Source organism: Oncorhynchus tshawytscha, unplaced genomic scaffold (genome assembly GCF_018296145.1).
Source record: "Oncorhynchus tshawytscha isolate Ot180627B unplaced genomic scaffold, Otsh_v2.0 Un_scaffold_3036_pilon_pilon, whole genome shotgun sequence".
NCBI lineage: Eukaryota > Metazoa > Chordata > Actinopteri > Salmoniformes > Salmonidae > Oncorhynchus > Oncorhynchus tshawytscha.
Genome location: NW_024609778.1, coordinates 93,349 through 237,527, shown reverse-complemented (window position 1 = coordinate 237,527; position 144,179 = coordinate 93,349). Strand labels below are relative to the sequence as shown.

Here is a 144,179-nt window from a genome sequence, read left to right as displayed (position 1 = left end):
AGGGAGGAGGAGAGCTTGATCTCTTCCACAGTACTACCGCTCCCTCTGGAACTCCTCTCAGTAGCTTGATCTCTTCCACAGTACTACCGCTCCCTCTCGAACTCCTCTCAGTAGCTTGATCTCTTCCACAGTACTACTGCTCCCTCTCGAACTCCTCTCAGTAGCTTGATCTCTTCCACAGTGCTACTGCTCCCTCTCAAACTCCTCTCAGTAGCTTGATCTCTTCCACAGTACTACCGCTCCCTCTCGAACTCCTCTCAGTAGCTTGATCTCTTCCACAGTACTACCGCTCCCTCTCGAACTCCTCTCAGTAGCTTGATCTCTTCCACAGTACTACTGCTCCCTCTCGAACTCCTCTCAGTAGCTTGATCTCTTCCACAGTGCTACTGCTCCCTCTCAAACTCCTCTCAGTAGCTTGATCTCTTCCACAGTGCTACTACTGCTCCCTCTCGAACTCCTCTCAGTAGCTTGATCTCTTCCACAGTACTACTGCTCCCTCTGGAACTCCTCTCAGTAGCTTGATCTCTTCCACAGTGGTACCGCTCCCTCTGTGAGTGTCTGTGGGAGCTGTTAGCTGTTTGACTCTCAGCTCCACCCGTGGTTATATAGGTCCCTCCCTCCCAGCCACCCACCCACTCACTCACTCCTGCTGACTACCCTCTTCCTCCAGTGCCAGGCACCCCCTCCCTCCCTCCTTTTCAGCAAAGTCACAGTTCCGGCTTCCATCACAATCCTCCGGAATCAGCCCCCAGAAGTAAACATGGAAAAAAGTCAGAGGGTAGGGGTGACAGCAGGAGAGAGAGCTGGAGAGATACAGAGAGGGAGCGAGAGAAAGAGACACACACACACATACAAAAAATAGGTTAGAGAGTTGGGCCAGTAACCAGCAGGTAGCCTAGTGGTTAGAGAGTTGGGCCAGTAACCAGCAGGTAGCCTAGTGTTTAGAGAGTTGGGCCAGTAACCAGCAGGTAGCCTAGTGGTTAGAGAGTTGGGCCAGTAACCAGCAGGTAGCCTAGTGGTTAGAGAGTTGGGCCAGTAACCAGCAGGTAGCCTAGTGGTTAGAGAGTTGGGCCAGTAACCAGCAGTAGCCTAGTGGTAAGAGAGTTGGGCCAGTAACCAGCAGGTAGCCTAGTGGTTAGAGTTGGGCCAGTAACCAGCAGGTAGCCTAGTGGTTAGCCAGAGTTGGGCCAGTAACCAGCAGGTAGCCTAGTGGTTAGAGAGTTGGGCCAGTAACCAGCAGGTAGCCTAGTGGTTAGAGAGTTGGGCCAGTAACCAGCAGGTAGCCTAGTGGTTAGAGAGTTGGGCCAGTAACCAGCAGGTAGCCTAGTGGTTAGAGAGTTGAGCCAGTAACCAGCAGGTAGTCTAGTGGTTAGAGAGTTGGGCCAGTAACCAGCAGGTAGTCTAGTGGTTAGAGAGTTGGGCCAGTAACCAGCAAGTAGCCTAGTGGTTAGAGAGTTGGGCCAGTAACCAGCAGGTAGCCTAGTGGTTAGAGAGTTGGGCCAGTAACCAGCAGGTAGCCTAGTGGTTAGAGAGTTGGGCCAGTAAATCAAATCAAATTTTATTTGTCACATACACATGGTTAGCAGATGTTAATGCGAGTGTAGCGAAATGCTTGTGCTTCTAGTTCCGACAATGCAGTAACAACGAACAAGTAATCTAACTAACAATTCCAAAAAACTACTGTCTTATACACAGTGTAAGGGGATAAAGAATATGTACATAAGGATATATGAATGAGTGATGGTACAGAGCAGCATAGGCAAGATACAGTAGATGATATCGAGTACAGTATATACATATGAGATGAGTATGTAAACCAAGTGGCATAGTTAAAGTGGCTAGTGATACATGTATTACATAAGGATGCAGTCGATGATATAGAGTACAGTATATACGTATGCATATGAGATGAATAATGTAGGGTAAGTAACATTATATAAGGTAGCATTGTTTAAAGTGGCTAGTGATATATTTACATCATTTCCCATCAATTCCCATTATTAAAGTGGCTGGAGTTGAGTCAGTGTCATTGACAGTGTGTTGGCAGCAGCCACTCAATGTTAGTGGTGGCTGTTTAACAGTCTGATGGCCTTGAGATAGAAGCTGTTTTTCAGTCTCTCGGTCCCAGCTTTGATGCACCTGTACTGACCTCGCCTTCTGGATGACAGCGGGGTGAACAGGCAGTGGCTCGGGTGGTTGATGTCCTTGATGATCTTTATGGCCTTCCTGTAGCATCGGGTGGTGTAGGTGTCCTGGAGGGCAGGTAGTTTGCCCCCGGTGATGCGTTGTGCAGACCTCACTACCCTCTGGAGAGCCTTACGGTTGAGGGCGGTGCAGTTGCCGTACCAGGCGGTGATACAGCCCGCCAGGATGCTCTCGATTGTGCATCTGTAGAAGTTTGTGAGTGCTTTTGGTGACAAGCCGAATTTCTTCAGCCTCCTGAGGTTGAAGAGGCGCTGCTGCGCCTTCTTCACGATGCTGTCTGTGTGAGTGGACCAATTCAGTTTGTCTGTGATGTGTATGCCGAGGAACTTAAAACTTGCTACCCTCTCCACTACTGTTCCATCGATGTGGATGGGGGTGTTCCCTCTGCTGTTTCCTGAAGTCCACAATCATCTCCTTAGTTTTGTTGACGTTGAGTGTGAGGTTATTTTCCTGACACCACACTCCGAGGGCCCTCACCTCCTCCCTGTAGGCCGTCTCGTCGTTGTTGGTAATCAAGCCTACCACTGTTGTGTCGTCCGCAAACTTGATGATTGAGTTGGAGGCGTGCGTGGCCACGCAGTCGTGGGTGAACAGGGAGTACAGGAGAGGGCTCAGAACGCACCCTTGTGGGGCCCCAGTGTTGAGGATCAGCGGGGAGGAGATGTTGTTGCCTACCCTCACCACCTGGGGGCGGCCCGTCAGGAAGTCCAGTACCCAGTTGCACAGGGCGGGGTCGAGACCCAGGGTCTCGAGCTTGATGACGAGCTTGGAGGGTACTATGGTGTTGAATGCCGAGCTGTAGTCGATGAACAGCATTCTCACATAGGTATTCCTCTTGTCCAGATGGGTTAGGGCAGTGTGCAGTGTGGTTGAGATTGCATCGTCTGTGGACCTATTTGGGCGGTAAGCAAATTGGAGTGGGTCTAGGGTGTCAGGTAGGGTGGAGGTGATATGGTCCTTGACTAGTCTCTCAAAGCACTTCATGATGACGGATGTGAGTGCTACGGGGCGGTAGTCGTTTAGCTCAGTTACCTTAGCTTTCTTGGGAACAGGAACAATGGTGGCCCTCTTGAAGCATGTGGGAACAGCAGACTGGTATTGGGATTGATTGAATATGCCCGTAAACACACCGGCCAGCTGGTCTGCGCATGCTCTGAGGGCGTGGCTGGGGATGCCGTCTGGGCCTGCAGCCTTGCGAGGGTTAACACGTTTAAATGTGTTACTCACCTCGGCTGCAGTGAAGGAGACCGCATGTTTTCGTTGCAGGCCGTGTCAGTGGCACTGTATTGTCCTCAAAGCGGGCAAAAAAGTTATTTAGTCTGCCTGGGAGCAAGACATCCTGGTCCGTGACTGGGCTGGATTTCTTCCTGTAGTCCGTGATTGACTGTAGACCCTGCCACATGCCTCGTGTCTGAGCCGTTGAATTGAGATTCTACTTTGTCTCTGTACTGGCGCTTAGCTTGTTTGATAGCCTTGCGGAGGGAATAGCTGCACTGTTTGTATTCAGTCATGTTACCAGACACCTTGCCCTGATTAAAAGCAGTGGTTCGCGCTTTCAGTTTCACACAAATGCTGCCATCAATCCACGGTTTCTGGTTAGGGAATGTTTTAATCGTTGCTATGGGAACGACATCTTCAACGCACGTTCTAATGAACTCGCACACCGAATCAGCGTATTCGTCAATGTTGTTGTCTGACGCAATACGAAACATATCCCAGTCCACGTGATGGAAGCAGTCTTGGAGTGTGGAGTCAGCTTGGTCGGACCAGCGTTGGACAGACCTCAGCGTGGGAGCCTCTTGTTTTAGTTTCTGTCTGTAGGCAGGGATCAACAAAATGGAGTCGTGGTCAGCTTTTCCGAAAGGGGGGCGGGGCAGGGCCTTATATGCGTTGCGGAAGTTAGAGTAACAATGATCCAGGGTCTTTCCACCCCTGGTTGCGCAATCGATATGCTGATAAAATTTAGGGAGTCTTGTTTTCAGATTAACCTTGTTAAAATCCCCAGCTACAATGAATGCAGCCTCCGGATAAATCGTTTCCAGTTTGCAGAGAGTTAAATAAAGTTTGTTCAGATCCATCGATGTGTCTGCTTGGGGGGGGATATATACGGCTGTGATTATAATCGAAGAGAATTCTCTTGGTAGATAATGCGGTCTACATTTGATTGTGAGGAATTCTAAATCAAGTGAACAGAAGGATTTGAGTTCCTGTATGTTTCTTTCATCACACCATGTCACGTTGGCCATAAGGCATACGCCCCCGCCCCTCTTCTTACCAGAAAGATGTTTGTTTCTGTCGGCGCGATGCGTGGAGAAACCCGCTGGCTGCACCGCTTCGGATAGAGTCTCTCCAGTGAGCCATGTTTCCGTGAAGCAGAGAACGTTACAGTCTCTGATGTCCCTCTGGAATGCTACCCTTGCTCGGATTTTATCAACCTTGTTGTCAAGAGACTGGACATTGGCAAGAAGAATGCTAGGGAGTGGTGCACGGTGTGCCCGTCTCCGGAGTCTGACCAGAAGACCGCTTCGTTTCCCTCTTTTTCTTAGTCGTTTTTTGGGTCGCTGCATGGAATCCACTCCGTTGTCCTGGTTGTAAGGCAGAACACAGGATCCGCGTCGCGAAAAACATATTCTTGGTCGTACTGATGGTGAGTTGACGCTGATCTTATATTCAGTAGTTCTTCTCGACTGTATGTAATGAAACCTAAGATGACCTGGGGTACTAGTGTAAGAAATAACACGTAAAAAAACAAAACTGCATAGTTTCCTAGGAACGCGAAGCGAGGCGGCCATCTGTCGGCGCCGGAAGTGTAAAATGAATGAAATGAAATGTTGCTGGTTCAAAAACACAAGCTGACAAGGTGATTGTTTTCCCGATGTGCCCTTGAGCAAGGCACTTTAACACCACACTGCACCTGTCCGATGAATGTGAAAATAAAATATAGATGTTTTAATTAAGAGAATGAACTAGACTGGTAATTAAGAATACAAGAAACAAGTACATCTCACACAACACACAGGCCTGTCTGATGTGTGTGGGCTGTTCACCCAGTTATGACCCAGATGGCCTTAGGCATGTGTGTGTGTGCACGCTAGTGCACACAGTTCCAAGGTCTCCAACAGACAGCATAATCACATATGGGCACGCAGAGTCTCAAGCTGCAGTCATGACATTGCAACTACACGTCATTCTTGTCATCGCTATAATTATTCCATATGTCACACTGTTGTGACTGCTGTTGCTTCAGTTACCATCCATAAGGAAAGCCCAGTCTCTGCTGTATGGAGCTTCAGTTACAGCCCATAAGGAAAGCCCAGTCTCTGCTGTATGGAGCTTCAGTTACAGCCCATAAGGAAAGCCCAGTCTCTGCTGTATGGAGCTTCAGTTACCATCCATAAGGAAAGCCCAGTCTCTGCTGTATGGAGCTTCAGTTACCATCCATAAGGAAAGCCCAGTCTCTGCTGTATGGAGCTTCAGTTACCATCCATAAGGAAAGCCCAGTCTCTGCTGTATGGAGCTTCAGTTACCATCCATAAGGAAAGCCCAGTCTCTGCTGTAAGCTTCAGTTACCGCCCATAAGGAAAGCCCAGTCTCTGCTGCATGGAGCTTCAGTTACCATCCATAAGGAAAGCCCAGTCTCTGCTGTATGGAGCTTCAGTTACAGCCCATAAGGAAAGCCCAGTCTCTGCTGTATGGAGCTTCAGTTACAGCCCATAAAGAAAGCCCAGTTTCTGGAAGTGACACACAGATCAGATGATATCCACAGTGAACTCTCATCACCTCAAATTAACATCCATGTGAAGACGGTTGGGACTAGAGGGGAAGTGCTATTCAAAAAGTACCACGTTTAAATTGAACAGAAGTAGGGCATTAAATCAGCAACCATCTCTTATGTTAAGACCACATGAGGGAATACAGGGTTGAACAGTGTTTTGATGCGAGCATGACAGACCAGGAACATGCCAGATAGATGGTTGAACAGTGTTTTATTGAGGCGAGCATGACAGACCAGGAACATGCCAGATAGATGGTTGAACAGTGTTTTATTGAGGCGAGCATGACAGACTGGGAATATACACGAGCTCTCGATCAAACCTTACAAATTCCCACAATGTTAAAGACCTTGTTACTTAAATGCATCTAAAAACAATCAAATGCAAAGCTTTCATTAACACTAAACCAAATAACAGAAGACAATATTAATGTTTCACCTTGGTGAGCTCAGAGTAAGATAAGTGGCATTATGATGTACAACAAAATGCTTAGAGTTTAAAAAACAGACAGCGTGTGAAGCATGTTAAGAAACATCTGTTAACGGACCACTGACTGCTTGATAGAAAGTAACCAGAACAAAACAGTTGGACAAGACATTTGGTTCAACAGTAAAATGGCCTGAACTGTTTAACAGCTTGTATCTACTCTCTGTTGTTGTTGAGACACTGCCTTGATGACCAGAGAAAGGCTTGTAAGTAGTGTCCCTTCTGTATTGAAGACCAACCAGTCAGTCCAAACAAGACCGGGTTAACTCAACCCATCCCCTAGTGTGTTACCTACCATACTGACATGCTAGCAGACACAACCTTCTTCAAAACGGGACATCAATCCATCCAGTATGCAAACAGGAACAGTTCCGTTAACTCGGTCTCAGTCTCCCTTTTGTAGGTTTATTAATACATGATTTGTACACAACAACCTTTTCATTGTAAAGCAATCCAGGGAGAACAGCCATTTTCCTGCCCTTTGCCAAATGAGCGTTTCAGATTGACTCAAAGCCATTTCTTTCAATATTTGTTTTGTTCTGAGTTCAACACGACTCCAACAATAAAACATTTCGAAGGAATAAAGTTGCAACTAGTATTGTTTTTTGAAGTGGTCGCTCACAAGCGCAGCTCCTAATACCTGTCCACAAGAACATTTTTTCAACAGTTTAATTGAACTTAGTGCATTATGTTTAAGTGCCTGGTCAATGCTTCAACTCCAGGATGTTCCTCCATAGAGCCGATTAGCCAAGCCAGAGAACACCGTAGACTAAATTCAACACACTAGCAGTCTGCCAGCCCTGACCCTGGTCTGTGAGGGGTATGGAAGAACGGAGCAGGGTGGATTCGTGTTGGTCCCCTTTCTCTCCTTTCCCCTGATCGTACCTCTAGCCCTGTTTCTGTTTCTTCAGGTAGCGTGAGCGCATCCCCAGGTGTAGCCCCATGATGTAGCTGTTCAGGAGCCTGGCAGGGCATAGCACGGTGGTCAGCCAGCCCTGAGGAAACAAAACATCACTAATCTGGTCTGGGAATTCATGCCTGTTATTTTCATCGTTAATATCATAATTTGTTGGGTATTTACAGTCTAAATTCATTACTATCAACTTTCATCAAGATACTTGCCACTTTAGTTTTGCATTTGCAAAAGCATGAGAGCTTCAAGCAATGATCATTTGTGGCCAACTGTCAGGGAAGAATCGTTGTAAACTGATGAGGTAGAATCTGGTGTAACCTGACAAGTAGCTACTTGTTCAACCTTGTGATAAAAACAGTCATCCTGAACCCTAAAAATGTCCATGGAAAAGGACAGTGAAGTATTCTATCGTATCGTTAGCCCGTCCCTACCATGACTGCGTGAGGCAGGTAGCCGTTGGTCTGGCTCTGCAGCCCCACCGTGTTGAGCTCCGCGGCCACATAGCGGTCAGGGTTGGGCTTGTCCAGTGTGGCTCGCCGGATCTTACTCAGCTTGGTGGCCACAAAGAATGGCAGGACACTCTGGGGAGGAGAAATTACTGTTACTCAAATTTATATGGATGTTCCCTCACTGGTTTGAAAACAAACTCCTCCGACAGCTAAATATGACCAAGCTTGTCCCCCGGGAGAGACAGTATGGCTGACATGTTAGGGATAAGATTGTGGGGGTTTCTGGGGGGTGAAACAAATGTATATAAACCCTGGATTGCTGATGCTATGTATTGGCCATTGAGAGGCTTTGAAGTCACCTGTCGGCCATATTGGCTCTCCCCAGTAGAACAGTCCTCCATAGGAATGAATGGAATTATACAGCATTTCAAAATGACATGTATTTAAGTGTTTTCTGTTGTCATGGGGACAGTAAGTAAACAATAGAACAAGGAAAATGTTTATATAAACAAAGAAATTCTCAATTTAAAAACATGCATTAAGCCGTCTAATAGAATAAACGTGGCAAAAACAAATGTAGACATTAATACATGCATTTCTATAGCTTCCAACATATATTTTACAATGTTGGGGGAGAGCCAAGATGGCGGCACGATGGCTTCAACACAGAGCCCACTATCAGTCATCTAGTGGATATACAAATGATTGGTTAAAACAGGTCAGTCTTCAGTCTCACCTGGATGAGGATCCCTTTGCTCTTGTACTCAGCCTCTAGCCCTCGGGAGAAGAAGTCCACAAAAGCCTTCGAGGCAGAGTAGATGGTGAGGAGGGGACAAGGGTACATCCCACTGGCAGAAGAGATGTTGAGGATTGCCCCCTTTTTCCTGAAACAGGTGACACGCAATCTAATGTTTAGGGCTCAGAGACCAGGCCAACCTCCGGTCAGAGACCAGGCCAACCTCCGGTCAGAGACCAGTACATGAGCATGGTGAGTATAAGAGTTTGGGAATAAGCATTACACTTTGGGAAGTGTGAGTAGGAGAATCTCTACTGACCAGAGCGGCTCTACTAGCCGACAACCATTCCCTCCCTGGAAACCCCAGAACCCTCCGTCCCTCCCCAAGAACCCCAGATCCCTCCACCACCTCCGTCCCTCCCAGAGAACCCCAACCCCACCCTCCGTCCCTCCCAGAGAACCCCAGATCCCTCCACCACCTCAGTCCCTCCCTTGAGAACCCCAGATCCCTCCACCACCTCCGTCCCTCCCAGAGAACCCCAGATCCCTCCACCACCTCCGTCCCTCCCAGAGAACCCCAGATCCCTCCACCACCTCCGTCCCTCCCTTGAGAACCCCAGATCCCTCCACCACCTCAGTCCCTCCCTTGAGAACCCCAGATCCCTCCACCACCTCCGTCCCTCCCTTGAGAACCCCAGATACAGTCACCACCTCCACTTACCTCTCTACCATCCCAGGTAGCACCATACGGGTCATCTGTATAAAGAGAGAGGGATTGTGGGTTTTAAAGCAGAAAGCATGCTGTTGCTTTGGGCTGGAAACCAATCCTCTGCCTCATATGGCTGTGTGTGTGTGTGTGTGTGTGTGTGTGTGTGTGTGACATAAGGCAAATAAATAGAGTTGATTAATCAACATGTTCATTAGTGTATTACTGGGTTTCCAGTCCCATAATGATTACTGACCTGGCAAACAGACGTGATGTTGATGTTCACCATTGTGTCGATGAACTGCAAGGGCAGAATAAAACAACAACGATTTAGTTCATCTCTGAGGCGTAATGTTTTCATAGAACAGAATGTGTGAGATAAGTCATCTTGGTACACAATAGATGGGACGGGAACAATCACAAGGCCATTCAGACTCACACTATCCAGGTTGGGAACGTTGAGGAAGAATTCCGGATAGGAGTAGGACATTCCCACATTATTTACTAGGGATAAAAGCCATATAGAACAGTCAGGTCTTTCAAATACAACATCATTTTAAACAATGCTACCTAATATAATGGTTACATCCCCTACATTATTCATCTCATATGTATACGTATATACTGTACTCTATATCATCTACTGCATCCTTATGTAATACATGTATCACTAGCCACTTTAACTTTGCCACTTTGTTTACATACTCATCTCATGTATATACTGTACTCGATACCATCTACTGTATCTTGCCTAAGCTGCTCTGTACCATCACTCATTCATATATCTTTATGTACATATTCTTTATCCCCTTACACTGTGTATAAGACAGTAGTTTTTTTTTGAATTGTTAGTTAGATTACTTGTTGGATTATTACTGCATTGTCGGAACTAGAAGCACAAGCATTTCGCTACACTCGCATTAACATCTGCTAACCATGTGTATGTGAGAAATAAAATTGGATTTGATTTGATCATTTAAGGGAATGGAGGAAGTGATCCAACACATGCCACTCTGCACTTGATTTTCAACTTCTAACCAAAAGGGGGCAGCAGCGTTTTAAAAGAGGACCACACCATCTGAATGATTCACAAAAAAACAACCGTCATGGACGTGGACTGCCTCTCTCTTACCCAGAACGCCAATCTCTAGCCCGGTCAGTCCAGCTTCAATCTTGGGATATATGTCCGTCGCACTGAAGTCTACAGCGATGGATTTGGTCTCAACTCCATATTTGCTCTCTAGGAGGGAAGACGCTGTTACTGTAACATTAAAAAAAGGTACTGAAACAACGAACGGTGAGCTTTAGGGAGTGAGATTGTAGTGGACTCATCTGTAAAGATGTGGGGGCTCAAATGTCAATACACCATTGTGAACAGCAGAGGGCCCCATCACACAAAACAACTGGAGACTCATTCTCCTCTAGTCCAAGGTTTCCCCATGCCTAATGAACATGCCCCCTGGTGTAACTACTCACCGATGGACTTGGCTACATCATCCAGTTTCTCCTGGGTGCGGCTGATTAGCACAATGGAAAATCCCCTCCGAGCCAGCTGTGGAGACGGACAGAAACCAACACTCAGCATGGACACTAAGACCATCTTTAAGACCGGCCGTTAAAGAGGGTCTAACATTCAACACTACCACACACTGTACCCAGATCCATGACCTAAATCAACAATAGCCATCATCAACAATGAAAAGGACAGCACTAACTGTTATCAAGCAGGGCATTGATCATGGCTGTCAACTGATGGGAACTCCCTTGAAAAAAATGACTATTTATTAAATAAATTCTGCCCTGGCTATGCAGCATAAAACCCTCAGCGCTTGCTCGCAAAAGGCAAACCTTTGAGTGTGTGTGTGTCACCGTCACTACTCTGACCTCCTGGTTAAACCACTCTCTCTGATGAGTCACTCACTTTGGTTCCCCCGTGAAGGGGCCTGAAATGTCTGAAACCCCGGGATTCAGCCTTACCTCCTCCGCATAGGCTTTCCCGATTCCATCCGTGGCTCCTGTCACAACTGAGGGAGAAGACAAAACAAGGAGAAGGGGTGTATTAATCAAGGGTAAACACCACAACGACACTGCTCACAACTGACCCAGAAATAAATCATAATAAACTACATTAAAAAGGGAAGAGAACACTGATCCCATTCTAGTCAATAGGTCAAACATGCCTGTGTGTCAAGTAGTACTGAGTCAACTCATCAGACCTGGATGAAATACATTTATACACATACTTAAATGCTGATGTATCAAAAAATGGACATGCCAGATGAAAACGATCACATTAACAATGCATTCTGTGTCCTTACACTGCTACCTGTGGTTCTGTCATTTAAGTGAGCGAGAAGGAAGAGAGAATATTGGTGGTAAAGACAAGACGACGATGGTGATGCAGGTACTGAGATGGAGGGGAAGGGTACAGCAGGACATGGGGAGAGGACAGGCTCCGTGGCATTCCTCTGCCACCCTGGGTCAGGCAGCCTGGCACTGCAGAGACAGCAGAGGCTATATTTAGCCTTTACTGGCTGTCAGTGAGCTCTGTTTTCCACCCCTCCCTCCCTCCCCAGACCCAACTCTCCATCCCTCCCTCCTTCCCCAGACCCAACTCTCCATCCCTCCCTCCTTCCCCAGACCCAACTCTCCACCCATCCCTCCCTCCATCTTTCCCCAGAGCCAACTCTCCACCCATCCCTCCCTCCCTCCTTCCCCAGACCCAACTCTCCACCCATCCCACGGGAAGCAGCCAGGCATTCACTGGGGAGGGACCAGAATGGAGGGAGGGAGATCAGAAAGGAGGATAGAGAGCTAAAAATAGAACAGAGCAATTGAACAGAGAGGGGGGGGGATCAGAAAGGAGGGTAGAGAGCTAAAAATAGAACAGAGAGGGGGTCCGTATGGGCGACAGGGGAAGCGTCCGCTAGTTATTTTAAGCTGTTTTAAGAATGAAACTCAATGTTTCGAGCACAAGGCATGTTCCTTCAATTTACTCAACAAAAAAAAATTATATATTTTTTTAAGTGTCCATTTGAAGACATGCCATCATAAATATATGCTAGGTCAGGGAAGATGGTAGAAGAATCTACTCATAGGACCTAACCTAGATGGGCTTGAATGGCATCTTTCAACATCCTCATACATCTTCAAAATGATAAAGAAATGAAAATTGTTGTAAAAATGTTAGTGCTTCTCAGCCAGACAGCGGTGCTTCTGCTGCTGAATATTGAGCTAAAAAAAGAAATGCAGGTTTAAAATAGCAGAAGGCTGCAGCCTCGTCTAGCACAGTTGCTGCACAGAATACCAACGAGCTGCTGCTCCCAGCGGTTTCTCACACCTCAGCATTCCTTGACCCAAAATATCAAATTGCTATGTTTTTTCCCACATCATGCCCCAGTTATGGTATAAAGCTCATGACTCAGCCCACATCTGCAAATATGCAGCTGATGAAGTGGGCAATATTTAATTAATATCCCAAATTTCAGCAATTATATCTAAATAATGATTTACAAATGTAAATTGGCAAAGATCACTCTTCCAAAGCATATGTTTTTAGTCAACTGTAATACATGCTAGGATTTTTGGAAACTTTTGTTCCAAAAGATCCCCCTTCCTGTCCAACTTGAAGCAGGCAGAAGAACACCAGTGTGGAACATAACAATGACCTGAGAACGACCTCCTTCAACCAATGACAGAGAGTGGTCCACTTAAAGCTGCCAGGGTCCAACAATCTGTTATCACACCAGAACTAACACATGAGCCAATGCATTTCAATAAAGGACTTGACAATAGAACTGTATGAGAAGCTAAAGAACCATGGTGTAGAGACAGAGCAGGTGTCGTGACAGAAAGAGACAGGGAGGAGGAGGGACAGAAGCTCAGAACAGGATGAGGAAGGGGTAAGAGGCGTGAATGCACAGAAAGATAGTGAATATAGGCCTTTGTGAATGGGAGGGGCTAGAGATATGGACCCTGTGTTACGTGATGCTGCTCCACAACACACTGCCAGCAGTAAAGTGTAATTGAAACAGAATACTCTGACTCCTCAGCTGCATTTATGAATGGCTCTAGTCTTCTTACATAATCAGGCCATTCTCTCAATCACCTCTGCTTCAGTGAGCGAAGGGGGAAGCTGTATAATAGCTATTCACACAGCTTCTAAATAAGCTACATTACAACACATGTCAAAATTGGTTGAAATGTCCCCACATTTATCATTTCCCTTTGCTGCAAACTTGAGCAAACCTGTACTTAAAAATCAGCAGAGCATGACAAGACCGATATTCAGCAGGCCTTGGCAGCTAGCCTGAAATCCAGACCCGTTTGGTGTTAACATACCATTCCTGGTACTCCGTGTCGCATGCCAAACAGAAGTTTTGACATGTGCTTTAATTTACAGGGGCTTATTTTTCATTTCCAAATGGGATTTCAAAGACAAAAACTTCCTGGAACCAGTCCACTTCTGGGTGCGATCGGCACAGCTGTTTTACACAGTCACATGGTCAAATCCCTAACCTGGTGTTTACACTTCAAAGATGGATGGACTCAAATATAATAATAATAATAATTCACTGGGTGCTTATACTTGTCCTATTTCACACATGTATAAGTGTTTATTAATACACATGTGAATTGGAAATGTGTTTTTTTTGTGCATATCCCACTCTCCCCGAGACACTCAGAGTAGGGTCACAACCAGGGTCTACTATAATCAACGGTAACCCTGGAGCAATTAGGGTTAGGTGCCTTGCTCAAGACAGATTTTTCACCTTGTCGGCTCAGGGATTCAAACTAGAGACCTTTCGGTTACTGGCTCTAAGCGCTAGGCTACCTGTCACCTCTTATGTAGTCATCCTGATGTGGTAACCCTGTTGATGTAACCCTGATAACACAACCCTGAATGGCCTTGACCGAGCAATAAGGTTGGGTAAACATTAATGTAGCCTATCACTCACTTCTGTGAGGAAAGGCAGACTCATGTCTACAAACCAGAGGCCACGGTGTGTTCCTAAGGTCAATAGGGCTGGCCAGCCTTTCCCCTATATGCATTAAGCAGTGAACAACAAATTTACAGTAAAACTTCACGATTTTTCAGGATGGTGAATCTTTTCAAAAACAGATAATGTAGATATATATATATATATATATCTATGTTCTTTGAGAACTAGCCATCACCAAAATAAAAACTAGACAATCAGGGAGATTGGCATTGTGTTCCCATTGATCTAGTTATGTTTGAGTCACTGAAAACTTTAGACATAAACACTAGCAAATTGTGTAGAATTGCAGGAAATCCCCTTTAAAAACAGCCCAGTTGTCTCTAACGCCAAGAGGACCTCAAACTGTGGTCCCCACGCTAACTTTGCCACCCCTGCAGAGAAATCCTAGGGGAAACACTACATGTATTCTACTAGCTACAATATCCTACTGATTGCCAGGAGAAGAATTGTCTGATTCACACTATGAACTGAACCAAATTCTACTGGGTCGAGGGTGATTGATTTAAGTACAGGCAGGGCTAACTCACTACTAGCTCTCAAACACCAGGCAGCATCCTGACCTCACTAGACAGTCCTGAGTCATTAGCCTTGATGACCCATGTGAACTACAATTCATACACTGTGTTTTAACGTTTAGACGCGTCAATCATCGCTTGAGATACGGCTTTCGAAACATATGGCAATTCTCATTCATCAGCGACTAAAGAAACCTTCAAAGAAAAAAAAGCAGGCAATAAAGCAAATGTTGAGGTCATGCAAACCTTGTCTTTATATAAATATTGCTTGCTAGCTACTCACCTGCCCATTTTCCGAGTTTAGCAGGTGATACCACCCGTCCATTCCCCAGCACCCAAACTCTGAGCCCTGACAGCAAACGACATACGGAGCACACTGAGAAATAGGCCGCAGTCAACGCGCCTATCCAGAAGAGCGGAGTCTCCACCGCCCGTAGTAAAGTCTCTCCAGTTGACGACATGATATTTGCACACGGCTTTCACAACTAATTTGTGAGATCAAATGTATGGAATTACAAATGGCTGTCTACAATACGTGCATCTATCGCAAAAGCCTCTTGTACATGCTGCAGCCAGTAACTTTAAGCTCCTGCCTTTATATTTGGCTTTACTTCCGCGTCTGACACTTCCGCATTCACTGGTTTGCAGCACCGATTTGTTGACGTTGGAATCTGTCAAAATATGCTCCTTTTCGATTCGTTTATATTTGCGTCAATTCGTAGAGCAGCAATGACATATGTATCGACAGCCATTCTCATTGTTAGTATTTTTTTATCTTCATGGACGAGGAAGGCGGGACCAACACTTTCATAATATCTGACTGGATGAATATTTATGACACCAGATTTTCACATTTCTGATTGGTTTGTGCTGTAATATTATTTCACTAGATCTGGCTAACCCTGTATATAGCTTTCATCGTTGTCTGTGTTCAATGTTCCGTTTTTTTTTGTATTAATAAAACAAATAATATACAGTACCAGTCAAAAGTTTGGACACACCTACTTATTCAAGGGGTTTTCTTTATTTTTACAATTTTTATACATTGTAGAATAATAGTGAAGACATCAAAACTATGAAATAACACATATGGATTCATATAGTAACCAAAAAAGTGTTAAACAAATCGAAATAGATTTGAGATTTTAGATTCTACAAAGTAGCCACCCTTTGCCTTGATGACAACTTTGCACACTCTTGGCATTCTCTCAACCAGCTTTACCTGGAATGCTTTTCCAACATTCTTGAAAGAGTTCCCACATATGCTGAGCACATGTTGGCTGCTTTTCCTTCACTCTGCGGTCCAACTCATCACAACCATCCCATTTGGGTTGAGGTTGGGTGATTGTGGACACCAGGTGATCAGATGCAGCACTCCATCACTCTCCTTCTTGGTCAAATAGCCCTTACACAGCATGGAGGTATGTTGGGTCATTGTCCAGTTAAAAAACAAATGATAGTCCCACTAAGCGCAAACCAGATGGGATGGTGTATCGCTGCAGAGTGCTGTGGTAGCCATGCTGGTTAAGTGTGCCTTGAATTCTAAATAAATCACTGACAGTGTCACCGGCAAAGCACCCCCACACCATCACACCTCCTCCTCCGTGCTTCACGATGGAAACCACATATGCAGAGATCATCCGTTCACCTACTCTGCATCTCACAAAGACATGGCGGTTGGAACCAAAAATCTTGGAACCAAAAGATTTGGACTCATCAGACCAAAGGACAGATTTCCACTTATCTAATGTCCATTGTTCGCGTTTCTTGGCCAAGCAAGTCTCTTCTTATTATTGGTGTCTTTTAGTAGTGGTCTCTTTTGCAGCAATTCGACCATGAAGGCCTGGTTTACAGTTGATGTTGAGATGTGTCTGTTACTTGAACTCTGTGAAGCTTTTATTTGGGCTGCAATTTCCTAGGCTGGTAACTCCAATGAATGTATCCTCTCCAAGCAGAGGTAACTCTGGGTCTTCCTTTCCTGTGGTGGACTTATGAGAGAAAAGTTTCATCATAGCGCTTGATGGTTTTTGCGACTGCACTTGAAGAAACTTTCTAAGTTGTTGAAAAAAAACAGAATTGACTGGCCTTCATGTCTTAAAGTAATGTTGGACTCACTGACTTTTCTCTTTGCTTATTTGAGCCGTTCTTGCCATAATATGGACTTGGTCTTTTACCAAATAGGGCTGTATTCTGTATACCACCCATACCTTGTCACAACACAACTGATTGTCTCAAACGCATTAAGAAGGAAATAAACAGGCACACCTGTTAATTGAAATGCATTCCAGGTGACTACCTCATGAAGCTGTCGTCAAGGCAAAGGGTGGCTTCTTTGGGTGGCTACTTTGAAGAATCTAAATCATAAAATATATTTAGATTTGTTTAACCATTTTTTGGTTACTACATGATTCCAAATGTGTTATTTCATATTTTGATGTCTTCACTATTATTCTACAGTGTAGAAAATAGTAAAAATAATGAAAAACCCAGGAATGAGTAGGTGTGTCCAAACTTTTGACTGGTACTGTGTTAATATATTATTATTATTACTGGACTCTGCAGTGGAGTCCAATTCTTCTGCTTGCACGTCACTGACGACCTGAAATGGTCCCTTCCCACAGACACTGTGGTGAAAAACAACAGCACCTCTTCAACCTAAGGAAGCTGAGGAAATTTGGCTTGGCCCCCAAGAACCTCACAAACATTTACAGATGCACCATTGAGAGCATCCTGTCAGGCTGTATCACCGCCTGGTACAGCAATTGCTTTGTCCACAAAACGCAAAAGTCTCCGGAGGGTACACTGCCCGGAACCTCAGACACTGTCACTAGCCGGCTACCACCTGATACTCTACCCTGCACCTAAAGAGGCCGCTGCCCTATGTACACAGAGTCATTGAACACTGGTCACTTTAATAATGTTTACATACTGTTTACCTGCTTCATATTTATAGACTGTATTCTAACACTCTTAGAAAAAAGGGTTACAAAAGGGTTATTTGCGGAGGGATAGGGTTCTACCAAGAACCGTTTTGATCAGAAGAACCCTTTTGGAAGAGAAGGGTGCTTTGTAAGGCAACGGGTTTCATTTCGAACCTTTTAACATCCTAAGAACCATTTTTAGAAGAACGGGTTCTTTGGTGATTTTTTGGAAGGCAAGAAGGATTCTTTTTAAAGAAAAAAGGGTTCTACATAGAACCATAGTATTTCCCAGCATGCTCTATTGCAGGAAGACATTCAGATTGGTTTGTTTTACTGTAATATCTGTGTTTTTGCATGTACATTGACTGGTTAATATATTTTATGCTACACAAAGATAAATAACGTACAGTTTTCTAAACTAATCCAAACTGTCGGATTTATAGCACCTTTTACTGAGATGGTTGTTCCAGTTGAGATGATTGAATGACTGCCTACCCTGGCAGTCATTCTGAATGCAGGTTGCGGGTGATTAACAATATCATAACTCTGGTTGGATTCCAATAGGAATTGCACATCACTTTACAAGCCAGCATAATGTGACTTGCAGGCCTGACGTGGCCTGTAAACCAGGAGTTTCCTAACACCACTGTGTTTGGAAAGTATTTAGACCCCTTGACTTTTTCCACATTTTGTTACATTACAGCCTTATTCTACAATTGATTAAATAAACTATTTCCCTCACCAATCTACACACAAAACCCCAGAATGACAAAGAAAAATCTGGTTTTTAGACATATTTGCTCATTTATAAAAAATAAAAACTGAAATACCTTATTTACATAAGTATTCAGACCCTTGGCTATTCAGACTTGAAATTGAGTTGAGGTGCATCCTGTTTCCATTGATCATCCTTGAGATGTTTCTAAAACTTCATTTGAGTCAACCTGTGGCAAATTCAATTGATTGGACATGATTTGGAAAGGCACACACCTGTCTATAAGGTCCCACAGTTGACAGTGCATGTCAGAGCAAAAACCAAGCCATGAGATCGAAGGAATTGTTCGTGGAGCTCCAAGAGAGGATTGTGTTGAGGCACAGATCTGGGGAAGGGCACCAAAAACATTATGCAGCATTGAAGGTCCCCAAGAACACAGTGGCCTCCATCATTCTTAAGTAGAAGAAGTTTGGAACCACCAAGACTCTTCCTAGAGCTGGCCGCACGGCCAAATTGAGCAATCGGGGGAGAAGGGAGGTGACCAAGAACCTGATGGTCACTCTTACAGAGCTCCAGAGTTCCTCTGTGGAGATGGGAGAACCTTCCAGAAGGACAGCCATCTCTGCAGCACTCCGCCAATCAGACCTTAATGGTAGAGTGGCCAGACGGAAGCCTCATCTCAATAAAAGGCATGGCAGCCCACTTAGGTGCCAAAAGGCACCTAAAGGACTCTCAGACCATGAGAAACAAGATTCTCTGGTCTGATGAAAAGTTTGGCCTGAATGCCAAGTGTCACATCTGGAGTAAACCTGGCACCATCCCTACGGTGAAGCATTGTGGTGGCAGCATCATGATGTGTGGATTGAATGGAGCAAAGTATCTGAGCGCTCAGGACCTCAGACTGGGCAGAGATTCACCATACAACAGGAAACCCTAAACAACCCGAAGCACACAGCCAAGACAACGCAGGAGTGGCTTCGGGACAGGTCTCTGAATGTCCTTGAGTGGCCCAGACAGAGCCCGGACTTGAACACGATCAAACATCTATGGAAAGACCTGTGCAGCGTCGCTCCCCATCCAACCTGACAGAGCTTGAGAGGATCTGCAGAGAAGAATGGGAGAAACTCCCCAAATACAGATGTGCCAAGCTTCTAGTGTCATACCCAAGAAGACTCAAGGCTGTAATCGTTGCCAAAGGTGTTTCAACCAAGCAATGAGTAAAGGGTCTGAATCCTTATGTACTGTAAATGTGATATTTTTATTTATTTGTACATTTGCAAAAAATTGCTTTGTTATTATGGGGTATTGATGAGGTCGGGGAAAAAAAACAATTTAATCAATTTAAACATTTTAGAGAGGTCAGAATACTTTCTGAATGCACTGTATGTATTTCCATAAATAATACAATTGTAAAGGCTAATAAGGCTGGTTGAACCCTTCATAGACGGTTCTAGTAAGAACCTTCAGAAGATCAAATGGCTTTTGGTATAACCCTTCATGGACGGTTCTAGGTAGAACCATATACAGGGGGTTCTTTGAAGTACCCCACATAGAGGGTTCTAGATGAAGCCTCTGCAAAGGGTTCTACCCAGCAACAAAAAGTGTTCCACTATGGGGACAAACCCGAAAAACCCTGTATGGTCTTACTTAGCACCTTTTTATCTAAGAGTGAAGTCATGGCTCATCCTATATAACTACTGCTATATACACCTTCTCTATTTACACACTGTCCATACTGTCTATACAAACCCTTCACATACATGGACAGTACTGTGCAAACGTTTTAGGCAGATGTGAAAAAATGCTGTAAAGTAAGAATGCTCTCAAAAATAGACACATGAAAAGATTATATTTATCAATTAACAAAATGCAAAGTGAGTGAACTGAGGAAAAATCTACATCAAATCAATATTTGGTGTGACCACCCTTTGGCTTCAGAACAGCGTCAATTCTTCTAGGTACACTTGCACACAGTATTTGAAGGAACTCGGCAGGTAGGTTGGCCCAAACATCTTGGAGAACTAACCACAGTTCTTCTGTGGATTTAGGCAGCCTCAGGTACTTATCTCTGTTCATGTAATCCCAGACAGACTCGATGATGTTGAGATCAGGGCTCTGTGGGGGCCATACCATCACTTCCAGGACTCGTTATTCAGGGCTCTGTGGGGGCCGAACCATCACTTCCAGGACTCGTTATTCAGGGCTCTGTGGGGGCCGTACCATCACTTCCAGGACTCGTTATTCAGGGCTCTATGCTCAGTCTTGACATGTCTGCCTGGGAGAGACCTTACTGATACACTACCTTGTGTCTTGTTGCTGTGCTCAGTCTTGACATGTCTGCCTGGGAGAGACCTTACTGATACAGTACCTTGTGTCTTGTTGCTGTGCTCAGTCTTGACATGTCTGCCTGGGAGAGACCTTACTGATACAGTACCTTGTGTCTTGTTGCTGTGCTCAGTCTTGACATGTCTGCCTGGGAGAGACCTTACTGATACACTACCTTGTGTCTTGTTGCTGTGCTCAGTCTTGACATGTCTGCCTGGGAGAGACCTTGCTGATACAGTATAGCTGTGCTCACCTTGTGTCTTGTTGCTGTGCTCAGTCTTGACATGTCTGCCTGGGAGAGACCTTACTGATACAGTACCTTGTGTCTTGTTGCTGTGCTCAGTCTTGACATGTGTCTGCCTGGGAGAGACACCTGACTATATGCCTACAAAATCCCTGACTTTGTTCAAGTGTACCTAGAAGATCTGCTGCTGTTTTGAAGGCCAAGGGTGGTCTCACCAAATATGGATTTGATGTAGATTTTTCTCTGTTCACTCACTTTTCATTTAGTTAATTGATAAATATAATCTATTAACGTGTCTATTTTTGAAAACATTCTTACTTTACAGCATTTTTTCAGACCTGCCAAAACTTTTCGACATTGCTGAATAGGATTTGTATTCTGGACTCATTTTGCTATAGGGTTTTGTACTGTGTATTTAAATACTGTATTTTCGACATAGCTCATTCTAATATTTATACTACTCTACATTACATTTTAGTTAGACTGTTTTAACACACCGCGTATTTATTTACATACTGGATTATTGCCATAGCTCACTAATATTTCTACTGCTGTGCGTATCATTGTTCGTATATATTGTGCCGTATCATCCGGTGTATATACGTATAGATTGCTCTGGGGTTACTGTTACCGTGCTGTTGGGTTGTTCATTGGATTCATTCCTGAACTTTCTCCATTTATTTTTGTTCTTTCTTTTTTGTTGTTTTTAAAATGGCTCATTTCTGTGTTTGACATTTGACTGCGTTGTTAGGAACTAGTGACATAAGCATTTCGCTGCACCCACTATAAGATCTGCTCAACTGTCTTGGTGACCAATAAACGTTGTTTTGATTTAAAACCATTCATAAATGACTCAACCATGAGGGGAAAAATACTTCAATATGTAGAATTCATAGATACAGTGCCTTGCGAAGATGGATGGAGCCAAATACAGGACCATTCTGGAAGAAAACCTGATGGAGTCTGCAAAAGACCTGAGACTGGGACGGAGATTTGTCTTCCAACAAGACAATGATCCAAAACACACCAGGCAGGTCCGAGATTGCTGATAAAGCAAAATCTACAATGGAATGGTTCAAAAATAAACATATCCAGGTGTTAGAATGGCCAAGTCAAAGTCCAGACCTGAATCCAATTGAGAATCTGTGGAAAGAACTGAAAACTGCTGTTCACAAATGCTCTCCATCCAACCTCACTGAGCTCGAGCTGTTTTGCAAGGAGGAATGGGAAAAAATGTCAGTCTCTCGATGTGCAAAACTGATAGAGACATACCCCAAGCGACTTACAGCTGTAATCGCAGCAAAAGGTAATTTTGCACGCCCAATTTTTCAGTTTTTGATTTGTTAAAAAAGTTTGAAATATCCAATAAATGTCGTTCCACTTCATGATTGTGTCCCACTTGTTGTTGATTCTTCACAAAAAAATACAGTTTTATATCTTTATGTTTGAAGCCTGAAATGTGGCAAAAGGTCGCAAAGTTCAAGGGGGCCGAATACTTTCGCAAGGCACTGTAAATAGGTCAATATAATATTGACAACAGATAGTAGAGCCAGGCCTAGTTCCTGATTTAAAATGTTTTGAAAGCTTTAAAAAAAAGTCAACCGTTAACTATATTGTCCGTGAGCTTTCAAAGCCTCTGAGCTGAATTTTACATGAGAACACACTATGAGACTGCTTCATTTGATAAATATAATATAAACATGATCCTTGGAAGGTTTTAGAGATACAGGGTAGGCAGTAGGCTACTTAAAGATTGAAGTACTAGAACCGAATCTCAGTTTAAATCTCAGTGTGTTTGTGGGAGGGGGGAGGGAGGGGGGGGGTCACGCTGCCTGAACATCTAAGAAGCACAGGTTGAATCATAAAACGAATACAAAGGCTTAGCATTATACATGTATAAAGATCACATGTCATGTGTTGTTGCAGCTCTCTGGAATGTCTCCTGTTGATTTACCTGCCCTGAATCCTAATATATTCATAAATATATCATATACTTTATATACTTTCTCTTTTGAACGATTGAATGTGACAAGGGACTAGATCTGCATAATAAAGCCTCTTTGTTTGTCTTTAGTTTCAACCCAAAATTAATATAAATATATATATGACTTCAGCACCACATCTTACCCGACAGCTCCCTTGTAGTGAGTTGTTGTGATACTACTCTCACCTATATCTGATTTTAAATACATCACATCGCTTAATTAAGGTTATAGCCGATATCCGAACTTTATCTCCCTCTAAACACTGCCAACAGACATGACCGTCGGTAAAGTCAAATCTAGGTGGGTGGAATATATGTTATTTTATCTCCACTACAAACACCGTTGATTGACGTGAAATATCAACTCTGAAAATTTCAAAAGCACATAGACTCACACCACATAATGTATTTCTTGACTGCGTTATTCGGTCTAATACAGGGGGGGACATCCGAGCTGTTTGTTGGAGATCGTCTATGTTTATTTTAATATTATTCAACTTCAAGACTATACCACTTGTATTGATACCACCCAATAAAAGCCTTAAATTACAAGCCTACACTATTTTCAGATTGTTATCCAACTCCTCAACATCTTTTATCAGCACTTTATGCGGAATGTCTTAGTATTTCAGACATAATTAGAGGCTACCAAGTGCAAACACTTATATACAAAAGTAATAGATTAGGTGAATATTTTCTAAAATTATAGATATATTTTATAGATCAATTCCATGCTTTTTCAAAAGTAGGCTAATAAGGTAACAACTTTTACACATTCTGAAAATTGCTTGTTTGACAAAAGAGGTGCACGATGTTGTATTTTAATATTTTATTGCAACTTTAAGGTAGAAATCTACAAGACAAACATGTGTGACGTGTATTATACAAAGTGCATGTACATCTCCCTCTAAAGCAATATATAAAGCAATGAGTCACAACGGAAAACTAACATACAGTAACTTACATAAAGTCATAAACACATGAGAACAATCACATTCCACCACAGATAAGAGCCCTTTCTCCAGAACTAAACTGATACATTACTCCATTCTGCACACACGGTGACAAGTTTCTACTCAAGCGTGCATGGTTGATGGCCTATCTGCATTTTGTGTGACACAAAAAGTACATCAAAAAAAGACCTTGCATGAATCAGTAATTGTGTTTTGTCTGTACTGACAAACATAACTGTAACTACATATGAGGACACTGAGGTCCGGACGTCGATCGTTTCTTCTAATTTTAAGGAAAAAAAAAGAAAAAAAAGATGTATTTTGTACACAAATAAAATCAATTAGCCTACAGGTCATTTAAATATTGCTCCCAGCGTCGAACGATTATAGTCTTGATCTGAATGAGTTATATTCGCACCGTCCTTTTTGTGAAGGTGTGGAATCATGAACAGTGATATTTTGTTTTGTTCGTCTACGTCACCCGGATTTGCCTTTTTACCGCTAACCCCCGCCCTCTTGCCACACAACGAACTACCCCAGTTCGCAGTAGGGTCTGCTGACAGCCGGACAAAAAGCAAATTATAACAGTCCCGCCTTGTCTACAGACATCCCCCAAACAAACAAAAACTGAAGTGCACAACTGCTAAGTATTTGCTGATAGGTATGTCAGTCAGGTGGCTATAGTTATATTGCAGTAAAGTTGAAGGGCTCTGGCTAGCGTTACTTAGCCAGCTAGAAGGATGAAGTGAGAACGTTAAAAGGAGCCTACCGCAGCAGGATAAAAAATACTCTACTAAATTATCATTGTAACTTTGCTTTACAGAGAGCAAGCTACTGAGACAGACAGTGGTGTGGCACTCAGTGGTGAGGCTGAGGCAGGCTGCAATGCATACAGGAGGAAGCAGAGGAGACAGAGAGAGCGAGGAAACTTGGGGTAGGGGCCCCATGTGGGGTCCCCTGAGAAAATCTGAACTAATCTTATCAAACAATTTAGGAACTAAAAAATAAGATATGTTTCAATATGATCTCCACAGGACCTATCTTCCCTGGAGGCCGACATTAAAATACAACCCCTGTATGTTTCTATGTGAACATCTCCACAGGACCCATCTTCCCCGGGAGACCAACATAAAAATACAACCCCTGTATGTTTCAATGTGATCTCCACAGGACCTACCTTCCCTGGAGGCCGACATTAAAATAAGACCCCTGTATGTTTATATGTGAACATCTCCACAGGACCTATCTTCCCTGGAGGACGACATTAAAATACAACCCCTGTATGTTTCAATGTGATCTCCACAGGACCTATCTTCCCTGGAGGCCAACATTATAATACAACCCCTGTATGTTTTAATTTTGAACATATCCACAGGACCTTATACTTCCCTGGAGGCCGACATTAAAATACAACCCCTGTATGTTTCATGTGATCTCCACAGGACCTACCTTCCCTGGAGGCCAACATTATAAATACAACCCCTGTATGTTTATATGTGAACATCTCCACAGGACCTATCTTCCCTGGAGGACGACATTAAAATACAACCCCTGTATGTTTCTATGTGATCTCCACAGGACCTATCTTCCCTGGAGGCCAACATTATAATACAACCCCTGTATGTTTTAATTTTGAACATATCCACAGGACCTATCTTCCCTGGATTAAAATACTTCTATGTGAACATCTCCACAGGACCTGGAGGCCGAATTAAAATACAACCCCTGTATGTTTCTATGTGAACATCTCCACAGGACCAATCTTCCGTGGAGGCCGACATTAAAATACAACCCCTGTATGTTTATGTGAACATCTCCACAGGACCTATCTTCCCTGATGGCTAAATAACAAACACTTAGTATTCTTTCCAGTCAAAACAATACTACTCCACAGGTATGGAGATTCTCTCTCTCTCTCTCTCAAACATACTTACTGATTCTCTCTCTCTCTCTCTCTCTCTCTCTCTCTCTCTCTCTCTCTCTCTCTCTCTCTCTCTCTCTCTCTCTCTCTCTCTCATTTATTTAGCTGTGCACTATGAGGTCCAATGGCACTAAACCCTCTGAGCCCATAATTATAGAGCCAAATACCCCAAATGACACAAGCACAGTCTGATTCCAGACTTGTTTACTGTGGATCTCTCTCACACACACACACACACACGCACACACACACACACACACACACACACACACACACACACACACAGTCCATTAAAATTGTTTACAGACTCAATTTACCTGTCTGGACCTAAAAATAGGACACATCCTTGTTTTGAGATTGGGAGTAGAGATCTGTTGAGCAGATGTCAGTGTGTGTCTGTCTCCCTCTCTCTCCCTCTCTCCTTCTCTCTGTCTGCTCTCCTTCTCTCTGTCTGCTCTCTCTCTCTCTGTCCTCTCTCAATTCAATTAAATTCAAGGGGCTTTATTGGCATGGTAAACACATGTTAACATTGGAAAAGCAAGTGAAGTAGATAATATACAAAAGTTAAATAAACAATAAAAATGAACACTCGCTCTCTGTCCTCTCTCTCCTTCTCTGTCCTCTCTACCTCTCTCTCTCTGTCCTCCCCCCCTCTGTCACCCTCTCTTTCTGTCCTCTCTCCCTCTGTCCTCCCTCCCTCTCTCTCTCTGTCCTCCCTCCCTCTCTCTCTCTGTCCTCCCTCTCTCTCTCTGTCCTCCCTCCCTCTCTCTGTCCTCCCGCCCTCACTCTTTCTGTCCTCCCTCTCTCTCTCTCTATATATATATATATATATACGTTCTGAGAACATTCTCTAAATGTTGTGAATGTTTTGAATAAATGTAAAGGTTATTTGGAGATTTTTTAAGTATCTTCCTAAAAACCCACTGAATATTGAATCAAGACTTTTAATAACACTGCCAGCTTAGGTCAACTGTTCTGAACTCTCAGTACAGATAGGATACATTGGACATTCCTTTGCTTAGGTATTAATCATGCAAACACATCTCTTTGATTTGAACCTATGATCTTCTAGTTGTCTATCCATGGAATTAGTCCATTGCCCACCAGGATAGAGCTACAACCCCATGTTTTTTTTAAAACTCATACAAAGCTGTTCATTGTAGTTTACTCAACCAGCTCTCATTTCAATGGAAACAAGCACTCATTAAGATCAGCTGTGGCCAATTAGTGGGTGCGGCCAACACACCTGAACACACTTAACAAGATCGAGGATAGAGAGTTTTGTTGACCCGGAGAACGGAATGTATATGTTGTTAAATAACATTCTTAGAACCTTCTTAGAACCTTATGAATGTTTTCTTGGGGGTTTTTAATGGAACATTTTCTTAATGTTCTGAGAACAGGACTTGAAATAGAACCATGAGGAAACCTGCAGAAAACATTTAGCTGAATAACTGAAATTCCCACAGAAGAATTTCTTAAATGTGCTGAGAATGTTCCAAAGCCACACAACTATCCTGCACCATTCCCAGAACGTTGTGGGAAAGTTGGATGACTTTGGAGTTTAAAGTGCAGACTGTCAGCTTCAATGTGAGGCTATTTCATATATATATATATTGGGTGAAACGTTTAGAAATTACATAGTCGGCCCATTTTAGGAGACCAAAAGTATTGGGACAAATTCATTTATGTGTATTAAAGTAGTAAAAAGGATTTGGTCCCATATTCACAGCACACAATGACTGCATCAAGTGTGTGACTCTACACATTTGTTGGATGTGTTTGCTGTTAGTTGTGGTTGTGTTTCAGATGATGTTGTGCCCAATAGAAATGAATGGTAAATAATGTATTGTGTCATTTTGGAGTCACTTTTATTATAAATAAGAATAGGATATGATTCTAAACACTTCTACATTAATGTGGATGCTACCATGGTTACAGATAATCCTCAATGAGTGAAAGAGTTACAGATGCAGAAATATCATACACCCAAGACATGCTCACCTCTCACCTCTCCAAAACAAACACAAAATGCCTCCAACACATTTGTAGAGTCACAAGCTTGATGTAGCCATTGCGTGCTATGAATATGGGACCAAATACTTGCCTTTTTACTACTTCACATACAGTGGGGCAAAAAAGTATTTAGTCAGCCACAAATTGTGCAAGTTCTCCCACTTAAAAAGATGAGGCCTGTAATTTTCATTATAGGTACAATTCAACTATGACAGACAAAATGAGAAAAAAAATCACATTGTAGGATTTTTAATGAATTTATTTGCAAATTATGGTGGAAAATAAGTATTTGGTCAATAACAAAAGTTTATCTCAATACTTTGTTATATACCCTTTGTTGGCAATGACAGAGGTCAAACGTTTTCTGTAAGTCTTCACAAGTTTTTCACACACTGCTGCTGGTATTTTGGCCCATTCCCCCATGCAGATCTCCTCTAGAGCAGTGATGTTTTGGGGCTGTTGCTGGGCAACATGAACTTTCATCTCCCTCCAAAGATTTTCTATGGGGTTGAGATCTGGAGACTGGCTAGGCCACTCCAGGACCTTGAAATGCTTCTTACGAAGCCACTCCTTCGTTGCCCGGGCAGTGTGTTTGGGATCATTGTCATGCTGAAAGACCCAGCCACGTTTCATCCTCAATGCCCTTGCTGATGGACGGAGGTTTTCAGTCAAAATCTCACGATACACGGCCCCATTCATTCTTTCCTTTACACGGATCAGTCGTCCTGGTCCCTTTGCAGAAAAACAGGATACAACATGATATGGGGGCATGAATGTTCAAGTAAACAGAACCCAGTTCAAACTGTTATCCTAAGCCTGTGTGAACAGTAAACACATGTGATGATAATGGCAAGACACAAAGAGGGCAGAAACCTTCAAGTGGAACTGACAGCATTTTGAAATCTTATTCAAATCTGTTCATATAGGCCCCCAGGGCGAATATGACACCTTTTTTTTTTGTACATTTTCTGACAAGCGAGCACTTAGATATGACCATTTTCACAAATTCATATAATGTTTGTGAATTACGTAAGAGTAAGGCATTTGTGAAAGTTCTATAGCAAAATAGAGTAGGAAAGCTTCTGTGCGTTTGGACAACAGAAGTAAATAAAACCTAATAAAAACATCTGTCTCGTCCAGGACCGGTGCGCGATAACCAATCAGAGCTACAGTAGGCCTTTATGCAAATAAGCCATTTTCCACATGGGCCTGCCTTCATTCACTTTGAACTGGACTGTGTGTTTACAGGCAGTAGGGCCTGTCATCATTCACTTTGAACTGGACTGTGTGTTTACAGGCAGTAGGGCCTGTCATCATTCACTTTGAACTGGACTGTGTGTTTACAGGCAGTAGGGCCAGCCATCATTCACTTTGAACTGGACTGTGAGTTTACAGCAGTAGGTCCTGCCATCATTCACTTTGAACTGGACTGTGTGTTTACAGGCAGTAGGGACTGCCATCATTCACTTTGAACTGGACTGTGTGTTTACAGGCAGTAGGGACTGCCATCATTCACTTTGAACTGGACTGTGTGTTTACAGGCAGTAGGGACTGCCATCATTCACTTTGAACTGGACTGTGTGTTTACAGGCAGTAGGGACTGCCATCATTCACTTTGAACTGGACTGTGTGTTTACAGGCAGTAGGGACTGCCATCATTCACTTTGAACTGGACTGTGTGTTTACAGGCTGGGCCTGCCATCATTCACTTTGAACTGGACTGTTTTTACAGGCAGTAGGGCCTGCCATCATTCACTTTGAACTGGACTGTGTGTTTACAGGCAGTAGGGACTGCCATCATTCACTTTGAACTGGACTGTGTGTTTACAGGCAGTAGGGACTGCCATCATTCACTTTGAACTGGACTGTGTGTTTACAGGCAGTAGGGACTGAACTGGACATCATTCATTCACTTTGAACTGGACTGTGTGTTTACAGGCAGTAGGGACTGCCATCATTCACTTTGAACTGGACTGTGTGTTTACAGGCAGTAGGGCCTGTCATCATTCACTTTGAACTGGACTGTGTGTTTACAGGCAGTAGGGCCTGTCATCATTCACTTTGAACTGGACTGTGTGTTTACAGGCAGTAGGGCCTGCCATCATTCACTTTGAACTGGACTGTGTGTTTACAGGCAGTAGGGCCTGTCATCATTCACTTTGAACTGGACTGTGTGTTTACAGGCAGTAGGGACTGCCATCATTCACTTTGAACTGGACTGTGTGTTTACAGGCAGTAGGGACTGCCATCATTCACTTTGAACTGGACTGTGTGTTTACAGGCAGTAGGGCCTGCCATCATTCACTTTGAACTGGACTGTGTGTTTACAGGCAGTAGGGACTGCCATCATTCACTTTGAACTGGACTGTGTGTTTACAGGCAGTAGGGCCTGTCATCATTCACTTTGAACTGGACTGTGTGTTTACAGGCAGTAGGGCCTGTCATCATTCACTTTGAACTGGACTGTGTGTTTACAGGCAGTAGGGCCTGTCATCATTCACTTTGAACTGGACTGTGTGTTTACAGGCAGTAGGGCCTGCCATCATTCACTTTGAACTGGACTGTGTGTTTACAGGCAGTAGGGCCTGTCATCATTCACTTTGAACTGGACTGTGTGTTTACAGGCAGTAGGGCCTGTCATCATTCACTTTGAACTGGACTGTGTGTTTACAGGCAGTAGGGCCTGTCATCATTCACTTTGAACTGGACTGTGTGTTTACAGGCAGTAGGGCCTGTCATCATTCACTTTGAACTGGACTGTGTGTTTACAGGCAGTAGCATCAGTGTGACTTTAGCTCATCAGAACACATTCACCAAAAGCCACTAAATACACCTGAATGGATTTCTGCTAATATGTAAATACCACGGGAGTCCTGTTACATTTGGGATCTTTACAGTCCTTTTGATCAAACAACCATGAAAAGGTAGGCTCTCTCTCCCTCAGTTGCATATGCACATCAACAACAAGATCAACAACTATTGCTAGCCAAAGGGGGTGCCCTAAAATCTAACAAGAGACAGTAGATAAACCCTCTCAAATGATTTCAGCTAGTTGGCAGTCAAAATTGCACTGAGAAACAATGGGGAATAGTAGCCTGCTCACTGTTCTGCAGCCTGCCTGCCAATGCATGCTTGTCCCAACCCAGGTTTTGACAACTGAATGGGAACTTAAACCATTTAATCGATGCCAAATACATTTGATTGACAACTAAGGGTGAGTTGTTAAATTGCCTTCAGTGTGTCAGAGTAGGGTCTGAGTTGTTCGTCTGTTCAGATTGTCTGTTCGTAAATTCAGATTGTCTGTTCGTAAATTCAGATTGTCTGTTCGTAAATTCAGATTGTCTGTTCGTAAATTCAGAATGTCTGTTCATAAATTCAGTGTGTTTCGCTTTCCGGGTGTTCAGAACACACACTGCACTATTGACACTGGTCTGGATGCTCTGGCCGAGGAGTAGGGTTGATCCTAGCATTCCTCACAACGGCAGTCAAGCATCCAAGCTAACTGGCTAAAGTTGGCTAGCTACTTCCAGACACTAATGAGAGAACATTCTGACCACACCTCACTCTGACAGTTTTCCTCACCTTAGCACAGCTGGTTAGGCTGTTTTCATGTTATCTAGAGTGTTAGTGACTGACTGTGCTGCTGGCAAGATTTTAAGTACTTTACTGCCCGGTCATATTCAGCAGGTGTTGCGCGTTAGTAAATTCATCAGTTATTCTGCACTCTGGCACGCTCAGACGAGAGTGCTCTGAAATCAGAGTAGATAGCCAGAGTGAATTTACAAGCGCAAGAGATATGCTAACTGGATAACAGTTGTTCAAGTTCAGTATAGCTAGCTAGCAAAGTGATTCACATGTCTTACTAGCTAACCAAATGACTCCTGCATCTCTGTAGCCACGCATAAACGATAGGAGGGGAAAGATTTGGCCACTCAGCCATTCCTCCAATAGCATGACTGCGGTCAAGTGAAGCCATGACATCCTCCCAGCACTTCCCAGAAGCTAGCTAACGTTAGGTTCTGTGTTTTTAGCTTGCTAAATAAATAGATACATAAATAGGATACGCTAGTCTATTAGCCACTTTATGACTGACTTGTGATCATTGTCCTTGCTAGTGTGGTTGTATGTACATGCCTTAGTTACATTCCTCCTTTCTTGTTCCAAATATTGAGTGATTGAAACTCCCCGAAAGGGTGGAGGCAGTAAACAATGTACCAGGCCAGCTCTGATTTAAAACCTGATAGCAATATTTTTTGGACAACCAAGAAATGTATTGGTGAATTATATTAATCATGCATTGAACTTGAGCTTTTCTGCCAGTAATGCCTTACTGTACATCATGGAATTCTGACTCAAATATAACCCATTAAAACCTCTTATACAGTTGGCTTTGTAGCATAAACTGGGAATTCTATATTCTTTGACTGATATTATGATTGTCTGTTTGTTTCATATCTGCAAAGTAAGTTAAAACGCTGTCAATTCCACTTTAAGTGGAGCAAGACTCATGAGAGCATTTTCACCGTGGTCATACACTCTTCATAGAACACATTGGTGATGCTCAGGACACCTGACAGAAGATCATAAAGACAAGTGATATGCAACTCAAAGACTCCCAGTGGGATGCAGCACATTCATATAGGACCAGGTTAGATAGGGAGGGGTGAAGAAGCGGTTCAGTAGGGGTGTGACGGGGGTCTCAAAAGATCCCACAATACCTTGTGGCATGCATATGATTCCTTATAGATTGAGAAGGGGTTAGTTTGCTCAGGACTTGAGGAAACTGTTAAAACAATGTAGCAGCCACCTTACCCTGCACAAACACTAACCACTACCACTACTAATAAACAATGTAATTAAATAAAAACGTAACTGTCTCCAACTTGGATGACTGTAATCAATTGATTAGTGGAAACAGGTGTGTTAGTGCTGTGGTGAAACAAAAGCCTGCACACCCAGGACCAGAGTGGGGGGTCCTGAACTCGGGACGTGTCCTACCTTGTGGAATACATGTCGTAGGTGTGAGCTGTTAGGATATTTAACCAACATCTAAGTCAGTTATTAACTCACCAAGGGGGCGCTAGCCTCTTTCTATTTCTACACAGTTCCTATATTACAAAACACAAAGAATAGACCAGAAATCACCCATTTCATAAATCAACATTTTATTCAAACAGCAAACTCTTACAATTATCCAACATAATTGTGTTTTGAGAAATACGGAACTCATGTACAAAAGGTGACAGATAAAATTGAACCGCAATCAAATATTACAACATTAAACACATGTAACACCAGTCTCTCTGTGTTCTGTATGGTATGGATGTGTATGTGTCTGTAATGACAGGGCTCTTCTGTAAAACACACCTTGGTCTCAGCATGACTCCCTGTCAAAATAAAAGCTATTAAAAGATAACATGCGTAACATGTCCAGTAAAATGAATGTCATATTGAAAGCCATTAATGTTTATAATTTGATAAATGCCTGGAAGAAACCAGTTGTCTGAAGTGGAAATAACACTATTAAAAGGTGGTTGTTGTGTAGTTTCTCCTCCCAGGTAACCTGTACGTGTCACTGCTACACAGTTTCCTACTTTGCTGTTGTGTACACTACATACATTCCCTACTTCTGCTTCCAACCCAATCGATAATATACCTGTAACCTGTGATCTTACAAACACACACAGTTCAGTCTTCTATAGATTTCATATAGACAGTTCAAGATAAGCATCCACAATGGTAGGAAAGTCATCCAACTCGCGTGTGTGTCCGTCCTCTAAAAAGGACTAACAGGTGTATTTCCTATTGTCCTGAACTATAGGCCTATACCACACATGGTTATGAAATCACAACAATGCATGCAGATTTTGAGTCGGGAGATATTTGACGACAACAATTAAAATCTGCAATAATATGACAATAATAATATCACTCGTCAATAAATACAATATATTCAATTCGGCGACTGAGTCCTCCACAAATGCTTTTTGGGGTAAGGGCTTCCCAGACTGATATTTATGAACAGCAAGCCCAGACCGCAAAAAGATTCGTGACGGACAATCTATGGGTCCAGATCCACATCACTCCACGAACTACTGCCGTAAAAAGAGTCTTCCACTGTCTCTCATCCACACAAAGTGCATCAGTCCAGCAATTGGTACAAGACTCACAATCTATCCTTGCGCGCAAGGTTCTTGCATGTGGAATCCGACATTGTAACCACATTCGTCTAAACATATCAATTCACGTTAGGCTACAGAAAACACTGTGTTTTATTTCTAAACCAGCAGTAATCGCGGTGTGTGTACGTACATCCTCTTATTCGCAATGTCGCCTGATGGAGAGCTGATCTCCAGTTGTCTGCCGATAGCTGTGCACGAGGAAGAACGCTGCTCTGCTCCAACATACCGTAAATAGAGAGCAGCGAAGGCTTTCATTGGAGAGTACAGAACTCGTCATCTACCAATCGCAATCAATCTTTATAGGGACCCCCATTATCCAACAAAAAAAGACGAGAAGTAAAACTAACTGGTTTCCCCGCTGTGAAAAAGTAACGGGACAAACCATTGTCCACACAGTAGCCTTTACGCCTTGCCAAAGCCCAAAGAAATGTGTGCGAAAATGGGGAGCTTCTGAAACAAACAAGTACAATAAAAATTAATCTGATCCAACCAAATGTTTGATGGTGAGAAACATATCCCTAATGTTGATAATAGATGATGACATCTGACAGCAAAGCATACTATTCACCCCACAATGCCGCACGTAAACTTCCCCTAACCAAACATTTACTCAACCATCAACAACATGAACCATCACTGAACACCCCGCAGTGATGGAACCAACACTTACTTATAGGTCTAACATTACAGATTCCAATGATCATCCATATTTAGACCAAGGCTGGGATTCATTCTGATCCGCGGTATCCATTTCAAAGCGCGCTTGACATTTTAAAGGAGCCGGCATCTGCAGCGTTTACCTTGAATGCGATCTCAACGACCGCGCTAATATTGCCTTTAAAAGCTGCGTTGTCTACAAAGCGCGATGGGATTGAATCCTGAAGTAGCCAATATCTACACTGGTGGACTAGGGAGACAACAGGGCACGATATTAGGATAACCCATTGGCTACCCCCTTTTTATACCGCACCCAAATATACATCCTGTATAGCCTGCAGTAGCCTATGCAAGTAGGAGACAGTCGAGTCGGTGGCACGAAAAGAAAAAAAACAGGTTATTCAATCAATTAGATCCATTGGAACCCCAAAAGTTCCCGAACTCTTCAGGCCCGCTCTTGCGCCGATTTGATTGGCCGGGACTTTAATTTGTGGCCGCCTCCAATCGGTCACGATTCCTTCTTTCTGTCTCGAGCACCGGGTGGCTGCCGCCTCTGACGCAGTACGCGCGCTACTCACTTTAGCAGTCACGACTCGAGAAGGGTCGCTCTTTCCACTGAAAACCAAACGCCAGAATGTAATTACGGAGGGCGGTACACCTCAGCTCTGCCCATCTTTGGCCAAAATGGTCCACAGAGCTAACGTTGATGTAACATAGAGCCATGCCTGTGTTTTTGTTCCACAGTCAAAACACAAAATGACGATAACATTCGTGGGGCACAATGTCTTCATTCCCCACTATAGCATAGGAATGTTACACTGAACTGTCAGCCGCAGATTTTAAAACAATTGAACATTTCAAGATGAACCCTCAGAGTGTTGGACCCATATCCATTCTAAGCATAATTCAAACATGGCCTAATGACATCATCAGTCAGCGGTTGCATGCATAGCTTTAGGCTATAGCCTATGCCTACTTAACGATGGTTCAACCACACAAATCAAATTATTTATGAAACAAGAATCCGAATAAAATTGTCATTGGAGACATGGACGTAATTCATTTAAGGTGTAGCCTAAAACACAAATGAATGTGGCCTATAATATGACCGGGACATAGCAGACTTACGCCAACTGCTCTCTGAATCTAAGAGGATGGCGCTATACAGACCAGACGTGAGAGCAACAGAATTCCAAACAAGAACTGAATATTGTTCTATTAAATGTGGTCTAACTCCACACCCATAATGTCAGCCTGGAAACTTTCTTCTTTCAAACTGAGTAGAATTTCTGTATGCTATTGGCTTTGAGTTCTGAACATTTCAGCAGCACCCGGAGTGGACTGCACCCGACAGCCTTCACTTTAGTTATGTGCAGCTGAAACGCATTTGACTCTTTCCTATTCTGGTCCCCCCCAAATAATTAAGTAGCCTAATTGGGATACATTTCCTTCGTCCCAGAGGTTTACATACATTCATAAGTCCTCGCGGAAAGAGACATTTCAATTATATGTGAGAGCTCAACAGCGCCGATTTACACACTGCATGATTCTCCGACTGAAAAGAAAGGCTGGTTTGATTTTCATCAAGCATATATCTAGCGTTCACATTTCACACCAAATACCTCTGACCATTATTCCAAAGGCATCATTGCTTACAACACACCAGGTAGCCTATACATAACCTACGGACCTTTTGCATGACAACGCTAACCAACAGTCGAGCGTATTAAATGCTCCTATAACTGAACAAATAAATGCACCGATCACTCACCAATGCGCGAGCCCCTCGCTGAAAGGGGAAATGCGTTTCACTAACATTATTTTTCAAGTGTCACAAAACAGAGAAATATATTTATAACAGCGCAAGATCAGCTGCTGTTCTTGATTCCTACACTAAGTGTTCACACTGTACTCTTGAATGGTATGCCTTTTATACGAGTGATGCCCCCTATCTATTTCTGGATCACGAGCCAACCCCGTTGCTATTTTTAGCTCGCATTGAGAGAAAAAAAAAGAAAACCTCACAGAGGTTCCTCCGAGGAATTTCAAGCGTAGGGCTGAAACATGCGCGTTCATATTTCCCTTCGCCCAGCACACACTGGATACATGCGCGTTCCCGTGTCGTTTTAAACCACTATAATAAAGTGGTGCACGTGACACGACGGCCTTATTGCGTTCATTGCATTATTGCGTTCATTGCATGACAATGCAGAGATTCTTGCCAATGTAGTCTAATTTATCCAACACTTTTTTTGTTTTACTTTTCATGCGCTCTCTCTCTCTTAGTAGAATGGTATACAGCTAAATTCATTCAATGTTGAATAATTTCTCCTCTATGTGAATTTCAGATCAAACTAAATTAACGCTATAGAGGGAGAAAATAAATAAATGCATATATTTTTCCTCGTGAGATCTGCGTCAGTTACTAGGCATTGACGTCACGTTAAGATTCTCCCACTTGGCAGCCCATGGCTGCTGATAGAAAGCCACAGCCGTTGAATTTGCTGTTGAACCGCTGGTTCAGAATTGACCACATGCAAGTGAATGTAAAATACACAATATTGGGGTTAAAATTGTCGCTTTGTTCAGTGACTATAAATGTACGGTATACGAAATCATGTCTCCAAGCATTTCAAAATGCCCCCCCCTCCTCTCTAACTCAACTCTCTCCTCTCTAACTCAACTCTCTCCACAGTTCTCTTTACCTTTCTCTCTATTCGTTTAGTCTCCCCTTCTTCCTTTCATGTTAGTGGAAGCTACAGCCCACGCAACAGATTCTCACGCACGCGCGCCTACACAAACACGCGCACTCACACAGACACTGGACACGAGTACACACAAGCATAAAACAAACGCCCACTTTCTCTGATGGTAGATAGCTTTCCAAATATATTCCTCAGTGACAACAATGGTAGCCTATATTACCGTCTTAATATAGCTTGCGAGATGTTTCCCTTTTCTTTTTTTAACGGAGCAGAATACTGAAACGCGTGGTAACGGAGCGGCGCGGGGCCGTCCGATTATGCTATTTTTAGCTCACATGCTCAATATGCTTGGCGCTGCGGGTTTCTCTCATTCTGATGTACGCTCCAAAACATAAATACAGCAGAGATTATAGACAGTCATGCGAGACCAAGGTATACGTGAAGAATGTTACAGTTATGCCTATAGACTCAAAAATATGCACAAAATAATAATTCAATGAAATGTAGGTTTGTTTGCTCATTATTTTTTACATGGTTCAATATTAAAGGTGTAAGGTGTGGTTGGTTCATTATTACAATGGTTCATAGGCTGACTGTATAATTGAATGAATCGATGTGTCTCAATAGTCCGACAGCTTCCTTTGTTTCTGTCCTTTGCTCAGATTTGGCAGGAAATGAGCAAAACGAAATATGGTGGAAACTTATAAAGTCCTTTCACTTATTAGTGGAATAATTGCTTCTCGATGTTCGAAAAACGAGACAAAAATAAGTGTAAATGCACAGCCAAGTCGAGAGGTTGGGATTACTAGGTTCTACCGGTATACTTGTTCCAAAGAAAGAATACAATTTTAAAAAATTGCTGACACCTTTCAAACCAATGAGGGTTCGGGAACTTTAACGGCAATTATCTCAGAATCATCTTTTTGCAGATAGAACGTTATAGTCCCAAGCTCTCGAAATGTTGTTCTATATATATTTTAGGTCATGCCCCACATTTAGGAAATGATGCATACTGTCCAGCTAAGCTTTTTACCTGCTTGATACTTAGGTTTGTTTATCAGTAGGTAGCCATCTCAATTGTCTAATGCGGTGTCCTGTCCTGGTTTCCTGCACTGACACTCAAGACCTCCAGAAGCCAGATCAACCAGGCATCCCTCATTTACAGTATATTAGCTAACCAGTTTTAAATCCCGGAGGAGAGGAGGCCACAATTGTACATGATGGAAAGCTGCTGGAGCTGAAAAGAACAGGGACCTCTGCCTTGTGGACTGCACTTCATGGGAGACTAAGCCTGAGGAACCATAACGGACAAAAACGGACATTTGTTTATTGAAGCATATAAGCCTATACATTGCCTTGAATTGTCAGTTATGATCGCATTGATTGCTGCCAGTAACACAGATATGCATCCTTACAGAGAAACCAGCGTCTCCCATTCTTAGGCTGCACTAACATCAATAATGTGGTATGGGCATTCTACAGCCTACTGTGGTGTGGTCATTCTACAGCCTACTGTGGTGTGGACATTCTACAGCCTACTGTGGTATGGGCATTCTACAGCCTACTGTGGTATGGGCATTCTACAGCCTACTGTGGTATGGGCATTCTACAGTCTACTGTGGTATGGGCATTCTACAGCCTACGGTGGTATGGGCATTTCTACAGCCTACTGTGGTATGGGCATTCTACAGGGCATTCTACTACTGTGGTATGGGCATTCTCTACTGTGGTAGCCTACAGTCTACTGTGTGGTATGGGCATTCTACAGCCTACTGTGGTATGGGCATTCTACAGCCTACTGTGGTATGGGCATTCTACAGCCTACTGTGGTATGGGCATTCTACAGCCTACTGTGGTATGGGCATTCTACAGCCTACTGTGGTATGGGCATTCTACAGCCTACTTCTACAGCCTACTGTGGTATGGGCATTCTACAGCCTGTGGTATGGGCTGTGTGTATGGGCATTCTACAGCCTACTGTGGTATGGAATTCTACAGCCTACTGTGGTATGGGCATTCTACAGCCTACTGTGGTATGAAAATTCTACAGCCTACTGTGGTATGGGAATTCTACAGCCTACTGTGGTATGGGCATTCTACAGCCTACTGTGGTATGGGCATTCTACAGCCTACTGTGGTATGGGCATTCTACAGCCTACTGTGGGGCATATGGGCATTCTACAGCCTACTGTGGTATGGGCATTCTACAGCCTACTGTGGTATGGGCATTCTACAGCCTACTGTGGTATGGGCATTCTACAGCCTACTGTGGTATGGGCATTCTACAGCCTACTGTGGTATGGGCATTCTACATTCTACAGCCTACTGTGGTATGGGCATTCTACAGCCTACTGTGGTATGGGCATTCTACAGCCTACTGTGGTATGGGCATTCTACAGCCTACTGTGGTATGGGCATTCTACAGCCTACTGTGGTATGGGCATTCTACAGCCTACTGTGGTATGGGCATTCTACAGCCTACTGTGGTATGGGCATTCTACAGCCTACTGTGGTATGGGCATTCTACAGCCTACTGTGGTATGGGCATTCTACAGCCTACTGTGGTATGGGCATTCTACAGCCTACTGTGGTATGGGCATTCTACAGCCTACTGTGGTATGGGCATTCTACAGCCTACTGTGGTATGGGCATTCTACAGCCTACGGTGGTATGGGCATTCTACAGCCTACTGTGGTATGGGCATTCTACAGCCTACTGTGTTGTTTTGTTGTTGCTTATGCACGGATGATGGCTTGCGGAGTTAATCGAACAATTGCCACCACGTAAAGGCCTACCTGACCTTTCCACATCTGAGGGCTACATGACGTCCATATGAAGACCTGGGGTCGATTTGGAATGAACATATAGCCTGTATGCAGTGCAATATATATTTTGGGTTAATATTGATTGTGTACTGTAATGTCCTACATCCGGTAATGTCCTAGCTGCAACTTACATTTAAGGTCTGGTAAGGTCGTAGGTCAGATTTATATGCATATACGTGGAATTGTAAGAGAAACGTGATGCAGGTGTAAAAGCAATAGTTCTGATCAGAGAGGGTCTATACCTTGGTGCCACTGCCTTTCTCTAATGATAAGGCTAGAAACAATGTTGACTCTTGTAGAGGTCGACAGATATAAATGTAATGTGTAGAACTGAATGATCAGAGAGGTTCTAGAATGTTAATTATACAATTCTATGTCAACGTTGATCGCTATATCTAAACGGTAAATGGCTTTGTCTTGTTGCTGTCTAAGGCTGCCTTTACACAGGCTTATACCAATTATTGTCAAAAAAGCTGATTTGATTGGTCAAAATACCAATTAGTGGAAAAATATCATAATTGGGCTGCCTGTGTAAATACAGCCAATAGTTTCTGAAAACACTTCCGTGTACAGCAGGTACTGTCCATGGTTCTGAAAATCATTCGTGTACAGCAGGCACTGTCCATGGTTCTGAAACAACTTTGTGTACAACATGCGCTGTCCATGGTTCTGAACCCTCTTGGTGTATAACGGGCGCTGCCCATGGTTCTGAAACTCCTTCCTGTGCAACAGGAACGGTCTGGTTCTGAACTGCTTCCCATGCAATAGAACTGAGTAAATCCGGGCCTCGTGGACCACAAGGCATGTTTTTCATCCTTCATCTAACCGATGTAGACCTAGGATACCACGTGATTCCACGGTCAATCAATGACATCAATATAGGTGAAAAAAGGACCACACCAGCAGCACCGTGGACCTCAACATTTGACTTCAAAGGTAAAACGTACAAAACTGTAAGGATAACCTAGGACAACACACCATACAAAAGGTCTCTGTCCTGTTGCCACATGAAAAAGACATCGAAAAAATAATAATAATTCAACACTATCCCTTATTCTCCAGATCAGCTGTCACCGCACATGTGACAGTTTAAATGTAGAAATGTCTCTGCTTATTGTCCATTGGGCATAGCGAATGTGTAGATAGTTACAGGCCAAAATACCTCGTTTAAAGCATACAATACAACATGCCCATAAAACTAAAATACAGGCTATACACAGCTACGTGTGTGACGGTCGTGACTGAGAAGGGCGGCAACTGGCCCGAATCATATAGAACAAATGAATGATTGAATGGCAATGAGGGGAAGTTGACTAAAAGTGAAAACAGTCAACTTCCATATTATGTGCACAGCAGTTTACTGTTTATTAGATGCAGGTTACCTATGTATTGCTTTTACCCGTATGAAGCCCTGCAGCTATCAGTGAAACGGAGCAGACACTGAAACTAAAAATATAGGAATTCCAGCGTGTTCACAAATAGTCCAGCCTGCACGGTTCTCTGTTTTCTGTGTCCGACACCTTGTCTGTTTGCGTTCACCAATCACCGTATCCCTCGTATCTCCTCACCGGTACATATCTCCCACACATCAAGGATAATATATTTTTGGAAACGGCACCAGTAATGTACTAATTTAAACTGTGGTTTGAAGTCTCACAACAGAGAGAACGTCCCACCTTTTAACGGAGAAATCACATACCTTCTCAAATGGCACAACTCTAATTCACTGCGCAACCAGTGGCTCCGTGACTATGGTAAGTTCCTTGTGGGAAGAGTTGATCAAAGGAGGAATGTAGCCTACATTAGCCTATAGCTATATAGATCACCTCGCATCTAGACGAAGACGTTCACTGTGTGTGTGTGCGTGTGTGTTGAGTGGGGTTTTAGGAGGACACACATAAGGCTGTCCGTGTCAGGGTGCGTATTTGTGGTTAAAGATTACGCACCAGACATAAATATGTCAAAGATCGCTGCTACCCTCTTGGTGTGTTAAAGTTCACAATATTAATACATTATTTCCATATGCAACCAAATAATGTCGTATTTTTACAATTTAACTATACTTCTTTGCTTTAATTACAACGAATTGAAAGCGCGGCTTTATAGGCTCTCATTGATAAAGCTCGGTTCCTGAACACTACCGTCTCAACCCCCAGAATGCCAGTGTGCTACTGACCCGCATTGACGTCATTGCGTCATTAGGTATCCCTTAGGAACACAGAGCTTCAAAAATAGGATCAAATGAATTCAACTTGCGAGAAAGGAGGGCGGGGCGGTTGGAAAGAATACGGGCTGCTGAAAATGCCTGCGTCTCTTGGTCACCACAAAAGACAATGCATTGGACCATGTGAATTGTAAAATATTTGGACGTTATTTCCAGGGTGAAAATGGTCTGCTACAGGGCTGTGACATTAGGCAACATAACGTAGCCCAGTCTCGCTTTGTCGCTGTCCATGGTTCTCAATCCGCTTAACATGCAATAGAACAGACCAGGACGATTGAACAGACCAGGACGATATAACAGACCAGGACGATATAACAGACCAGGACAATAGAACAGACCAGGACAATAGAACAGACCAGGACAATAGAACAGACCATGGTGATAGAACAGACCATGGTGATAGAAAAGACCAGGACGATTGAAAAGACCAGGGTGATAGAACAGACCAGGACGATAGAACAGACCAGGACGATAGAACAGACCAGGACGATAGAACAGACCAGGACGATAGAACAGACCAGGACGATAGAACAGACCAGGACGATAGAACAGACCAGGACGATAGAACAGACCAGGACGATAGAACAGACCATGGTGATAGAACAGACCAGGACGATAGAACAGACCATGGTGATAGAACAGACCAGGACGATAGAACAGACCAGGTGATAGAACAGACCAGGACGATAGAACAGACCATGGTGATAGAACAGACCAGGACAATAGAACAGACCAGGACGATAGAACAGACCAGGACATAGAACAGACCAGGACGATAGAACAGACCAGGACAATTGAACAGACCATGGTGATAGAACAGACCAGGACAATAGAACAGACCATGGTGATAGAACAGACCAGGACAATAGAACAGACCAGGACAATAGAACAGACCAGGACGATAGAACAGACCAGGTGATAGAACAGACCAGGACAATAGAACAGACCAGGACAATAGAACAGACCAGGACAATAGAACAGACCAGGACAATAGAACAGACCAGGACGATAGAACAGACCAGGACGATAGAACAGACCAGGACGATAGAACAGACCAGGACGGAACAGACCAGGACGATAGAACAGACCAGGACGATAGAACAGACCAGGTGATAGAACAGACCAGGACGATAGAACAGACCATGGTGATAGAACAGACCAGGACAATAGAACAGACCAGGACAGTAGAACAGACCAGGACAATAGAACAGACCAGGACAATAGAACAGACCAGGACAATAGAACAGACCAGGACAATAGAACAGACCAGGACGATAGAACAGACCAGGACGATAGAACAGACCAGGACAGATAGAACAGACCAGGACAATAGAACAGACCAGGGTGATAGAACAGACCAGGACGATAGAACAGACCATGGTGACAGAAAAGACCAGGACAATAGAACAGACCAGGACAGTAGAACAGACCAGGACAATTGAACAGACCATGGTGATAGAACAGACCAGGACAATAGAACAGACCAGGACAACAGAACAGACCAGGACGATAGAACAGACCAGGACGGTAGAACAGACCAGGACGGTAGAACAGACCAGGACAGTAGAACAGACCAGGACAGTAGAACAGACCAGGACAATTGAACAGACCATGGTGATAGAACAGACCAGGACAATAGAACAGACCAGGACGATAGAACAGACCAGGACAATAGAACAGACCATGGTGATAGAACAGACCAGGACAATAGAACAGACCAGGACAATAGAACAGACCAGGACGATAGAACAGACCAGGACGATAGAACAGACCATGGTGATAGAACAGACCAGGACGATAGAACAGACCAGGACGATAGAACAGACCAGGACGATAGAACAGACCATGGTGATAGAACAGACCAGGACGATAGAACAGACCATGGTGATAGAACAGACCAGGACAATAGAACAGACCAGGACAATAGAACAGACCATGGTGATAGAACAGACCAGGACAATAGAACAGACCATGGTGATAGAACAGACCAGGACAATAGAACAGACCATGGTGATAGAACAGACCAGGACAATAGAACAGACCATGGTGATAGAACAGACCAGGACAATAGAACAGACCAGGTGATAGAACAGACCAGGACAATAGAACAGACCAGGACGATAGAACAGACCAGGACAATAGAACAGACCAGGACAATAGAACAGACCAGGACAATAGAACAGACCAGGACAATAGAACAGACCAGGACGATAGAACAGACCAGGACAATAGAACAGACCAGGACAATAGAACAGACCAGGACAATAGAACAGACCAGGACAATAGAACAGACCAGGACAATAGAACAGACCAGGACGATAGAACAGACCATGGTGATAGAACAGACCAGGACTTAGAACAGACCATGGTGATAGAACAGACCAGGAATAGAACAGACCATGGTGATAGAACAGACCAGGACAATAGAACAGACCAGGACAATAGAACAGACCATGGTGATAGAACAGACCAGGACAATAGAACAGACTGGTGATAGAACAGACCAGGACATAGACCAGACCATGGTGATAGAACAGACCAGGACAATAGAACAGACCATGGTGATAGAACAGACCAGGACACAGACCAGGACGATAGAACAGACCAGGGGTTTTAGAACAGACCATGGTGATAGAACAGACCAGGACAATAGAACAGACCATACAATAGAACAGACCAGGACAATGAACAGACCAGGACAATAGAACAGACCATGGTGATAGAACAGACCAGGACAATAGAACAGACCATGGTGATAGAACAGACCAGGACAATAGAACAGACCAGGACAATAGAACAGACCAGGACAATAGAACAGACCAGGACAATAGAACAGACCAGGACGATAGAACAGACCAGGACAATAGAACAGACCAGGTGATAGAACAGACCAGGACAATAGAACAGACCATGGTGATAGAACAGACCAGGACAATAGAACAGACCAGGACAATAGAACAGACCAGGACAATAGAACAGACCAGGACAGACCAGGACGATAGAACAGACCATGGTGATAGAACAGACCAGGACAATAGAACAGACCATGGTGATAGAACAGACCAGGACAATAGAACAGACCATGGTGATAGAACAGACCAGGACAATAGACCAGACCATGGTGATAGAACAGACCAGGACAATAGAACAGACCATGGACGATAGAACAGACCAGGACAATAGAACAGACCAGGACAATAGAACAGACCAGGTGATAGAACAGACCAGGACAATAGAACAGACCATGGTGATAGAACAGACCAGAACAGACATGGTGATAGAACAGACCAGGACAGACCATATAGAACAGACCAGGACAATAGAACAGACCAGGACAATAGAACAGACCAGGACAATAGAACAGACCAGGACGATAGAACAGACCAGGACAATAGAACAGACCAGGTGATAGAACAGACCAGGACAATAGAACAGACCATGGTGATAGAACAGACCAGGACAATAGAACAGACCAGGTGATAGAACAGACCAGGACAATAGAACAGACCAGGACAATAGAACAGACAGGACAATAGAACAGACCAGGACGATAGAACAGACCAGGACAATAGAACAGACCAGGACAATAGAACAGACCAGGACAATAGAACAGACCATGGTGATAGAACAGACCAGGACAATAGAACAGGACAATAGAACAGACCAGGTGATAGAACAGACCAGGACGATAGAACAGACCATGGTGATAGAACAGACCAGGACAATAGAACAGACCATGGTGATAGAACAGACCACCATGGTGATAGAACAGACCAGGACAATAGAACAGACCATGGTGATAGAACAGACCAGGACAATAGAACAGACCATGGTGATAGAACAGACCAGGACAATAGAACAGACCATGGTGATAGAACAGACCAGGACATAGAACAGACCATGGTGATAGAACAGACCAGGACAATAGAACAGACCATGGTGATAGAACAGACCAGGACATAGAACAGACCAGGACAATAGAACAGACCATGGTGATAGAACAGACCAGGACAATAGAACAGACCATGGTGATAGAACAGACCAGGACAATAGAACAGACCATGGTGATAGAACAGACCAGGACAATAGAACAGACCATGGTGATAGAACAGACCAGGACAATAGAACAGACCAGGACAATAGAACAGACCAGGACATAGAACAGACCAGGACAATAGAACAGACCAGGACAATAGAACAGACCAGGACAATAGAACAGACCAGGACAATAGAACAGACCAGGACAATAGAACAGACCAGGTGATAGAACAGACCAGGACAATAGAACAGACCAGGACAATAGAACAGACCAGGACAATAGAACAGACCAGGACAATAGAACAGACCAGGACAATAGAACAGACCAGGACAATAGAACAGACCATGGTGATAGAACAGACCAGGACAATAGAACAGACCAGGACAATAGAACAGACCAGGACGATAGAACAGACCAGGACAATAGAACAGACCATGGTGATAGAACAGACCAGGACAATAGAACAGACCATGGTGATAGAACAGACCAGGACAATAGAACAGACCAGGACATAGAACAGACCAGGACAATAGAACAGACCAGGACGATAGAACAGACCAGGACAATAGAACAGACCAGGACAATAGAACAGACCAGGACAATAGAACAGACCAGGACAATAGAACAGACCAGGACAATAGAACAGACCAGGACAATAGAACAGACCAGGACAATAGAACAGACCAGGACAATAGAACAGACCAGGACAATAGAACAGACCAGGACAATAGAACAGACCAGGACAATAGAACAGACCAGGACAATAGAACAGACCATGGACGATAGAACAGACCAGGACAATAGAACAGACCAATAGAACAGACCAGGACAATAGAACAGACCAGGACATAGAACAGACCAGGACAATAGAACAGACCATGGTGATAGAACAGACCAGGACAATAGAACAGACCATGGTGATAGAACAGACCAGGACAATAGAACAGACCAGGATAGAACAGACCAGGACAATAGAACAGACCAGGACAATAGAACAGACCATGGTGACAATAGAACAGACCAGGACAATAGAACAGACCAGGACAATAGAACAGACCAGGTGATAGAACAGACCAGGACAATAGAACAGACCAGGACGATAGAACAGACCAGGACGATAGAACAGACCAGGACAATAGAACAGACCAGGACATAGAACAGACCAGGACAATAGAACAGACCAGGACAATAGAACAGACCAGGACAATAGAACAGACCAGGACAATAGAACAGACCAGGACGATAGAACAGACCAGGACAATAGAACAGACCAGGACAATAGAACAGACCAGGACAATAGAACAGACCAGGACAATAGAACAGACCAGGACAATAGAACAGACCAGGACAGTAGAACAGACCAGGACAATAGAACAGACCAGAACATAGAACAGACCAGGACAATAGAACAGACCATGGACAATAGAACAGACCATAGAACAGACCAGGTGATAGAACAGACCAGGACAATAGAACAGACCATGGTGATAGAACAGACCAGGACAATAGAACAGACCAGGACGATAGAACAGACCAGGACAATAGAACAGACCAGGACGATAGAACAGACCAGGACAATAGAACAGACCAGGACATAGAACAGACCATGGACAGACCAGGACAATAGAACAGACCAGGACGATAGAACAGACCAGGACAATAGAACAGACCAGGGTGATAGAACAGACCAGGACAATAGAACAGACCAGGATAGAACAGACCAGGACAATAGAACAGACCAGGTGACCAGAAGAACAGACCAGGACAATAGAACAGACCAGGACAATAGAACAGACCATGGTGATAGAACAGACCAGGACAATAGAACAGACCAGGACATAGAACAGACCAGGACAATAGAACAGACCAGGACAATAGAACAGACCAGGACATAGAACAGACCAGGACAATAGAACAGACCAGGACAATAGAACAGACCAGGACAATAGAACAGACCAGGACAATAGAACAGACCAGGACGATAGAACAGACCAGGACAATAGAACAGACCAGGACAGTAGAACAGACCAGGACGATAGAAAAGACCAGGACAGTAGAACAGACCAGGACAATAGAACAGACCAGGACGATAGAACAGACCAGGACGATAGAACAGACCAGGACAGTAGAACAGACCAGGACATAGAACAGACCAGGACAGAAAAGACCAGGACAATAGAACAGACCAGGACATAGAACAGACCAGGACAATAGAACAGACCAGGACGATAGAACAGACCAGGACAATAGAACAGACCAGGACAGTAGAACAGACCATGGTGACAAAAGACCAGGACAATAGAACAGACCAGGACAATAGAACAGACCAGGACAATAGAACAGACCAGGACAATAGAACAGACCAGGACAATAGAACAGACCAGGACAGTAGAACAGACCATGGTGACAGAAAAGACCAGGACAATAGAACAGACCAGGACGATAGAACAGACCAGGACAATAGAACAGACCAGGACAATAGAACAGACCATGGTCAATAGAACAGACCAGGACAGTAGAACAGACCAGGACAATTGAACAGACCATGGTGATAGAACAGACCAGGACAAATCCCGGCCTCTGAGTCTGCATGTGGACACTTCTAGAATTCAATCCAACACACTCAGAACTGAAACATATATTAGGTAACTCCTCTCATTTACTGATACCCCATTCAATTTCTCACGCCAGATTTCCAAGTATACATTGACCTGATAAGGATGTCAGAAGAGCACAAATTAACCATCCATCTGAATGAACCTATGAGATGCTGTTGCTAAGTGTTGCCTCCTATATATCATATACTGCTGTGCTCTTATCTAAATAGATATAGACACCACAGTAACTTATCAGATACTGCTGTGCTCTTATCTAAATAGATATATAGACACCACAGGTTACCTACCAGATCCTCTGTGAATCCAAGTAGTCTATAGACATTTTAAAGAGAAAAGGGGATACTTACTCACTTGTCCAGCTGAATGTATTTAACTGAAATGTGTCTTCAGCATTTTACCCAACCCCTCTGAATCAGAGAGGTGCGGGGGGCTGCCTTAATCGGTCTTCAGTGCCCTGCCTTGCTCAGGTACAGAACAGATTTTTACCTCGTCAGCTAGGGGATTCGATCCAGCAACCTTCCGGTTACTGGCCCAACACTCAAACCACTAGGCTGCCTAACCTCTGCTAATCATGTGTTCAAATGTCCCACGATGTTTTTTTCTGCAGTTTCTATTTGTAGGCTCAGTCTATTTGTATACTTACTTTTTCAACAAGGACTATAAACAAAGTTATATAATCTAATGTCTTACACACCAAAACACAGCTAGCCAATACATTCTCAGCTGAGCCATAGGCCTGCCTGCTACCCCATCCCATTGGCTGATCTCACTCTTACAGCCTCAATGGGTGCAGAGCGTCACACAGCTCCATTCAAAGCAGTGTGTGTGTGTGTGTGAGTTAGTGTGTGTGCTGGTCACTCACATCACATGTCTATTACATAACTGAGCACCCAGTCCTCCTCTCACCCCCCTGACAAATTCACACGCTTTGTTGCACACAAGTTATTTATACACTGTACCCAAGACGTGTGGGTTCAGAAATACCACCAGAGTTAAATATGAACTGAGAAACATTCTAAAAGGGGTCGGTGCTGAGGACAATAATAGACTAAACAACCATTAGTGATGAGGTTGCTCTCCAAGGTGCGTTGCAATATGAATCCTCCAGTGTTTACTTTATATTTATAGCAGTCTGTGCATGTGTGCCAGCCTCTCTGCAACTGACATGTTCCCTCACAGGCTGCTAAAAATAGCAGGCCGCACTGTGCTTGCACTATTTCCAGCACTTGCAGACAAAACACATGGTCTCTGCAGAATTGCGGCTCTGGCTACGGGCAAGTCCTAGCCCATGTAGACTAACGGGTCATTGATAATGACTGAACAGTATATGAGTGGGTTAATGACGCCTCTGAGTGTGTTAGTTCCCAACCTGATATAGTTCCACCATCTTCTACCCTTGATTTGGCAGTGCCTTCTGGGTTGCCAGGTAGCCTAGTGGTTAGAGTGTTGGACTAGTAACCGAAAGGTTACAAGATTGAATCCCCGAGCTGACAAGGTAAATATGTCATTCTGCCCTGAACAGGCAGTTAACCCACTGTTCCTAGGCCGTCATTGAAAATAAGATTTTGCCTGGTTAAATAAAGGTAACATAAAAACATGGGGGTGATGCTTGAGGCTACAGATCCTGTCATATAAGATCCATTGTATCAGGAAGGGGACAGTCCTGCAAGTCATCTTGTTACTTCTGCAAACACACTCATTGTCACTGGCACTTTTGGATTTGAGCATCATGTCCTGGTTGTGGGGGGGACTCCTGGACACCATCAATCTGCACCTAGTATAGTACTGAGGAAACCATATCATTTTCCTCAGGCCAAAAGCAAGGTGAAATACTGCCATTCATTTGGAATGATCACAGAGCCACACTGGGTGCATTTTAAAAAGGGCAATTCTAGGAATATGACAAAACCAGAAGTGTAGTGTTACGCAGGTCTTCATCCACTCAGGACCCTAACTGAGCTATGCTTTATAACACAGCAACTCAAATGTTTTTTAATGGGAGCAGTGGGTTGGGGGAGGGCCTAGGGCTGTGCTGTCAGTCAGAGGAGTTACAAAGACATCTCCGTCCACCATTTACAGAATTATTTCTCCCCACCACACGGCTGCCTCGGGCATGGGTTTCAGTCACCCCACCACACGGCTGCCTCGGGCATGGGTTTCAGTCACCCCACCGCACGGCTGCCTCGGGCATGGGTTTCAGTCTCCCCACCGCACGGCTGCCTCTGGCATGGGTTTCAGTCTCCCCACCGCACAGCTGCCTCGGCATGGGTTTCAGTCACCCCACCACACGGCTGCCTCGGGCATGGGTTTCAGTCACCCCACCACACGGCTGCCTCGGGCATGGGTGTCAGTCACCCCACCACACGGCTGCCTCGGGCATGGGTTTCAGTCACCCCACCACACGGCTGCCTCGGGCATGGGTTTCAGTCACCCCACCACACGGCTACCTCTGGCATGGGTTTCAGTCACATGGGTTTCAGTCACACCACCACACGGCTGCCTCTGGCATGGGTTTCAGTCACATGGGTTTCAGTCACACCACTACCTCTGTTTAAATGCACTCTGAAGTAGACCCCAGAAAACTGAATCCAAAACCCACCTCCATTCAACTTAAGTTTCAAGGCATCAAAACATCTCGCTTTTTATTTCCCAGAGAGGTCTGAAGTTCGTAAGAAGACAATGGATACATTCAAACGATGAGCCGATCAACTTCTATGTCCCACTGCCTTAATACTGTACACAACAGTTAGATTTACAGTTTGAAAAACGGTCAAAAGTGAACCGTGTTTTTCTTGGCCCTGACAAATCATTTCTATAAATAAAAGAGCAAAACGTAAACACATTAGTTAACTTTTTGTTGTTGTCGCTATGCCTTAACGTTCCTTTCAGAAAAATACATTTTCATTTATTCATTGTAGGTCCCCACATAAATAGGAATGATTAAAAAAAACAAGTGCAAAACAAGACAATCAATATTATTTTGTTAAGCAGCCATAATTGTAAAAAGGTTTTGAGATCCACGACCCGGTAAACCTGCGTTTAGTTAGCAAGTTACAAACCAGCAGCCATTTGTGTCTCTTTACCAAACCTTTTCTTAATCATAAGAAATGACTGTGTGATGACAACTGTTCTTCCAATTAAAAGAAATGTAAAAAAACAGCACCATCTATGGGATTTATATCTGTCTGGTAAATCAACTACTGCATTGTCCTTCTTGATCGATTCCTAACCAAATAAACTCTTCCCTTCGGTGTGTTTCACCACCCCCAGAAAAACGAAACGACTCTCAGCCCTTAACGAAAAGACAAATCGTAGGGGCCCCACTTACAACACATAAAATAAAAGCAGATTTCCTTCCTTCAATACTGTGACTGAATTGGGCAGGTTTCCTTCCTTCAATACTGTGACTGAATTGGGCAGGTTTCCTTCCTTCAATACTGTGACTGAATTGGGCAGGTTTCCTTCCTTCAATACTGTGACTGAATTGGGCAGGTTTCCTTCCTTCAATACTGTGACTGAATTGGGCAGGTTTCCAGTTCCATCATATAGTCTTCAGTGAACACCTTGTGGAATGAAGGACAGAGGGAAGGATGTGTATGAATTCATGAAATAAAACAATGTCCTGTCTGTACTTCCTAGTCCAACTCCACTGAAGACAGAACAAAGAACAGCAGCCTTCTGACTCTTTATACTGTAGTCTATGGGACTCTATATACTGTAGCCTATGGGACAGGGTAGCTGAGTGATGGGACTCTTTATACTGTAGTCTACGGGACAGGGAGGCTGAGTGATGGGACTCTATATACTGTAGTCTATGGGACAGGGAGGCTGAGTGATGGGACTCTATATACTGTAGTCTATGGGACAGGGAGGCTGAGTGATGGGACTCTATATACTGTAGTCTATGGGACAGGGAGGCTGAGTGATGTGACTCTATATACTGTAGTCTATGGGACAGGGAGGCTGAGTGATGTGACTCTATATACTGTAGTCTATGGGACAGGGAGGCTGAGTGATGGGACTCTATACTGTAGTCTATGGGACAGGTAGGCTGAGTGATGTGGACTCTACTGTAGTCTATGGGACAGGGAGGCTGCTGAGTGGGACAGGGAGGCTGGGACTCTATATACTGTAGTCTATGGGACAGGGAGGCTGAGTGATGTGACTCTATATACTGTAGTCTATGGGACAGGGAGGCTGAGTGATGACTCTATATACTGTAGTCTATGGGACAGGGAGGCTATGCTGGGTCTCAGGGTAGGCTGAGTGATGGGATCTACTACTGTAGTCTATGGGACAGGGAGGCTGAGTCTCTATATACTGTAGTCTATGGGACAGGGTAGCTGAGTGATGGGACTATATACTGTAATCAATGGGACATTGAGGCTGAATGATGAGACTATGCTGGGCTCTATATACTGTAATCTATGGGACAGGGAGGCTGAATGATGAGACTATATACTGTAATCTATGGGACAGGGAGGCTGAATGATGGGACTTTGCTGGGCTCTATATACTGTAGTCTATGGGACAGGGAGGCTGAGTGATGGGACTTTGCTGGGCTCTATATACTGTAGTCTATGGGACTCTATATACTGTAGTCTATGGGACAGGGAGGCTGAATGATGGGATACATCCCAAAGCTTCCAAATAGAATTGCGAATGGAAGTGGTTGGTTTTACCCCCTACGACCAGAGTCTGAGGTCACAGCGAATGGAAGTGGTTGGTTTTACCCCCTACGACCAGAGTCTGAGGTCACAGCGAATGGAAGTGGTTGGTTTTACCCCCTACGACCAGAGTCTGAGGTCACAGCGAATGGAAGTGGTTGGTTTTAACCCCTACGACCAGAGTCTGAGGTCACAGCGAATGGAACCCCCGAATTCCTTTGGACATAAATTATATGGTAATGACTTAAAAAAAACATTGAAAAAAAAATACAAAAATCAACAACCGATTTGTTGTGAGTAACTACTGTAAGTTATGTTTTTGTATGTGTGTATGGTGAGTGTGTGCCGAGGGCTTCTCCTGTGGAGTCGTCTCAGGGTAGACGGCGGTCCTTCTTGGTTAGCAGGTAACACTGGATGGTTCTCAGGCGGTCCTTGGCAGGGGCAAACTCTGGCTGCAGCTCGAGAGTGGACTCATACCAGCGCATGGCCTTCTCAAACTCCTCCTGGAGACACACACACACACACACACACACACACACACACACACACACACACACACACACACACACACAGTGAACAAGGAATAATAAATACAACTGATCAGTATTTACACAAATTACCACAATTCATACTCATGTCATCATTTGACACAGCAGCATTAGCAGCAGCATTAGCATTCTTCAACACACCCACCTGACACGCAACCAGCAAAAGATTCCACACACACACACACACTTACCAATACCAGCATAAATAACCTGCTTCACAACCACTGACACTTGAAGGGAATTAAGCACCTAAACCAGACGACAGACCCTGAACCAGACGGCAGACCCTGAACCAGACGACAGACCCTGAACCAGACGACAGACCCCGAACCAGACGACAGACCCCGAACCAGACGACAGACCCCGAACCAGACGACAGACCCCGAACCAGACGACAGACCCTGAACCAGACGGCAGACCATGAACCAGACCATGAACCAGACCATGAACCAAACGGCAGACCATGAACCAGACAACAGACCACTGAACCAGACAACAGACACTGAACCAGACCTAAACCAGACAACAGACAGACCTAAACCAGACGACAGACCATGAACCAGACAACAGACACTGAACCAGACAACAGACAGACCTAAACCAGACGACAGACCATGAACCAGACGACAGACCCCGAACCAGACGACAGACCATGAACCAAACGGCAGACCATGAACCAGACGACAGACCATGAACCAGACGACAGACACTGAACCAGACAACAGACACTGAACCAGACAACAGACAGACCTAAACCAGACGACAGACCCTGAACCAGACGACTCATGGCCAGGCCATGACAACAATGCTGGTCCGTTCCCATGGTGGTGGGCTCACCATGGCGATGTAGACATTGGCGAGGGTGAAGTGGTTGACAACGAAGTGCGGGGCGATCTCCACAGCCATGCGGGCCACGGTCAGAGCGTCCTCCCACAGCCGCGCGTTCTGGAAGATGTTGGCCAGGCTGATCAGAGGTACATCCTGAGAGGGAGGGCGGGGAAGGAGGGAGGGAAGGAGAGAGAGATACTGATTATCACACAGCCCTAAAGCACAGGGTCATGTTCAGCAGTTCACACAGTAGAAAGACGTTTTGCAAAGGAAAACAAACGTGTGTGTTATTATTGGGCAAGTCTCAGTCCATGTTACCTTCATGTGGTGCGGGGCGTAGTGGAGGGCTTGGCGTAGGCAGTCGATGGCCCTCTTGCCCTGACCCTTCACCCTCCAGTAGAGAGCAGACATGCTGGACAAGACCCACGATGTCTGGTTCTGCTCAGGAGAGGAGAGACTTTCATTTGTCTGCAGGATTTTATTGATCTTTATACTGCCGGAAGATGCTGTGATTTGGGTGAAACAGGGTTGTAGAATAGCCTGAAGGGCAGCTGCCACCTCCACAAACACCTACCTTCTCCAAGACCTTGGCGATGCGCGTGCCCACCTGCTCAAAGGACTGAGGGGAGAACTTATCTTTGCCCAGATTCTGTAGAACCTGAATGACAAACGGAAATCCGGTTGAGGATCATGGCAGAACAGTGAAATGATAAAGACTGGTGAGATGTGAGAGACTCTGTCCCCTCCCTCTCAGAGTAGACTCTCTCTGTCCCCTACCTCTCTGAGTTGACTCTCTCTGTCCCCTCCCTCTCAGAGTTGACTCTCTCTGTCTCCTACCTCTCAGAGTTGACTCTCTCTGTCTCCTACCTCTCAGAGTTGACTCTCTCTGTCTCCTACCTCTCAGAGTTGACTCTCTCTGTCTCCTACCTCTCAGAGTTGACTCTCTCTGTCTCCTACCTCTCAGAGTTGACTCTCTCTGTCTCCTACCTCTCAGAGTTGACTCTCTCTGTCTCCTACCTCTCAGAGTTGACTCTCTCTGTCTCCTACCTCTCAGAGTTGACTCTCTCTGTCTCCTACCTCTCAGAGTTGACTCTCTCTGTCTCCTACCTCTCAGAGTTGACTCTCTCTGTCTCCTACCTCTCTGAGTTGACTCTCTCCGGTGTAGTGGATGGCGGCGCGGTTGGCCACGCCAGCCAGGTGGTCCAGGGTGTGCATGCTGGCAGCCAGGTTGGCGTTGCACAATGGCTCCACCGCAGGCTCCTGGAGTGGAGTGGTAAAGTCTATGTGTTCCGTGATGCTGCGGAAGGAGGGGGAAACGAGAGAACAGCGGGGGGAGGGGGAAACGAGAGAACAGCGGGGGAGGGGGAAACGAGAGAACAGCGAGGGAGGGAGGGGGAAACGAGAGAACAGCGAGGGAGGGAGGGGGAAACGAGAGAACAGCGAGGGAGGGAGGGGGAAACGAGAGAACAGCGAGGGAGGGAGGGGGAAACGAGAGAACAGCGAGGGAGGGGGAAACGAGAGAACCGGGGGGAAACGAGAGAACAGAGGGGGGGAAACGAGAGAACAGAGGGGGGAAGCGAGAGAACAGAGGGAGGGGGAAGCGAGAGAACCGCGAGGGAGGGGGAAACGAGAGAACCGCGAGGGAGGGGGGGAAATGAGAGAACCGCGAGGGAGGGGGAACCGAGAGAACAGCGGGGGAGGGAAGCGAGAGAACAGAGGGGGAAACGAGAGAACAGCGGGGGAGGGGGAACCGAGAGAACAGCGGGGGAGGGGGAAGCGAGAGAACAGAGGGGGGAAACGAGAGAACAGCGAGGGAGGGGGGAAACGAGAGAACAGCGAGGGAGGGGGAAACGAGAGAACAGCGAGGGAGGGGGAAACGGAGAACAGCGAGGGGGGAAACGAGAACAGCGAGGGAGGGGGAAACGAGAGAACCGAGAGAACAGCGGGGAAACGAGAACCGAGAGAACAGCGGGGGAGGGGGAAACGAGAGAACAGCGAGGGAGGGGGAAACGAGAGAACAGAGGGGGAGAGAGAGAACAGAGGGAGGGGGAAACGAGAGAACAGCGGGAGGGGGAAATGAGAGAACAGCGAGGGAGGGGGAACCGAGAGAACAGCGGGGAGGGGGAACGAGAGAACAGCGGGGGGGGGAAGCGAGAGAACAGAGGGGGGGGAACGAGAGAACAGCGAGGGAGGGGGGAAATGAGAGAACCGAGAGAACAGCGGGGGAGGGGGAAACGAGAGAACAGCGAGGGAGGGGGAAACGAGAGAACAGAGGGAACAGAGAACAGAGGGGGAAGCGAGAGAACAGAGGGGGAGCGAGAGAACAGAGGGGGAGCGAGAGAACAGAGGGGGAGCGAGAGAACAGAGGGGGAGCGAGAGAACAGAGGGGGAGCGAGAGAACAGAGGGGGAGCGAGAGAACAGAGGGGGGAACGAGAGAACAGAGGGGGGAAACGAGAGAACAGCGGGAGGGGGGAAACGAGAGAACAGCGGGAGGGGGGGAAACGAGAGAACAGCGGGAGGGGGAAACGAGAGAACAGCGAGGGAGGGGGAAACGAGAGAACAGCGGGGGAGGGGGGGAGGGGGGAAACGAGAGAACAGCGAGGGAAAACGAGAGAACAGCGAGGGAGGGGGAATAGAACTTTAGACATTTTTCTAATTAAAAAGTGGCTTAGGATGTTAAGAAGATATTTATTTTGCCAAAATGTTGAACTATCTCCTTCCCCAGAGTCAGATGAAGTCATGGTTACCAATGTTATGTGTACAGTTTGGAGGAAGTTGAAGGTAGTTTTATGCTAGTTGCTACAGTAGACTTCCTGTCACTGGGCTAGTGAGCAATGGCTCCAGACACGACCGTGCTTCATACGGCACAGAGACATAGAAATAAAAAAATAAAATAGAGTTTAAAACACCAACTATCCCTTTAAGTCCTAATAAAGTGATTCCCAACTGACTTCAGTGGCAGTCAACATTTTACTAATTTATTAGTTAGTTGAATTAGCTGTCAGTACAGGGTTGGAACAATGTGGACCGGGAGGTAGATTCCCCAGGGGAGGGTTGGAACAATGTGGACCGGGAGGTAGATTCCCCAGGGGAGGGTTGGAACAATGTGGACCGGGAGGTAGATTCCCCAGGGGAGGGTTGGAACAATGTGGACCGGGAGGTAGATTCCCCAGGGGAGGGTTGGAACCATGTGGACCGGGAGGTAGATTCCCCAGGGGAGGGTTGGAACAAATGTGGACCGGGAGGTAGATTCCCCAGGGGAGGGTTGGAACAATGTGGACCGGGAGGTAGATTCCCCAGGGGAGGGTTGGGAAACCACGGTCACACACACACACTATATATAGTTATCTATGAGATAACCAGACAGAGTTCAAAGGTTGAATTTACAACACTGTCCTAACCCCTTACACAAGACAGACAGAGGTCAAAGGGGAAGGTTGGTACTGACTCGATGTTCTTGGCAGACACGGCCAGCCAGGTACTGGCCACGGTGGTGAGGTCTACCCTGCGTGTTCTCTGGCACTCCTCTGGCCCCGGCCAGCCCAGACCGGTATAGTCCCTCCATCGCCCTGCACACACACACACACACACACACACACACACACACACACACACTCTTAGTATGGTTCAATGATGAAGATCTAAAATAACTGTCTTTATGTGAGAATCTCAAATTGTATTTCCTTGATTCCTCGCATCCTTCTCAGAACCCATTGGATGTTAAAGTCAGAGGTCCCTCCCAACTGGCCTTCTTCTCCAATGGGTTTTGAGGAGGCGGCGAGAGGGCACGAGGAGTCAAGTAAATACAATTGAGATTGTCAGTGTGAGTTTGTCTGTGAGCATGCAGGCTGTTAATTACCTGAGGGCCCGGGGGACGGGATGGTGGGGCCGCTGATCTCCAGGACAGAGTGGCCTCCAGAGAGCAATGTCTCCCCCTGCAGGGTGTCCTCAGCACTGCCCCAGACCTCAGGGCTGTCCGCCTTGGGCTTCCTCACACGCTTCACCTGGAATGTGATCTGTGGAGGACCAGGAACACAGAGAGGAGGGGATGTTGGGCTGGGGCCTGGCTACTGTTTGGACAGAACTTTATATACATCATGGTAGTTACTCAGGACAGGACATGTACCACTCAGCCCCCTGTCTGTCTCTATATTACACCATGGTAGTTACTCAGGACAGGACATGTACCACTCAGCCCCCTGTCTGTCTCTATATTACATAATGGTAGTTACTCAGGACAGGACATGTACCACTCAGCCCCCTGTCTCTCTCTATATTACATCATGGTAGTTACCACTCAGGACATCATGGTACTCAGGACATGTACCACTCAGCCCCCTGTCTGTCTCTATATTACACCATGGTAGTTTACTCAGGACAGGACATGTACCACTCAGCCCCTGTCTGTCTCTATATTACATCATGGTAGTTACTCAGGACATGTACCACTCAGCCCCCTGTCTCTGTAGTTACTCTGTACCACTATTCTGCACCATGGTAGTTTCTCAGGACAGGACATGTACCACTCAGCCCCCTGTCTGTCTCTATATTACATCATGGTAGTTTCTCAGGACATGTACCACTCAGCCCCTGTCTGTCTGTCTGTCATCTATATTACATCATGGTAGTTTCTCAGAACAGGACATGTACCACCCCTCATATTACCCCAGGACAGGACATGTACCACTGTCTGTCTCTATATTACATCATGGTAGTTACTCAGGACAGGACATGTACCACTCAGCCCCCTGTCTGTCTCTATATTACATCATGGTAGTTACTCAGGACAGGACATGTACCACTCAGCCCCCTGTCTGTCTCTATATTACATCATGGTAGTTTCTCAGGACAGGACATGTACCACTCAGCCCCCTGTCTGTCTCTATATTACATCATGGTAGTTACTCAGGACAGGACATGTACCACTCAGCCCCCTGTCTGTCTCTATATTACATCATGGTAGTTACTCAGGACAGGACATGTACCACTCAGCCCCCTGTCTGTCTCTATATTGCATCATGGTAGTTACTCAGGACAGGACACCTACCCACTCAGCCCCCTCGTCATCCTCACAGTTCCCGAAGCAGGGCCCTCCTCCGCTCCGGCCTGCTCCCATCACCCGGTCGTTCTTCAGCACGCGGATGCCCCTCAGGTCGCCCCGCTTGCCCCCCACGTCCAGAGCCCCCTCGAAGGCCCCCATCAGCTCCTCCTTCAGCTGCCACTCCTCCTCATCCCTCTCTCCTCCTCCAGGCTGTTGGCTTGCCTCTCCAGAGCCGTTACTGTCCAGCACCACCTCTGTTACAAACAGAAAGGCAGGGTCCTGTTCATTAGGTACCAAACGGAAGAAAACGGACAGAAACAGGGAGGGTTTAACATGACATTTGTAGTTTTTCCGTTTCAAAACGTTTTGCTACAGTGCCCTAATGAACAGGACCCAGATGTTTGAGCATCTGAGTGTGCAGAACACAATGAACAGTTCTGTTCATTTGATTTCATACAGTCATAGTCCAAATCACAAGGGTCTTACTCTCAAACAGGAGGGCTTCCTCCACTGTGGAGACAGGCAGAGCCTGGGCAGCCGTGGTGGTGGGGTCCTCCTGCTGCTTCGGTCTACTGCCAGCCTCCCATTCATCTAGATGTAGAGTCACATCCTCCTCACCGACACACAAAGCACCCTCTGTTGACACACACAACCCATCAGCACACACACACTAAAGCCATCAGCACACACACACACACACACACACACACACTAAAGCCATCAGCGCACACACACACACACACACACTAAAGCCATCAGCACACACACACACACTAAAGCCATCAGCACACACTAAAGCCATCAGCACACACACACACACACATAAAGCCATCAGCACACACACACACACACTAAAGCCATCAGCACACACACACACACACACACACACACACACACACACACACACACACACACACACACACACTTTCTCCACTACACTGGCATTCCAACCATGTGCATGACGTTCAAGCAACAGATACAGAAACCAGAACATCATAGTGGAGACGGGTCTCTCTTGTAACCCTGCACCTTTTCACCTCTACATAGAAAGTGTGTGTGGAGGTTCTAAACATGGTGAGAGGGTTGGCGTCTGATTGGCTAATATAGACTTTTTTAAAAAGCAGCAGCAGCTGGACTATTTTTAACAGCTTCAATTATTGAGAGGAACATTTCTCCACTTAAAACACTTTCCTCTTTTCTCTACATTCTAGAGAGAAACACAGAGAGAGACAGAGAAAGTGAGAGACAGACAGAAAGAGAGAGAGAGAGACAGACAGAAAGAGAGAGACAGAAAGAGAGAGAGAGACAGAAAGAGTGACAGAAAGAGAGAGAGAGACAGAAAGAGTGACAGAAAGAGAGAGAGAGACAGAAAGAGAGAGACAGAAAGAGAGAGAAAGAGAGAAAGAAGAGAGAGACAGACAGAGAGAGACAGAAAGAGAGAGAGAGACACAGACAGAAAGAGAGAGACAGAAAGAGAGAGAGAGAGACAGAAAGAGAGAGAGAGACAGAAAGAGAGAGAGAGAGAGACACAGACAGAAAGAGAGAGACAGAAAGAGAGAGAGACAGAAAGAGAGAGAGAGAGACAGAAAGAGAGAGAGAGAAGAGAGAGAGAAAAAGAGAGAGAGACAGAAAGAGAGAGAGAAACAGACAGAAAGAGAGAGACAGAAAGAGACAGAGAGAGAGAGAGAGAGAGAAAGAGACAGAAAGAGAGAGAGAGAGACAGAAAGAGTGACAGAAAGAGAGAGAGAGAGACAGAAAGAGTGACAGAAAGAAAGAGAGACAGAAAGAGAGAGAGACAGAAAGAGAGAGAGAGAGAAAGAGAAAGAGAGAGACAGAAAGAGAGAGACAGAGAAAGAGAGAGAAAGAGAGAGAGAGACAGAAAGAGAGAGACAGAAAGAGAGAGAGAGACAGACAGAAAGAGAGAGAGAGAAAGAGAGAGAGAGACAGAAGAGAGAGAGAAAGAGAGAGAGAGAGGCAGAAAGAGAGAGAGAAAAAGAGAGAGAGAGACAGAAAGAGAGAGACAGAAAGAGAGAGACAGAAAGAGAGAGACAGACAGAAAGAGAGAGACAGACAGACAGAAAGAGAGAGCAAAAATCAGAGGGTGGACTGCAGATAGACCTGGAATCTATCTCTAATACTACAGCTGATCACCTGATTAATATTAAAGCGTTTAGACAAGATAGTCAGACAGAGGTCAAAGTTTGAATTTACAACACTGTCACCCCTTACACAAGACAGACAGAGGTCAAAAGGGGAAGGTTGGTACAGACAATAAAATAAGCCAAGTACCACTTATCCCAGGCCTCCCAAATTAATTTCCACAACAATGGACAATAAAGTATGGCATGAGAGGTGAACTGGGGCACTCACGCGGACATGGTGAGCGCTGCAGGTTGTATAGGAAGGGGTAGAACTGCAGGCATCGCAGAAGGGGGAGGCTGGCACGGCACTGGGCACAACTGGCAGAGAGAGCCAGGGTCTGGCGGAACAGGTCCAGGGCGCCGGTCACGTTGCCCTGGGCCAGATTCACGCTCACCAGGCTCAGGAGAGTGTGGGGCTGCCAGGGGACCAGAGGAGAGCAGGGAAACAGAGTCATTAGAATGGATATCATTATATAACATCCCATTAGGACCATACTGTGGATATCATTATATAACATCCCATTAGGACCATACTGTGGATATCATTATATAACATCCCATTGGGACCATACTGTGGATATCATTATATAACATCCCATTGGGACCATACTGTGGATATCATTATATAACATCCCATTGGGACCATACTGTGGATATCATTATATAACATCCCATTGGGACCATACTGTGGATATCATTATATAACATCCCATTGGGACCATACTGTGGATATCATTATATAACATCCCATTGGGACCATACTGTGGATATCATTATATAACATCCCATTGGGACCATACTGTGGATATCATTATATAACATCCCATTGGGACCATACTGTGGATTAAGACCATACTGTGGATATCATTATATAACATCCCATTGGGACCATACTGTGGATATCATTATATAACATCCCATTAGGACCATACTGTGGATATCATTATATAACATCCCATTGGGACCATACTGTGGATATCATCATATAACATCCCATTGGGACCATACTGTGGATATCATTATATAACATCCCATTGGGACCATACTGTGGATTAGGACCATACTGTGGATTAGGACCATACTGTGGATATCATTACATAACATCCCATTAGAGAACACTGTGGATATCATTACATAACATCCCATTAGAGAACACTGTGGATATCATTACATAACATCACATTGGGACCATACTGTGGATATCATTACATAACATCCCATTAGAGAACACTGTGGACATCATTACATAACATCCCATTAGAGAACACTGTGGACATCATTACATAACATCCCATTAGAGAACACTGTGGACATCATTACATAACATCCCATTAGAGAACACTGTGGATATCATTACATAACATCCCATTAGAGAACACTGTGGATAACTCCTAAAGGTGCTGTATGACCCTTTAAAACTGGTTTAATTGAACCTTTATTTAACTAGGCAAGTCAAATAAGAACAAATTCTTATTTACAATGACGGCCTACCCCGGCCAAATCCGGACGACGCTGGGCCAATTGTGTGCCACCCTATGGGACTCCCAATCATGGCCGGATGTGATCCCTGGATTCAAACCAGGGACTGTAGTGACGCCTTTTGCACCGAGACGCAGTGCCAAAGACCGCTGCGCCACTCGGGATATATGTCATGCAAGAACAGGAATATGAATGTAAGAAAAGGAGCGTGTGTGTACACCTCGGAGGTGTTGAGAACCAAGGTGTCCTCCAGCAGAGTGTGATCTGATTGTGACGTGAAGCAGACCATTGCTGAAATACCAGTCCATCGTATCCTACTAGAACAGCCTCAGATATAGCTGCAAGCTGTTAGTAGTCCTGATATTTGGTATTCTCAGTCAGGTACAACACCTAACAGTGCGTGGCCTGCAGGCCTGCCTAAGACTGGCGCAAAGCAGAGGGCTAGGAACTGCTCCTTGTCAGCTGTTAGGGGTCGCCTGGCTGTCTGAAGAACAAGGTGCTTTCTGTATCCTTAAGTGTCCACGCATACAAAGACCTTTGAAATGTTTCAATCCTTCTCGAATGTAATGTGATTTGTGGATTTAAATAAAGTAGTTAAAAGTGTTTGTACCTCAGAGGCGTTGAGTGCCAGGGCGTCCTCCAGCAGAGTGTGTGCGTGGGCGCTGAGGCCGTGGCGCAGAAGCAGATTGGCAGCGTTGACGAGGGGCAGGTGGCGCTGGGTGGGCGGAGCCGAGGCCAGGGAGTGGCGCAGACACTGCAGCGAGCTGGTACCGTTACCCTTCGCCCGCCAGAACAACGCCGCCTCGTTCTGGAGCAACCAGCCAGGGGCGCTATCCTGGAGGAGAGGAGGATGTACACTGTCTGAAGACGGATCATTTCCTATTACAACTGTGGAAGGCTGTTTATTCTGACAGAACAGCCCAAAGCCATCGCATTTCTCAGGACAGTAGAGGAGGATATGTCTGATATGAAAGGACGTTTCTCTGTTCTACGGCGCTCACCTTCTTCATGGCTCGGGCTATGCTGGCACCAGCCTGCTCCAAACTCCAGCCTCTGCTGCGAGACAGCAGTACCTGCACCCCCCCCACACACACACACACACAGGATCAGCACAGTGACACACTTCAACCCTGCTCCAGTGGGGCTGCTCTGTGGCTGACTCAGTGGTGCTCCCAGTGGTGAAGATGGATACTGTGACAAAAACACATTTCTGTTGTCTCTGTATAATGGATTAATAAAGATGGTATTGTATTGAATCCAAAGCCCAGTCTCTAAAATATGTTGATGTTACAGACCACCTATCCAATACACGCACTGACCTGGGTGGCGTGGGGGTCTGGCAGCTCCTTGTCCTCCAAGGTCCAGCCCACAGAGGCAGGCAGGTCAGCTGGAGGGGGCTGGAGCACAGGGCCACAATCTGGAGAAGCCAGGGAGGAGGGAGGGGGTCCGGTACCATACAGCACCGTCTGGAGGCTGAACACACATCAGTGAGGTCAGCAAATACATGAATGTCATATCATACATCACGTTACACAAACCATGCTGAGGAAGAGGCTCTACGAGTCAACACAATCGACCAGCACACACACGGCTTCAAGATACAAACGGCACACAAAAGGCACACACAAACCCGAGGCCCAGTGTCTAACACGCTAACCCGGGGCCCAGTGTCTAACACGCTAACCCGGGGGCCCAGTGTCTAACACGCTAAACCGGGGCCCAGTGTCTAACACGCTAACCCGGGGGCCCAGTGTCTAACACGCTAACCCGGGGCCCAGTGTCTAACACGCTAACCCGGGGCCCAGTGTCTAACACGCTAACCCGGGGCCCAGTGTCTAACACGCTAACCTGGGGCCGTGTCTAACACGCTAAACTGGGGCCCAGTGTCTAACACGCTAACCCGGGGCCCAGTGTCTAACACGCTAACCCGGGGCCCAGTGTCTAACACGCTAACCCGGGGCCCAGTGTCTAACACGCTAACCCGGGGCCCAGTGTCTAACACGCTAAACCGGGGCCCAGTGTCTAACACGCTAAACCGGGGCCCAGTGTCTAACACGCTAACCCGGGGCCCAGTGTCTAACACGCTAAACCGGGGCCCAGTGTCTAACACGCTAAACCGGGGCCCTGTGTCTAACACACTAACCTGGGGCCCTGTGTCTCAGGTGGGAGGTAGAAGGTGGGTAGTAGGTGGGCGGGGGGGATGACAGGAAACTCATCAGCACAGTCTGCCCTCCGAGGCCACAGCAGCCTCTGAATGTCCTACAGACAAAACACACGCAGTCAGCTCCACAGAACCTTTAGACTGTCCTGCCAAACAGCACAAAGCCCACTATCCACACACACTAATAAATCCTGCTAAACACACACACAGTCTGAACTCACTTCGGTGGGGGAGGCCTGGTGGCCCCAGAGGGCTGCAGGCTCAGGGTCTCCGGACACAGAGGGGTGGAGGTGTGAGCTGGTGGTCTGGTTGGTGCTCGGCTCCGACACCAGAGCAACGCTGCCCGCCACAGAGACCTCCTCTCCAAACTGGATGTGGTGGACGTGCTCAAACAGGTCTCCACGGTGATAACGCACCGGCAGGTCCAAGGGGCAGAACAGGCTGCTCTGTTGTTGGCCCAGACGACACATCTGGTGGTTGCCTGAACAAAACAACTCATTATTGATGCACTATGTTATGTTTACCAAGGTGAATAGACAGAATTAACTGACCATCTCTAAATGGACATATTCATTTATATAAAACTCAAATCAAATGTTATTGGTCACATACACCTGGTTACCAGATGTTATTGGTCACATACACCTGGTTAGCAGATGTTATTGGTCACATACACATGGTTAGCAGATGTTATTGGTCACATACACATGGTTAGCAGATGTTATTGGTCACATACACATGGTTAGCAGATGTTATTGGTCACATACACATGGTTAACAGATGTTATTGGTCACATACACATGGTCAACAGATGTTATTGGTCACATACACATGGTTAACAGATGTTATTGGTCACATACACATGGTCAACAGATGTTATTGGTCACATACACATGGTTACCAGATGTTATTGGTCACATACACATGATTAGCAGATGTTATTGGTCACATACACATGGTTAACAGATGTTATTGGTCACATACACATGGTCAACAGATGTTATTGGTCACATACACATGGTTAACAGATGTTATTTGTCACATACACATGGTTAACAGATGTTATTTGTCACATACACATGGTTAACAGATGTTATTGGTCACATACACATGGTTAACAGATGTTATTGGTCACATACACCTGGTTAACAGATGTTATTGGTCACATACACATGGTTAACAGATGTTATTGGTCACATACACATGGTTAACAGATGTTATTTGTCACATACACATGGTTAACAGATGTTATTGGTCACATACACATGGTTAACAGATGTTATTGGTCACATACACATGGTCAACAGATGTTATTGGTCACATACACATGGTTAACAGATGTTATTGGTCACATACACATGGTTAACAGATGTTATTGGTCACATACACATGGTTAACAGATGTTATTTGTCACATACACATGGTTAACAGATGTTATTTGTCACATACACATGGTTAACAGATGTTATTGGTCACATACACATGGTTAACAGATGTTATTGGTCACATACACATGGTTAGCAGATGTTATTGGTCACATACACCTGGTTAGCAGATGTTAATGCGAGTGTAGCGAAATGCTTGAGGTTCTAGTTCCGACAGTGTAGTAATATCTAACAAGTCATCTAACAATCCCCCCCAACAACTACCTTATACACACAATCTAAAGGGGTGAATGAGAATATGTTCATGTAAGTATATGGATGAACGATGCCTGCTCATCCATATACACTGTGTGTGTGTGTGTGTGTGTGTGTGTGTGTGTGTGTGTGTGTGTGTGTATCTGTGAGTGTGTATTGCATATGAGTGTGTGTGTATTACCCTTGTGTGTGTATATTGCATGCAAGTGTGTGTGTGTGTGTGTTTGTGTATTGCATGAGTGTGTATTGCGTGCGAGTGTGTGTGTATATTGCATGCGAGTGTGTGTATATATTGCGTGCGAGTGTGTGTGTGTATATAGCGTGCGAGTGTGTGTGTGTATATAGCGTGCGAGTGTGTGTGTGTGTATATAGCGTGCGAGTGTGTTTTTATATAGTGTGCGAGTGTGTGAGTGAGTATATATTGCGTGCGAGTGTGTGTGTGTATAGCATCTCACCCAGCTGTGCCTCCTTGGCCATCTGGGTCTCGTGGATGATGTTGCGGAGGATCTGCTCTTCCTGCAGCAGCTTGTATTTGTCCAGGGCCTCCTGCTGACGCAGGTAGTGGTCATGCTGTTTCTGGTATTCCTTCAGCTCGTTCAGCGTGCGCTGCAGAGACCTGGGGGGTGTGACAGATCACATATAGCTAGCCCGAGGCCTACTGACAGGTCACTGTGCTGTTATACACAGAGTGTACAAAACATTAAGAACACCTTCCTAATATCGAGTGGCTCCCGTTGCCCTCAGAACAGATTCAATTCGTCGGGGCATGGACTCTACAAGGTGTTGAAAGCGTTCCACAGGGATGCTGACCCATGTTGACTCCAATGCTTCCCACAGTTGTGTCAAGTTGGCTGGATGTCCTTTGGGTGGTGGACCATTCTGTATACACACAGGAAACTGTTGGGCGTGAAAAACACAGCAGCATTGCAGTTCTTGACACAAAGGCACTTCAATCTTTTGTCTTTACCCTCAATGGCACACATACACAATCCATGTCGGAACTGTCACAAGGCTTAAAAATCCTTCTTTTAACCCGTCTCCTCTCCTTCATCTACACTGATAGAAGTTGATTTAACAAGTGACATCAATAAGGGATCACAGCTTTCACCAGGATTCCCCTGGTCGGTCTGTCATGGAAAGAGCGGGTGGTCATAATGTTTTGTCGACTCAGGGTATTTTCAGCATTGTAACCTGTGCCATATAAAGAGGAAGTCTGTGTCCACAACAATACTTCCCTTCCCATCATATCCCCTTCAAAAAGGTTCCTCACTCTCTATGAACCTAACCACACCCTGAGCAGTGAGGCGCTGTGCCTTTACCTGTGTTGGGCCTCCAGGCGCTGCTCCAGTTTCTGCTGACAGAGGACGGCGTGCTTCCTCCTCAGGGCCTGCTCAAAGCCCGGCTGGGCCTGGAGAGCCTGCTCATAGCACAGCACTGAGTGGTTATACTCCCCCAGCATCTAAAGACAAAGGATAGAGGACAGGAGGTAGAGACAGACAGAGATAAATAATCTATTAGAGATGATTCACTCGTCTAGTATAAATGGAGAGAGAACTGAAGGTCAGGGCCGGTAACATTGACAATAAATCAGCAGGAAAACACTTCCTGAGCACCTGAAGAAAACCATGCCAACAAGCACTGCAGTCACATCCTACATCCATATTCACTGCATACCTGTTGGATAAATTATTGCTATACTCCAGTTTTGTAAAAAATCCTAGTGTCAGTGTATCATCCTAGTGTCAGTGTATCAGCCTAGTGTATCATCCTCGTGTCAGTGTATCATCCTCGTGTCAGTGTATCAGCCTCGTGTCAGTGTACCAGCCTCGTGTCAGTGTACCAGCCTCGTGTCAGTGTACCAGCCTCGTGTCAGTGTATCAGCCTAGTGTCAGTGTATCAGCCTAGTGTCAGTGTATCAGCCTCGTGTCAGTGTACCAGCCTCGTGTCAGTGTACCAGCCTCGTGTCAGTGTACCAGCCTCGTGTCAGTGTACCAGCCTCAGTGTCCAGTGTACCAGCCTCGTGTCAGTGTACCAGCCTCGTGTCAGTGTACCAGCCTCGTGTCAGTGTACCAGCCTCGTGTCAGTGTACCAGCCTCGTGTCAGTGTACCAGCCTCGTGTCAGTGTACCAGCCTCGTGTCAGTGTACCAGCCTCGTGTCAGTGTACCAGCCTCGTGTCAGTGTACCAGCCTCGTGTCAGTGTATCATCCTAGTGTATCACCCTAGTGTCAGTGTATCAGCCTAGTGTATCATCCTCGTGTCAGTGTATCATCCTAGTGTATCATCCTAGTGTCAGTGTATCATCCTAGTGTCAGTGTATCAACCTAGTGTCAGTGTACCAGCCTCGTGTCAGTGTACCAGCCTCGTGTCAGTGTATCATCCTAGTGTATCAGCCTTGTGTCAGTGTATCAGCCTCATGTCAGTGTATCAGCCTCGTGTATAAGCCGCCTGTCAGTGTATCATCCTAGTGTATCATCCTAATGTCAGTGTATCATCCTAGTGTATCAGCCTCATGTCAGTGTATCATCCTAGTGTATCAGCCTCATGTCAGTGTATCAGCCTAGTGTATCAGCCTAGTGTCAGGGTATCAGCCTAGTGTCAGGGTATCAGCCTAGTGTCAGGGTATCAGCCTAGTGTCAGGGTATCAGCCTAGTGTCAGGGTATCAGCCTAGTGTCAGGGTATCAGCCTAGTGTCAGGGTATCAGCCTAGTGTCAGGGTATCAGCCTAGTGTCAGGGTATCAGCCTAGTGTATGCTCCTAGTGTCAGTGTATCAGCCTCGTGTCAGTGTATCACCCTAGTGTCAGTGTATCAGCCTAGTGTATCATCCTCGTGTCAGTGTATCATCCTAGTGTATCATCCTAGTGTCAGTGTATCATCCTAGTGTCAGTGTATCAACCTAGTGTCAGTGTACCAGCCTCGTGTCAGTGTACCAGCCTCGTGTCAGTGTATCATCCTAGTGTATCAGCCTTGTGTCAGTTTATCAGCCTCATGTCAGTGTATCAGCCTCGTGTATAAGCCGCCTGTCAGTGTATCAGCCTAGTGTATCATCCTAATGTCAGTGTATCATCCTAGTGTATCATCCTAGTGTCAGTGTATCAGCCTCATGTCAGTGTATCAGCCTAGTGTATCAGCCTAGTGTCAGTGTATCAGCCTAGTGTCAGTGTATCAGCCTAGTGTCAGTGTATCAGCCTAGTGTCAGGGTATCAGCCTAGTGTCAGGGTATCAGCCTAGTGTCAGGGTATCAGCCTAGTGTCAGGGTATCAGCCTAGTGTATGCTCCTAGTGTCAGTGTATCAGCCTCGTGTCAGTGTATCAGCCTCGTGTCAGTGTATCAGCCTCGTGTCAGTGTATCAGCCTCGTGTATAAGCCTCCTGTCAGTGTATCAGCCTCGTGTCAGTGTATCAGCCTCGTGTCAGTGTATCAGCCTCGTGTCAGTGTATCAGCCTCGTGTATCAGCCTCGTGTCAGTGTATCAGCCTAGTGTATCATCCTACTGTAAGTGTATCATCCTACTGTAAGTGTCGATGTAGTGAAAACATTAAAAACAGACTGTATGTGAACATAAACCAACACAACTCTACGTCAACGTCCCTCCAGAAATGTTAAAACGTAGTGGAAACAAATGTTGCAGAACCAGGTGTTCTATTTAAAGTCTACATTTGGTTTAAATCACCTAATGCCTGCTTTCTTTATCGTCATTAGACATCCCTAAAAACTGACTTCGGTGTTCCTCAAGGGTCAGTGCTTGGACCCCTGCTGTTCTCTTGATAGATGCTAGTACCGTTTCACTACACATGATGTAGAATGGTGCCTCAATGGGAATGATAGAGCTGCAACTGTTGATGAAACCAGATGATGATGTCGTACAGCTAGCTTTCTGTGGTTTTGTCTGTCTTGTGTGTATTCCATCAGGAACCAACTTGGAAACAAGTGGAATCTCTTTAACGTGTTATCTCTTGGCTTGTATTCAGTGCATCTACTAGTGGTGCTGTAACTCACTGCGTAGATGTTGCCCAGGGTGTAGTGGCTGGTGAGAAGGTCAGAGGTCAAATCCAGGGCAGTGTGAGCCACGATGGCAGCATCAGCAGAGAAGTGGGCCCTGTGCAGGATGTTGGCCATGTTCACCAGGGCCAGGTCCTTGTGCTGCCTGGATACACAACGAGAATGGGACTTAAAACTGTTATATGATCCACTGTTTGAATGTTGAATAACCATAGCTGGGACATGTTCATTGGCCACCAAAGGGCAGACAACATTATGGAATACTAGGACTTGTCCAATAAGAAAGGTTCATTTAGTTTTCCATTGCAAAGTGCTTAACATCGTGTGTCCTAATGAACATGACCCTAATGCCCGACAAGCTGAGTTTTCCTTTGTTCGTACCTGGGTGAGAAGTGCAGGGCCCGGATCACACAGTCCACCGCCCGCCTAGGCTCATTCTTTATCCTCCAGTAGAACGACGCCAGGTTATACAGCACCCAGGATGAGGAGTTCTGGACAACACAACAAACAGGTCATCAGAAGGGAACTATATGAAAGTCAAACCAGAACACTATTAAAAAAGTGACTGTCCATTTATAACATTGAACAAATCAGTGCATAAAAGTTCAAAGTAATCCCATGCGGCTATATGTAAACCAATAAAAACAGACCAGACAGTGTTGGTGAGTGTGAAGAGTGGCGATAGAGCACAACGTACCCTCAGTAGGCCCTGCTGGATGCGATGGCCCACCTCATCCATGTTGCTGCCCAGTTTGTGGGACAGGGAGCCAAAAATGGGGTCCTCTTTAGAGAGCAGAGGAGATGTGAGGTTCACCTGTTCCTGCACGCCCTGGAAAACATAGACCTATATGGCACAGATCCAGACAAGTATGTGCAATCGCATTAACAAGCAGGTTTGCTTTCCCCTTCAACTCACCCGGAGATGCTGGAAACCGTGGATACTATATGGGAGCTCAAATACTCTGGCACAGTCAGGCTTCTCCAGATCCGGGGGTAGAGGGGACCTAAAATCTACGTAATCCTCAGGGCTGAAAGAAACATCCATAGTCAAGGTCCAGGGAGCATTAGTGTAGTGTCCAGCAGAAGAGGGGGAACAAGAGCAGAAAAGGTAACCAGTGGTTGACTTGTATCATGTAGCTGTTTAAAATGCCTGTTGATGTAGGACATGTTGATCTAGATGTGAAAGACAAGCCATCATGGTTTATTCTATCAGAAATCTTTGTTGATTTCTCATCACCAGGGTGTCATCAAGAATACTTGTTCTCTTGTAAACAACCTACGTTCTCCAATGTTCGAATATCACTTTGTGTGTTCTAATAATGACTTCTGACAGTATGCAAATACTTCCATTGTTTATTTATGGGCGGCAGGTAGCCTAGTGGTTAGAGCGATGGGCCAGTAACCAGCAGGTAGCCTAGTGGTTAGAGCGATGGGCCAGTAACCAGCAAGTAGCCTAGTGGTTAGAGCGATGGGCCAGTAACCAGCAGGCCTAGTGGTTAGAGCGATGGGCCAGTAACCAGCAAGTAGCCTAGTGGTTAGAGCGATGGGCCAGTAACCAGCAGGTAGCCTAGTGGTTAGAGCGATGGGCCAGTAACCAGCAAGTAGCCTAGTGGTTAGAGCGATGGGCCAGTAACCAGCAAGTAGCCAAGTGGTTAGAGCGATGGGCCAGTAACCAGCAAGTAGCCTAGTGGTTAGAGCTAGTGGTTAGAGCGATGGGTCAGTAACCAGCAAGTAGCCTAGTGGTTAGAGACTTGGGCCAGTAACCAGCAAGTAGCCTAGTGGTTAGAGCGATGGGCCAGTAACCAGCAAGTAGCCTAGTGGTTAGAGCGATGGGCCAGTAACCAGCAAGTAGCCTAGTGGTTAGAGCGATGGGCCAGTAACCAGCAAGTAGCCTAGTGGTTAGAGCGATGGGCCAGTAACCAGCAAGTAGCCTAGTGGTTAGAGCGATGGGCCAGTAACCAGCAAGTAGTCTAGTGGTTAGAGCGATGGGCCAGTAACCAGCAAGTAGCCTAGTGGTTAGAGCGATGGGCCAGTAACCGAAAGGTTGCTAGATCGAATCCCTGAGCTGACAAGCTAAAAAGATGTCGTTCTGCCCCTGAACAAGGCAGCTAACCCACTGTTCCTAGGCTGTCGTTGTAAATAAGAATTTGTTCTTAACTGACTTGCGTAGTTAAATAAATGTTAAATTAAAACAAATATATATTTGTTTGTATAAAAGTTGATTTTGTTTTGTGCTGTAGTGTCATGACATACGTGATGTGATCATCCAATGCGTGTATATTGTATGTTGTTGAAAATCTCCCAAAAAATGACATGTCATCGGTCAATGTCAATGATAAGATGAAGCCGTTTTGGAGCGCGACCAATGGATTCGTTACACGGCCCAGATGACATATGTCAACATCCCTTATCAGTGCTTCCCCTTGATAATGAGTTATGTGAGGGCACATTAGTAACAACCAAATGATTGGTCAAGAGTGCACAGCCTGGGCTTACCTGATGTCTTTACTCTCCAGGGAGATGTAGGTACCATCGTAGAGATCCAAGTCTCCCAGGGGTACTTTAGCCATGACACAGTCGGTATCCTCTTTATAGTGCCTCTGCTCCAAGCCCGTGTCCCTGTCCTCATTCTCCTCAATGTGAATCTTCTGAGCGACAAGCTGCTTCTGAACAAAGCAGGGGTCAGAGACATGAGATTCAGACCTTTCAGTGTGGCTTGATTTGGAAGCAATGCTATATCTCACTGGGACATGAAGAAAGGAAGACAGGTTGCCCCATCTGATGTGATCCAATATATTCTTCAATAATCAATGAGTATTAAATGACTATTGAACAGCAGTGACTATTGGAGATATTGCATCTTTCAAGTAAGGGAGAGCACAGCAGTATAGATGTTTAACACAGTGGCCTTGGACTAACATTGTAAAACCAGGAAGTAGAGCAATACGCTATGAGCACAGTGAGGTAGTCATTAAAAGATGATCATCACCTCTAACTTCTTCAGGTAGTTAACACGGGTCTCCTGTCGCATGAAGATGACAAGGTCATGTGGATGTTTAAGATTTAAAGGAGAGTCAACCTGCAAAAAAACTGAAAATGTTAGTCTTAAAATAAACAGTGATAGTACTTGTTTCCACTCTATGACTCGACCCCTAAGACTAAAGACCTCTGAGTCCGCTGACCACAGTACACGTGAAGTGAGACAACACCAAAACAGAATTGAAGCAGAGGAACCTGGCTGATTTGACACCGTAATTACGTAGTAGTAGCGGTTGGTCATCTTTGTTTTCCCCCCAATCCATCCATTTTAGATAGTTTGGCCACAGCTGAACAGAATGTCAATGGCTAAATAGTCTGAACATTTAATGTCCTTCTAAACGTCACTTGTAAGTGGATACATTAGATTAGTTGTGTATAGCTACAAAGGTTACATCAAATATTATTTGATTTAAACCCCTTTTATTTATGGGCTTACATCAAGCCTGAAGCACAATTTTACATTAAATTCACTTAGCTTCGATGCAACCAAGAGAGTTTTGACATTGTGCTGGATGTCAAAACTATTGGTTGCATCAGAACTACTAGTTAGCTGGATGTGCCGAGTCTGAGTCTGTCAGCTCTGTTGTGCCCATTATCTTTAAGCCCAGTAGCTAATTAGCTAGCTTGCCAACCTACTACCTACCAATCACCTATCACTAGTTTGCGTTATTTCAGATTTTCTAGGATGATTGGATGCCTTTAGCTAGTTAGATCTAGATAATATGTAAGTTAATTCTGGCTTACTCAGAGACCCCGTTCTCTAACTAACTTAGCTAACGTTATTTATCTGTGGGTCAGCATTGCTGCATTACTGTGCTAGCAAAAGTCCCAGAGAGGAACTTATAAGTAGTTAATTGGCAATCGATGGTTGACAAGCTAGTATGAGCCTTCAGCCGTGTTAGCAAATGTTAGCAACAGTAAAGTCAAAGAAACGGGTTCTACCTATATGTGATAAAATCGTTAGCTAGCTAGCAACATACGGTTATAAACACGGGCCGTTAACGTACTTGCTGTTGAATTTTTCCATCTTCAGTGACAACCCAGTGGGTGGTAGCTCCTCCGGGTTCGGCCAATATTATACAGAGTAGGATAAAAATCTTCCCTTGAACTGACACTTTTCGGGAAACGTTTACATAGGGCAGAGACCCAGAACTGATTTTCCTGAGGTCCGCCATTTTTCTGTCTTCTTTACAGATGTGTTGTGGCAGAAGAAGAAGAAGAAGAAGCCTAAAAAAAGTTAACTTCCTGTGTGTCACTTCCTTGTTTATTTTTTTTAATATTCCCTGGTCTAATAGTTGTTAGCTAAAACTAGCTACCGAGCAAAAATGCCAGGGCGTTGTTCAGCTTTCAACTGTAGGAATACGTTTAAAAATGTTAAACATAAAACAAACAAGGTTACATTTCACAGGTAGGCTTTCAGCATCTGATTAACGTCGACATTTGGCCAGCTAGCTAGTCAGCTTACGTTAGCTACAGTGCTTGGTTAGCTTGTGTAGCTAGATTACGATTTCCAGTAATACATCGGCTATACCTTGATTTAGACGAATGTGACATAAATGTTAGTTACCTTATCATAAAGAACGTGTAACTTCTAAACAAATGAACACCCCTTAGTACCCCGGCCTAAGTGCTCGCTGTTTCATCCCTGTATTTTTCGATTTGCATTTCAAACAATAACGATAACAAAGCCTCGCCACTAATTTTGGTAAATAGATGAGGGATGGGGCTGGAGAAATGTAACTACTGTCAAATTCATAGACATAGCTATGAATGCAAGGACTGACAAGAGTGACCATCCATGATGTCAAAATGATAGTTTTAGCAATGTTGTGAGGCTATAAAGTGTTTGTTTACAATTACACTCTTATATGTTGGGTTCTGATGGGGTATGACAGTTGAACTAAGCTCATGGTGCATTTATAAGTTATATTCTTCAAGAATCAATGGTTATATATAATTCATTTAAAAGTTCAAAAATGTATGTTACAATCACAGATTGCCCTGTTGTTTACATTTGGTTCTTTTAACATTTTTCCTATGTTAACAGCTTTCCAAAGCGTGATCCTAAACGAATAAAAGAGTGGGTGGGTCAGATGAAATGGAAAGACTGGCAGCCAACCCCTCATTCCTTACTGTGCTCAGAGCATTTTGAGGAGAGGTGCATGGATAGAACTGGGCAGACAGTGCGTTTACGTGATGATGCAATACCAACTATCTTTGCCTTTCCTAGTCACCTACAAAAAAAGGTATTTAGTCAATTGAGGCAGGTGTGTTGTTTTCATTTAAACTATTAGACCTAACTGAGTCTGGCGGTTGTGAATTTAACATATGAGGGATTCTTGAAACGTGCTTTGGCTTTGTTGGTTGAGTTGAACTTTGTGTTTTATTGTTGAGTTCTTGTAGTTTCAGAAAACAGCCGGAAGGAGGAAAAGAGTAACCTTGGTGAGAAATGCAACATTAAAAAAATGCAATACTGTACTACCAGTTTTCCATTGGTGTTGCTGTTTACACTAAAGGATATGTAAACTGTAATACTGGTTTTCCATTGGTGTTGCTGTTTACACTAAAGGATATGTAAACTGTACTACCGGTTTTCCATTGGTGTTGCTGTTTACACTAAAGGATATGCCACATATGTATTTCCCTTTTTGATTTCACAAATAGAAGTGTATTTTGCCTCTACTGGTGATTTCAGTTTCCAGAGGATCTTGTTCCTGAGGAGTCGACACAACGGGAGAAGTCTCCACCCACCTACTTAAACCACAGTATATGGCACCCAAGTCGTTTCCATGACGACTACTGTGTTCCACAGGTACAAAGTACATATCACTCTTATCTAGATTTTTTTAAAGATTTTTTTTTTTTTACAAATATTTAATTCATGTTTATTTATTTAGTAATTATTTGTTTTTCAGAGTATTGACTGGGCTGTAAAAGACATGCCTAAAGAAGTAAGTTGTGAGTTAGCCCTCATTATGAAGCTGATTGAGCTCATCAAAATTGTTGGTTGGGAAGGGTTCCCCTAATTCCTTACAGACCTTACAGAACAACCATGTATGTATCTTTTGCCAAATATTCCAAATGTTTTCATCCAAGCAGCTTAATGCACAGTACCTGCTCAAAAATCCCAGGGAGGAGCGTGTTGAAAAGTAGGGTCACTGTTACTCCCAACCAAAACGATGTTGATGAGGCCCAGACCTCTAGGGCCAGTTCCGTGTATGATTACAGCATCCTATAAAGGTCTTCTATAACCTTAAACCTTTCCATACACGTGCTTTAATAACTGAACTCCTGACAATTTCAGATTCCATCTGCAACTTTAGAAAAGCAAGGTCTGATCTTTATCCCCAAGCACGCAATCAAGGTAAGGTTTCTGACAGACCATTGTATTCTGGACAGCGGGCAACAACATTATTTTGACCCATGTCAACTTAAAGGGTTACTGTCGTGTGTATTCCTCAGCCCATTACCTCATGTTAATGGATGTGCATATAACTACACATATAACTACACATTATAACTACACATATAGCTACACATATAACTACACATTTAACTACACATTTAACTACACATTTAACTACACATTTAACTACACATTATAACTACACATATAACTACACATATAACTACACATTATAACTACACATATAACTACACATTTAACTACACATTATAACTACACATATAACTACACATTATAACTACACATATAACTACACATTTAACTACACATTATAACTACACATATAACTACACATATAACTACACATATAACTACACATTATAACTACACATATAACTACACATATAACTACACATTTAACTACACATTATAACTACACATTTAACTACACATTTAACTACACATTTAACTACACATTATAACTACACATATAACTACACATATAACTACACATTATAACTACACATATAACTACACATTTAACTACACATTATAACTACACATATAACTACACATTATAACTACACATATAACTACACATATAACTACACATTATAACTACACATTATAACTACACATTATAACTACACATATAACTACACATTATAACTGCAAATTACTTTATCTGAACCAGATCAAGGAGAAATGGGATTGGCTGACAATGGATGTGAAGGGACCATTTCCAGAGACCAAAAGTAGACACAAGTTTGTACTAACTGTAATGGACTACTACTCCAAATGGATGGAAGCCTACCCCATGAAGACCAACAACAGTAAAGAGATTGCCAAAATCATCTCTGACCTCATCTCTCGCTTTGGCTTCCCTGTTGGAATCCTGTCTTGTTTGACTCGAGCACACATTTTAGAGGTAAGAGACGCATGCATGCATGTATGGATGTAAGTGTTACTGTACTGCCCTAAATAAAATGTTTTGGGGGGAAATTAAGTTTTGCACTAAGTTATCTCATGAATATTAAGTACCGGGGGTGGAACCAAAATTATTTTCCAATTGTTTCGCTCTGAACAAAACCATCATTTGTGTAGTTCCATTCCACTGTTCTGACCAGCAAAATAAAGTTTCACTGTAAGGTCTACTACACCTGTTGTATTCAGCATATGTGACAATCCGATTTGATGTTCAGCAGGCAGGCACTGGAATACGTTTCTGAGTGACAGAGTGAGGGCTTTGCATAGGCGCTTTGTAGCAATTTTTTGTGGGCCTGGAACTGAACACTTCCCGCGCCGACAGAGATGGCCGCCTCGCTTCGCGTTCCTAGGAAACTATGCAGTTTTTTGTTTTTTTTACATGTTATTTCTTACATTAGTACCCCAGGTCATCTTAGGTTTCATTACATACAGTCGAGAAGAACTACTGAATATAAGATCAGCGTCAACTCACCATCAGTACGACCAAGAATATGATTTTCGCGAAGCGGATCCTGTGTTCTGCCTTTCAACCAGGACAACGGAATGGATCCCAGCCGGCGACCCAAAAAAACGACTCCGTAAAAGAGGGAAACGAGGCGGTCTTCTGGTCAGACTCCGGAGACGGGCACATCGTGCACCACTCCCTAGCATTCTTCTCGCCAATGTCCAGACTCTTGACAATACAAGCATTTCGCTACACTCACATTAACATCTGCTAACCATGTGTATGTGACAAATAAAATTTTATTTGATTTGAAATAAAATTACTTTATTAACCGGTACCCATGGTTTTCTGTTCCGGAACAACTTTTGTTCCCTGTTCTGATTCTGTTCCTCCAAAAATGTTATTGTTTTCTGGTCCAGTTCCCTGAACTGGTTCAAACCCCTGTTAAGTTCCCCTTTTCTTTTTAAATTTTACAGATCAACTTGGCTTTGGGTGATCTGAAGAAACTGACATGCCAACTCATATTCTACCGTCCTCTGGGAGTGTCACTGGATCCAGTAACAAAGTCCCTTGTAGACCGGTTTGTCCTCCAATGTACCTTGCTACACAGCCACCTGATTCTAAAAGCTTATACTATGGATAATAGTCTACTAAATAGAATTGGGATGATTGCAATAATCTTTTGGCAGTTTACTGAATCCAAACACATGTCATGCTAGCCCAACTGACTTGCTATTTTATTTTTTATTTTAACTAGGCAAGTCAGTTAAGAACAAATTCTCATTTTCAATGACGGCCTAGGAACAGTGGGTTAACTGCCTGTTCAGGGGCAGAACGACAGATTTGTACTTTGTCAGCTCGGGGATTTGAACTTGCAACCTTCCAGTTACTGGTCCAACGCTCTAACCACTAGGCTACCCTGCCGCCCCGTTATAATATGCATGTGTTTTGTTTGAATACATTTTTCATCATATACCTGGACAGGTTGGTGTCAGATTTGGTGAAAGAACATCCTGATCGTTGGGATGTTTACCTGGCTGCCAGTGTATTCAGCTTCTGCTGCAAAGAGCACCCCACCACCAGACAAATACCGCTGTCTCTGCTGCGCTGCGGAGGGACTCAGTCTGTCTCCACCTCACCAAGAAAGCTGCCTGTAAGTTGGAGACTGCCCGTGTTTAGACTGTCCCACTCCTACAACAAAACATACTCATATTAATGATTCCCATTGAATGAATGAAGAAAATGCACATAGAAATAGGTTTGAATTATATCATATTTTAGTTGAGCGTTTATACTGACTTGTGCTTTGACCAACCTGTTTGCATTGAAGGATAATGGGATAAAAGGAAGGACCTTTGTCATACTAGATGCCCAGCCACCTCAAAGGGAAGTCCGTGTGGAGTGCAATCAGTGCAGTCAATGGAGCACGGTCAGCCAGGACTCAGAGCTGAAGAGATATGAGGAGATGAAACTTGGGGATGAGGACTACACCCACACCTGTGTGAGCTGCAGGGTGGCCATGAGCTGCAGGGTGGCCCTGGAGGTCATGAGGGGTTAGGAGACAAGGACATGAAGAACTGGATGTAAATGAGAAAGCTTTTCAAACAAGGACTGAAAAGATGGAGGATATAATAAGGACGTTGGAAACCAAGTGGTGGTGAAGGAAGAGATTGCTGTTGGGAGTGAAAAAAGGTTCCTAGGGGAAGAAGTTTGAACAATAAGAGATTATAATGTGTATATACTTATAAGTTTCTCAGTCATAAAAGGTTTTGTAATGAAATAAAAACAGATAGTGTTGTTTTCAAGTTGTGTGTGCTCAAACAGTAGATTGTTGTTTAATAATGCATTTGGGCAGACATCTATATACTGCTTCAGTGCTTCATCTATTCCTCTCTGATATGGGGTATTTTAGAGAATGGGGTAGCTGCAGTCCATTATGCGAACCAGAGTATGGGAGAGTGGGCATGTTGAAAGGACAGGAGTGGGCGTGTTGTAAGGAGCTCTGCTATAGGTTAGTTAGACTGTTGCTTACTGTGACTATCACCTTGATGTTGGCTACTAGGCAGCTACTTCCCACTCTGTTGGGGGACAGTAGACAGAGACATTTGATTATGCTGAACTGGGGGGCAACGGTCTATGGCCCGTGATTTGAAAGGGCCAAAGCGGGGAGGGAGGAGCACCCTTCTCAAATGGAACAGTAATCTGTGCCGCTGGGTCATGTCAACAAGGCAGCATTGTGCATTGTCTAGAAACATATCTCTTTTTCATAAAATACACATTTAAATTAAACTAGTTTCCATTTGGGATGGCAGATATGGTCCTCTGTAGTTGGTAGAGCATGGTGCTTGTAACACTAGGCTTGAGTTCCATTCCTGCTCGGAGCACCCATACATTAAATGTATGCACACATGACTAAATTTCTTTTGGATCATTTTATTTAACTAGGCAAGTCAGTTAAGAACAAATTCTTATTTACAATGACGGTCTACCAAAAGACAAAAGGCCGACAGGGATGGGGGCTGGGATTAAAATAATAATATAGGACAAAACACACATCACGACAAGAGAGACACCACTACACTACATAAAGAGAGACCTAAGACAGCATGGCAGCAACACATGACAACACAACATGGTAGCAACACAACTTGGCAGCAGCACAAATCATGGTACAAACATGTTAATGGGATTTATCTGTTAATTGAATGATTAGAATATTCCACCCTGAAACCATATAATTGTATGGAATTGATTAGAATGTATAAAATTATAATCAATAAATGTGTAGTTCTAGTCAGAATTAGGGTAAAACAATATAGCTAATGTTTGTTTTTATGGTATTTTAAAGACAGACTGAGCAAAGTTCGTTGCCGACCTGACCAGAGATTTGGGAGAGAACAGGGAGTAAGGCTCAAAGTCTCCCTAATCTCTGTCGGCTGGGTAGTGAGGACATTGTGTGCGTCTGTTTGTGTGAATGTGTGTGCGTATGGTTGTGTGAATGTGTGTGCGTGAGAAGTCAGTATAAAATTAATTGATTTGTATTCTTGACTTTAGAACGTTCCCGTGAATAAACCTTTTTGACTATTTTAGCTGGGCTCCGTCTGTTTCATTCGACCAGGATCTTACACATTCTGGTTTGCAGACTGAGTTATATAATTAAATTGGGTGATGTACCTTGAGAACATAATTCTCTTATCAAAACACTGTTGGGCACAGACAGCAGCACAAAGGGCAAGAAGGTAGAGACAAAAATACATAATGAGAAGTGAAACTGTCAGTAAGAGTGTCAATGATTGAGTCTTTGAATGAAGAGATGGAGATAAAACTGTCCAGTTTGAGTGTTTTGTTGCAGCTCGTTCCAGTCGCTAGCTCCAGCGAACTGAAAAGAGGAGCGACCCAGGGATGTGTGTGCTTTGAGGACTTTTAACAGAATGTGACTGGCAGAACGGGTGTTGTATGTGGAAGATGAGGGCTGCAGTAGATATCTCAGATCGGGGGGAGTGAGGCCTAGGAGGGTTTTTATAAATAAGCATAAACCAATGTGTCTTGTGACGAGTATACAGAAATGACCAGTTTACAGAGGAGTATAGAGTGTAGTGATGTGTCCTATAAGAAGCATTAGTGGCAAATCTGATGGCTGAATGGTAAAGCACATCTAGCCGCTCGAGAGCACCCTTAAAAATGTTGATTTGATTTGATTACCTGCCGATCTATGATCTATAAATTACGTCTCCGTAATCTAGCATGGGTAGAATGGTCATCTGAATCAGGGTTAGTTTGGCAGCTGGAGTGAAAGAGGAGCGATTACGATAGAGGATGGGAGGTGAGGAAATGCTGACTTAATGAAGTAGATAAAAGTGTCGGCTAAATAGCCTACATTATAGATAGTTTTTATCCAAAGCAATTAGTTTGCATGTGTAAACACAGAATCCTATTCATTACTCCATGTGCCTAATTACGTCACTTTTGTTTTGAGCCGACTTCACCGTGGGCTTTGAACAGGAGGCAGCCCTGTTCCAAAATGAATGCAATCAACTTTCACCTGATACAAAACACACCTACTCGATCTACTGCATTTGGGGCCCGGGAAAACAGCTAACTTACTGCATTTTAACACATTTTGCCATGGTGCAGAGGGAAACATTTACAGTTTTATAATTCTACATTACAGATTTTGGCATGAGGCCAAGAGAAAATGTTGCAGTTTTAAAGCTAATTTCCAGCAATTCTACACATTTTGCTATCATATGCTATCTGGAGGACCCCCTATGATAAAATGTGTAGATTTGCAGGAAATTGGCTTTAAAACTGCAACTCTGCATTTCGACACACCCACTCGCTCATACCCTAGTCACCATATTGGGCTGCAGCTACCCATACTTGGTATTTTACATGGTGTTATTTTCCTTTTTTCCCACCCTGTCCAGTTGGTGGCGGTGTTGCACAACCTTTTCGTTTGCCGCAAGTCATAAAACCACTAATGAGGAAGAAAAAAAATATCAAGCTCTGTGTGTCTTGTTGAGCTTTGATGCAGGGTTTCGACCTGGTGCAATGTAAGATTTTCCCATTCCACCTTTCCCTTTTATTTGTGGGTGACCAAATGTGCAATACGCCCCCCAGACCTTCGAAAGGCACCAATACATAAACACAACGTCTAAGTCTGCCGGAAATACACACGAAGAAGGAAAATATCAACAATTTGTAAATCAGAAATGTCATGTTCAGTTTACAGCTGTAAGAATAGAGGGCATGATACATATGATAAAAATAATCAGTTGCGTGCTAAAAAAGTTAGGCTTCACAGGTAAAGCTTGCAGCATTTGACTAACAACACGCTATTCGCTAACAACGTAGTGTGAGCAACTGGTTAGCCAACAAGTTAGTTAGCAGCTAACGTTATCTTGTGAGGCTAGCTGACAGATTTACGGTCATTTCGATGTTATAGATCATGTCGTATTATAACTTATCATAACAAACTAGTTAGCTAGTTAACGTTATTACTATATTCGTTTTTGTCTTAAAGCTAAACAAGCAAGTCCTGCTGTTGTGAAGAGATCTGGGAATATGTCCAATGCAATGCTTTTTAATTCGGCTATTGTCGATATTTAGGCTAGCCATAACTGTTTTTCTATATCATACCCAAAATATAAGGTTTTATTACTCCATTGTTTTCCATAACAATGATGTAAACAAACAACACAGGTCTTCAAAATATGTTTCAGCCTGTCATGGGGTGTATTCACTAGGAACCAAACATAAGCAAACGAAACGGGGAGGGACCACCTGAATTTGACCAATAGAAACTAATACTAATAAGACTAAGACTAATACAATTTGATTTGAACAAGGTTATTAACATTTTGTATTATTTTTATATCTTACATTTTATGATATTTGAACCAGATCAAGGAGAAATGGGAATGGCTGACAATGGAAGTGAAGGGGCCATTTCCAGAGACCCAAATTGGACACAGATTTGTACTAACTGTAATGGACTACTATTCCAAATGGATGGAAGCCTACCCCATGAAGACCTGCACCAGTAAAGAGATTGCCAAAATCATCTCTGACCTCATCTCTCGCTTCGGCTTCCCTGTTGGAATCCTGTGTTGTTTGGGTGTAATGCTGACTGTAGAGGTAAGAGATACTGTGGTTAGTTTATAGAGATGGTATTGTGTAGTTTCTTATACGGTATGTGCAGCATGTATTTATGCTAGGGTTACTGTACCACCACCTGAAAACAAAATCACTTGTATTGGTTGTGTATGTTGTACCAAATGATCTCATGAATATTAAGTACCCCTCCTATTTTTTTTATTTTACAGATCAACTCGGCTTTGGGGGATCTGAAAAAACTGACAGGCCAACTCATATTCTACCGTCCTCTGGGAGTGTCACTGGATCCAGTAACAAAGTCCCTTGTAGACCGGTTTGTCCTCCAATGTACCTTGCTACACAGCCACTAGATTTTAAAAGCTTATGGATAGTTTGTTGCTTGTCAAATCAAATCAAATCAAATTTGATTTGTCACGTGCTGAATACAACAGGTGTCGACCTTACAGTGAAATGCTTACCTAATAAGTGTTAAGTAAAATATAAGTAAAAAAATAAATAAAAGTAACAAATAATTAAATAGCAGCAGTAAAATAACAATAGCTAGACTATATACAGGGGGGTACCAGTACAGAGTCAATGTGCGGGGGCACTGGTTAGCTGAGGTAATATGTACATGTAGGTAACGTTAAAGTGACTATGCATAGATTATAAACCGAGAGTAGCAGCAGCGTAAAAGAGGGGTCTGGGTAGCCCTTTGATTAGCTGTTCAGGAGTCTTATGGCTTGGGGGGTAGAATCTGTTAAGAAGCCTTTTGGACCTTGACTTGGCGCTCCGGTGCCGATCTGATGACCCATGCCAAATCGTTTCAGTCTCCTGATGGGGAATAGGCTGCATGGATAGAGCACTATGTGGCAGGTTGATTGCCTTCTATCATTGCAAGACAGTTCAGTGAGTCAGTCGCAAGATTGGAAGAATTTCCTGTAGAATATTGAAGTCGCCAACGGAAACACGTGCTGTTACCAGTGCATTGCAACCCAGACATTGCTTAACTTTTAAATAATTTTTCAAGAAGCGCAAAATAGAACTGGGTAATGATTGCAATAATCTTTTGTCAGTTTTCTGAATCCAAACACATGACATGCTAGCCCAGCTGACTTGTTATAATAGGCATGTGTTTTGTTTCATACATGTTTTATCATATACCTGGACAGGTTGGTGTCAGATTTGGTGAAAGAACATCCTGATCGTTGGGATGTTTACCTGGCTGCCAGTGTATTCAGCTTCTGCTGCAAAGAGCACCCCACCACCAGACAAATACCGCTGTCTCTGCTGCGCTGCGGAGGGACTCAGTCTGTCTCCACCTCACCAAGAAAACTGCCTGTAAGTTGGAGACTGCCCGTGTTTAGACTCACAGGTCACAACTAAAATCACCAATGAATGAATCAAATATCAGAGGAATAGGTATTATTAAAGACTGAATAATATTGTCATATTTTTTCTTTTAGCTTTTAAACTGACTTGGGCTTTGATCACTCTGTTTGCATTGCAGTACAATGGGATTAAAGGAAGAACCTTTGTCATACTAGAAGCCCAACCACCTACAAAGGAAGTCTGTGCACAGTGCAGTCAGTGCTTGGAATGGATGTTGGTCACTCAGGACTCTGAGCTGAAGAGATATGAGGAGATGAAGAGTGGCCATGAGCTGCAGGGTGGCCCTAGAGGTCATGAGGGGTTAGCAGACAAGGATGTTTTCAAACAAGGACTGAAAATATGGAGGATATAATAAGGACGTTGGAAACCAAGTGGTGGTGAAGGAAGATATTGATGTAGGGGTGAAAAAAGGTTCCTAGGGGAAGAAGTACATGTGTATGTATTTGTATAAGTTGCTCTGATGACCCTTTTGTCATTAAAAACAACGGTATAAAGTGTTTAAATTACATCTCGATTGTGTTTCTTTAATTAAATAAAAACTGTCAAATGTGTTTCTGAATAAAATTAGAACCGCTGTTTTTATTGTCACCCCGTCCAGTCAGTGGCGGTAATGTCCTACTTATTCCTTTGCCGCCCGGCATAAACCACCAATGAGGCAGAGAAGAAGGGTGACGAAAATGCAGGAAGTCATTAATTAGCTAAGGAGAGTCAGTCCAGAAAACTGATTTACTTTCAAGGCTACGGTAAGCATTAACACGCATATTGTCAAATATTCCAACACCATGGACTAATACACGAATCATGCATACATGTGTTTATTACAGTGTTTAGTTTTGTTAGTTTGTTGAAATGTCATCTCAAGCACTTCGAAGTTCCGTGTCAGCATCATCGCTACCACACCGCTAGCCAGCTAACGTTAACTTGTTGTGCAATGATTTGTGATTATTACTTGCTTTTGAACTTGTCTTCTCATATTTGAGCTTCGGGATATTGAACAGCTAACCACTTATGTTACCACGAGGTCAGACAGGTTTTGTTGTTTACAGATATTGACATACTATCTGAAATATTAGCTATCCAGCTACTTTGCTTGAAATGCATGAGGAACTGAGATTCCCCCGCCTATTGTGCCCCTGACCTGACAAGCTAGCAACCCAGATTGCTGGTTTCTAAGCTCGCAAGATAATTTCTAGCCTTATATAGGTAAATTACTGTAGTTTCAGACTGTAACCACCATGTCAATTGGCTAACGCAAAAGGCATTGAATTGAGGATGTTCGCTAGGTGTTGTCTCCTTTGTGGCATATACTTACCTTTTGGTCCCCTGAGTCATGAACAGTCATTATGAAGTTTCTTATCTCGGGCTGATCTGAGAACAGAGCTCAGGAGACAGTTGAGTCCAAGTGGAACTGATGACACACATTTCAAGAAGGAAACATTCCAACCGTCTGAGAGAGAAACATAGCCCAGTGATTTCCACAGAAGGCATATTTTTCAGTGTAATAAAACACTGTGAATACTTGTGGAGGGGTAATGGCTCGTATCGCTTTTTCTCCACTTTTCTCTCCGCCTTGTGTAGATGTCCTGCTTTGAGAGTGATAAGAGCAGCCTGGAGAATGATGAAGCGTGTTGTGGTGGGGCGGCCGCGTCACAGCTGTCCAACTGTGCGCTGGCCATGCTGGAGAAAGAGAGCAGCGACTCTGCGCTGAGCCCCACGGAGAGTACCCCCACTAGCCTACAGGGCGGCGCCCCACTGCAAGGCTACGACGTGGAGTTCGACCCTCCACTGGAGAGCAAGTACGAGTGCCCCATCTGCCTCATGGCCCTGAGGGCAGCCGTACAGACGCCGTGCGGCCATCGCTTCTGCCGTAGCTGCATCGAGAAGTCCATCCGGTAAGCCTCCCCGGTACCAATACTTACAGGATAATGATACATTTACATGTTAGTTATCTAACTTTCTGTATCCTGCTTTGGGAAAATACCCTCCAGGATTTAAATAACAATATTTGCTTATTCCTTTACCCCTGCACCCACAATTATCTCTGCATGTTTATTGTCAACATTAAAGTTGTTGAGGACAGAGAACTGAACTACGGGGTGTTTTATAATCACAGCTCCTCTGAGAGACGCAGGGGTTAAAGGTAATTTATTTCATGAATCAACCTTACTATTACAGCGGTACAACATCCATGTCCATGTGCCGGGGTTAGCCAATGGTTATCTGTCGCCACGCTGCATTTCTGTCATAGGGATGACGCATGAGGTTTATTTTGGGTTAAAAAACAAACCCTGCAGGTCACAGGAACATCTAAATCGAGAGAGAGTATGTAGAAATAAAAATAGACCTATATTTTCATATAAATGCCCTTTTTCTGGCCCTCGTAACGATTTTGACAAACAAATCGGTCATGTGGCCCTCCATAGAGTTTCAAAATCCCCATGTGGCGCTAGAGCCAGAAATGTTTTTGCGCCAGTCTGAGATGGACTCAGGCTGGGCGATGACAGCCTCTTGGGTTACTGATTTACTGGATAAATGATTGGCCATATTCTGGATGATTTGCTCTGTCACTACCTTCACTTCCCCACAATTACAATTACAGTACCAAGCTACCTTTGTGTGTCCCTTTTCACAAGATGATGAGGATGGGGCGGGGTAGCCTAGTGGTTAGAGCGTTGGACTAGTAACCGGAAGGTTGCAAGTTCAAAACCCCCGAGCTGACAAGGTACAAATCTGTCGTTCTGCCCCTGAACAGGCAGTTAACCCACTGTTCCTAGGCCGTCATTGAAAATAAGAATTTGTTCTTAACTGACTTGCCTGGTTAAATAAAGGTACAATTTTTAAAAATGATGAATACATGGACAGTTTTTTTCAAATGAATAAGTCCTCAAAAGATAATGGTTGTAAGTGATCTCAAAAAGGAGCCTTCTCATTGGACAAGTTCAGGTAGTAGGGCCTACCTCCATTTTAAAATGGTTTCTCCTGTTTGTTAATGAATGAAACCCTGGTCCCAAGCATCATACTGATCTCTCTCTCTCTTTCTTTCTTTCTTTCCCCCCCAGTGATACAGGGCAGAGGTGTCCAGTGGATAACGAGGTACTACGGGAAGACCAGCTGTTCCCAGATAACTTTGCCAAGCGGGAGATCCTCTCCCTAACGGTGCGCTGCACCAACGTAGGCTGCACTGACAAAATGGAGCTTCGCCGCCTGGATGTAGGCATCCTTCTCCACAGACAATGGCTGACACCTTAGTTCATATCACTTCAACTGTGTTGCCATGTTGAAACCAAATGATTAGCTCACTCTGCCATCTCACCCTGCCAGGGCCATGTTACGAAATGTGAGTTTGCCACCGTGCCTTGTCCGCTGTGCCAGGACGCGGTGTGGAAGAGCCAGCTGGAGATGCACCAAAGCCAACACTGCCAGCGGAGACCTGTGTCCTGTCCCGACTGTGTAGAGAGCTTTGTTTACGAGGACAGCAAGGTAAGCATCACCAACTTATTCATGCTGAGTGCACTATCCTGAATAAATAAAGATTAATTGGATTGACTGCCGGGTGCACCGCCTCAGTTAGCTTAGATAGCAGCACAGCGCTTTCGAAAAAAACGTGACCATAGTCTCAGTCAGTAAGAAACTGTGTTCGTTCTCCATTGGAGCTCCCCTTTAATGTTCAGTGAAAAAAGTGGATAGACTGTGTTATTTCTGAAGCTGGTCATGTGACAGCCTTTTGAACATTGTTTTTGTTGTGTCCTCAGATTCATGAGTCGCTGTGTCCCTTTGCCAACGTGGTGTGTCAGTACTGCGGTATGGAGCTCATCAGAGACCAGGTGGGGAAGGAGACCTGATGGCTGCCGTTTTAGATTTAGCTGATTACTAAACCTATGAGATGGTGGTGTAGAACAGTAGTCCTGATTACTAAACCTATGAGATGATGATGGTGGTGTAGAACAGTAGTCCTGATTACTAAACCTATGAGATGGTGGTGTAGAACAGTAGTCCTGATTACTAAACCTATGAGATGATGATGATGATGGTGGTGTAGAGCAGTAGTCCTGATTACTGAACCTATGAGATGATGATGGTGGTGTAGAGCAGTAGTCCTGATTACTAAACCTATTAGATGGTGGTGTAGAGCAGTAGTCCTGATTACTAAATGTATGAGATGGTGGTGTAGAGCAGTAGTCCTGATTACTAAACCTATGAGATGATGATGGTGTAGAGCAGTAGTCCTGATTACTAAACCTATGAGATGATGATGGTGTAGAGCAGTAGTCCTGATTACTAAACCTATGAGATGATGATGGTGTAGAGCAGTAGTCCTGATTACTAAATGTATGAGATGGTGGTGTAGAGCAGTAGTCCTGATTACTAAACCTATGAGATGATGGAGGTGTAGAGCAGTAGTCCTGATTACTAAACCTATGAGATGATGGTGGTGTAGAGCAGTAGTCCTGATTACTAAACCTATGAGATGATGGAGGTGTAGAGCAGTAGTCCTGATTACTAAACCTATGAGATGATGATGGTGGTGTAGAGCAGTAGTCCTGATTACTAAACCTATGAGATGATGGAGGTGTGAGAGCAGTAGTCCTGATTACTAAACCTATGAGATGATGATGATGTAGAGAGCAGTAGTCCTGATTACTAAACCTATGAGGTTATGATGGTGGTGTAGAGCAGTAGTCCTGATTACTAAACCTATGAGATGATGGTGGTGTAGAGCAGTAGTCCTGATTACTAAACCTATTAGATGGTGGTGTAGAGCAGTAGTCCTGATTACTAAACCTATGAGATGATGGTGTAGAGCAGTAGTCCTGATTACTAAACCTATGAGATGATGATGGTGTAGAGCAGTAGTCCTGATTACTAAACCTATGAGATGATGATGGTGTAGAGCAGTAGTCCTGATTACTAAACCTATGAGATGATGATGGAGGTGTCGAGCAGTAGTCCTGATTACTAAACCTATGAGATGATGATGATGATGATGGTGGTGTAGAGCAGTAGTCCTGATTACTGAACCTATGAAATGATGATGGTGGTGGTGGTGTAGAGCAGTAGTCCTGATTACTGAACCTATGAGATGGTGATGGTGTAGAGCAGTAGTCCTGATTACTGAACCTATGAGATGATGATGGTGTTGGTGTAGAGCAGTAATCCTGATTACTAAACCTATGAGATGATGATGGTGGTGAGACAGTAGTCCTGATTACTAAACCTATGAGATGATGATGATGGTGTAGAGCAGTAGTCCTGATTACTAAACCTATGAGATGATGGTGGTGGTGTAGACAGTAGTCCTGATTACTAAACCTATGAGATGATGATGGTGGTGTAGAGCAGTAGTCCTGATTACTAAACCTATGAGATGGTGGTGGTGTAGAACAGTAATCCTGATTACTAAACCTATGAGATGATGATGGTGGTGATGGTGTAGAGCAGTAGTCCTGATTACTGAACCTATGAGATGATGGTGGTGTAGAGCAGTAGTCCTGATTACTAAACCTATGAGATGGTGGTGGAGAGTAGTAGTCCTGATTACTAAACCTATGAGATGATGATGATGGTGGTGGAGAGTAGTAATCCTGATTACTAAACCTATGAGATGGTGGTGTAGAACAGTAGTCCTGATTACTAAACCTATGAGATGATGATGGGTGGTGTAGAGCAGTAGTCCTGATTACTAAACCTATGAGATGATGATGATGGTAGAGCAGTAGTCCTGATTACTAAACCTATGAGATGATGGTGTAGAGCAGTAGTCCTGATTACTAAACCTATGAGATGATGATGATGATGGTGTAGAGCAGTAGTCCCTATTACTAAACCTATGAGATGGTGGTGTAGAGCAGTAGTCCTGATTACTAAACCTATGAGATGGTGGTGTAGAGCAGTAGTCCTGATTACTAAACCTATGAGATGGTGGTGTAGAACAGTAGTCCTGATTACTAAACCTATGAGATGATGATGGTGGTGTAGAACAGTAGTCCTGATTACTAAACCTATGAGATGATGATGGTGGTGTAGAGCAGTAGTCCTGATTACTAAACCTATGAGATGATGATGGTGGTGGTGGTGTAGAGCAGTAGTCCTGATTACTGAACCTATGAGATGATGATGGTGGTGGTGGTGGTGGTGTAGAGCAGTAGTCCTGATTACTGAACCTATGAGATGGTGATGGTGTAGAGCAGTAGTCCTGATTACTAAACCTATGAGATGATGATGATGGTGGTGGTGGTGTAGAGCAGTAGTCCTGATTACTAAACCTATGAGATGATGATGGAGGTGTAGAGCAGTAGTCCTGATTACTAAACCTATGAGATGATGATGGAGGTGTAGAGCAGTAGTCCTGATTACTAAACCTATGAGATGATGATGGAGGTGTAGAGCAGTAGTCCTGATTACTAAACCTATGAGATGGTGGTGTAGAGCAGTAGTCCTGATTACTAAACCTATGAGATGATGATGGTGGTGTAGAGCAGTAGTCCTGATTACTAAACCTATGAGATGGTGGTGTAGAGCAGTAGTCCTGATTACTAAACCTATGAGATGGTGGTGTAGAACAGTAGTCCTGATTACTAAACCTATGAGATGATGATGATGGTGGTGTAGAACAGTAGTCCTGATTACTAAACCTATGAGATGATGATGGTGTAGAGCAGTAGTCCTGATTACTAAACCTATGAGATGATGATGGAGGTGTAGAGCAGTAGTCCTGATTACTAAACCTATGAGATGATGATGGTGGTGTAGAGCAGTAGTCCTGATTACTGAACCTATGAGATGATGATGATGGTGGTGTAGAGCAGTAGTCCTGATTACTAAACCTATGAGATGATGGGTGGTGGTGGTGGTGTAGAGCAGTAGTCCTGATTACTAAACCTATGAGATGATGATGATGGTGGTGGTGTAGAGCAGTAGTCCTGATTACTGAACCTATGAGATGATGATGGTGGTGGTGGTGGTGTAGAGCAGTAGTCCTGATTACTAAACCTATGAGATGATGATGATGGTGGTGTAGAGCAGTAGTCCTGATTACTAAACCTATGAGATGATGATGATGATGATGATGGTGGTGTAGAGCAGTAGTCCTGATTACTAAACCTATGAGATGGTGGTGTAGAACAGTAGTCCTGATTACTAAACCTATGAGATGATGATGATGGTGGTGTAGAACAGTAGTCCTGATTACTAAACCTATGAGATGATGGTGGTGTAGAACAGTAGTCCTGATTACTAAACCTATGAGATGATGATGGTGTAGAGCAGTAGTCCTGATTACTAAACCTATGAGATGATGATGGTGGTGTAGAACAGTAGTCCTGATTACTAAACCTATGAGATGATGATGGTGGTGTAGAGCAGTAGTCCTGATTACTGAACCTATGAGATGATGATGGTGGTGGTGGTGTAGAGCAGTAGTCCTGATTACTGAACCTATGAGATGATGATGGTGGTGGTGGTGTAGAGCAGTAGTCCTGATTACTAAACCTATGAGATGATGATGGAGGTGTAGAGCAGTAGTCCTGATTACTAAACCTATGAGATGATGATGGTGTAGAGCAGTCGTCCTGATTACTAAACCTATGAGATGATGATGATGGTGGTGTAGAGCAGTAGTCCTGATTACTAAACCTATGAGATGGTGGTGGTGTGGTGTAGAGCAGTAGTCCTGATTACTAAACCTATGAGATGATGGTGGTGGTGAACAGTAGTCCTGATTACTAAACCTATGAGATGATGATGGTGTAGAACAGTAGTCCTGATTACTAAACCTATGAGATGATGATGGTGGTGTGAACAGTAGTCCTGATTACTAAACCTATGAGATGGGTGGTGTAGAGCAGTAGTCCTGATTACTAAACCTATGAGATGATGATGGTGGTAGAACAGTAGTCCTGATTACTAAACCTATGAGATGATGATGGTGGTGGTGTAGAGCAGTAGTCCTGATTACTAAACCTATGAGATGATGATGGTGTAGAGCAGTAGTCCTGATTACTAAACCTATGAGATGATGATGGTGGTGGTGTAGAGCAGTAGTCCTGATTACTAAACCTATGAGATGATGATGGTGGTGGTGGTGTAGAGCAGTAGTCCTGATTACTAAACCTATGAGATGATGATGGTGGTGGTGGTGTAGAGCAGTAGTCCTGATTACTAAACCTATGAGATGATGATGGTGGTGGTGTGGTGTAGAGCAGTAGTCCTGATTACTAAACCTATGAGATGATGATGGTGTAGAGCAGTAGTCCTGATTACTAAACCTATGAGATGATGATGGAGGTGTAGAGCAGTAGTCCTGATTACTAAACCTATGAGATGATGATGGTGGTGTAGAGCAGTAGTCCTGATTACTGAACCTATGAGATGATGATGATGGTGGTGTAGAACAGTAGTCCTGATTACTAAACCTATGAGATGGTGGTGTAGAACAGTAGTCCTGATTACTAAACCTATGAGATGGTGGTGTAGAACAGTAGTCCTGATTACTAAACCTATGAGATGATGATGGTGGTGTAGAACAGTAGTCCTGATTACTAAACCTATGAGATGGTGGTGGTGTAGAACAGTAGTCCTGATTACTAAACCTATGAGATGATGGTGGTGTAGAACAGTAGTCCTGATTACTAAACCTATGAGATGATGGTGGTGTAGAACAGTAGTCCTGATTACTAAACCTATGAGATGATGATGGTGTAGAACAGTAGTCCTGATTACTAAACCTATGAGATGATGATGGTGGTGTAGAACAGTAGTCCTGATTACTAAACCTATGAGATGATGATGGTGTAGAGCAGTAGTCCTGATTACTAAACCTATGAGATGATGGTGGTGTAGAACAGTAGTCCTGATTACTAAACCTATGAGATGATGATGGTGGTGTAGAACAGTAGTCCTGATTACTAAACCTATGAGATGATGATGGTGGTGTGGTGTAGAGCAGTAGTCCTGATTACTAAACCTATGAGATGGTGGTGAGAGCAGTAGTCCTGATTACTAAACCTATGAGATGGTGGTGTGGTGTAGAGCAGTAGTCCTGATTACTAAACCTATGAGATGATGATGGAACAGTAGTCCTGATTACTAAACCTATGAGATGATGATGAGAGAGCAGTAGTCCTGATTACTAAACCTATGAGATGATGGTGTAGAACAGTAGTCCTGATTACTAAACCTATGAGATGATGATGTAGAACAGTAGTCCTGATTACTAAACCTATGAGATGGTGGTGTAGAACAGTAGTCCTGATTACTAAACCTATGAGATGATGATGGTGGTGTAGAGCAGTAGTCCTGATTACTAAACCTATGAGATGATGATGGTGTAGAGCAGTAGTCCTGATTACTAAACCTATGAGATGATGATGTAGAACAGTAGTCCTGATTACTAAACCTATGAGATGGTGGTGTAGAACAGTAGTCCTGATTACTAAACCTATGAGATGATGGTGGTGTAGAACAGTAGTCCTGATTACTAAACCTATGAGATGATGATGGAGGTGTCGAGCAGTAGTCCTGATTACTAAACCTATGAGATGATGATGATGGTGGTGTAGAGCAGTAGTCCTGATTACTAAACCTATGAGATGATGATGGTGTAGAGCAGTAGTCCTGATTACTAAACCTATGAGATGATGATGGAGGTGTAGAGCAGTAGTCCTGATTACTAAACCTATGAGATGATGATGGAGGTGTAGAGCAGTAGTCCTGATTACTAAACCTATGAGATGATGATGGTGGTGTAGAGCAGTAGTCCTGATTACTGAACCTATGAGATGATGATGGTGGTGGTGTAGAGCATTAGTCCTGATTACTAAACCTATGAGATGGTGGTGTAGAGCAGTAGTCCTGATTACTAAACCTATGAGATGATGGTGGTGGTGTAGAGCAGTAGTCCTGATTACTAAACCTATGAGATGATGATGGTGTAGAGCAGTAGTCCTGATTACTAAACCTATGAGATGATGATGATGATGGTGTAGAGCAGTAGTCCTGATTACTGAACCTATGAAATGATGATGTGTAGAGCAGTAGTCCTGATTACTGAACCTATGAGATGGTGATGGTGTAGAGCAGTAGTCCTGATTACTGAACCTATGAGATGATGATGGTGTTGGTGTAGAGCAGTAATCCTGATTACTAAACCTATGAGATGGTGGTGTAGAACAGTAGTCCTGATTACTAAACCTATGAGATGATGATGATGGTGGTGTAGAGTAGTAGTCCTGATTACTAAACCTATGAGATGATGGTGTTGGTGTAGAGCAGTAGTCCTGATTACTAAACCTATGAGATGATGATGGTGGTGTAGAGCAGTAGTCCTGATTACTAAACCTATGAGATGAGGATGGTGGTGTAGAGCAGTAGTCCTGATTACTAAACCTATGAGATGATGATGGTGGTGGTGGTGTAGAGCAGTAGTCCTGATTACTGAAACCTATGAGATGATGATGGTGGTGGTGTAGAGCAGTAGTCCTGATTACTAAACCTATGAGATGATGATGGTGGTGGTGGTGTAGAGCTGTAGTCCTGATTACTAAACCTATGAGATGATGATGGAGGTGTAGAGCAGTAGTCCTGATTACTAAACCTATGAGATGATGATGGTGGTGTAGAGCAGTAGTCCTGATTACTGAACCTATGAGATGATGGTGGTGTAGAACAGTAGTCCTGATTACTAAACCTATGAGATGATGATGTAGAACAGTAGTCCTGATTACTAAACCTATGAGATGGTGGTGTAGAACAGTAGTCCTGATTACTAAACCTATGAGATGATGATGATGATGGTGTAGAGCAGTAGTCCTGATTACTAAACCTATGAGATGGTGGTGTAGAACAGTAGTCCTGATTACTAAACCTATGAGATGATGGTGTAGAACAGTAGTCCTGATTACTAAACCTATGAGATGGTGGGTGTAGAGCAGTAGTCCTGATTACTAAACCTATGAGATGATGATGGTGGTGTAGAGCAGTAGTCCTGATTACTAAACCTAGAGATGATGTGGTGTAGAGCAGTAGTCCTGATTACTAAACCTATGAGATGATGATGGTGGTGTAGAGCAGTAGTCCTGATTACTAAACCTATGAGATGATGATGGTGTAGAGCAGTAGTCCTGATTACTAAACCTATGAGATGATGATGGAGGTGTAGAGCAGTAGTCCTGATTACTAAACCTATGAGATGATGATGATGGTGGTGTAGAGCAGTAGTCCTGATTACTGAACCTATGAAATGATGATGGTGGTGGTGGTGGTGTAGAGCAGTAGTCCTGATTACTGAGCCTATGAGATGATGGTGGTGATGGTGTAGAGCAGTAGTCCTGATTACTAAACCTATGAGATGATGGTGGTGTAGAGCAGTAGTCCTGATTACTAAACCTATGAGATGATGATGGAGGTGTAGAGCAGTAGTCCTGATTACTAAACCTATGAGATGGTGGTGTAGAGCAGTAGTCCTGATTACTAAACCTATGAGATGATGGTGTAGAACAGTAGTCCTGATTACTAAACCTATGAGATGATGATGGTGGTGTAGAACAGTAGTCCTGATTACTAAACCTATGAGATGATGATGGTGTAGAACAGTAGTCCTGATTACTAAACCTATGAGATGGTGGTGGTGTAGAACAGTAGTCCTGATTACTAAACCTATGAGATGATGATGTAGAACAGTAGTCCTGATTACTAAACCTATGAGATGGTGGTGTAGAACAGTAGTCCTGATTACTAAACCTATGAGATGATGATGGTGGTGATGGTGTAGAACAGTAGTCCTGATTACTAAACCTATGAGATGATGGTGGTGTAGAACAGTAGTCCTGATTACTAAACCTATGAGATGGTGGTGTAGAACAGTAGTCCTGATTACTAAACCTATGAGATGATGATGGTGGTGATGGTGTAGAGCAGTAGTCCTGATTACTAAACCTGAGATGATGACTAAACAGTAGTCCTGATTACTAAACCTGATGATGATGGTGTAGAGCAGTAGTCCTGATTACTAAACCTATGAGATGATGATGTCCTGATTACTAAACCTATGAGATGGTGATGTGTAGAGCAGTAGTCCTGATTACTAAACCTATGAGATGGTGGTGTAGAACAGTAGTCCTGATTACTAAACCTATGAGATGGTGGTGTAGAACAGTAGTCCTGATTACTAAACCTATGAGATGATGATGATGGTGGTGTAGAACAGTAGTCCTGATTACTAAACCTATGAGATGATGATGGTGTAGAGCAGTAGTCCTGATTACTAAACCTATGAGATGATGATGGTGGTGTAGAACAGTAGTCCTGATTACTAAACCTATGAGATGATGGTGGTGTAGAGCAGTAGTCCTGATTACTAAACCTATGAGATGATGATGGTGGTGTAGAGCAGTAGTCCTGATTACTAAACCTATGAGATGATGATGGTGTAGAGCAGTAGTCCTGATTACTAAACCTATGAGATGATGATGGTGGTGTAGAACAGTAGTCCTGATTACTAAACCTATGAGATGATGATGGTGGTGTAGAACAGTAGTCCTGATTACTAAACCTATGAGATGATGATGGTGGTGTAGAGCAGTAGTCCTGATTACTAAACCTATGAGATGATGATGATGTCCTGATTACTAAACCTATGAGATGGTGGTGTAGAGCAGTAGTCCTGATTACTAAACCTATGAGATGATGATGGTGGTGTAGAACAGTAGTCCTGATTACTAAACCTATGAGATGATGATGGTGGTGTAGAGCAGTAGTCCTGATTACTAAACCTATGAGATGATGATGGTGGTGATGTCCTGATTACTAAACCTGAGATGGTGGTGGTGTAGAGCAGTAGTCCTGATTACTAAACCTATGAGATGATGGTGGTGTAGAGCAGTAGTCCTGATTACTAAACCTATGAGATGATGATGGAGGTGTCGAGCAGTAGTCCTGATTACTAAACCTATGAGATGATGATGGTGGTGGTGGTGTAGAGCAGTAGTCCTGATTACTGAACCTATGAGATGATGATGGTGGTGGTGGTGTAGAGCAGTAGTCCTGATTACTAAACCTATGAGATGATGGTGGTGTAGAGCAGTAGTCCTGATTACTAAACCTATGAGATGATGATGGAGGTGTAGAGCAGTAGTCCTGATTACTAAACCTATGAGATGGTGGTGTAGAGCAGTAGTCCTGATTACTAAACCTATGAGATGGTGGTGTAGAGCAGTAGTCCTGATTACTAAACCTATGAGATGATGATGGTGGTGTAGAGCAGTAGTCCTGATTACTAAACCTATGAGATGGTGGTGTAGAGCAGTAGTCCTGATTACTAAACCTATGAGATGGTGGTGTAGAACAGTAGTCCTGATTACTAAACCTATGAGATGATGATGGTGGTGTAGAACAGTAGTCCTGATTACTAAACCTATGAGATGATGATGGTGTGTAGAGCAGTAGTCCTGATTACTAAACCTATGAGATGATGATGGTGGTGTAGAACAGTAGTCCTGATTACTAAACCTATGAGATGATGATGGTGGTGTAGAGCAGTAGTCCTGATTACTAAACCTATGAGATGATGATGGAGGTGTAGAGCAGTAGTCCTGATTACTAAACCTATGAGATGATGATGGTGGTGTAGAGCAGTAGTCCTGATTACTAAACCTATGAGATGATGATGGTGGTGGTGGTGTAGAGCAGTAGTCCTGATTACTGAACCTATGAGATGATGGTGGTGGTGGTGGTGTAGAGCAGTAGTCCTGATTACTGAACCTATGAGATGATGATGGTGGTGGTGGTGTAGAGCTGTAGTCCTGATTACTGAACCTATGAGATGATGATGGTGGTGGTGGTGTAGAGCAGTAGTCCTGATTACTAAACCTATGAGATGATGATGGAGGTGTAGAGCAGTAGTCCTGATTACTAAACCTATGAGATGATGATGGTGGTGTAGAGCAGTAGTCCTGATTACTAAACCTATGAGATGATGATGATGGTGGTGTAGAACAGTAGTCCTGATTACTAAACCTATGAGATGGTGGTGTAGAACAGTAGTCCTGATTACTAAACCTATGAGATGATGATGGTGGTGTAGAACAGTAGTCCTGATTACTAAACCTATGAGATGATGGTGGTGTAGAACAGTAGTCCTGATTACTAAACCTATGAGATGGTGGTGGTGTAGAACAGTAGTCCTGATTACTAAACCTATGAGATGGTGGTGGTGTAGAACAGTAGTCCTGATTACTAAACCTATGAGATGGTGGTGCTGGTGCAGAACAGTAGTCCTGATTACTAAACCTATGAGATGATGATGGTGGTGTAGAACAGTAGTCCTGATTACTAAACCTATGAGATGATGTGGTGTAGAACAGTAGTCCTGATTACTAAACCTATGAGATGATGATGTAGAACAGTAGTCCTGATTACTAAACCTATGAGATGGTGGTGTAGAACAGTAGTCCTGATTACTAAACCTATGAGATGATGATGGTGGTGGATAGTAGTAGTCCTGATTACTAAACCTATGAGATGGTGGTGTAGAACAGTAGTCCTGATTACTAAACCTATGAGATGATGGTGTTGGTGTAGAGCAGTAGTCCTGATTACTAAACCTATGAGATGATGATGGTGGTGTAGAACAGTAGTCCTGATTACTAAACCTATGAGATGATGATGGTGTAGAGCAGTAGTCCTGATTACTAAACCTATGAGATGATGATGGAGGTGTAGAGCAGTAGTCCTGATTACTAAACCTATGAGATGATGATGGTGGTGTAGAGCAGTAGTCCTGATTACTGAACCTATGAGATGATGATGGTGGTGTAGAGCAGTAGTCCTGATTACTAAGCCTATGAGATGATGGTGGTGTAGAGCAGTAGTCCTGATTACTAAACCTATGAGATGATGATGGTGGTGTCCTGATTACTAAACAGAGATGGTGGTGTAGAACAGTCCTGATTACTAAACCTATGAGATGATGATGGTGGTGTAGAACAGTAGTCCTGATTACTAAACCTATGAGATGATGATGGTGGTGTAGAGCAGTAGTCCTGATTACTAAACCTATGAGATGATGATGGTGGTGTAGAGCAGTAGTCCTGATTACTAAACCTATGAGATGATGATGGAGATGGTGGTGGTAGAGCAGTAGTCCTGATTACTAAACCTATGAGATGATGATGATGGTGGTGTAGCAGTAGTCCTGATTACTAAACCTATGAGATGATGGTGGTGTAGAAGTAGTCCTGATTACTAAACCTATGAGATGATGTGGTGTAGAGCAGTAGTCCTGATTACTAAACCTATGAGATGATGATGGTGGTGTGTAGAGCAGTAGTCCTGATTACTAAACCTATGAGATGATGATGGTGGTGTAGAGCAGTAGTCCTGATTACTAAACCTATGAGATGATGATGGTGGTGTGAGCAGTAGTCCTGATTACTAAACCTATGAGATGATGATGGTGGTGTAGAGCAGTAGTCCTGATTACTAAACCTATGAGATGATGGTGGTGTAGAGCAGTAGTCCTGATTACTAAACCTATGAGATGATGGTGGTGTAGAGCAGTAGTCCTGATTACTAAACCTATGAGATGATGATGGTGTAGAGCAGTAGTCCTGATTACTAAACCTGAGATGAGATGGTGGTGTAGAACAGTAGTCCTGATTACTAAACCTATGAGATGATGGTGGTGTAGAGCAGTAGTCCTGATTACTAAACCTATGAGATGATGATGGTGTAGAGCAGTAGTCCTGATTACTAAACCTATGAGATGATGATGGTGGTGTAGAGCAGTAGTCCTGATTACTAAACCTATGAGATGGTGGTGTAGAACAGTAGTCCTGATTACTAAACCTATGAGATGATGATGGTGGTGTAGAGCAGTAGTCCTGATTACTGAACCTATGAAATGATGATGGTGGTGGTGGTGTAGAGCAGTAGTCCTGATTACTGAACCTATGAGATGATGATGATGGTGTAGAGCAGTAGTCCTGATTACTAAACCTATGAGATGATGATGGTGGTGAACAGTAGTCCTGATTACTAAACCTATGAGATGATGATGTAGAACAGTAGTCCTGATTACTAAACCTATGAGATGATGGTGGTGTAGAACAGTAGTCCTGATTACTAAACCTATGAGATGATGGTGGTGTAGAGCAGTAGTCCTGATTACTAAACCTATGAGATGATGATGGTGGTGTAGAGCAGTAGTCCTGATTACTAAACCTATGAGATGATGGTGGTGTAGAGCAGTAGTCCTGATTACTAAACCTATGAGATGATGGTGGTGTAGAACAGTAGTCCTGATTACTAAACCTATGAGATGATGGTGATGATGTAGTGGTGGTGTAGAACAGTAGTCCTGATTACTAAACCTATGAGATGATGATGGTGGTGTAGAACAGTAGTCCTGATTACTAAACCTATGAGATGATGGTGGTGTAGAGCAGTAGTCCTGATTACTAAACCTATGAGATGATGATGGTGTGTAGAACAGTAGTCCTGATTACTAAACCTATGAGATGATGAGAGAACAGTAGTCCTGATTACTAAACCTATGAGATGATGATGGTGGTGGTGTAGAGCAGTAGTCCTGATTACTAAACCTATGAGATGATGGTGGTGTAGAGCAGTAGTCCTGATTACTAAACCTATGAGATGATGATGGTACAGTAGTCCTGATTACTAAACCTATGAGATGATGATGGTGGTGGTGGTGTAGAGCAGTAGTCCTGATTACTAAACCTATGAGATGATGATGGTGGTGGTGGAGAGCAGTAGTCCTGATTACTAAACCTATGAGATGATGATGGTGGTGTAGAGCAGTAGTCCTGATTACTAAACCTATGAGATGGTGGTGTAGAGCAGTAGTCCTGATTACTAAACCTATGAGATGATGATGATGATGGTGGTGTAGAGCAGTAGTCCTGATTACTAAACCTATGAGATGGTGGTGTAGAACAGTAGTCCTGATTACTAAACCTATGAGATGATGATGTAGAACAGTAGTCCTGATTACTAAACCTATGAGATGATGGTGTAGAACAGTAGTCCTGATTACTAAACCTATGAGATGATGATGGTGGTGTAGAGCAGTAGTCCTGATTACTAAACCTATGAGATGAGAACAGTGATTACTAAACCTATGAGATGGTGTAGAACAGTAGTCCTGATTACTAAACCTATGAGATGATGATGGTGGTGTAGAGCAGTAGTCCTGATTACTAAACCTATGAGATGATGATGGTGGTGTAGAACAGTAGTCCTGATTACTAAACCTATGAGATGATGATGGTGTAGAACAGTAGTCCTGATTACTAAACCTATGAGATGATGGTGTAGAACAGTAGTCCTGATTACTAAACCTATGAGATGATGATGGTGGTGTAGAGCAGTAGTCCTGATTACTAAACCTATGAGATGATGATGGTGTAGAGCAGTAGTCCTGATTACTAAACCTATGAGATGATGATGGTGTAGAACAGTAGTCCTGATTACTAAACCTATGAGATGATGATGGTGGTGTAGAGCAGTAGTCCTGATTACTAAACCTATGAGATGATGATGGTGGTGTAGAGCAGTAGTCCTGATTACTAAACCTATGAGATGGTGGTGTAGAGCAGTAGTCCTGATTACTAAACCTATGAGATGGTGGTGTAGAGCAGTAGTCCTGATTACTAAACCTATGAGATGATGATGATGATGGTGGTGTAGAGCAGTAGTCCTGATTACTAAACCTATGAGATGGTGGTGTAGAACAGTAGTCCTGATTACTAAACCTATGAGATGATGATGGTGGTGTAGAGCAGTAGTCCTGATTACTAAACCTATGAGATGATGATGGAGGTGTAGAGCAGTAGTCCTGATTACTAAACCTATGAGATGATGATGGAGGTGTAGAGCAGTAGTCCTGATTACTAAACCTATGAGATGATGATGGTGGTGTAGAGCAGTAGTCCTGATTACTAAACCTATGAGATGATGATGGTGGTGTAGAACAGTAGTCCTGATTACTAAACCTATGAGATGATGATGGTGTAGAGCAGTCGTCCTGATTACTAAACCTATGAGATGATGATGGTGGTGTAGAGCAGTAGTCCTGATTACTAAACCTATGAGATGGTGGTGTAGAGCAGTAGTCCTGATCACTAAACCTATGAGATGATGATGGTGGTGTAGAACAGTAGTCCTGATTACTAAACCTATGAGATGATGATGGTTACTAAACCTATGAGATGGTGGTGTAGAGCAGTAGTCCTGATTACTAAACCTATGAGATGATGATGTGGTGTAGAGCAGTAGTCCTGATTACTAAACCTATGAGATGATGATGGTGGTGTAGAGCAGTAGTCCTGATTACTAAACCTATGAGATGATGATGGTGGTGGAGCAGTAGTCCTGATTACTAAACCTATGAGATGATGATGGTGGTGGTGGTGTAGAGCAGTAGTCCTGATTACTAAACCTATGAGATGATGATGGTGGTGGTGTGGTGTAGAGCAGTAGTCCTGATTACTAAACCTATGAGATGATGATGGTGGTGTAGAGCAGTAGTCCTGATTACTAAACCTATGAGATGATGATGGTGGTGTAGAGCAGTAGTCCTGATTACTAAACCTATGAGATGATGATGAGAACAGTAGTCCTGATTACTAAACCTATGAGATGGTGGTGGTGTAGAACAGTAGTCCTGATTACTAAACCTATGAGATGATGATGGTGGTGTAGAACAGTAGTCCTGATTACTAAACCTATGAGATGATGATGGTGGTGTAGAACAGTAGTCCTGATTACTAAACCTATGAGATGATGATGATGGTGGTGTAGAACAGTAGTCCTGATTACTAAACCTATGAGATGGTGGTGTAGAACAGTAGTCCTGATTACTAAACCTATGAGATGAGATGTCCTGATTACTAAACCTATGAGATGATGATGGTGGTGTAGAACAGTAGTCCTGATTACTAAACCTATGAGATGATGATGGTGGTGTAGAACAGTAGTCCTGATTACTAAACCTATGAGATGATGATGTGGAGTCCTGATTACTAAACCTATGAGATGGTGGTGTAGAACAGTAGTCCTGATTACTAAACCTATGAGATGATGATGGTGGTGGTAGAGCAGTAGTCCTGATTACTAAACCTATGAGATGATGGAGGTGTAGAGCAGTAGTCCTGATTACTAAACCTATGAGATGATGATGATGGTGTGTAGAGCAGTAGTCCTGATTACTAAACCTATGAGATGATGATGGTGGTGGTGGTGTAGAGCAGTAGTCCTGATTACTAAACCTATGAGATGATGATGGTGGTGGTGGAGAGCAGTAGTCCTGATTACTAAACCTATGAGATGATGATGGTGGTGGTGGTGTAGAGCAGTAGTCCTGATTACTAAACCTATGAGATGATGATGGTGGTGGTGTAGAGCAGTAGTCCTGATTACTAAACCTTGATGATGGAGGTGTAGAGCAGTAGTCCTGATTACTAAACCTATGAGATGATGATGGTGGTGTAGAGCAGTAGTCCTGATTACTAAACCTATGAGATGATGATGATGGTGGTGTAGAACAGTAGTCCTGATTACTAAACCTATGAGATGGTGGTGTAGAACAGTAGTCCTGATTACTAAACCTATGAGATGATGAGTAGAACAGTAGTCCTGATTACTAAACCTATGAGATGATGGTGGTGTAGATGTCCTGATTACTAAACCTATGAGATGGTGGTGTAGAACAGTAGTCCTGATTACTAAACCTATGAGATGATGATGGTGTAGAACAGTAGTCCTGATTACTAAACCTATGAGATGATGGTGGTGTGTAGAACAGTAGTCCTGATTACTAAACCTATGAGATGATGATGGTGGTGTAGAGCAGTAGTCCTGATTACTAAACCTATGAGATGATGGTGGTGTGTAGAACAGTAGTCCTGATTACTAAACCTAGATGATGATGGTGGTGGTGTAGAACAGTAGTCCTGATTACTAAACCTAAGATGATGATAGTCCTGATTACTAAACCTATGGTGTAGAGCAGTAGTCCTGATTACTAAACCTATGAGATGATGATGAGGTGGTGGTGTAGAGCAGTAGTCCTGATTACTAAACCTATGAGATGATGGTGGAGGTAGTCCTGATTACTAAACCTATGAGATGGTGGTGTAGAACAGTAGTCCTGATTACTAAACCTATGAGATGATGATGGTGGTGTAGAGCAGTAGTCCTGATTACTAAACCTATGAGATGATGTGGTGGTGTAGAGCAGTAGTCCTGATTACTAAACCTATGAGATGATGATGGTGGTGTAGAGCAGTAGTCCTGATTACTAAACCTATGAGATGATGATGGTGGTGTAGAGCAGTAGTCCTGATTACTAAACCTATGAGATGATGATGGAGGTGTAGAGCAGTAGTCCTGATTACTAAACCTATGAGATGATGATGGTGGTGTAGAGCAGTAGTCCTGATTACTAAACCTATGAGATGATGATGGAGGTGTAGAGCAGTAGTCCTGATTACTAAACCTATGAGATGATGGTGGTGTAGAGCAGTAGTCCTGATTACTAAACCTATGAGATGATGATGGTGGTGTAGAACAGTAGTCCTGATTACTAAACCTATGAGATGATGATGGTGGTGTAGAACAGTAGTCCTGATTACTAAACCTATGAGATGATGATGGAGCAGTGTCCTGTGAGATGGTGGTGTAGAACAGTAGTCCTGATTACTAAACCTATGAGATGATGATGGTGGTGTAGAACAGTAGTCCTGATTACTAAACCTATGAGATGGTGGTGGTGTAGAACAGTAGTCCTGATTACTAAACCTATGAGATGATGATGGTGGTGGTGAGAACAGTAGTCCTGATTACTAAACCTATGATAGATGATGGTGGTGTAGAGCAGTAGTCCTGATTACTAAACCTATGAGATGGTGGTGTAGAACAGTAGTCCTGATTACTAAACCTATGAGATGATGATGATGGTGGTGGAGAGTAGTAGTCCTGATTACTAAACCTATGATGGTGTTGGTGTAGAGCAGTAGTCCTGATTACTAAACCTATGAGATGATGGTGGTGTAGAGCAGTAGTTCTGATTACTAAACCTATGAGATGATGATGATGGTGTAGAGCAGTAGTCCTGATTACTAAACCTATGAGATGGTGGTGTAGAACAGTAGTCCTGATTACTAAACCTATGAGATGATGATGATGGTGGTGTAGAACAGTAGTCCTGATTACTAAACCTATGAGATGATGATGGTGTAGAACAGTAGTCCTGATTACTAAACCTATGAGATGATGATGGTGTAGAACAGTAGTCCTGATTACTAAACCTATGAGATGATGATGGTGTAGAACAGTAGTCCTGATTACTAAACCTATGAGATGATGATGGTGGTGTAGAACAGTAGTCCTGATTACTAAACCTATGAGATGATGATGGTGTAGAGCAGTAGTCCTGATTACTAAACCTATGAGATGATGATGGTGTAGAACAGTAGTCCTGATTACTAAACCTATGAGATGATGATGGTGGTGTAGAACAGTAGTCCTGATTACTAAACCTATGAGATGATGATGGTGGTGTAGAGCAGTAGTCCTGATTACTAAACCTATGAGATGATGATGGTGGTGTAGAGCAGTAGTCCTGATTACTAAACCTATGAGATGGTGGTGGTGTAGAACAGTAGTCCTGATTACTAAACCTATGAGATGATGATGTAGAACAGTAGTCCTGATTACTAAACCTATGAGATGATGGTGTAGAGCAGTAGTCCTGATTACTAAACCTATGAGATGATGATGGTGGTGTAGAGCAGTAGTCCTGATTACTAAACCTAGATGGTGGTGTAGAGCAGTAGTCCTGATTACTAAACCTATGAGATGATGGTGGTGTAGAGCAGTAGTCCTGATTACTAAACCTATGAGATGATGATGGAGGTGTAGAGCAGTAGTCCTGATTACTAAACCTATGAGATGATGGTGGTGTAGAGCAGTAGTCCTGATTACTAAACCTATGAGATGATGATGGAGGTGTAGAGCAGTAGTCCTGATTACTAAACCTATGAGATGATGATGGTGGTGTAGAGCAGTAGTCCTGATTACTAAACCTATGAGATGATGATGGTGGTGTAGAGCAGTAGTCCTGATTACTAAACCTATGAGATGATGATGGTGGTGTAGAGCAGTAGTCCTGATTACTAAACCTATGAGATGATGATGGTGGTGTAGAGCAGTAGTCCTGATTACTAAACCTATGAGATGATGATGGTGGTGTAGAGCAGTAGTCCTGATTACTAAACCTATGAGATGATGATGGTGGTGTAGAGCAGTAGTCCTGATTACTAAACCTATGAGATGATGATGGTGGTGTAGAGCAGTAGTCCTGATTACTAAACCTATGAGATGATGATGGTGTAGAGCAGTAGTCCTGATTACTAAACCTATGAGATGATGATGGTGGTGGTGAGAGCAGTAGTCCTGATTACTAAACCTATGAGATGATGATGGTGTAGAGCAGTCGTCCTGATTACTAAACCTATGAGATGATGATGGTGGTGTAGAGCAGTAGTCCTGATTACTAAACCTATGAGATGGTGGTGTAGAGCAGTAGTCCTGATTACTAAACCTATGAGATGGTGGTGTAGAGCAGTAGTCCTGATTACTAAACCTATGAGATGGTGGTGTAGAACAGTAGTCCTGATTACTAAACCTATGAGATGATGATGATGATGGTGTAGAGCAGTAGTCCTGATTACTAAACCTATGAGATGGTGGTGTAGAGCAGTAGTCCTGATTACTAAACCTATGAGATGATGATGGAGGTGTAGAGCAGTAGTCCTGATTACTAAACCTATGAGATGATGATGGTGTAGAGCAGTCGTCCTGATTACTAAACCTATGAGATGATGATGGTGGTGTAGAACAGTCGTCCTGATTACTAAACCTATGAGATGATGATGGTGGTGTAGAGCAGTAGTCCTGATTACTAAACCTATGAGATGATGATGGTGGTGTCCTGATTACTAAACCTATGAGATGGTGGTGTGTAGAGCAGTAGTCCTGATTACTAAACCTATGAGATGATGATGGTGTAGAGCAGTAGTCCTGATTACTAAACCTATGAGATGATGATGGTGGTGTAGAGCAGTAGTCCTGATTACTAAACCTATGAGATGATGGTGGTGGTGGTCCTGATTACTAAACCTAGTAGTCCTGATTACTAAACCTATGAGATGATGATGGTGGTGGTAGAACAGTAGTCCTGATTACTAAACCTATGAGATGATGATGGTGGTGTAGAGTAGTAGTCCTGATTACTAAACCTATGAGATGATGGTGTTGGTGTAGAGCAGTAGTCCTGATTACTAAACCTATGAGATGATGATGGAGGTGTAGAGCAGTAGTCCTGATTACTAAACCTATGAGATGATGATGATGGTGGTGTAGAGCAGTAGTCCTGATTACTGAACCTATGAAATGATGATGGTGGTGGTGTAGAGCAGTAGTCCTGATTACTAAACCTATGAGATGATGATGGTGGTGTAGAGCAGTAGTCCTGATTACTAAACCTATGAGATGATGATGGTGGTGTAGAGCAGTAGTCCTTATTACTAAACCTATGAGATGATGATGGTGTAGAGCAGTCGTCCTGATTACTAAACCTATGAGATGATGATGGTGGTGTAGAGCAGTCGTCCTGATTACTAAACCTATGAGATGATGAGAACAGTAGTCCTGATTACTAAACCTATGAGATGATGATGGAGGTGTAGAGCAGTAGTCCTGATTACTAAACCTATGAGATGATGATGGTGGTGTAGAGCAGTAGTCCTGATTACTGAACCAATGAGATGATGGTGGTGTAGAACAGTAGTCCTGATTACTAAACCTATGAGATGATGATGTAGAACAGTAGTCCTGATTACTAAACCTATGAGATGGTGGTGTAGAACAGTAGTCCTGATTACTAAACCTATGAGATGATGATGTAGAACAGTAGTCCTGATTACTAAACCTATGAGATGGTGGTGTAGAACAGTAGTCCTGATTACTAAACCTAGATGATGATGATGATGGTGGTGAACAGTAGTCCTGATTACTAAACCTATGAGATGATGATGGATGGTGGGTGGTGAGCAGTAGTCCTGATTACTAAACCTATGAGATGATGATGGTGGTGTGTAGAGCAGTAGTCCTGATTACTAAACCTAGATGATGATGGGTGAGGTGTAGAGCAGTAGTCCTGATTACTAAACCTATGAGATGACCTATGAGATGGTGTGGTGTAGAGCAGTAGTCCTGATTACTAAACCTATGAGATGATGATGGTGTAGAGCAGTAGTCCTGATTACTAAACCTATGAGATGATGATGGTGGTGGTGTAGAGCAGTAGTCCTGATTACTAAACCTATGAGATGATGATGTGGTGGTGTAGAGCAGTAGTCCTGATTACTAAACCTATGAGATGATGATGGTGGTGGTGTAGAGCAGTAGTCCTGATTACTAAACCTATGAGATGATGATGGTGGTGTAGAGCAGTAGTCCTGATTACTAAACCTATGAGATGGTGGTGTAGAGCAGTAGTCCTGATTACTAAACCTATGAGATGATGATGGTGTAGAGCAGTAGTCCTGATTACTAAACCTATGAGATGATGATGGTGTAGAGCAGTAGTCCTGATTACTAAACCTATGAGATGATGATGGTGGTGTAGAGCAGTAGTCCTGATTACTAAACCTATGAGATGATGATGGTGTAGAGCAGTAGTCCTGATTACTAAACCTATGAGATGATGATGGTGGTGTAGAACAGTAGTCCTGATTACTAAACCTATGAGATGATGATGGTGGTGTAGAGCAGTAGTCCTGATTACTAAACCTATGAGATGATGATGATGATGATGGTGGTGTGGTGTAGAACAGTAGTCCTGATTACTAAACCTATGAGATGATGTGGTGTAGAACAGTAGTCCTGATTACTAAACCTATGAGATGATGATGGTGGTGTAGAACAGTAGTCCTGATTACTAAACCTATGAGATGATGATGATGGTAGTCCTGATTACTAAACCTATGAGATGATGATGTGGTGTAGAGCAGTAGTCCTGATTACTAAACCTATGAGATGATGATGATGGTGGTGTAGAGCAGTAGTCCTGATTACTAAACCTATGAGATGATGATGGTGGTGGTGGAGCAGTAGTCCTGATTACTAAACCTATGAGATGATGATGGTGGTGTAGAGCAGTAGTCCTGATTACTAAACCTATGAGATGATGATGGTGGTGTAGAAGCAGTAGTCCTGATTACTAAACCTATGAGATGATGATGGTGTAGAGCAGTAGTCCTGATTACTAAACCTATGAGATGATGATGGTGGTGTAGAACAGTAGTCCTGATTACTAAACCTATGAGATGATGATGGTGGTAGAACAGTAGTCCTGATTACTAAACCTAGAGATGATGATGGTGTAGAGCAGTAGTCCTGATTACTGAACCTATGAGATGATGGTGGTGTAGAGCAGTAGTCCTGATTACTAAACCTATGAGATGGTGGTGGAGAGTAGTAGTCCTGATTACTAAACCTATGAGATGATGATGATGGTGGTGGAGAGTAGTAATCCTGATTACTAAACCTATGAGATGGTGGTGTAGAACAGTAGTCCTGATTACTAAACCTATGAGATGATGATGATGGTGGTGTAGAGCAGTAGTCCTGATTACTAAACCTATGAGATGATGATGGAGGTGTAGAGCAGTAGTCCTGATTACTAAACCTATGAGATGATGATGGTGGAGACAGTAGTCCTGATTAGAGATGATGGTGGTGTAGAACAGTAGTCCTGATTACTAAACCTATGAGATGATGATGGTGTAGAACAGTAGTCCTGATTACTAAACCTATGAGATGGTGGTGTAGAGCAGTAGTCCTGATTACTAAACCTATGAGATGATGATGATGGTGGTGTAGAGCAGTAGTCCTGATTACTAAACCTATGAGATGATGATGGTGGTAGAGCAGTAGTCCTGATTACTAAACCTATGAGATGATGGTGGTGTAGAGCAGTAGTCCTGATTACTAAACCTATGAGATGATGATGGTGGTGTAGAGCAGTAGTCCTGATTACTAAACCTATGAGATGATGATGGTGGTGTAGAGCAGTAGTCCTGAGCACCTAGTCCTGATTACTAAACCTATGAGATGATGATGGTGGTGGTGTAGAGCAGTAGTCCTGATTACTAAACCTATGAGATGATGATGTGGTGGTGTAGAGCAGTAGTCCTGATTACTAAACCTATGAGATGATGATGGTGGTGGTAGAGCAGTAGTCCTGATTACTAAACCTATGAGATGATGATGAGATGATGTGTGGTGTAGAGCAGTAGTCCTGATTACTAAACCTATGAGATGATGATGGTGGTGTGGTGTAGAGCAGTAGTCCTGATTACTAAACCTATGAGATGATGATGGTGGTGTGGTGTAGAGCAGTAGTCCTGATTACTAAACCTATGAGATGATGATGGTGGTGGTAGAGCAGTAGTCCTGATTACTAAACCTATGAGATGATGATGGTGTAGAGCAGTAGTCCTGATTACTAAACCTATGAGATGATGGTGGTGTAGAGCAGTAGTCCTGATTACTAAACCTGAGATGAGATGATGATGTGGTGTAGAGAGCAGTAGTCCTGATTACTAAACCTATGAGATGATGATGTGGTGGTGTCCTGATTACTAAACCTATGAGATGATGATGGTGTAGAGCAGTAGTCCTGATTACTAAACCTATGAGATGATGATGGTGGTGTGTAGAGCAGTAGTCCTGATTACTAAACCTATGAGATGATGATGGGTGGTAGAGCAGTAGTCCTGATTACTAAACCTATGAGATGATGATGGTGGTGTAGAGCAGTAGTCCTGATTACTAAACCTATGAGATGATGATGGTGTAGAGCAGTAGTCCTGATTACTAAACCTATGAGATGATGATGGTGGTGTAGAGCAGTAGTCCTGATTACTAAACCTATGAGATGATGATGGTGTAGAGCAGTAGTCCTGATTACTAAACCTATGAGATGATGATGGAGGTGTAGAGCAGTAGTCCTGATTACTAAACCTATGAGATGATGATGGTGGTGTAGAGCAGTAGTCCTGATTACTGAACCTATGAGATGATGATGGTGTGGTAGAGCAGTAGTCCTGATTACTAAACCTATGAGATGATGATGGTGGTGTAGAGCAGTAGTCCTGATTACTAAACCTATGAGATGATGATGGTGGTGTAGAGCAGTAGTCCTGATTACTAAACCTATGAGATGATGATGGTGGTGTAGAGCAGTAGTCCTGATTACTAAACCTATGAGATGATGATGGTGGTGTAGAGCAGTAGTCCTGATTACTAAACCTATGAGATGATGATGGTGGTGTAGAGCAGTAGTCCTGATTACTAAACCTATGAGATGAGAGCAGTAGTCCTGATTACTAAACCTATGAGATGGTGGTGGTGTGATGATGGTGTAGAGCAGTAGTCCTGATTACTAAACCTATGAGATGTGGTGTAGAGCAGTAGTCCTGATTACTAAACCTGAGATGGTGGTGTAGAGCAGTAGTCCTGATTACTAAACCTATGAGATGATGATGGTGGTGGTAGAGCAGTAGTCCTGATTACTAAACCTATGAGATGATGATGATGATGGTGTAGAACAGTAGTCCTGATTACTAAACCTATGAGATGATGATGGTGGTGTAGAGCAGTAGTCCTGATTACTAAACCTATGAGATGATGATGGTGGTGGTGTAGAGCAGTAGTCCTGATTACTAAACCTATGAGATGATGGTGGTGTGGTGTAGAACAGTAGTCCTGATTACTAAACCTATGAGATGATGATGGTGGTGTAGAGCAGTAGTCCTGATTACTAAACCTATGAGATGATGATGGTGTAGAACAGTAGTCCTGATTACTAAACCTATGAGATGATGATGATGGTGTAGAACAGTAGTCCTGATTACTAAACCTATGAGATGATGATGATGGTGGTGTAGAGCAGTAGTCCTGATTACTAAACCTATGAGATGATGATGGTGGTGTAGAGCAGTAGTCCTGATTACTAAACCTATGAGATGATGATGGTGTGGTGGTGTAGAGCAGTAGTCCTGATTACTAAACCTATGAGATGATGATGGTGGATGATGAGAGAGCAGTAGTCCTGATTACTAAACCTATGAGATGATGATGGATGGTGTAGAGCAGTAGTCCTGATTACTAAACCTATGAGATGATGATGGTGGTGGTGTAGAGCAGTAGTCCTGATTACTAAACCTATGAGATGATGATGGTGGTGGTGTAGAGCAGTAGTCCTGATTACTAAACCTATGAGATGATGATGGTGGTAGAGACAGTAGTCCTGATTACTAAACCTATGAGATGAGATGATGGTGGTGTAGAGCAGTAGTCCTGATTACTAAACCTATGAGATGATGATGGTGTAGAGCAGTAGTCCTGATTACTAAACCTATGAGATGGTGTGTAGAGCAGTAGTCCTGATTACTAAACCTATGAGATGATGATGTGGTGTAGAGCAGTAGTCCTGATTACTAAACCTATGAGATGAGATGGTGGTGTAGAGCAGTAGTCCTGATTACTAAACCTATGAGATGATGATGGTGGTGGTAGAGCAGTAGTCCTGATTACTAAACCTATGAGATGATGATGATGGTGGTGTAGAGCAGTAGTCCTGATTACTAAACCTATGAGATGATGATGATGATGGTGGTGTAGAGCAGTAGTCCTGATTACTAAACCTATGAGATGATGATGGTGGTGTAGAGCAGTAGTCCTGATTACTAAACCTATGAGATGATGATGGTGGTGTAGAGCAGTAGTCCTGATTACTAAACCTATGAGATGATGGTGGTGTAGAGCAGTAGTCCTGATTACTAAACCTATGAGATGATGATGGTGTAGAGCAGTAGTCCTGATTACTAAACCTATGAGATGGTGGTGTAGAGCAGTAGTCCTGATTACTAAACCTATGAGATGATGATGGTGTAGAGCAGTAGTCCTGATTACTAAACCTATGAGATGATGATGGTGGTGTGGTGTAGAGCAGTAGTCCTGATTACTAAACCTATGAGATGATGGTGGTTGTGTAGAGCAGTAGTCCTGATTACTAAACCTATGAGATGATGGTGGTGTAGAGCAGTAGTTCTGATTACTAAACCTATGAGATGATGATGATGGTGTAGAGCAGTAGTCCTGATTACTAAACCTATGAGATGATGATGGTGTAGAGCAGTAGTCCTGATTACTAAACCTATGAGATGATGATGATGATGGTGGTGTAGAGCAGTAGTCCTGATTACTAAACCTATGAGATGATGATGGTGTGGTGTAGAGCAGTAGTCCTGATTACTAAACCTATGAGATGATGATGGTGGTCCTGATTACTAAACCTATGAGATGATGAGAGAGCAGTAGTCCTGATTACTAAACCTATGAGATGATGATGGTGTAGAGCAGTAGTCCTGATTACTAAACCTATGAGATGATGATGGTGGTGTAGAGCAGTAGTCCTGATTACTAAACCTATGAGATGATGATGGTGGTGTAGAGCAGTAGTCCTGATTACTAAACCTATGAGATGATGATGGTGGTGGTGGTGTAGAGCAGTAGTCCTGATTACTAAACCTATGAGATGATGATGGTGTAGAGCAGTAGTCCTGATTACTAAACCTATGAGATGATGATGGTGGTGTAGAACAGTCGTCCTGATTACTAAACCTATGAGATGATGATGGTGGTGTAGAACAGTAGTCCTGATTACTAAACCTATGAGATGATGATGGTGGTGTAGAGCAGTAGTCCTGATTACTAAACCTATGAGATGATGATGGTGGTGTAGAGCAGTAGTCCTGATTACTAAACCTATGAGATGATGGTGTAGAGCAGTAGTCCTGATTACTAAACCTATGAGATGATGATGGTGTAGAGCAGTAGTCCTGATTACTAAACCTATGAGATGATGATGATGGTGGTGTAGAGCAGTAGTCCTGATTACTAAACCTATGAGATGATGATGTGGTGGTGGTGTAGAGCAGTAGTCCTGATTACTAAACCTATGAGATGATGATGATGGTGGTGGTGTAGAGCAGTAGTCCTGATTACTAAACCTATGAGATGATGATGGTGGTGTAGAGCAGTAGTCCTGATTACTAAACCTATGAGATGATGATGGTGGTGTAGAGCAGTAGTCCTGATTACTAAACCTATGAGATGATGATGGTGTAGAACAGTAGTCCTGATTACTAAACCTATGAGATGATGATGTGTAGAACAGTAGTCCTGATTACTAAACCTATGAGATGATGATGGTGGTGGTGGAACAGTAGTCCTGATTACTAAACCTATGAGATGATGATGGTGGTAGAACAGTAGTCCTGATTACTAAACCTATGAGATGGTGGTGGTGTAGAGCAGTAGTCCTGATTACTAAACCTATGAGATGGTGGTGGTGTAGAACAGTAGTCCTGATTACTAAACCTATGAGATGATGATGGTGGAGGTAGTCCTGATTACTAAACCTATGAGATGGTGGTGTGTAGAACAGTAGTCCTGATTACTAAACCTATGAGATGATGGTGGTGGTGTAGAGCAGTAGTCCTGATTACTAAACCTATGAGATGATGATGGTGGTGGAGAGCAGTAGTCCTGATTACTAAACCTATGAGATGATGATGGTGGTGTAGAGCAGTAGTCCTGATTACTAAACCTAGATGAGATGATGATGGTGGTGTAGAGCAGTAGTCCTGATTACTAAACCTATGAGATGGTGGTGGTGTAGAACAGTAGTCCTGATTACTAAACCTATGAGATGGTGGTGGTGTAGAACAGTAGTCCTGATTACTAAACCTATGAGATGATGATGGTGGTGCAGAACAGTAGTCCTGATTACTAAACCTATGAGATGGTGGTGTAGAGCAGTAGTCCTGATTACTAAACCTATGAGATGGTGGTGTAGAGCAGTAGTCCTGATTACTAAACCTATGAGATGATGATGGTGTAGAGCAGTAGTCCTGATTACTAAACCTATGAGATGATGGTGGTGTAGAGCAGTAGTCCTGATTACTAAACCTATGAGATGATGGTGGTGTAGAGCAGTAGTCCTGATTACTAAACCTATGAGATGATGATGATGGTGGTGTAGAGCAGTAGTCCTGATTACTAAACCTATGAGATGATGATGGTGGTGTAGAGCAGTAGTCCTGATTACTAAACCTATGAGATGATGATGGTGGTGAGAGCAGTAGTCCTGATTACTAAACCTATGAGATGATGATGATGGTGGTGAGAGCAGTAGTCCTGATTACTAAACCTATGAGATGATGATGATGGTGGTGTAGATTACTAAACCTATGATGGTGTTGGTGTAGAGCAGTAATCCTGATTACTAAACCTATGAGATGGTGGTGTAGAACAGTAGTCCTGATTACTAAACCTATGAGATGATGATGATGGTGGTGTAGAGCAGTAGTCCTGATTACTAAACCTATGAGATGATGATGGTGGTGTAGAGCAGTAGTCCTGATTACTAAACCTATGAGATGATGATGGTGGTGTAGAGCAGTAGTCCTGATTACTAAACCTATGAGATGATGATGGTGGTGTAGAGCAGTAGTCCTGATTACTAAACCTATGAGATGATGGTGTAGAGCAGTAGTCCTGATTACTAAACCTATGAGATGGTGGTGTAGAGCAGTAGTCCTGATTACTAAACCTATGAGATGATGATGGAGGTGTAGAGCAGTAGTCCTGATTACTAAACCTATGAGATGATGATGTAGAACAGTAGTCCTGATTACTAAACCTATGAGATGGTGGTGTAGAACAGTAGTCCTGATTACTAAACCTATGAGATGATGATGGTGGTGTAGAACAGTAGTCCTGATTACTAAACCTATGAGATGATGATGGTGGTGTAGAGCAGTAGTCCTGATTACTAAAGCTATGAGATGGTGGTGTAGAGCAGTAGTCCTGATTACTAAACCTATGAGATGGTGGTGTAGAACAGTAGTCCTGATTACTAAACCTATGAGATGATGATGGTGTAGAGCAGTAGTCCCTATTACTAAACCTATGAGATGGTGGTGTAGAGCAGTAGTCCTGATTACTAAACCTATGAGATGGTGGTGTAGAGCAGTAGTCCTGATTACTAAACCTATGAGATGGTGATGGTGTAGAGCAGTAGTCCTGATTACTAAACCTATGAGATGATGATGGTGGTGTAGAGCAGTAGTCCTGATTACTAAACCTATGAGATGATGATGGTGGTGTAGAGCAGTAGTCCTGATTACTAAACCTATGAGATGATGATGGTGGTGTAGAGCAGTAGTCCTGATTACTAAACCTATGAGATGGTGGTGTAGAGCAGTAGTCCTGATTACTAAACCTATGAGATGGTGGTGTAGAGCAGTAGTCCTGATTACTAAACCTATGAGATGATGATGGTGTAGAGCAGTAGTCCTGATTACTAAACCTATGAGATGATGATGGTGGTGTAGAACAGTAGTCCTGATTACTAAACCTATGAGATGGTGGTGTAGAACAGTAGTCCTGATTACTAAACCTATGAGATGATGATGGAGGTGTAGAGCAGTAGTCCTGATTACTAAACCTATGAGATGATGATGGTGGTGTAGAGCAGTAGTCCTGATTACTAAACCTATGAGATGATGATGGTGTAGAGCAGTAGTCCTGATTACTAAACCTATGAGATGATGATGGTGGTGTAGAGCAGTAGTCCTGATTACTAAACCTATGAGATGATGATGGTGGTGTAGAGCAGTAGTCCTGATTACTAAACCTATGAGATGATGATGGTGGTGTAGAGCAGTAGTCCTGATTACTAAACCTATGAGATGATGATGGTGTAGAGCAGTAGTCCTGATTACTAAACCTATGAGATGATGATGGTGGTGGTAGAGCAGTAGTCCTGATTACTAAACCTATGAGATGATGATGGTGGTGGTAGAGCAGTAGTCCTGATTACTAAACCTATGAGATGATGATGGTGGTGTGGTGTAGAGCAGTAGTCCTGATTACTAAACCTATGAGATGGTGGTGTAGAGCAGTAGTCCTGATTACTAAACCTATGAGATGATGATGGTGTAGAGCAGTAGTCCTGATTACTAAACCTATGAGATGATGATGGTGTAGAGCAGTAGTCCTGATTACTAAACCTATGAGATGATGATGGTGTAGAGCAGTAGTCCTGATTACTAAACCTATGAGATGATGATGGTGGTGTAGAGCAGTAGTCCTGATTACTAAACCTATGAGATGATGATGGTGGTGTAGAGCAGTAGTCCTGATTACTAAACCTATGAGATGGTGGTGTAGAGCAGTAGTCCTGATTACTAAACCTATGAGATGGTGGTGTAGAACAGTAGTCCTGATTACTAAACCTATGAGATGATGATGATGATGGTGTAGAGCAGTAGTCCTGATTACTAAACCTATGAGATGGTGGTGTAGAGCAGTAGTCCTGATTACTAAACCTATGAGATGATGGTGTAGAACAGTAGTCCTGATTACTAAACCTATGAGATGATGATGGTGTAGAACAGTAGTCCTGATTACTAAACCTATGAGATGATGATGGTGGTGTAGAACAGTAGTCCTGATTACTAAACCTATGAGATGATGATGTAGAACAGTAGTCCTGATTACTAAACCTATGAGATGATGGTGTAGAACAGTAGTCCTGATTACTAAACCTATGAGATGATGATGGTGGTGTAGAGCAGTAGTCCTGATTACTAAACCTATGAGATGATGATGGAGGTGTAGAGCAGTAGTCCTGATTACTAAACCTATGAGATGATGATGGTGGTGTAGAGCTGTAGTCCTGATTACTGAACCTATGAGATGATGATGGTGGTGGTGGTGTAGAGCTGTAGTCCTGATTACTAAACCTATGAGATGATGATGGAGGTGTAGAGCAGTAGTCCTGATTACTAAACCTATGAGATGATGATGGTGTAGAGCAGTAGTCCTGATTACTAAACCTATGAGATGATGATGGTGTGGTGTAGAGCAGTAGTCCTGATTACTAAACCTATGAGATGATGATGGTGGTGTAGAGCAGTAGTCCTGATTACTAAACCTATGAGATGATGATGGTGTAGAGCAGTAGTCCTGATTACTAAACCTATGAGATGATGTGGTGTAGAGCAGTAGTCCTGATTACTAAACCTATGAGATGATGATGTGGTGTAGAGCAGTAGTCCTGATTACTAAACCTATGAGATGATGATGGTGTAGAGCAGTAGTCCTGATTACTAAACCTATGAGATGATGATGGTGGTGTAGAGCAGTAGTCCTGATTACTAAACCTATGAGATGATGATGGTGTAGAGCAGTAGTCCTGATTACTAAACCTATGAGATGATGATGGTGGTGTAGAACAGTAGTCCTGATTACTAAACCTATGAGATGATGATGATGTGTGTAGAGCAGTAGTCCTGATTACTAAACCTATGAGATGATGATGGAGGTGTAGAGCAGTAGTCCTGATTACTAAACCTATGAGATGGTGGTGTAGAGCAGTAGTCCTGATTACTAAACCTATGAGATGATGATGGTGGTGTAGAGCAGTAGTCCTGATTACTAAACCTATGAGATGATGATGATGATGGTGTAGAGCAGTAGTCCTGATTACTAAACCTATGAGATGATGGTGGTGTAGAGCAGTAGTCCTGATTACTAAACCTATGAGATGATGATGATGGTGGTGTAGAGCAGTAGTCCTGATTACTAAACCTATGAGATGATGATGATGGTGGTGTAGAGTAGTAGTCCTGATTACTAAACCTATGAGATGATGATGGTGGTGGTGTAGAGCAGTAGTCCTGATTACTAAACCTATGAGATGATGATGGTGGTGTAGAGCAGTAGTCCTGATTACTAAACCTATGAGATGATGATGGTGTAGAGCAGTAGTCCTGATTACTAAACCTATGAGATGATGATGATGGTGGTGTAGAGCAGTAGTCCTGATTACTAAACCTATGAGATGATGATGGTGGTGTAGAGCAGTAGTCCTGATTACTAAACCTATGAGATGATGATGGTGGTGGTGGTGGTGGTGAGCAGTAGTCCTGATTACTAAACCTATGAGATGATGATGGAGGTGTAGAGCAGTAGTCCTGATTACTAAACCTATGAGATGATGATGGTGGTGGTGTAGAGCAGTAGTCCTGATTACTAAACCTATGAGATGATGATGGAGGTGTAGAGCAGTAGTCCTGATTACTAAACCTATGAGATGATGATGGTGGTGGTGGTGTAGAGCTGTAGTCCTGATTACTGAACCTATGAGATGATGATGGTGGTGGTGGTGTAGAGCAGTAGTCCTGATTACTAAACCTATGAGATGATGATGGTGGTGTAGAGCAGTAGTCCTGATTACTAAACCTATGAGATGATGATGGTGGTGTAGAGCAGTAGTCCTGATTACTAAACCTATGAGATGATGATGGTGGTGTAGAACAGTAGTCCTGATTACTAAACCTATGAGATGGTGGTGGTGTAGAACAGTAGTCCTGATTACTAAACCTATGAGATGGTGGTGTAGAACAGTAGTCCTGATTACTAAACCTATGAGATGATGATGGTGGTGATGGTGTAGAGCAGTAGTCCTGATTACTAAACCTATGAGATGATGATGATGGTGGTGGAGAGTAGTAGTCCTGATTACTAAACCTATGATGATGATGGTGTAGAGCAGTAATCCTGATTACTAAACCTATGAGATGGTGGTGTAGAACAGTAGTCCTGATTACTAAACCTATGAGATGATGATGATGGTGGTGTAGAGCAGTAGTCCTGATTACTAAACCTATGAGATGATGATGATGGTGTAGAGCAGTAGTCCTGATTACTAAACCTATGAGATGATGATGGAGGTGTAGAGCAGTAGTCCTGATTACTAAACCTATGAGATGATGGTGTAGAGCAGTAGTCCTGATTACTAAACCTATGAGATGGTGGTGTAGAGCAGTAGTCCTGATTACTAAACCTATGAGATGGTGGTGTAGAGCAGTAGTCCTGATTACTAAACCTATGAGATGATGGTGGTGGTGTAGAGCATTAGTCCTTATTACTAAACCTATGAGATGATGATGGTGTAGAGCAGTCGTCCTGATTACTAAACCTGAGATGATGATGGTGGTGTAGAGCAGTCGTCCTGATTACTAAACCTATGAGATGATGATGGTGGTGTAGAACAGTAGTCCTGATTACTAAACCTATGAGATGATGATGGTGTAGAGCAGTCGTCCTGATTACTAAACCTATGAGATGATGATGGTGGTGTAGAGCAGTAGTCCTGATTACTAAACCTAGATGAGATGATGATGGTGTAGAGCAGTAGTCCTGATTACTAAACCTATGAGATGATGATGGTGGTGTAGAGCAGTAGTCCTGATTACTAAACCTATGAGATGATGATGTGGTGTAGAGCAGTAGTCCTGATTACTAAACCTATGAGATGATGATGATGGTGGTGTAGAGCAGTAGTCCTGATTACTAAACCTATGAGATGATGATGGTGGTGAACAGTAGTCCTGATTACTAAACCTATGAGATGGTGGTGTAGAACAGTAGTCCTGATTACTAAACCTATGAGATGATGGTGGTGTAGAGCAGTAGTCCTGATTACTAAACCTATGAGATGGTGGTGTAGAGCAGTAGTCCTGATTACTAAACCTATGAGATGATGATGGTGGTGTAGAGCAGTAGTCCTGATTACTAAACCTATGAGATGATGATGGTGTAGAGCAGTCGTCCTGATTACTAAACCTATGAGATGATGATGTAGAACAGTAGTCCTGATTACTAAACCTATGAGATGGTGGTGTAGAACAGTAGTCCTGATTACTAAACCTATGAGATGATGATGATGATGGTGTAGAGCAGTAGTCCTGATTACTAAACCTATGAGATGGTGGTGTAGAGCAGTAGTCCTGATTACTAAACCTATGAGATGGTGGTGTAGAGCAGTAGTCCTGATTACTAAACCTATGAGATGGTGGTGTAGAGCAGTAGTCCTGATTACTAAACCTATGAGATGATGATGATGGTGTAGAGCAGTAGTCCTGATTACTAAACCTATGAGATGATGATGGTGGTGTAGAACAGTAGTCCTGATTACTAAACCTATGAGATGATGATGGTGGTGTAGAGCAGTAGTCCTGATTACTGAACCTATGAGATGATGGTGGTGGTGTAGAGCAGTAGTCCTGATTACTGAACCTATGAGATGATGATGGTGGTGGTGTAGAGCAGTAGTCCTGATTACTAAACCTATGATGGTGGTGGTGTAGAGCATTAGTCCTGATTACTAAACCTATGAGATGGTGGTGTAGAGCAGTAGTCCTGATTACTAAACCTATGAGATGGTGGTGTAGAGCAGTAGTCCTGATTACTAAACCTATGAGATGGTGGTGTAGAGCAGTAGTCCTGATTACTAAACCTATGAGATGGTGGTGTAGAACAGTAGTCCTGATTACTAAACCTATGAGATGATGATGATGATGGTGTATGATTACTAAACCTATGAGATGGTGGTGTAGAGCAGTAGTCCTGATTACTAAACCTATGATGATGGTGGTGTATGATGAGATGGTGATGAGAGAGCAGTAGTCCTGATTACTAAACCTATGAGATGATGATGGTGGTGTAGAGCAGTAGTCCTGATTACTAAACCTATGAGATGGTGGTGTAGAGCAGTAGTCCTGATTACTAAACCTATGAGATGATGATGATGTGGTGTAGAGCAGTAGTCCTGATTACTAAACCTATGAGATGATGATGGTGGTGGTGTAGAGCAGTAGTCCTGATTACTAAACCTATGAGATGATGGTGTAGAGCAGTAGTCCTGATTACTAAACCTATGAGATGAGAGCAGTAGTCCTGATTACTAAACCTATGAGATGGTGGTGTAGAGCAGTAGTCCTGATTACTAAACCTATGAGATGATGATGGTGGTGTAGAGCAGTAGTCCTGATTACTAAACCTATGAGATGATGATGGTGTAGAGCTGTAGTCCTGATTACTAAACCTATGAGATGATGATGGTGGTGTAGAGCAGTAGTCCTGATTACTGAACCTATGAGATGATGATGGTGGTGGTGGTGTAGAGCAGTAGTCCTGATTACTAAACCTATGAGATGATGATGATGGTGTAGAGCAGTAGTCCTGATTACTAAACCTATGAGATGATGGTGGTGTAGAGCAGTAGTCCTGATTACTAAACCTATGAGATGATGATGGAGGTGTCGAGCAGTAGTCCTGATTACTAAACCTATGAGATGATGATGATGATGGTGGTGTAGAGCAGTAGTCCTGATTACTGAACCTATGAGATGATGATGATGGTGGTGGTGGTGGTGGTGGTGTAGAGCAGTAGTCCTGATTACTGAACCTATGAGATGGTGATGGTGTAGAGCAGTAGTCCTGATTACTAAACCTATGTGATGATGATGGTGGTGGTGTAGAGCAGTAGTCCTGATTACTAAACCTAGATGAGATGGTGGTGTGGTGTAGAGCAGTAGTCCTGATTACTAAACCTATGAGATGATGATGGTGTAGAGCAGTAGTCCTGATTACTAAACCTATGAGATGATGATAGTCCTGATTACTAAACCTATGAGATGATGATGTGGTGTAGAGCAGTAGTCCTGATTACTAAACCTATGAGATGATGATGATGGTGTAGAGCAGTAGTCCTGATTACTAAACCTATGAGATGATGATGATGATGATGGTGTAGAGCAGTAGTCCTGATTACTAAACCTATGAGATGATGATGGTGTAGAGCAGTAGTCCTGATTACTAAACCTATGAGATGATGTGGTGTAGAGCAGTAGTCCTGATTACTAAACCTATGAGATGATGATGGTGTAGAGCAGTAGTCCTGATTACTAAACCTATGAGATGATGATGATGGTGTAGAGCAGTAGTCCTGATTACTAAACCTATGATGATGGTGGTGTAGAGCAGTAGTCCTGATTACTAAACCTATGAGATGGTGGTGTAGAGCAGTAGTCCTGATTACTAAACCTATGATGATGATGGAGGTGTAGAGCAGTAGTCCTGATTACTAAACCTATGAGATGATGATGGAGGTGTAGAGCAGTAGTCCTGATTACTAAACCTATGAGATGATGATGGTGGTGTAGAGCAGTAGTCCTGATTACTAAACCTATGAGATGATGATGGAGGTGTAGAGCAGTAGTCCTGATTACTGAACCTATGAGATGATGGTGGTGGTGTAGAGCAGTAGTCCTGATTACTGAACCTATGAGATGATGATGGTGGTGGTGTAGAGCAGTAGTCCTGATTACTAAACCTATGAGATGATGATGGTGGTGGTGTAGAGCAGTAGTCCTGATTACTAAACCTATGAGATGATGATGATGATGATGGTGTAGAGCTGTAGTCCTGATTACTAAACCTATGAGATGATGGTGGTTGTGTAGAGCAGTAGTCCTGATTACTAAACCTATGAGATGATGGTGGTGTAGAGCAGTAGTTCTGATTACTAAACCTATGAGATGATGATGATGATGGTGGTGTAGAGCAGTAGTCCTGATTACTAAACCTATGAGATGATGATGGTGTAAAGCAGGAGTCTCCAACGTGTTGCTCACGGGCAGATTTTGGTCCAGTTCACATCTGCTTGCGACCCACACAAACCTATGTTTAACTCAATCTTTCATGAATGATTGTGGACTGCTAAACTTTGCTGGGCGGCAATGGCCCGCGATGCTAGCCCTTGGACACAGATAGGTTGTCTACCTTTCCTCTGGACAAAGTATCTCTTTGTAACAAGCTTCTACACAGGTCAAGCGATGTAGGATCTGACTCTGTGGTGTTTTTGTTTCAGTTGGAATCTCACTATGACACAGACTGTCCGAAGGCTCCGATTGCCTGTACCTTCAGCACTTTTGGATGTCGAGAGATGGTAAGTCACTGAGTTTGAGTCAACCTCAAAACTTCCTGAGTCATTTACCACCTATGTTCTGTGACTACTTTGCCTGTCTAAAACAAACCCCATTACCCAAGGCCGAGATAGCAAAGATCCACTTCTCGTGGCCTCTGGCAGGACTAGGTAGAGTTTCCACATCTACTCCCGTCCAGCCGATACTTTCAGGTCTAACAAAAGAGGGTTTTTAAACCGGACAAGGCTTCCACTTCCAACCTTGGTTCAACACAGTGGCTCTTTTTTAAAGTCTTTATGTGCTATTTCAGATGCAGCGCAATGACCTGGCGCAGCACATGCAGGAGTTCACTCAGATGCACATGCGCTGCATGGCTGAGTACCTGCACAGGCACAGCCTTACCGGGTACACCCAGCCACCTTCTTCTGAGGACCGAGGGGCTGCCGCCGCAGAGCTGGGGGCACACCCAGGAGCTAGCAGCAGTGGCGCCCCCTGCCAGTGCTGCGGGGAACTGCAGACCATGCGGGAGACCACCCAGCAGCTGGAGGGACGTCTAGTGCGGCAGGACCACCAGCTACGTGAGCTGAGCATTCAGGTGGAACAGATACAAATTCATTCTCTCATTTGTGACGTTGAATTCACTTGTTTGAATGAAAAAAGTCTACAACTAATTGACCATTTTGTTTTCTATTATCATTATTTCCCCAGGCGGGGCTGGTGGCGGAGCTCCGTCGTAAGGTCACCTCGCTGGAGGAGAACCTAAAGGAGCTGGAGGCCAAGCAGTGCCAGGGCGTGTACGTGTGGCCCTTGGAGGGCTTCTCGGGCTACCTACGTACCCAGGCTGCCGGACAGCCTGTTGTGGTGCACAGCCCGGGCTTCTACACGGGCCGGCCGGGCTACAAGCTGTGTCTGCGCCTCCACCTCCAAACGCCCTCGGCACAGCGCTGCTCCAACTACATCTCACTGTTCGTTCACACCATGCAGGGGGAATTTGATGGGCAGCTGTCGTGGCCCTTCCAAGGCACCATCCGGCTGGCCGTACTGGACCAGGGGCCTGAGGGCCAGCACCATGTGGAGGTGATGGAGACCAAGCCCGACCTGCAGGCCTTCCAGAGGCCCACCATCCAGAGGAACCCCAAGGGCTTTGGCTACGTCACCTTTCTGCACTTGATGGAGCTACAGCAGCGGGGGTTTGTGCACGACGACACGCTGCTGGTGCGCTGCGAGGTGACGCCGCGCTTCGACACCGCCCTGAGGCGCGAGGGGGCGGCCATGCAGCCCAGAGGGCCCGAGGCCTCGCTGTGAGGACACTTTTTTAACGTTCCAAGTGACGAGGTCAATCGCCACCAACGTTATCAGTACAAAGTATCAGTTTGTCACTTTCCTGAGTTGTTGTATCACACAGGATCATTGCATTGGGTTCAGTCATGACCAACATCATGGGAAAGTGTACGGCTCAGTTGTGGGTTTTATCTCCAACTCCAAGGCTTTTCTTTGCTGTAGCTGTTGACTGATGGACTGGATGTTGGTGGCGATGAACACCAAGGTTTCCTGCAACAAGTCGAGAGCTTGGGGCTGTATGGGTTTTATCTGCATTTTTGTCAAAATTGAGTTCTTGACATTAGCCTTATTCTGTTCAATGTTCTCTACCTATATATTCCTCTAAATACCCCAATTCATGTTAAGTTCAAAAGAATACAAGATTTAAAAAAAAATAGCTGACACCATTTTAAACCAATGAGGGTTCAGAACTTTAAAGCCGATCTCACAATCATCTATTTGCAGACAGAACGTTCTAGTCCCAAGCTCTGTGTTCCATCACTGATCCAGCAATGTGTCGCAGGCTACTGTCCTGCTCAACATAGATAGGATTTCAAAATGTCTTATGGTGCCTACATTAGGTTGTAATAAACATGACATTGGTTTCAGTGCATCGTTCTTTGTGACAGCTTTGTAGTGGAGACTGACAAAGTCTCGTTAATTATCATAACATGTTATTACAGTTTATGATGTTTATGTCAAGCTCAAAGTCATGTTTATGACAACTTTATGTTGGCATTAAAGAAGCCAATTCAAATAAGATGTTACTAGTGTATTTCTGTTGGAGATTAGGAAGGGGACAGAGAGTGATGTAGGACAGAGAGATACTCAATCAAATGAATCCCTTTTAGCGCTTTCTACAAAACACAGCGAGGGCTGGGGCAGGACCATCTGTAGGCAGGAGATGACCAGACGCAGAACTACCTATCAACTTATTGTACATCCTTAATGACGAGAGTTAGGATCACTGGCATTTCCCTGGTCTTCTGGTTGGACGATCATACAGGGAAGATGGGGCAACGTCCTAACCTGGTCTTAAGACATCTTCTGGTTGGAGGAGCATACAGGGAAGATGGGGCAACGTCCTAACCTGGTCTTCTGGTTGGAGGATCATACAGGGAAGATGGGGCAACGGTCCTAACCTGGTCTTCTGGTTGGAGGATCATACAGGGAAGATGGGGCAACGTCCTAACCTGGTCTTAAGACATCTTCTGGTTGGAGGATCATACAGGGAAGATGGGGCAACGGTCCTAACCTGGTCTTCTGGTTGGAGGATCATACAGGGAAGATGGGGCAACGGTCCTAACCTGGGTCTTAAGACATCTTCTGGTTGGAGGATCATACAGGGAAGATGGGGCAACGTCCTAACCTGGGTCTTAAGACATCTTCTGGTTGGAGGAGCATGGGAAGATGGGGCAACGTCCTAACCTGGTCTTAAGACATCTTCTGGTTGGAGGATCATACAGGGAAGATGGGGCAACGGTCCTAACCTGGTCTTCTGGTTGGAGGATCATACAGGGAAGATGGGGCAACGGTCCTAACCTGGTCTTAAGACATCTTCTGGTTGGAGGATCATACAGGGAAGATGGGGCAACGGTCCTAACCTGGTCTTAAGACATCTTCTGGTTGGAGGATCATACAGGGAAGATGGGGCAACGGTCCTAACCTGGTCTTCTGGTTGGAGGAGCATACAGGGAGGATGGGGCAACGGTCCTAACCTGGTCTTAAGACATCTTCTGGTTGGAGGATCATACAGGGAAGATGGGGCAACGGTCCTAACCTGGTCTTCTGGTTGGAGGATCATACAGGGAAGATGGGGCAACGGTCCTAACCTGGTCTTCTGGTTGGAGGATCATACAGGGAAGATGGGGCAACGGTCCTAACCTGGGTCTTAAGACATCTTCTGGTTGGAGGATCATACAGGGAAGATGGGGCAACGGTCCTAACCTGGTCTTCTGGTTGGAGGATCATACAGGGAAGATGGGGCAACGGTCCTAACCTGGTCTTCTGGTTGGAGGATCATACAGGGAAGATGGGGCAACGGTCCTAACCTGGTCTTCTGGTTGGAGGATCATACAGGGAAGATGGGGCAACGGTCCTAACCTGGGTCTTTAGACATCTTCTGGTTGGAGGATCATACAGGGAAGATGGGGCAACGGTCCTAACCTGGTCTTCTGGTTGGAGGATCATACAGGGAAGATGGGGCAACGGTCCTAACCTGGGTCTTTAGACATCTTCCCAGACAAAAGAGCTGTGCATGAAGATGTCTTCTGGAGAAGAGATTTCCTGAACAATGGCTGTGCGTTAGGACATACAATAAGCAGTGACATATGAATGAGTTGGTGTAAATACACAGTGGTGTAAAGTACTTAAGTACTACTTGTGTTTTTCTTTTGGTGGTATCTGTACTTTACTATTTATATTTTTTGACAACTTTTACTCCACTACATTTCTAAAGAAAATAAATGTGCATTTTCCTCCATACATTTTCCCTGACACCCAAACGTACTGATTACATTTGGAAATGCTCAGGCAGGACAGCAATATGGGCTAATCATGCACCTATCTTTTTGTTTTTTACCTTTTATTTTAACTGGGAAGAAATTGAGGCCTAGGTTTCTTTTCCAGATGTGCCCTGTATAATACAATATAAATATACACATTATACACAATATATTACAATACAAAACACAGTCATGTTAAGCACTATTAAAACATCACAAATCATTCAGAAAAAGTTACATTCCTCCACAAGTCCCCAATCAATACATTAAATTGCCTCAAACAGCACCAGAACATCAAAATGAAATGTATTTATGTTTTGGGGGCAATGTGGTGCATTTAAGCTAAAACCAGATGTACCTAGTTCGGTGGAGACCCTAGGAACGTCGAGTTAACGGGTTAGGCAACTCGGGTGTCTACTTCAAAAGAAGTGTTAGATAAGACGGAAGTTTATGAAGCAGGGCCTTGTAAACAAAAAGGGAGTAATGTAGAGACCTACGGGTTTTTAGCGAAGTCCAGCCAATCTTTTGATACAGGATGCAGTGTTGTGATGAGTATGAAATCTGTCGCCTGAAACAACGAAGGGCAACGTGGTAGATGGAATCCATAGCTTTAAGACTAGTAGCAACTGTATTTGGATAAATAATCACCATAATCAAGAACAGATGAATAAGATTGACTGAATAATCTGCTTCCTACTGCTGAGAGAAAGGCTCCATCGCTTTCTGTAGAAAAAAAGACCGCTTTAAATCTTAGCTTCTTAACCAGCTCATCTATGTTAATTTTAAATCTATATCAATCCAAATGTCTTATTTATATGCAGGAACACGTTTGATTGGAGAACCATCTAATGAGTGAACATGTAGTTCATCTGAAACATTCTTACCAGAGTTTAAAAACATGTATTTAGTTTTGTCCATATTAAGCACAAGTTTTAAATCGGCTAGGGATTCCTACATAGCTATAAAATCGGACTAGTTTTGGCACAGCCAGATCAATAGGGGCGGCAGGTAGCCTAGTGGTTAGAGCGTTGGACTAGTAACTGGAAGGTTTCTAGATCGAATCCCTGAGCTGACAAGGTAAAAATCTGTTGTTCTGCCCTTGAACAAGGCAGTTAACCCACTGTTCCTAGGCCGTCATTGTAAATAAGAATTTGTCCTTAACTGACTTGCCTAGTTAAATTTAAAAAACTAGTCGGGGCAATAGTGTACATAATAGTATCATCCACATTTAAATGAAGTTAACAGATTGCCAATGGTGTTAATGTAAATAGTGAATAGAACAGGTCCCAAAATCAGGATTTGACAGTTTTCCAGAATTTACCCGGGTTCCCATTACAATCCCAAAGAGCAGTTACATAATCCCATTTAGCCTTGCTGATTTGTCTTGCACAATAGTTCCTCAGTTGCTTAAAGCTTGCCGGGCCTGAGCCTGTGTTCCTGGTCTTGACCCAAGCATCGTCTCTTTTATAAATGACTTCTGATCATTCTGGAGTGTACCAGGCATTCCATCTACCTTTAACCCTTCATTTTTTTGAAGGGAGCATGATTATCCACAATAGTATTGAAGACATCTGCAAAAAGGCTGAAAGCTAAATCATGATGATGGATAGCTGAAATACAATCAAGGTCACTAAAATAAAGATTAAAAGTTTTTAAAGTTCCTCTTTGTGTTCAGATGAGGTTTAGATTTGTGTTGTCTCACATCTCTAATACAAACAACAGTCAGTTTATTTTACCCCCCCCTTTTCTCCCCAATCTCGTCGCTGCAACTCCCCAACGGGCTCGGGAGCGGTAAAGGTTGAGTCATGCGTTCTCCGAAATATGGCCAAATCATGCTTAATTAAACACCTGCCAGCCTGGAGGAAACACCTGACGACCGAGTCAGCCTGCAGGCGCCCAGCCCGCCACAAGGTGTTGCTAGAGCGCGATGAGTCAAGTAAAGCCCCCCCCCCGCCAAACCCTCCCCTAACCCGGACGACACTGGGCCAATTGTGCTCCGCCCTATGGGACTCCGGTCACGGCCGGTTGTGATACAGCCTGGGATCAAACCCGGGTCTGCAGGGACACCTCACTGCGATGCAGTGCCTTAGACTGCTGTGCCACCCGGGAGGTCCTGGCAATGGGCAGTTTCAGTCAATACCAGATTATCTGGACTCACCTGCATAGCCCAGATCTTGATGTAATCCAGATTAGGAACTAAGCTCCTAATGTTCAGATGCATCAACCCAAGTCCTTTGCGATTTTTAAAGTCACATGGAAACTAACTCAAACAAGCTACGTTCAATAGATGGCTGCAGGCCCTGTCTGATGGTTGATATTGATATAGTTGGTATGGCTATCAGATTGCATAGGACTGCTCCATTTGGTCCCTATTAGTAATAGACGAAGGAGTAGAAATGGGATAAAACGCATTGTCATCCCTACTGCCTCTGATCTGGTGAACTCACTAAACACAAATACTTTGTTTGTAAATTATGTTGGAGTGTGCCTTCTATCCGTACATGAGGAAAAACAAACAAGAAAATGGTGCCGTCTGCTTTAATAGAAGGAATACGATGTGTAGCATTTACTTTCTAATTTTTGTTAAAAAATATTTTTAAACATCAGAATTGACTACTTTTTACACCACTGTATCTAAGTACATTTTAAACCAAATACTTTGACTTTTAATAAAGTAGTATTTTACTGGGTGACTTTCACTTTTACTTGAGTCATTTTCTATTAAGGTATCTTTACTTTTACTCAAGTATGACAATTGAGTACTTTTCCCACCACTGGGTATACATAAGGCATTTATAACATATTTATGAAACCAGTTGTGACACCTTCATGAATGTTACAGTGTCATAACACATTTATGAAACCAGTTGTGACACCTTCATGAATGTTACAGTATCATAACACATTTATGAAACCAGTCGTGACACCTTCATGAATGTTACAGTATCATAACACATTTATGAAACCAGTCGTGACACCTTCATGAATGTTACAGTATCATAACACATTTATGAAACCAGTCGTGACACCTTCATGAATGTTACAGTATCATAACACATTTATGAAACCAGTCGTGACACCTTCATGAATGTTACAGTATCATAACACATTTATGAAACCAGTTGTGACACCTTCATGAATGTTAGTGTCATAACACATTTATGAAACCAGTCGTGACACCTTCATGAATGTTACAGTATCATAACACATTTATGAAACCAGTCGTGACACCTTCATGAATGTTACAGTATCATAACACATTTATGAAACCAGTCGTGACACCTTCATGAATGTTACAGTATCATAACACATTTATGAAACCAGTCGTGACACCTTCATGAATGTTACAGTATCATAACACATTTATGAAACCAGTCGTGACACCTTCATGAATGTTACAGTATCATAACACATTTATTCAGCATCATGTATAAGGGGCCTACAGCGTATTCACCAGTTAGCATACTCTTTCCATAGGATACTGACCCAATGTAAACAGAGTCACACGTACTGAGAAAAACTACGCTTTGCTTTGTGTATTGCTCAACAGGGAAAAAAGTACTCTTGCATCAAAGTTACTGTAGCTGCTTGTGTCAACAAGTGGCATGATTCCATTCCTAACAGTTAACATCCATTCAGTCCATTCATACCCCAAAATGGAAGTCAACCAGGACCCAGGGAGAGGACGGATTGAGTTATCTTTTTGGAATTAGATCAATGTCTTCTGTTGCCAAGAAAGACTCAAGACTGTCGAGCAGAGTCATAATAAATGTTCTCTCTGTGTCTGTGGTGTTATTAGCAGAGCAGCAGAGATAATAAATGTTCTCCCTGTGTCTGTGGTGTTATTATCAGAGCAGCAGAGATAATAAATGTTCTCCCTGTGTCTGTGGTGTTATTATCAGAGCAGCAGAGATAATAAATGTTCTCCCTGTGTCTGTGGTGTTATTATCAGAGCAGCAGAGATAATAAATGTTCTCCCTGTGTCTGTGGTGTTATTATCAGAGCAGCAGAGATAATAAATGTTCTCTCTGTGTCTGTGGCGTTATTATCAGAGCAGCAGAGATAATAAATGTTCTCCCTGTGTCTGTGGTGTTATTAGCAGAGCAGCAGAGATAATAAATGTTCTCCCTGTGTCTGTGGTGTTACTATCAGAGCAGCAGAGATAATAAATGTTCTCTCTGTGTCTGTGGTGTTACTATCAGAGCAGCAGAGATAATAAATGTTCTCCCTGTGTCTGTGGTGTTATTAGCAGAGCAGCAGAGATAATAAATGTTCTCCCTGTGTCTGTGGCGTTATTATCAGAGCAGCAGAGATAATAAATGTTCTCCCTGTGTCTGTGGCGTTATTATCAGAGCAGCAGAGATAATAAATGTTCTCCCTGTGTCTGTGGTGTTATCAGAGCAGCAGAGATAATAAATGTTCTCTCTGTGTCTGTGGCGTTATCAGAGCAGCAGAGATAATAAATGTTCTCCCTGTGTCTGTGGCGTTATTATCAGAGCAGCAGAGATAATAAATGTTCTCCTGTGTCTGTGGCGTTATTATCAGAGCAGCGGAGATAATAAATGTTCTCTGTGTCTGTGGCGTTATTAGCAGAGCAGCAGAGATAATAAATGTTCTCCCTGTGTCTGTGGCGTTATCAGAGCAGCAGAGATAATAAATGTTCTCCCTGTGTCTGGCGTTATTATCAGAGCAGCAGAGATAATAAATGTTCTCCCTGTGTCTGTGGCGTTATTATCAGAGCAGCGGAGATAATAAATGTTCTCTCTGTGTCTGTGGCGTTATTATCAGAGCAGGGGAGATAATACATATTCTCTCTGTGTCTGTTGTTTTATTTTGTGGCCTTACATCACATCAATGGATGTTGACCGTACCGCATCAAACAGTAGCTACAATTGGATGAGGCTATGGAGCTATGGAGACATCCTCAACTCACCAGAATGGATAACTTACTCTCATTAAATCCCACTGGACTTTTGATTGTTTCTTGTGGAATAAGTTGAAGATATTTGTGTGGACATAGATGCCTTACTGTGTTGTTTTGCTTTGCCACATGTTGCAGTATGACATTAGTGCCTTGTTGCAAACAGGATGCATGTTTTGGAATATTTTTTTATTCTGTACAGGCTTCCTTCTTTTCACTCTGTCATTTAGGTTAGTATTGTGGTGTATCTATGGTGTTGTTGATCCATCCTCAGTGTTCTCCTATCACAGCCATTAAACTCTGTAACTGTTTTAAAGTCACCATTGGCCTCATGGTGAAATCCCTGAGTGGTTTCCTTCCTCCCCAGCAGCTGAGTTAGGAACGACGCATGTATCTTGTATGTAATCCCACTTTGACATTATTGTGTGTAGGCCAGTGACAAAAACATCTCATTTTAATCCATTTTAAATTCAGGCTGTAACACAACATGTGGAAAAAGTCACGGGGTGTGAATACTTTCTGAAGGTCCTGTATGTTGTCCTGTTTGAAGTATGTTAGGCTGTAGCAGGATCTATGGGTGTGAATACGTTCTGAAGGTCCTGTATGTTGTCCTGTTTGAAATATGCTAGGCTGTAGCAGGATCTATGGGTGCCTTTCTCTGAGAAGGAATGAATGTCCAACATCAATGTCCAACAACATGGACACTTGCATGATGTATGGTTGTCTCTACCTTCTTGCCCTTTGTGCTGTTGTCTGTGCCCAATAATGTTTGTATCATGTTTTGTGCTGCTACCATGTTGTGATGGTGCCATGTTGTGTTGCTACCATGTTGTCAATTTGTGTTGCTACCATACTGTGTTATGTTGTGTTGCTACCATGCTGTGTTATGTGTTGCTGCCGTGCTGTTGTTGTCTTAGGTCTCTCTTTATGTAGTGTTGTCTCTCTTGTCATGTTTGTTTTGTCCTATATTTAGTATTTTTAATCACAGCACCCGTCACCGCAGGAGGCCTTTTGTCTTTTGGTAGGCTGTCATTGTAAATAAGAATTTGTTCTTAACTGACTTGCCTAGTTAAATAAAGGTTAAATAAATAAATCTAGCAAATGAGATTCATACTGAGTTGCAATGCACTAACCAAATAAAAGTGTATTTGTCACATGCTTTGTAAACAACAGATGTAGACTAAGAGTGAAATGCTTCCTGCCTGGTCCTTTACCAACACCGCAGAGTTAAAGATAAAGGATTAAATAGAAATAGCAACATGAGGAATAAATACACGGTGAATAACGAATAATGAGAAAACAATAACATGGCTGTATACAGGGAGTAGAAACTAACATGGCTGTATACAGGGAGTAGAAACTAACATGGCTATATACAGGGAGTAGAAACTAACATGGCTATATACAGGAAGTAGAAACTAACATGGCTATATACAGGGAGTAGAAACTAACATGGCTATATACAGGGAGTAGAAACTAACATGGCTGTATACAGGAGTAGAAACTAACATGGCTATATACAGGGAGTAGAAACTAACATGGCTATATACAGGGAGTAGAAACTAACATGGCTATATACAGGAAGTAAAAACTAACATGGCTGTATACAGGGAGTAGAAACTAACATGGCTATATACAGGAAGTAGAAACTAACATGGCTGTATACAGGAAGTAGAAACTAACATGGCTATATACAGGGAGTAGAAACTAACATGGCTATATACAGGAAGTAGAAACTAACATGGCTATATACAGGGAGTAGAAACTAACATGGCTATATACAGGGAGTAGAAACTAACATGGCTGTATACAGGAAGTAGAAACTAACATGGCTATATACAGGAAGTAGAAACTAACATGGCTGTATACAGGAGTAGAAACTAACATGGCTGTATACAGGGAGTAGAAACTAACATGGCTATATACAGGGAGTAGAAACTAACATGGCTATATACAGGAAGTAGAAACTAACATGGCTATATACAGGGAGTAGAAACTAACATGGCTGTATACAGGAAGTAGAAACTAACATGGCTGTATACAGGAAGTAGAAACTAACATGGCTATATACAGGAAGTAGAAACTAACATGGCTGTATACAGGGAGTAGAAACTAACATGGCTGTATACAGGAAGTAGAAACTAACATGGCTGTATACAGGGAGTAGAAACTAACATGGCTGTATACAGGGAGTAGAAACTAACATGGCTGTATACAGGAGTAGAAACTAACATGGCTATATACAGGGAGTAGAAAATAACATGGCTATATACAGGAAGTAAAAACTAACATGGCTATATACAGGGAGTAGAAACTAACATGGCTATATACAGGGAGTAGAAACTAACATGGCTGTATACAGGGAGTAGAAACTAACATGGCTATATACAGGAAGTAGAAACTAACATGGCTATATACAGGAAGTAGAAACTAACATGGCTATATACAGGAAGTAAAAACTAACATGGCTATATACAGGAAGTAGAAACTAACATGGCTATATACGGTTGCCAGGTGCACGGTGTTTCTTCCGACACATTGGTACGGCTGGCTGCCGGGTTGGATGACGCTGTGTTAAGAAGCAGTGCGGCTTGGTTGGGTTGTGTATCGGAGGACTCATGACTTTCAACCTTCGTCTCTACCGAGCCCGTACGGGAGTTGTAGCGATGAGACAAGATAATAGCTACTAAACAATTGGATACCACGAAATTGGGGAGAAAAAGGGGTCCAATTTTTTAAAAAACGTTAAAAAAAGAATAATTAGTGGGGGGAAAATATATGGTTTTTCTAGAGAAGAAAAAAGCATCCGTTCCTTTGTCTCCTTTAAATAAGTGGTTGCAAAGGGTCTTAACAATAAATCCAAATCAAATTCAATTGTATTTGTCACTTGTAAATTATTATTGGTACTGAGATATTTGTTAATTTGGTGGTGGCACTCTTGAGTAGAAACATGGGTACATCACAAATCACAGTCAGACACATTTGGATCAAGGCTGTTCATTTTAATAAGGCACTTGGGATTCAGATTCAGTCATGTCTCAACTAGAAAACTAAAAACATTTAGAAAATTAGTGGTTCGATTTCCAGGCTGGGATTCACATTCCAAAAACACTACTTTTGATGTGGATGTTATTGGTCGATGTAAGGAAACCTCTTGTTGGCTCCGTATCCTGAGGGGCCTAGTTTAGCCTCTCTCCTCTCTGGCTCGACCTCCTTGTCTGACACATTCTGAGGGGGATCTCTGGAAGCGCCGGCCTTCACAGCTGTGACACCAGTAGCCTTGACAGCTATAAGAAAGATTGACATTTAGACTATGCTGCTTTAAACAGACAGTTCCTCTCTGTACAACCCACCCAGAACACACACCCACTCTGTCAACAATGCTTCATACCTGCAAATCACTTATAACCACTAGGTTAACAACAGCAACAAATCACAAGTTCACACCTTCTATACTATGAATTGACTTTATCACCAGTCATTGTAACCACTAGCATCTACGGTATATTGTTGTAAAAAACCTCTAGTATGATCATGATCATCACTAGCATCATCACTAGTATCATCCCTACATCACCACGAGTATCATCACTAGTAGCATCCCTACATCACCACTATCACCACGAGTATCATCACTAGTAGCATCCCTACATCACCAACAGTGTCATCATGATCATCATTATCATCATAACTAGTATCATCATGATCATCACTAGTATCATCACTAGTAGCAACCCTACATCACCACGAGTATCATCACTAGTAGCATCCCTACATCACCACGAGTATCATCACTAGTAGCATCCCTACATTACCACTATCATCACTAGTAGCATCCCTACATCACCACGAGTATCATCACTAGTAGCATCCCTACATCACCACTATCACTACGAGTATCATCACTAGTAGCATCCCTACATCACCACTAGTGTCATCATGATCATCATTACCATCATCACTAGTACCATAACTAGTATCATCATTATCATCATCACTAGCATCATAACCAGTATCATCATGATCATCATCACTAGTGTCACCACTATCATCATCACTAGTGGCATCACTAGTATCATCACTAGAATCATTACTAGTAGCATCTCTAGCATCATCACAAGTACCATCATTAGCATCATCACTATTATCATTACTAGTATCCTCACTAGCATCATTATTAGTATCTTCACTAGCCTCCTCACTAGTATCAGCACTAGTGTCATGACGTTGGCCTGGGGGTTAGGTTTATGACAGTCATAAATACCTCTTCCCCCCCTTTTTCCTCTCTAACCTACTGAGGTTACATTTAAAAAAAACCTTGGTTAACATAGAGATTCTGGGAACGTCAGAATGTGGGGGGAAATGAACTATATTCTGGTGTTCCGAACAATTGAACATATGCGGTGGTACTTAATGAATATGATGTCAGTTTGGTTGTCATCTGAGACATTCTCATCAATGATAAGATGACAAACTCTACAGTGGAAAGTCTACACAGAGTTATCGGATTCACATGGAATTGTTGTTCAATTTAAATGTTTGAATATGAAATTATTTATGATGGGATGAAATGTGATTTTAGCTTCTAAAATGTGAGATTTGGATTTTCATAAGATAGGGCTGCTCATTCAGTGGCCCTCCCCTGTGAAGGGACAAGGGCTATAAAACTTTTCAAACACGCCCTCCTCTCCCTTCCTATATAAAGCCTTGACGACAATATAACCTCCTGTTCCAATGAGGTAGGATGACGATCCTATGTCAGAATGGTTCAGATAAAACTACAGAACGAAGCCAACATCAGCATGAGCTTTGGTTGAGAATGGTATGAACTTTGAACTCTTATTCACGACAGAAGTGATACCTCCTAGCCGTTGAGTTAGCGACCGCAGCTGCAAACGCTGGTTAGGAAGGAACAGACAGAATATCCCATCTACCAAACAACGACGTTACTACAACTTATCCAAGTGACCACCAGAGACATTCTTCAAAGGACAAAGGACTCGGTTTGGCAACACGGTCTTCCATCTACCACCAACCTACTGAAGTGCAGCTAAGAGTAAATATTTATTGCATTTTCCTTTTCCAAATGGGCAGTAATTTAGAATGCATAAGATACTGTACGATAGCACAGCTTCGCCTTTGTTCCTCAGTCTTCCCGCTCTTTCACTCAACCCAGCCCCTTTTCCTTTGTGTAACAAGCTGTCATATCTGTTCCGCCTGCTAGGGACGTTTTCCTTTATGACGTAAAGAATTATCCAGGTATAATTAATTCTTTGTATATGTAGTTCTTTGTGATTGGTTAGGTATTTAGTAAATAAATAATTAAACCCAATTTTGTATTGCTGATTCAAATTGTTAGCCAGGGTTCTTGCAGATAACCAAGAATTTACAACTTTCAGATTATGAGACTGAAGTAAGATGACGATTGATATTGACTGCTATTGATGAAAAATATTACAGATCTTTAAGAGTTTATTTGGAAGATAACAGCTCTATACATATTATTTTGTGGTGCCTGACTCTCTAGTTAACCACATTTACATGATTAGCTCAATCAGGTGATATTAATTACGGAGAAATTATTTCATAGAATAGCATGTCTTAGCAATTAATCCGGCATAGCCAAAGACACGACACTAGCATCATCAATAGCATCATCACTATCATGATCATAATCGCTAGCATCATCACTAGCTTAATCACTAGTATCATCACTAGTATCATCACTAGCATAATCACTAGCATCATCACTAGTATCATCACTAGTATCATCTCTAGTATTATCATGATCATCATCCCTAGTATTCTCACTAGCATCATCACTACTATCATCACTACTATCATCACTACTATCATCATGATCATCCTCACTAGAATCATCACTAGTATCATCATCACTAGTATCCTCACTAGCATCATCACTAGCATCATCACTAGCATCATCACTAGTATCATCATGATCATCATCACTAGAATCACTAGTATCATCAGTAGTATCATCATCACTAGTATTCTCACTAGCATTATCATTATCATCATCATTAGCATCATCATGATCATCATTATCATCATCACTAGTATCATCACTAGCATCATCATGATCATCATTAGCATCATCACTCACATGGAACTCTGGGGGCCTCTCTCTCACACTTGAGTGTACTCTGGGAAAAGCACTCAGCGATCCAGGACAGCACCTCCCCACAGTACTTCACCTGGGGGTGGGACAGACAGAGGCAAACCTTTTACACACCTTTGATAATACACACACATGTACCATCACTAGTGTTGTCCAGCCGAGTTTCCACTTTTGGGACTACTCTATTGGTTCCATTATGCCAGGCATAATAAATCAATGTCTCTCCATTTTTGTACCTGAGCTTCCATGGATGACATTCGCTTCTCTTGCTCCTTGAATCCTCCAACTATCTTCAATAAGCTCTGAACCCTTTTGTCACAAAGAAAAACACATTGAATATCAAAGACATAATTGAAGGATACAGACTGTGTCTTAAAGGTAGTATTTTTTTAAACGTTTATTTAACTAGGCAAGTCAGTTAAGAACAACTTCTTATTTTCAATGATGGCCTAGGAACAGTGGCTTAACTGCCTGTTCAGGGGCAGAACGACAGATTTATACTTTGTCAACTCGGGGATATGAACTTGCAACCTTTCGGTTACTAGTCCAACACGCTAACCACTAGGCTACCCTGTCATAAGAATTACAAATATACAGCACACACAACGTGGTGGAAATGGATCAATACCATTTACAAAACAAAGCATTGTCAAAGAGTTACTTGGAAGAGGTGCTCTTCAGTCTCTCCTCACTGCTTTCCAGATGCTGCCGTTCCAGTTTGGCCAGATAGTTCTCCTTCTGTACTGTCTCCCAGGTCATCAACCTCTGGTCCAGACCTGCAGGCAGCTCCCTCTCTGAACACACAACACCAACACCACTCTGTAAGCATTTATATACTATCATCAACACCACTCTGTAAGTATCTATACTGTATACTAGCACCAACACCACTCTGTTAGTATCGATGTACTAGCCCCAACACCACTCTGTTAGTACCTATGTACTAGCACCAACACCACTCTGTTAGTACCTATGTACTAGCACCAACACCACTCTGTTAGTATCTATGCACTAGCACCAACACCACTCTGTTAGTACCTATGCACTAGCACCAACACCACTCTGTTAGTATCTATGCACTAGCACCAACACCACTCTGTACATATCTATATACTAGCACCAACACCACTCTGTTAGTATCTATGTACTGTCACCAACACCACTCTGTTAGTATCTATGTACTAGCACCAACACCACTCTGTTAGTATCTATGTACTATCACCACTCTGTTAGTATCTATATACTGTACTAGCACCAACACCACTCTGTACATATCTATATACTAGCACCAACACCACTCTGTTAGTATCTATGTACGAGCACCAACACCACTCTGTTAGTATCTATGTACTAGCACCAACACCACTCTGTACATATCTATATACTAGCACCAACACCACTCTGTTAGTATCTATGTACTGTCACCAACACCACTCTGTTAGTATCTATGTACTAACACCAACACCACTCTGTTAGTATCTATGTACTAACACCAACACCACTCTGTTAGTATCTATGTACTAGCACCAACACCCCTCTGTTAGTATCTATATACTGTACTAGCACCAACACCAACACCACTCTGTTAGTATCTATATACTGTACTAGCACCAACACCACTCTGTTAGTATCTATATACTAGCACCAACACCACTTTGTTAGTATCTATGTACTATCACCAACCCCACTCTGTTAGTATCTATGTACTAGCACCAACACCACTCTGTTAGTATCTATATACTGTACTATCACCAACACCACTCTGTTAGTATCTATATACTGTACTATCACCAATACCACTCTGTTAGTATCTATGTACTAGCACCAACACCACTCTGTTAGTATCTATATACTAGCACCAACACCACTGTGTAAGGACCTATACTGTCCATGTGTGTTATGTTTCATATTAAACTGAATTGTATTGTGTATGTTCACACTACGATGTGCAGTAGGGCTGCTGCAACCGACAGCGTATACAAACACATGTACTGTGTATGAATGTGTGAATGCGTGTGTGTTATTATGTACCTACATAACTATACATGTCCGTATGTATGCAATGTAAAATATGTTTCTGGCCTTACCTAGTTGCTCCAGTTTGGGCTCAGGACTCTTGACCAGGCTGAGGAGGAGCTGGGAACAGTGGCTGATGATGATGAAGGGCGGGGCCAAGGCGGGCCGGCTGTGGTACTCCACGATCAGGTTGTACCTCTGGAACTTCCAGAAGATGTCTGTGTTGCCCTGCACCACCTGGAATGTGTAGCTGTAGGCACGCAGGTGGAGGAAAGATCACAGCGAGAACACACTGCATGAGTGTTAGGAGAATTATGTTCTCCAGGTACATCACCCAATTTAATTATATAACTCAGTCTGCAAACCAGAATGTGTAAGATGCTGGTCGAATGAAACAGACGGAGCCCAGCTAAATGGTCAAAAAGGTTTATTCACGGGACGTTCTGAAGTCAAGAATACCAAACAATTAATTTTATACTGACTTCTCACGCCCACACAACCACACACACACACACATGTCCTGCTACGCACACACTGTCTGTCTCACTACCCAGCCGACAGAGATAGTGACCTTGTCCTTGAGACGTACTCCCCGTTCTCTCCCAAATCTCTAGTCAGGTCGGCACCAAGCTCAGACAGTCTGTGTTTAAAATACCATAAAGACATATTGTTTTACCCTAATCCTGACTAGAACTACACATTTATTGATTATGATTTCATACATTCTAATCAATTCCATACAATTATACGTTTCAGGGCGGAATATTCTAATCATTCAATTAACAGACAATCCTCACCTATCAATG

At 43.4% G+C, this 144,179-nt stretch overlaps 5 protein-coding genes and 2 long non-coding RNA genes across 8 annotated transcripts in view; 3 read left to right on the top strand and 4 right to left on the bottom strand.

Annotated features, from left to right (window-relative positions):
* Nucleotides 1-6,174: 6,174 nt before the first annotated feature.
* hsd17b12b (hydroxysteroid (17-beta) dehydrogenase 12b) lies at nucleotides 6,175-15,480 on the bottom strand. Of its 2 annotated transcripts, none has more exons than XM_042317946.1 (10): nucleotides 15,070-15,480; nucleotides 11,246-11,292; nucleotides 10,745-10,820; nucleotides 10,401-10,529; nucleotides 9,708-9,772; nucleotides 9,525-9,569; nucleotides 9,284-9,318; nucleotides 8,563-8,710; nucleotides 7,809-7,958; nucleotides 6,175-7,459 (listed from the first exon to the last, which is right to left on the bottom strand). In XM_042317946.1, the coding sequence occupies exons 1-10, from the start codon at nucleotides 15,245-15,247 to the stop codon at nucleotides 7,352-7,354; spliced, it is 981 nt and encodes a 326-aa protein (XP_042173880.1). In that variant the 5' UTR covers nucleotides 15,248-15,480; the 3' UTR covers nucleotides 6,175-7,351. The 2 variants fall into 2 exon arrangements, with proteins under 2 accessions (XP_042173880.1, XP_042173881.1); XM_042317947.1 differs by having other exon boundaries at nucleotides 10,401-10,508; nucleotides 15,070-15,462.
* Nucleotides 15,481-33,009: 17,529 nt separating this feature from the next.
* Nucleotides 33,010-39,049, bottom strand: LOC121845842. The gene is made up of 2 exons (XR_006082806.1): nucleotides 36,476-39,049; nucleotides 33,010-33,252 (listed from the first exon to the last, which is right to left on the bottom strand). It is a non-coding gene; the product is annotated as an uncharacterized LOC121845842 (long non-coding RNA).
* A 12,697-nt stretch (nucleotides 39,050-51,746) lies between these two features.
* On the top strand, nucleotides 51,747-53,139 carry LOC121845838. Its single transcript, XR_006082803.1, has 2 exons — nucleotides 51,747-52,499; nucleotides 52,644-53,139. It is a non-coding gene; the product is annotated as an uncharacterized LOC121845838 (long non-coding RNA).
* A 643-nt stretch (nucleotides 53,140-53,782) lies between these two features.
* Nucleotides 53,783-75,877, bottom strand: ttc17 (tetratricopeptide repeat domain 17). Its single transcript, XM_042317943.1, has 24 exons — nucleotides 75,667-75,877; nucleotides 74,610-74,699; nucleotides 74,117-74,286; nucleotides 72,537-72,648; nucleotides 72,318-72,449; nucleotides 72,002-72,111; nucleotides 71,618-71,765; nucleotides 68,941-69,080; nucleotides 68,077-68,237; nucleotides 66,203-66,462; nucleotides 65,964-66,079; nucleotides 65,140-65,293; nucleotides 64,822-64,893; nucleotides 64,431-64,655; nucleotides 62,571-62,757; nucleotides 60,687-60,836; nucleotides 60,207-60,454; nucleotides 59,019-59,175; nucleotides 58,608-58,728; nucleotides 56,296-56,455; nucleotides 55,733-55,816; nucleotides 55,477-55,596; nucleotides 55,168-55,311; nucleotides 53,783-54,285 (listed from the first exon to the last, which is right to left on the bottom strand). The coding sequence occupies exons 1-24, from the start codon at nucleotides 75,832-75,834 to the stop codon at nucleotides 54,154-54,156; spliced, it is 3,561 nt and encodes a 1,186-aa protein (XP_042173877.1). The 5' UTR covers nucleotides 75,835-75,877; the 3' UTR covers nucleotides 53,783-54,153.
* A 32-nt stretch (nucleotides 75,878-75,909) lies between these two features.
* LOC112264257 lies at nucleotides 75,910-81,302 on the top strand. The gene is made up of 10 exons (XM_042317944.1): nucleotides 75,910-76,067; nucleotides 76,707-76,905; nucleotides 77,063-77,101; nucleotides 77,355-77,471; nucleotides 77,575-77,610; nucleotides 77,964-78,023; nucleotides 78,760-78,993; nucleotides 79,974-80,077; nucleotides 80,482-80,650; nucleotides 80,828-81,302. The coding sequence occupies exons 1-10, from the start codon at nucleotides 75,985-75,987 to the stop codon at nucleotides 81,053-81,055; spliced, it is 1,269 nt and encodes a 422-aa protein (XP_042173878.1). The 5' UTR covers nucleotides 75,910-75,984; the 3' UTR covers nucleotides 81,056-81,302.
* Nucleotides 81,303-87,084: 5,782 nt separating this feature from the next.
* Nucleotides 87,085-128,401, top strand: traf6 (TNF receptor-associated factor 6). Its single transcript, XM_042317942.1, has 8 exons — nucleotides 87,085-87,227; nucleotides 88,063-88,376; nucleotides 89,544-89,694; nucleotides 89,806-89,964; nucleotides 90,237-90,308; nucleotides 126,419-126,496; nucleotides 126,784-127,068; nucleotides 127,182-128,401. The coding sequence occupies exons 2-8, from the start codon at nucleotides 88,063-88,065 to the stop codon at nucleotides 127,776-127,778; spliced, it is 1,656 nt and encodes a 551-aa protein (XP_042173876.1). The 5' UTR covers nucleotides 87,085-87,227; the 3' UTR covers nucleotides 127,779-128,401.
* A 9,804-nt stretch (nucleotides 128,402-138,205) lies between these two features.
* The window catches only part of trpm5 (transient receptor potential cation channel, subfamily M, member 5), a 47,291-nt gene continuing 41,317 nt past the window's right edge, over nucleotides 138,206-144,179 (bottom strand). Inside the window, exons 22-26 of the mRNA XM_042317945.1 lie at nucleotides 143,445-143,623; nucleotides 142,019-142,151; nucleotides 141,594-141,666; nucleotides 141,343-141,433; nucleotides 138,206-138,505 (exon numbers count right to left, since the gene is read on the bottom strand). Of these exons, the coding sequence (XP_042173879.1) occupies nucleotides 138,348-138,505; nucleotides 141,343-141,433; nucleotides 141,594-141,666; nucleotides 142,019-142,151; nucleotides 143,445-143,623 (634 nt within the window). The 3' untranslated portion in view covers nucleotides 138,206-138,347. The remainder of the gene's footprint in view (nucleotides 138,506-141,342; nucleotides 141,434-141,593; nucleotides 141,667-142,018; nucleotides 142,152-143,444; nucleotides 143,624-144,179) is intronic.

What these genes read in the sequence shown, in the direction of transcription:
- traf6 (XM_042317942.1), top strand. Translation starts at nt 88,063, where the DNA reads ATGTCCTGCTTTGAGAGTGATAAGAGCAGCCTGGAGAATGATGAAGCG. An exon ending in TGGAGCTTCGCCGCCTGGAT is followed by an intron (nt 89,695 to 89,805) that starts GTAGGCATCCTT and finishes TCACCCTGCCAG; the next exon opens with GGCCATGTTACGAAATGTGA. An exon ending in TACGTGAGCTGAGCATTCAG is followed by an intron (nt 127,069 to 127,181) that starts GTGGAACAGATA and finishes TTATTTCCCCAG; the next exon opens with GCGGGGCTGGTGGCGGAGCT.
- LOC112264257 (XM_042317944.1), top strand. Translation starts at nt 75,985, where the DNA reads ATGCCAGGGCGTTGTTCAGCTTTCAACTGTAGGAATACGTTTAAAAAT. An exon ending in TAAAAGACATGCCTAAAGAA is followed by an intron (nt 77,611 to 77,963) that starts GTAAGTTGTGAG and finishes TGACAATTTCAG; the next exon opens with ATTCCATCTGCAACTTTAGA. An exon ending in CCTCACCAAGAAAGCTGCCT is followed by an intron (nt 80,651 to 80,827) that starts GTAAGTTGGAGA and finishes TTTGCATTGAAG; the next exon opens with GATAATGGGATAAAAGGAAG.
- ttc17 (XM_042317943.1), bottom strand. Translation starts at nt 75,834, where the DNA reads ATGGCGGACCTCAGGAAAATCAGTTCTGGGTCTCTGCCCTATGTAAAC. An exon ending in CCCTGGGCAACATCTACGCA is followed by an intron (nt 69,081 to 71,617) that starts GTGAGTTACAGC and finishes CTTTGTCTTTAG; the next exon opens with ATGCTGGGGGAGTATAACCA. An exon ending in CCTGAGACACAGGGCCCCAG is followed by an intron (nt 65,294 to 65,963) that starts GTTAGTGTGTTA and finishes ATGTGTGTTCAG; the next exon opens with CCTCCAGACGGTGCTGTATG.
- hsd17b12b (XM_042317946.1), bottom strand. Translation starts at nt 15,247, where the DNA reads ATGTCGTCAACTGGAGAGACTTTACTACGGGCGGTGGAGACTCCGCTC. An exon ending in GGAAAGCCTATGCGGAGGAG is followed by an intron (nt 10,821 to 11,245) that starts GTAAGGCTGAAT and finishes CCGTCTCCACAG; the next exon opens with CTGGCTCGGAGGGGATTTTC. An exon ending in ACATCACGTCTGTTTGCCAG is followed by an intron (nt 9,319 to 9,524) that starts GTCAGTAATCAT and finishes CTCTTTATACAG; the next exon opens with ATGACCCGTATGGTGCTACC.